The 121,896-nt window shown below is 32.1% G+C and overlaps 10 protein-coding genes and 3 non-coding genes across 19 annotated transcripts; 8 read left to right on the forward strand and 5 right to left on the reverse strand.

Moving 5' to 3' along the window:
- The first annotated feature begins 5,187 nt into the window (after positions 1-5,187).
- LOC100807431 (phospholipase D alpha 4) lies at positions 5,188-8,510 on the forward strand. The gene is made up of 4 exons (XM_003546621.4): positions 5,188-5,384; positions 5,509-6,066; positions 6,571-7,762; positions 7,984-8,510. Exons 1-4 carry the CDS (start codon positions 5,295-5,297, stop codon positions 8,421-8,423), a joined length of 2,280 nt encoding a protein of 759 aa, XP_003546669.1. The 5' UTR covers positions 5,188-5,294; the 3' UTR covers positions 8,424-8,510.
- Positions 8,511-19,457: 10,947 nt separating this feature from the next.
- LOC100809038 (protein FLX-like 3) lies at positions 19,458-25,287 on the reverse strand. Of its 6 annotated transcripts, XR_005888723.1 has the most exons (7): positions 25,064-25,281; positions 24,345-24,896; positions 24,067-24,230; positions 23,836-23,915; positions 23,497-23,745; positions 21,654-21,732; positions 19,458-20,136 (listed from the first exon to the last, which is right to left on the reverse strand). XR_005888723.1 is itself a non-coding variant. In XM_003546624.4 (5 exons), the coding sequence occupies exons 2-5, from the start codon at positions 24,884-24,886 to the stop codon at positions 23,662-23,664; spliced, it is 861 nt and encodes a 286-aa protein (XP_003546672.1). In that variant the 5' UTR covers positions 24,887-24,896; positions 25,064-25,281; the 3' UTR covers positions 19,872-23,661. The 6 variants fall into 6 exon arrangements, 2 of the variants coding, with proteins under 2 accessions (XP_003546672.1, XP_006597186.1); XR_005888726.1 differs by lacking the exon at positions 21,654-21,732 and having other exon boundaries at positions 24,076-24,230; XR_418237.4 differs by lacking the exon at positions 21,654-21,732.
- A 13,575-nt stretch (positions 25,288-38,862) lies between these two features.
- LOC100527214 (uncharacterized) lies at positions 38,863-43,788 on the forward strand. Of its 2 annotated transcripts, XM_006596921.4 has the most exons (8): positions 38,866-39,123; positions 39,229-39,362; positions 40,012-40,101; positions 41,019-41,071; positions 41,233-41,335; positions 42,565-42,669; positions 42,770-42,842; positions 43,271-43,788. In XM_006596921.4, exons 1-7 carry the CDS (start codon positions 38,910-38,912, stop codon positions 42,833-42,835), a joined length of 765 nt encoding a protein of 254 aa, XP_006596984.1. In that variant the 5' UTR covers positions 38,866-38,909; the 3' UTR covers positions 42,836-42,842; positions 43,271-43,788.
- A 10,190-nt stretch (positions 43,789-53,978) lies between these two features.
- Positions 53,979-60,407, forward strand: LOC100811187 (beta-galactosidase 1). The gene is made up of 19 exons (XM_003546628.4): positions 53,979-54,372; positions 54,509-54,604; positions 54,726-54,838; positions 54,921-54,987; positions 55,112-55,204; positions 55,339-55,482; positions 55,673-55,761; positions 55,872-55,977; positions 56,062-56,149; positions 56,539-56,657; positions 56,754-56,918; positions 57,167-57,345; positions 57,476-57,585; positions 57,983-58,092; positions 58,233-58,343; positions 58,417-58,527; positions 59,117-59,322; positions 59,401-59,731; positions 59,848-60,407. Exons 1-19 carry the CDS (start codon positions 54,199-54,201, stop codon positions 59,956-59,958), a joined length of 2,523 nt encoding a protein of 840 aa, XP_003546676.1. The 5' UTR covers positions 53,979-54,198; the 3' UTR covers positions 59,959-60,407.
- A 1,756-nt stretch (positions 60,408-62,163) lies between these two features.
- Positions 62,164-65,266, forward strand: LOC100813327 (uncharacterized). The gene is made up of 6 exons (XM_003546631.5): positions 62,164-62,830; positions 63,839-63,891; positions 64,279-64,366; positions 64,459-64,557; positions 64,779-64,903; positions 65,034-65,266. Exons 1-6 carry the CDS (start codon positions 62,402-62,404, stop codon positions 65,068-65,070), a joined length of 831 nt encoding a protein of 276 aa, XP_003546679.1. The 5' UTR covers positions 62,164-62,401; the 3' UTR covers positions 65,071-65,266.
- A 1,170-nt stretch (positions 65,267-66,436) lies between these two features.
- Positions 66,437-71,605, reverse strand: LOC100796979 (WD-40 repeat-containing protein MSI4). Its single transcript, XM_041010089.1, has 14 exons — positions 71,594-71,605; positions 70,608-70,676; positions 70,489-70,539; positions 70,328-70,390; positions 69,944-70,009; positions 69,723-69,797; positions 69,512-69,624; positions 69,037-69,118; positions 68,469-68,542; positions 68,170-68,276; positions 67,983-68,062; positions 67,359-67,438; positions 67,022-67,121; positions 66,437-66,733 (listed from the first exon to the last, which is right to left on the reverse strand). The coding sequence occupies exons 1-14, from the start codon at positions 71,603-71,605 to the stop codon at positions 66,710-66,712; spliced, it is 996 nt and encodes a 331-aa protein (XP_040866023.1). The 3' UTR covers positions 66,437-66,709.
- Positions 71,606-72,350: 745 nt separating this feature from the next.
- Positions 72,351-80,923, forward strand: LOC100797516 (protein ROOT HAIR DEFECTIVE 3 homolog 1). The gene is made up of 23 exons (XM_003546921.5): positions 72,351-72,354; positions 72,766-72,915; positions 73,319-73,385; positions 73,480-73,582; positions 74,097-74,167; positions 74,343-74,406; positions 74,497-74,562; positions 74,678-74,725; positions 74,816-74,878; positions 74,974-75,030; positions 75,216-75,374; positions 75,453-75,521; positions 75,611-75,702; positions 76,246-76,324; positions 76,568-76,733; positions 77,003-77,127; positions 77,487-77,749; positions 77,835-77,931; positions 78,027-78,194; positions 79,131-79,235; positions 79,516-79,610; positions 79,837-79,933; positions 80,320-80,923. Exons 1-23 carry the CDS (start codon positions 72,351-72,353, stop codon positions 80,548-80,550), a joined length of 2,439 nt encoding a protein of 812 aa, XP_003546969.1. The 3' UTR covers positions 80,551-80,923.
- Positions 80,924-88,344: 7,421 nt separating this feature from the next.
- On the forward strand, positions 88,345-95,626 carry LOC100818122 (protein HOTHEAD). Its single transcript, XM_003546639.5, has 6 exons — positions 88,345-88,506; positions 88,871-89,225; positions 92,305-92,615; positions 93,087-93,472; positions 94,014-94,582; positions 95,376-95,626. Exons 1-6 carry the CDS (start codon positions 88,425-88,427, stop codon positions 95,428-95,430), a joined length of 1,758 nt encoding a protein of 585 aa, XP_003546687.1. The 5' UTR covers positions 88,345-88,424; the 3' UTR covers positions 95,431-95,626.
- Positions 95,627-98,607: 2,981 nt separating this feature from the next.
- LOC112999640 (U4 spliceosomal RNA) lies at positions 98,608-98,755 on the forward strand. Its single transcript, XR_003264851.1, has one exon. It is a non-coding gene; the product is annotated as a U4 spliceosomal RNA (small nuclear RNA).
- A 2,499-nt stretch (positions 98,756-101,254) lies between these two features.
- On the reverse strand, positions 101,255-101,373 carry LOC112999651 (U5 spliceosomal RNA). The gene has a single exon (XR_003264862.1). It is a non-coding gene; the product is annotated as a U5 spliceosomal RNA (small nuclear RNA).
- Positions 101,374-102,307: 934 nt separating this feature from the next.
- LOC100798578 (receptor-like serine/threonine-protein kinase ALE2) lies at positions 102,308-107,927 on the reverse strand. Its single transcript, XM_006597125.4, has 9 exons — positions 107,410-107,927; positions 106,215-106,502; positions 105,983-106,108; positions 105,757-105,864; positions 105,230-105,601; positions 104,839-105,123; positions 103,681-104,082; positions 103,346-103,589; positions 102,308-103,148 (listed from the first exon to the last, which is right to left on the reverse strand). Exons 1-9 carry the CDS (start codon positions 107,483-107,485, stop codon positions 102,695-102,697), a joined length of 2,355 nt encoding a protein of 784 aa, XP_006597188.1. The 5' UTR covers positions 107,486-107,927; the 3' UTR covers positions 102,308-102,694.
- On the reverse strand, positions 104,503-104,621 carry LOC112999672 (U5 spliceosomal RNA). The gene has a single exon (XR_003264882.1). It is a non-coding gene; the product is annotated as a U5 spliceosomal RNA (small nuclear RNA).
- Positions 107,928-111,357: 3,430 nt separating the features above from the next.
- Positions 111,358-112,829, forward strand: LOC100819194 (NDR1/HIN1-like protein 13). The gene is made up of 2 exons (XM_006597127.4): positions 111,358-112,599; positions 112,739-112,829. The coding sequence occupies exon 1, from the start codon at positions 111,802-111,804 to the stop codon at positions 112,564-112,566; it is 765 nt and encodes a 254-aa protein (XP_006597190.1). The 5' UTR covers positions 111,358-111,801; the 3' UTR covers positions 112,567-112,599; positions 112,739-112,829.
- Positions 112,830-121,896: the final 9,067 nt, after the last annotated feature.

Genomic DNA, 121,896 nt, shown 5'->3' on the forward strand with positions numbered 1-121,896 from the left:
TATCTCTCTGATCCTTTGGATTTGATTGTGTAGAATAATTTACTCAGTGTTAGTCTGAGTGTGCTTAAATATTTGAGACTGTGAAATTGTGTTTCCTATGATGCTCTCAGTACATATTCAATGTTTTCATGTTATAACTTGAGATTGAAAAATTATATATCATTTAGTTTTTGTTGAGTCGACCTCTCAGGTCTATTGATTCGGATATTAAATGACCCCATTCAAATATAATATTATTATATAACTTGTATTAAACCTAAAAGGATGAGCAGCGCAGTTTTACATTTAAATGTTTTAAAACTAAATCTCTTTAAAATGAGGCACGATCTATCTACAACAACACAATTAACATAGAATGTAGAAGGCATGATAACGAAACATAAGCTTAGAGAACAGAGATGACAGAAGATGGCCATCCATAAGGGCGACACGCATAGTGCTAATTGCTGAATTGCTGATTCTGCAATGCCGTTGGGGAGGGGATTGATTGCCCAGTGGCACAGTGGGGACGAGAGATTATTACACACTTTTATTTGTACTACACGTTCCAGTTTAAGTGTTAAAAATTCAATCTAATTAAACAATTTCCCTTTTAATCTCATTCACGCAGCAAGACTATTCCGTGTAATATTCAAATTGGTCAGTTATACTTATACTTAATAAATAGTATATATACCACAGTGCAACATATCAAGGAGTTTAACCACTCAATGATTTTCAATGAATAAGATATTCTCAGTAATTATTGCTAATTAAAAGTTCCTTTAACATAAATTATATATATAAAATAATATATTAATCTAAAATTATTTAATATTTTATTCATATAGATAAATATTTACAAGATATATATTTGTAAAAATATACTAAAATATTCAAACTCAATTCTATTAAACCAAGATAATGTTAGAATGCTTGTATATTTGCTGGCTATCATAATATTGGTATAACATATTTATTAACTTTTTCTTTCTGTCAAAAAATTTATTTAGTTATTTATGTTGGTATTCTCTTTGTCTGAGTATGTTTTTTTCATCTCAAACTTAAATATAAAATTTTATTTAAAAAATCAAATTCAATATCAGTTAAACCTACGACATATTGATGTATAATATAATGAAATGTTTTTATAAATTTAATTAAAACACATATTGATTGCACTTAGTTATTATTATACTGTTAAAAGTTATTATTTTTAATGATTATTTAAGTTGTAATTAAATTATTTATTTTTGATAAATTTATGGAAATTTATATTTAATGTTTAACGTGAAGGATCCGACACTGAAAAGAGCCTCGTTGAAGGGACAAGGGTTGTGTCCGTCATGTGTGGATGAGAGCACATTGAAGGTTGTAGGGACGGCAAATATGAAAAGGCGAATCGTGGGTCTTGGCCAGCAAGGCCACGTGTCCACTCTTTCCATTTCGAGGGGTCCATCAAATACAATTATATAAAACACCCTTTGTTTTCTCTCAGTCTTTTGATTTGGTTCCACGATCATCATTCACCTCTACCATCTAACCTTTTGTAAATAACTTATGAATATCAAACAAGATATTCCCTTCATCTAAAATCACTTACCAATGCCGGCCATAGGCATATATATATATATATACATTGTCAAATGGATAAAATGAAATTACTGAAACTTCTTTATAGAACTGATTTCTTTCAATAAATTGTTTCTATGTGTACAAACTTAAAAATCAATTCCATAACTACATATACATATACATATATATATTTAAAGAATAAAATTGTCTCTCAACCATTCAACACATGTTGCACAGGGAAGTCAAATACTTTACAAAATTGAGATTTGGGGGTTTGAAAAGAATTTGATACATAACAATTGCAATTGGATCGATGCACCAATATTTTTTGGCGCCCATGCTTAACAGCTAAACATAGATGCCTAGGTAATTGAAAAGGAGATATATTATAGATATAAAAAATATATTTAAGCATAAATTAAATTTCTGGTTAAGTATAGTGCTGGAAAACTTCAGATTACGATTCTGAATTAACCCTATGGAGATATACTGCATAATATTTGTTTAGTGATCATAGCCTCGTAGGTTTGGGGAAGCATTTGTTTGTTGGTTTCTTATTTTGTTTTGTTTCTTTATTAATTTATTTCTTAAACTCACTTCAAGGGTGCTTCATTTCCTTCAACTCAATGCACTTTTTTAATTACAGGCACAAGCTCTGAAGTAATACTCAAACACACGCACATATCATATGAAAAAGATGATCAAATTTCTTAATTTCTGGCTCAATCTTTAAACTAAAGTTATTCAATCACACACACCAACACAAAGGTGTGGAGGAAGGGAGTTCGATGCCATTTTAAAAAAATATTGCTACGGAAAATAATTACTGTTGTATTTTTCACGTAATTTGCCAAAAGAAGACTTAAATTTTATATTCGTTTTTTAGATAATCGTCATTTTTAAAATTTTAATTAGTACTTTTAAATTTTATTATAATAGATAATATTTAACTATAATGCATTTATTAAATACGAGGAAGTTTATGTGAAGTTTAATAAATAAAAATTTGTTTAATGCGTGAAAATTGACAGATATTAAGGGTTAGTTTTTCATTTGTTCTAGAAAAATAATTAATGATCAGTAAACAATTCCATGAAATATATTATTGAAAATTAAATTTAAGTGTAATATATTCATAAAACACGAGTAAGTTTGTGTAACTTTTAGAAATAGAAAGAATTTTGTATAATATGCGTATAATGGAGGTTGAGGTAGTTTATTTTGATCTTTTAACTTTAATTGCCTTTTTATATTTTTACTAAATAAAATGAAAAAATATTGGCCAAGTAAGAGAATCATATAATCGAATTAATGTACATAATGATTTTGTAATTCTTATTAAAATCTTAATCTTAAATAATAATTATTTTGATGACTCTTTTTTGTGTTGCTTGAGAGGATCAAATGCCCTGCTTTCACCTTTGTTTCCATCAATAATCATGGGCATTTAGTGGTCAGGAGTTCTTCTGATTCTTTGCTTCTGGAAGCTTACTTTATTTGTGAAACTAATTTCCTAATCACATGATGAATATGGGGTATAGCAGGCAGACCTTAACATAGCTTTCAGACTTCCGCGCTCAATGCTTAAAGAAACCGTTTATGTTATTCAAGCTTCAAGGATTTATGCTTCTTTCTTCTGTATATAGGTATGTATGTGGCTCTCCTTTAATTTGGAGTTATTTTGTTCTTTTCTATTCATTATTAATATTGTAACTGTTATTTATTGATTCAATATTTTAATATAACATTTTATTAATAAATATATTAAAAAAAAAGGGAAACACGCGAGCTTCCTTTTTTCTTTTTATAGCATAAATAAACGTTTATTTAGTTACAGTCCCGATGGAAGAGCAAACCATTATTTTTTCAAAGTTGAAGGGCATCTCTGCAAATTACCATGTACATACAAAGTTGGTCTAATGTAGTTACGTTTGTATTTTTTTAAAGGAGATATATTTTTATTTTACAATAATCACACCGTAGATACAACTTCATACATATTATTCCAACCCTCATCATTAAGTTAACCCTAGTTAGTGTAGATGTAAGTTTCTGTTTTTGGTGTAGGTGTAAGCAAATTATTTTGTTGAAAATAATTTTGATAATTCAATTACGTATTAAATTATAATTATAATGATATAGTTTGCTTCCAAACTTTCAACCAAAAGTTTAAATAATTGTGAAATTTTAATGTTGTTAATCAATTTTTGTCAAATATTTAATAGATTTGACTAATTGATAAATGATGTGATAATCCAATTTTTGTTGTCACATTATTTATCATAATGTCATGTCAACATATTACTAATATGATGTATTTAATTATCACAAAATCATCATGTCACCCATTAACACACATCATTTATCACATCATCTATTAGTGTTACATCAATAAAATTTATTAAATATTTACAAGAAATTAAGCGATGGATCAAAATTATATAATTACAATATTTTGTGAACAAATTCACTCAAATAAAATATATAGAATTAAAATCACACAGTTACAATATTTATACAATAACAAAAGTAAGTCACTTAATCCTAAAAATGAATTCATCATTCCATAAAATCTTAGTCTTTTAATATATTTTATTAATGTAAGTACTACAATTTTCTAATATTTTTGTGAAACTTTTTTATGGTTTTTTTATTAATGTAGTTTTTGTGATGGTTAAAAGTTACATTAAATTACATTAAAAATCTAAAAGATTAACACAATGATATAAGATCTCATTATATGAGCGAAAATGATTTATTTAGCAACTGGATCCATGTTTAATCCTTACTGTGTGTAAAATTATCTTAGATCAATGTTAGTCACGTACCGCCAACATGATTAGTTTCTTAGGAGACGGATGATATCTATGATTTAAGACAAAAAAAATTACAGTAAAAAAAGTTATATTAAATTCTAACAAATTTAAATTTAGTAAAATCAATATCTATATAAAGAAGAAGAAAAATCTTCCAACATCTATTTCTATTTTCACGATATTCAATTTTAAACTTTTACTGAAATAGGATAAAGCTCTTGTCACTTCATATGGATTAACAGGCTTTGTTACGTGGGCAAATTTACAACAACGAATAGATTCATGCACTTGTATTAACATAGCATAACTCAGTTTACGTATAATTAAGTCTCCTCTTGCGTGATCTCTATGTTAAACAGAGATAAGTTTACTTTCTTTTGGGTGAAAAGAGACAAGTTTCCTTTTGTCACATGGCAATATCTTTAACGCATACAAACCAAAAAAATTGAAACAAAAGCACTCGTATAAAATTTTATCTGATAATAAAAGAATGTTTATTTTGTCAATGAGTATCTTCCGAACATTCCTCGTATGTGTAACGACTAACCGAGAATATACGAAATGCTCGACCAATGTTTTGAATTGGTCTCACAGTCACTGACGCCGAAAAATTGTGATTTGAGTTTAAGAAACTTGAGCTTCAAGCGAAAACTTGTGTTTTGGGATAGAATAGACGTGACGGTTGGCTGTTACTATACGTCTAAATTATGCATAATTCCACAAGTTTTCCCAAACTGTCTTCCAATAGTTCAATTGCATTTTAAGGTTCCTTTTGCTTCTTCGTCTGCAACACCAAACTTTACAACCTTTATATATATGAATTATGTCTTTGGTAACAGTTGTAACTTGACCTCCATTCCCTCATAAGTCAAAACACACTGCATTTTTTTTTATCTTCAATTTCCTCCTTGTGAATATTGGATAATGGAGGAAAAGCCTAAGCTCCTCATCCATGGAACAATTGAAGCTACCATCTTCAATGCCACACCTTACTCACCTTCGTTTCCCTTCAATGTAAGCTCACATGACTATAATGCTATCTACATATTTACATGTTTTTAGTTAGCTATCATGTGAAATTGTGCATTATTCTGTGGAAAGTACTCATACCATGTATCAATTTCTATTTTTTTTTCAGTGTGTATGCACAAATGGAAAGCCTGCTTATGTGACCATCAACATAGACAACAATAGGGTGGCGAAAACGACCCAAGAACATGAACGTGTGTGGAACCAAACCTTTCAGATTCAGTGTGCTCATCCAGAAGACTCAACTACCACAATTACACTGAAAACATCATGCTCCGTTTTGGGAAAATTCCACGTGCAGGCCAAGCGGTTGAAGGAAGAGAGTTTGATCAATGGTTTCTTCCCTCTCCTTATGGAAAATGGAAAACCAAATCCACAACTAAAATTAAGATTCATGTTATGGTTCAAGCCAGCAGATATGGAACCAAGTTGGACAAAGATACTAAGCAATGGGGAATTTCAAGGGCTGAGGGATGCTACATTCCCACAAAGGTCCAATTGCCAGGTTAAACTCTATCATGATGCTCACCATTCCTCTACTTTCCAACCTCCTTTTGATCTATGTGGAGCACCAAGAAAGCTGTGGGAAGATGTCTATAAAGCCATTGAGGGTGCAAACTATTTGATTTATATTGCAGGCTGGTCTTTCAATCCCAAGATGGTTCTGGTAAGTATGATCTCATTTCAAATTCTTATGGTTATGTTTGAATAAACCTCTCAACAAATAGAAAAACAAAATAAGAATGTAAAACAAATTAAGCTTCTCTGATGAGTTAAAATTAATGTATCCATAAATCAATATATTAAAACTTTCATTTAGCTTCTCCTAAAGTTAATTTTAACTTATGCATAAGCTAATTTAGAAGAAACTTAATTAATTCTCTCTTTTTATTTTCTTTCTCAGTGCTTATATTGAGAAGATATATTCTCTTTTGAAAAAAAGTCTTTTTTTTTGCTTAATCCGCCTTTACTAAAGATGAAGGAGTACACTTGTTTGTAATCCAACTAATAAGGGAAAGGTTTAAGATTACATATAATTTAACTAATGATAAAAATTTAAAACAAAAGTTTTAATATATCAGGATCCTTAGGAACCCAAAACAAAATTTACTAATTTATCATAGACATGAAACATATATAAGCCTTGAGAAATTTTTCCAAACATGTGCAGGTTAGAGATCCACAAACAGAAATCCCACATGCTAGGGAGATAAAGCTGGGTGAACTATTGAAGAAGAAGGCAGAGGAAGGAGTAGCTGTGAGGGTTATGATTTGGGATGATGAAACATCTTTGCCTTTTATTAAGAACAAAGGTGTGATGAAGACTCATGATGAGGACGCTTTTGCCTACTTCAAACACACAAAAGTAATATGCAGAAAGTGTCCCAGGTTACACCACGAGTTTCCCACACTCTTTGCTCACCATCAGAAGACCATAACTGTGGACACCAGAGCACCCAACTCTGTTCGTGCCAGAGAAATTATGAGCTTTTTGGGTGGTGTAGATTTGTGCGATGGTCGGTATGACACAGAGAAACACTCACTGTTTCAGACACTCACCGAGGAATCACATTACCATGACTTCTACCAGACAAACATAGCAGGAGCTAGCCTCAACAAAGGAGGGCCAAGAGAGCCTTGGCATGATGCTCATGCTAGTGTAACTGGTGATGCTGCTTGGGATGTGTTAACCAATTTTGAGCAAAGATGGACAAAGCAATGTGATGCTTCTCTTCTAGTCCCTGCCAACACTCTAGAAAATCTCATTCCCACATGCTCAAGCCCTCCCAAAGAGAGGAATTGGAAAGTTCAAGTATACAGGTCAATTGACCATGTGTCTGCTAGCCAGTTGTTTAGAAAGCTAACTGTGGAGAGAAGCATCCATGAAGCCTATGTTGAAGCAATTAGGCGTGCCGATAGGTTTGTGTACATCGAAAACCAATATTTTATTGGGGGGTGCCATTTGTGGCAGAAAGATAGGCATAGTGGATGCAGGAATCTGATTCCGGTCGAGATTGCACTCAAGGTGGTCAGTAAGATTAAAGCAAGAGAGAGGTTTGCAGTGTACATAGTCATCCCAATGTGGCCAGAAGGAGTGCCTGAAAGTGAACCAGTTCAAGATATACTGCACTGGACCAGAGAAACAATGATAATGATGTATAAGTTGATTGGAGAAGCAATAATAGAAAGTGGTGAGCCAGGACATCCAAGAGATTACTTGAATTTCTTCTGCCTTGCAAATAGGGAAAAGAAGGGAAAAGAGGAGTATCTTTCACCACATTCTCCCCATCCTGAAACACAATACTGGAATGCACAAAAAAATAGGAGGTTCCCGGTTTATGTTCACTCCAAGATCATGATAGGTATGATTATATTACTCTCCAATTAAATTTGTTTCCCCACTACTTTGCATAAAAGCTTATTTGGAATAATGTTACTTTTAATTTTATTCAATATTGTGCAAGTGAATTTGTTTAAATACCTAATGCATAAGCATCAAAGTAATTGAGTTGTATAATTGTGGTACAAACTGTATTGATATTGTAGATTAACTAAGCTATGTTGGTGTTGCTTGTGCCAACAGTGGACGATATATACATATTAATAGGATCAGCCAATGTGAACCAAAGATCCATGGATGGGCAAAGGGACACTGAGATTGCCATTGGGGCCTACCAATCTCAAGATGGAGCTGATCACCACATTATAAGCCGTGGTGATATTCATGCATACAGAATGTCACTGTGGTATGAGCACACTGGAATCACTGAGGAATTGTTCTTAGAGCCAGAAAGTTTGTCATGTGTTAAGAGAATGCTGTCAATAGGGGATCACATGTGGGGAGTCTACAGTAGTGAAGAAACTGTGGACATGGAAGGTGTGCACCTTGTAAGTTACCCTGTGAAAGTAACACAAGAAGGGTCTGTGAAGGATACGGTTGATGGTGGAGATCATTTTCCTGACACAAAATCTCCAGTGAAGGGGAAAAGATCAAAATTCTTAGCCCCTATCTTTACTACTTAACCATACAACTGAGACATGGACACACAGACTAGACTGACCATTCTTTTGCTTTTCTTTTTTCACACCGAAATAAAGTGTTCTTATTTACATGAAGCTGAATACAAGCTCTACACTTGCTGTTAACAGCAAAAGTTGCCAAGAATATTTAATCTATATACAAATAAATTTAACAAAACTATTCGTTTTATTTATAAATAAATAATATCTTCATTATCAAACGAGTCTAACTCAGTTAATTAAACATCATACGTAAATTATTATAAATCCCTTTTAATAATGTCTTTGATTCCTATAAATAAATAAAAAATTATTATAAATTATTATATATATCTTGTCTTTTTTTTTCTTTCTCTATGAAAAATGTGTACTTAAGTCTTAGCATGTCCCTCGGATTATATTTTTTCGTTTATGTTTAACTTCTCATTTATGGAACTTTTGAGTTAAACTTATATTTCTAAAAATTATACTATTTTTAAAAATAAATATATAATAGATATATACTGTTGGTATAATAAAATATTATACTATCATCCAATAAAATTTTCTCAATTAGCTATATAGCATGCTTGCTGAAAAACATATTTTAAATAAAAGATAATAAGACTTTTAAATTTAATAAATAATATCTATTAAACGACATTTTAGTTTAATAAATATCACTTTACATAATATAATATTATATTTATATTAATGTTACTTGTGTTAATATACATATTATAAAATATATCTTTAATTTTAATTTTATACCTTTTAATTCTACTATTTTAAGTATAAATAAGGTTAGCTCGAAAATGAAGCCGTTGCAATTCTTGTGAATTCGGATATTCCGTCTATTTTTAAATCATTTTCATACTCGCCTAACGGACACCAATTGCATTGATCTCGCTAAATTTGATTTTTCATTATTTTATTTTGGCTAATTGGTAAGTTGTGAGCGGTGTTCATTCGATTTCACTCATTGTTTCCTCTATTATTATTATTATTATTGTGGAATTGATAATTCCTCATCTTGTTCTCGCAGTTACTGTGAATGAATTCCAAGTGCAGCGCGAAATGTTCATGAAGCTGAGTAGTTCAATACACATGGTAACATGCTCCCCTGCTTCTTCATGCTTAATTTGTTCATTTGCATTGAATTTTAATTTGTTGAAACTAATGCAAAACATCATCTACGTGTTGATTTAACTCACTGTTGTTGTACTAGTCAAATCAATATAAACTGCCACAGCACTTTATCAGTAAATCTGAAAACACAGTTCCGCTGTGTTGCCTTATTATTCATTCAAATTTAAATACTAAGCAATGATTACTATGCTAGAATTTGCTGATAAGTCCGCAACGCTTTTCTGCTTTAAGCATTGAATAGAAGCAACAAATAATTACATATGAACTCTGCTGTATACTATAGAAATATCGGGAGAATATCTTGGTTCGTTTTCATCATAATATGAACCAATGTAGAAGTATTGCACTGGCTATTTGGTGATCAGTGATTAGAGAAAAAGAAAATGTAGGCGGTATGAACAGCTAAGAGTGTCACCTTAATTTGTAAATTGATCTCATATTACTAAATCACGTGACTAGTTCATGCGAAACTGAATTGCCTCTGATGTATTAAGATACTTCAATATATTCAAAGCTTTGCCTGTGAATGTCCTTGGCTTTTCAGCTTCAGACTGGCTTTGAATCTCAACAGTGACATCCTTTAAGTAATGTCTCCAGCATCTGAACTCAGGTTCATCTTTACAGGAGCCTGGATTTTCTTCTCTATCAAATAATTCATGACAAAGGAACTTCACGTTCATAATAATTTAACTCTCAGTTATATCAAAAGCTAACGACAAGTAATGCTTTGTCTTTTCACCTTCCCTCTAGTTTTAAAAAATACAGTATCCTTCCTCATTTTGAAAAAAATAATCCTTTTGCTATAGAAGGAGGTAACCACAATTTCTTCAAATTAAAGGGAAGTTGTGTTTTATTTTAAAAAATGAAATTTTTTTATACTACCTTCTACTTGTATAATATCGGGATGGAAGCTGCAAAGTGAACCATCTAAAAGGCATTGGTAAGCATATGCTGGTTTTGATGAGCTGACAGACCATATCAGACATTTTACTTCTACTTGTTGTACTTGTCCTGGCCAGAGAATCTCCTGTGCTTTGAAAAACTAGTTGAAGAACCAAAGATAAAAAATAAAAAAAATATCACTTGAATATCTCAGGTTTCAAGCTTCAAAAAAGACATCAATACATTGTATACTATATAGGTGAAATTATACCTGTCCATAAAAATAATTTAGATTCACTGTTGGTTGGTTGAACATCTCAATACAACTTCTCACTGCAACATCCAAACCAAGGCGACCTCCAAGACTTAGTTTGAGCGTGACAGTAGCCTTTACATGAGGTGTCATACCCTGGAAAGATGGAATAACATAACCTTCGTAATTGAGTTGTTCAATTTTTGGGGCATCAACCTCAACATCCAGTGGTTTTTCAAAACCTTTGTTTGAGAAGGACATAGTTCTAAGGTTAGAACACGCAATCTCTATCCTAGAACATGAGTTGAAGCACAAGTGCAAAGTCTCCAAACGGGCATGCTCAAAAACAAATTTTGATCCGTAGATACCAGTCCACGTGATACAATCAGAAACATACGCTTTAATCGACCCATTTATGTGTAAGATGAGGGTAAGAAGATTTGGAGCTTCAATCTTAAGCTTGTCCTCAAGTTTTTGTTCAACTTCAACACAACTAAGCCTGGGAAGGTTGCAAATTTTAAGGGACCCCATGTTACCAATTTCTTTGAGAACAAGTTTCTCAAGCAAGGGGGAGTAAGATAGTATCTTCCGAGCCACATAACTACTTGCATTGTTGTTTTTAGAAAGATACGAATGATTAAAAGATAAAGAAACTCAGGATATTACTGCAGAAGAAAGGTTGTTTTATTGATCTGAAAAGCAGAGTGCATTTTACAAAGAGATGCTAAAATATATAGATAAAACTCCTATGGGTTGTTGCCTAAAAAATAGAAGATAAATTTAAAACCAACATAACAGCATAATAGCCTAACAACATATCTGAACAGCATAACAACCTAACAACATATCTGCAGCATAACAACATATCCTAAAAAAAACTAGCAACAATTTAAAAAATTTGTTTCAAGAGTCAAACAGTTAACACTCCTCCTTGACTCTGGAACAACACACACCAAGCCTCTGCCTCAAGAATTCATATCTAGCTTTAGGAAGCGCCTTTGTTAGGATATCAGCACTTTGTTCCTTTGTTGTGCAGTAAATTAATTTCACTTCTCCTTCCTTTTGTGCCTCCCTGAGAAAATAGAGCTTTATCTTGAAGTGTTTTGTTTTGCCATGAAACACTGGATTATTTGAAATTGAAATTGCAGCTTGATTATCCACAAATATCTGCGTACTATCCTATTGTTCCATATGCAAATCTGTCATAAGCTTTCTGATCCAAAGAGCTTGATTTACAGCAGCAGTTGCAGCAACATATTCTGCTTCTGCTGTGGATTGAGCTATTACTTCCTGTTTCTTTGAATACCATGAGAAAATTCCAGAACCAAAGCTAAAAAGATAACCTGACGTACTTCTCATATCATCAGCACATCCAGCCCAATCACTATCAGAATAACCATGAAGTCTGAAGTTTTTAACATAATGGTATCTAATTCCAAAATCAATTGTGCCTTTAACATATCTAAGAATTCTTTTTGCTGCCTGAAAATGAATTCTACTAGCACAGTTCATGTACCTTGATAACAAGCTTACTGCATGCAAGATGTCAGGCCTTGATGCACTTAAATACATTAGGCAGCCTATAAGGCTCCTATACAGCTTTTCATCCACTTTTTCAGCTCCATCTTCTTTGTAAAACTTCTCCTTTTGATTCATTGGAGTTGCAGTTGGTTTGCACCATTCCATGTTGAACTTCTTGAGAATTTCATTTGCATATTTTTCCTGGCAAAGAAATATTTCATTCTGTTTTTGATCCACCTGCATACCGAGAAAGAATGTCATCCTTCCAAGGTCTGTCATTTCAAAAGCATCTTTCATTTCTTCCTTGAACTTGTCAATATGCTCCCCGCTGCTTCCCGAAACCAGTAGATCATCAACATATAGAGATACTACAAGCATTTCACCATTAGTCTTCTTCACATATAAAGTAGATTCACTTAAACTTTTTTTGAAGCCTAAGTTCACCAAGTGTGCATCAATTCTGCTATACCATGACCGCGGTGCCTGCTTTAAACCATACAAAGCTTTCCTTAATCGATATACTTTCTCCTCCTGTCCTTGAACAACGAACCCTTCAGGTTGCTCAACAAAAATTTCTTCCTCCAAGTATCCATTTAAGAAGGCTGATTTCACATCCATTTGATGTATAATCCAACCTTTTTGTGCAGCAAGAGACATCAACATTCTTATGGTTTCTAGTCTGGCAACTGGGGCAAAAGTCTCTGAAAAATCAACACCAAACACTTGAGCATATCCTTTAACAACAAGCCTTGCCTTGTATTTGTTTACAGAACCATCTGAGTTGAGCTTAGTTCTATAAACCCACTTGACACCAATCGCTTTCTTATGGTTAGGTCTGTCCACCAGCTCCCATGTTTTATTTTTTTCAATCATTATAAGCTCCTCTTTCATTGCATTTCTCCATTTCTGATCAGCTGTAGCTTCTTCATATCCCTCAGGCTCCATTACAGCAACATTACACCTTTGGTAGATGTCTGAAAGTGATCTGGTTCCTCTAATGGGTTCTTCATCAACATCTTCATTCTCCTCCTGAAACTCAGACCTCTTATCATTTTTCCAGTCCCAACTATCTGACTCCAGAAATTTGACATCCCTGCTGACGATTACTTTGTTGCTCTGTGGTAGGTAGATTCTGTAGGCCTTTGAAGTTGAGCTATAACCCACAAAAATTCCAGGTTCTGCTTTCTTGTCAAGCTTGTCTCTCTTTACTTGAGGTATGTAGGAGAAACATAGGCAGCCAAATGTCTTCAGATTTGTTAGCTTTGGTTTGTAGTCGTGCCATGCTTCAAATGGAGTCTTTTTCTACAAAGCTTTTGTTGGTAACCTATTCAGCAAAAAAACTGTTGTGTGTGCAGCCTCTGCCCAAAATTCCTTTGGTAGCCCTTTGTCATGAAGTAAGCACCTTGTCATCTCCATAATTGTTCGGTTTTTCCTTTCGACAACACCATTCTGTTGCGGAGTGTATGGTGCTGTCAATTGATGTTCAATGCCTGCATCTACACAAAACTTGTTAAATTTTTCAGAGGTATATTCAGTTCCATTATCGGACCTGATCACCTGCATCTTGCATCCACTTTGAGTTTCAACCCAAGCTTTAAAATTCACAAAGATGTCAGCAACATCAGATTTAAACTTCATAGAATAAATCCAACACATTCTTGAATAATCATCAATGAATGCAATATAATACTTACTGCCATTCAATGATGGTGTTTTCATGGGTCCTCCCACATCTGTGTGTACTAACTACAGCTTTTGTGAAGCCCTCCAAGTCTTGTTTTGTTGAAAAGGAAGTCTGGTTTGCTTTCCATATTGGCAAGCAACACATTTTGGAGGTAAATCGTCTAATTCTGGCATATCTTTCACTATGTTGTTCTTTTTCATGAAAAGTAGTGCAGCATGATGAAAGTGCCCCAATCTCTTGTGCCAAAGCATTGTATTATCATCCTCTTTGTGTACAGCTGCTTGCTGCTCCTCATTCATCAAGTCCAAGACAAAACTCTTGCCTTTCATTTGAACTTTGATCATTTCTATGTTGTTTGCATCTTTAATCACACAGTTTTTGTCCTCAAACAGCACCTTATATCCTTTCTCCAGCAGTTGAGTAACACTTAAAAGGTTTTGATTAATTTAGGGAACATATAATACATCAGAAATTAATTTCAAACCTGAGTGGCCTTCAATTGCAACCGTTCCCTTGCCTTTTACTGCAATGAGTGCTCCATTTCCAATTCTGACTTTGGAAATAGTTGTCTCATCCAATTCTTTGAAAAGTTCACGATCATAAGTCATGTGGTTTGTGCAACCACTGTCTATAAGCCAGCTCTCCGTAGTGGTGTTGGTTGCAAAGCATGATGCTACAAACAGCTGCTCCTCCATAGGCTGATCTTCAGCAGCCTTGGCTTCTCCTTGTTGTTGTTGTTGAGTCTTGCATATTCTTTCCACATGTCCTAATTGACCACACTTGTGGCATTTTATGTCTGGTCTCCACCAACACTTGTTGTGTGGGTGATTATTTTTTTTGCAATAAGGACAAGGTGAAAAGACACGTGTCTTGCTGCTTTGGCTATTTTTGTTGTTGCTCTGCTTCTTCTTGTTATTTTTGCCTCCTTTGTAATTCTGTGATCTGGCCTGAAAAGCACCCTCAACAGACCCTTCTTGCCTCATAAGCCTCCTTTGTTCTTGTGCTTGTAGTGCATTCAACAATTCTGCCAATGTAATACTTGACAAATTCCTTGAATTCTCCAGAGATGCAATTGTGGCTTCAAACTTTTCAGGTATTGTGACTAGAATTTTTTGAACAATTCTAGCGTCTGAAAATTCAGTACCTAGGAGCCTTACATTATTGACTATGCCAATAAGCCTATCAGAGTATTCCTTAATCGTTTCTGATTCCTTCATTCTCTGCATCTCAAATTCTCGGATAAAATTCAGCACCTGCATGCCTTTAACCTTTTCATTTCCTTCATACTCTTGTTTCAGAAAGTCCCAAATCTGATTGGCTGTTTTAAGTGTCATTATTCTGGCTAGAATGGTGGATGAAACTGTTGCAAGCAAAGTTGCTTTTGCTTTTGACTTTCTCTGCTTCCTTTCTTTGTGATTTTTGATTTGAGCAACCGTTGGATTGTCCGGCAAGGGTTCGACTTCGTACACATCTTCAACAGCTTCCCACAAATCACCTGCTTCGAGATAGGCTTCCATTCTAAAAGCCCAGAGATGATAACTTTTACCATCAAACAGCGGAAGTGTAAGTGGAATGGATGAACCTTCTGGATTCATTCTGACCAGGTTATGTGTGTTTGTGTTTTGAATGTGTATGGGTTCTCTCAATCTCTCAGATCCCTCAGAATAAGGCTCAGGATACCAATTTGTTGTTTTTAGAAAGATACGAATGATTAAAAGATAAAGAAACTCAGGATATTACTGCAGAAGAAAGGTTGTTTTATTGATCTGAAAAACAGAGTGCATTTTACAAAGAGATGCTAAAATATATAGATAAAACTCCTATGGGTTGTTGCCTAAAAAATAGAAGATAAATTTAAAACCAGCATAACAGCCTAACAACATATCTGAACAGCATAACAACCTAACAACATATCTGCAGCATAACAGCATATCCTAAAAAAAACTAGCAACAATTTAAAAAATTTGTTTCAAGAGTCAAACAGTTAACATGCATAAACCCTCAACAAAACTAGCTCTTCAAGGCAATTAAACTGTGCATGATCACTAGGAAATAATGGTTCTCCCATGATAGAAGAACCCTGTATATTCAGTGTGAGAAAGAATTTCGCAGAAAAAAATATCCTGAGTCAGAGAGTATGTTATGTTTGAAAAACTAAGTTTGAGATGCTTGACATAATTTTTCAGAACCAGACTGATCCAATCATGGATATAAGTAATGATTTTAGAGAGGTAAAGCATACCCTTGATGTCAAAAGGACGTCTTTCCCGGACTAAGTGTAGGTTCAATACGAAGCTGTGAATGATTGGATTCCCCTCTGGTGATCGTAGAGAGGACAAAGAATCATCAACCAAAGGCAAAAAGCTTTGGAGATTCTGAGTACTTTCGTTAAAGGAAAAGTGCAATATGGAGAGTGAATTCCGTATGTTAAGCCAGCACCAGCAGTTGGTAAGAATAGAAGGATGTGCTGCAAAATGGGGTCTGGCAACTGAGTTATCATATCAATATCAGTAATATCTGCCTCCTTTTCCTGTCTCATATTTTCCGCTGAGAAGAAAGGGGTTTGGTTGTCAATTAGCAATGAAGCAAATGAGCTCAACTCACAATATAATAATCAATTACTGATTATTATCTATTTAATTTATTTATAGTAACCTCCCATCCATGGTTTTGGAAGTGTTTGTGAAACTGAAAGCGGATTCCAGCATTCAGGCAGTCGTGATTCGGAAGCCGTTAAATAAAGAAGGTTAATAAGTCAAAGCGTTCACTTCATAAATCATAACAGTATTAATAATAAAGTTTATTTAAACAAAATAAATAAGATTACAAGAAACTAAGTAAATTTAAACAATCCTTCTTAAATGTTTCCTTAATTAAATAGGTTGGTTTTAAATCTTTAAACTTGACAGTAATATGATATAATTTGAATATTCTTATAATTTAAACATATTATTAATTTTTACAATTTTATTTTTGGTGTTATTTAATAATGATATTATTCTACCATTGGGTTTAAGGATTTAGGTCTTTAAGTAAAATTAGTATTTCAATGGTTGTTTTTTTTCTATTTAATCTAAAAACATTTATTTATTATAAATTTTAACTATAATATATATAATTCTTATATTTAAAAATATTACTTATTATAAATTTTAATTATTTCTAAGTAAATATTTATCCTATACAATGTACAAACTGAAATACTGATTGTTTTTTATTACAATTTGGTTATACAAGAACAAGACAATGATAACTCAGCTATTACATTAAAGCGGAATTCTAATTATGGTATTCTTCATGCACGAGATTCTCTGAGATCAAGCATACCTTATTCACGCTTCTGTATGTTACGGGTGAAGAGGTCTATGGGGTGGTGTATTGTCGTCTTAAGTGTTGCTTACTCTCATCAATTATTGTAAGTCTCGACAATTATAATCAAAGACCAATGTTATCTAGACATTCCTAAATATGAAATATCCCAACAACATTTTCAATTTTTTTTCTTTACCTATCATATTATATTATTTAGGCTTAATTAAATTTTTCATACTTAAAAAATAGGTTGTTTTCATATCATTATTTAATATTTTTTTTTCAACTAATTACCTAGAAAAAAAATTGTTTCAATTTACTACCTGTCATTAGTTATCTTCCATTGAGTGATGATCTGACAAACGGAATATCATATCACCACACCTTATAACTGATTCATTATTGTCACATCATCATCTTCAATGACGTGATAATAATGTGTCAGTGATTAGACTTGATGACGCGTGACACTCTCTGTCTGTCAAGTAATACATTGAAAGAGTTTTATCAAATAAATTATTTGACAAAATAAATTTTTAGACAGTAATTTGAAAACGAACTATTTTTCATATATTAAAAACACATTTAAATCAATCTAAAAAATAATTTTTAGTTAACAAATGATAAGAAAGAGTTTTATCAAAATAAATAATTTAATTTAAAAAAAATGATAAATGATAAATTTTATTATTTTATTGAAAATAAAAACAAAAATAATATTCCTAAATTTAAGTTAGGTTTAAAAGCAAATCTTATGAATTAATAAAAAAAAATCATTTCTCAAATACTTTTATTTGATCAAATAAATTAGTAAACTTGTCAAAAAATTAAAAATTAATTAAAATAACTTGATGAATATATATGTAATTTAATTTTATATAAATTTAAGAAAATTTATCCTATTTGTTTTTTAAAGATAATTTATCATTCAAAATAAGAAATACATTAAATTAGTAAGATATTTTTTTATTAGTAGAAATAAAAAAATACTATTTGAAATTTACAATAACTCACTATCAATTTATCATATTTAACCACCTGAACTATATTAATAAAATAATATTAAAAGTGAGATTAAAGAGTTAAAATACATACATTTAATACTAAGACAAAACTAAAAAAGAACCCAACAAGAACAAATGGTAAGATATATATTTTGGGTCCAAAGAATAGTGAAGGTAAAGTAAAGAAATATATAACATATTACATGTATACATTGATCATAGATATCAAAACATCAATTATGTATGATTTAAATATGTTTTGCATATATGAAAAATAGATCATTTTTAGATTATTATCTAAAAATTTATTTTTTTTATCATTATTGTTTATCGTACTAATATTTTTCTTTCTCCGGTGTATACCTCTAGGTGTCTTTTAAAATTAAATGTCCATTTATTTTTATCCTATATTCTATTTCTATATGTTGCAGGGTGCAGAGGTATTTGGAATGTTCCGTGGTCTGTTGCTTACTCTTGTCTTATCAGTCACTAACAATTATACTTTATTCCAAAAGTTAAGGCCCTCCTTGTACTTGGATTTTGTTCCTCTGTATTGGTAAAATTTTGGCCTTCTCAAAAAACAAAAATTAATGTTACATTTTTAAGAAATAAAATAAATTAAAAACAATTTGTACACTCCAATTTTTTTAAAAAAAAAATCTCTTATTTAACTCCTCCAAAAGCAAATATACATAGGTTAATATTAACTTATAAATAAAATTTAACTCATGTTACTTTTATTTTCTTCTCTAAATGCTTCTGCAAAAAATTATCCAATGAAGTTCTTCTATACAAAATGTTTGTTCCCATTCAATCCCTTTGTTAGATTCCCATTCATGTTTGTCTGTTAATGCCTACTTGGCTTAAAAATAATGAAAGACCATCTTTAAAAAATGAAAGCAAATACCAAGAAAAAATCGTAATTATTTAGGACTAAAAAGTATGCAAAAACTATTCGAAACTAACGAAAGACTAGCACAATAACTACATAAGAATGGATAAAGGAATTTACAAAATACTAAATAAGTTACCAAATGAAAAAAAAAAATCATGCTATTTTTGCAAGACCAAATAGAAAATTCGGCCACAACTTTATAACCCTTAAAATAGTAAAACCTAATAAGTAACGGGCATCTAGTTCAGTGAAAAATAAACCGCAATCACACGATCAAAAGCAACTGCACCAAAATCAACCATTAAGGAAACAGAAAACTGAAATAGATGGGTAAGAAATTGGAAACCATCCGCATCAATAGTCTCTCAACTCCTGTTGAGCAGCTTTGATCATAACCAAGATGAGAACGTAAAGCTGTCCACGCATGAAGATAACACAAATCAACAAAATATGAAATGCTGAGTTGTCTGCAATGTGTAGGATTCGCATGGATATTATTCCACACGTTGCAAACATGACTATCTTTAAATGCCAAATCCAATGAGGAACAACAAAAAAAGTGTAAAAGAGGCTTCATTTTCTCGAGCCAGCCTCAAAACAATAGGTGGTGGATGAGTAGAATCAATCTGAATTTGGGCATGTACTGAACAATAGGTCAAGATAGATACTGAGGCATCCCTCAGACACGACACAGTAAGCAATATCTGAAGCAAGGACTCATGATCCATCTCGCAAAGTAAACTAACATTTGTAAGTTAGAAACAACCCATGCTTAGTTGCTTACCACCAAAGCTTTCATTTCCAATCTCACAATAATGTGATCCAACACAACAAACGCGTGCTAATGCGTTTATCTCAATCCATCACAGCCAGGTAAAATACATGCATCCACCAGTGACCAATGGTTCTTCAGTCAAATAAAAGCTTCAACTGATTTCACATTTTGAAATAATAAAGAACCTACCAGTGTTCTTCAAAATAAATATATGGGGTTTTTCGTTACTTCTCAGTCCCAAACAAGAATCCCAGCTTTCCATCTGCATCCACAATAAATATAAGATTAGGACGAAATAAATGGCAAGCTAATTGAATATGTATACAAAGTTCAGCAGGGGAAATACATGAGAAAGCATAATAAAAGACAAGTGAAAGAATATACTGCTGAATGCTATATTATATAGAAATAGTGGTTTCTGAACAAAACAAAAGAATCATTATATATAATAAGCAAACAAATCTGATGAGAACTAAATAAGTAAGCCACGAGACTGCTAGCATCCATCATCCTGATAAAGTAGTGCTCAAGTAACCTCAAAAGATTCATGAAGCTAATTGCTTAAGCATTTACCCAAAAAGAAATGAATGCAGGTATTCTTTGATCTAGGTGGAAATCAGATCAACAACAACAACAACAACGCCTTATCCCACTAGGTGGGGTCGGCTTGGAAATCAGATCAACATTATAGCTAATCCCAAGACCCTTATCTCAATAAGGAAGCTGACTATTCATCTTGTCTCCTTAATACTCTCAGTCAGGCTTATTCCAGAGACTGCAGATTCCAAGTCATACAATTCATGTTGAAGTCAGCAACAATAACTAAAATATAACCTAAATAAACTAGCCGCAGCTGATTGTCCTTCAACAAAGTAATCTCCAAAATTCCAAATTCTGCTAGATATGAATCCCTTGCAGAGAAAAGTACCAATAACAACTGGTATACTCAACCAACCACTGGAAATAAATGCAATCTATAAGATGTAAACGCTGAACTTTAGCTATAATGCATCCAACTTAACTGGGTGGTCCGGCAATCCAAAAGCAGCAAACAATATTGAATGATTTGATTAATGTTCCTTTGCTCATATTAGAAGCCTAACAACAACCAAAAGACCTATAGGAACATTGCATATAGAACTTTTCCACCCTGCAACTTCAGACCGCTCCAAGTATGCAACTATTTGATTGATAGGAGACCAATGGTTAAGAGAGTATATGTAAGGGCTAATAGAGGGGGAAACACAGTTGCAACTGAATAGCTTATAAATAGGGAGAGAAGAGGATGTAGTTAGGCAATTAAGAATTTACTCAGAAGTTGTTAGGAGAGGAGAGGTCTCTTGAATATCTCACTGTATTCTATGGTCACATTGACCAGCAAACCCAATTAATAAAATACAGGCTCATTGCCTTTATTCTTTTCTAAAACTTTGCATTGTATCAGTTGAAACCTATCATTGAGCCTATAGAAGATCATAGTTCTTGAGATTCTAAGTAGGACAGATTGACAACTAGCATTATATTAAATCATTACACTAATATAGAATTAAGATTTTAAATTCCTGATCATTACACTAAAACTTCTGGTTAGATGATATCACTAGAAACAAAACCAGAAGATGATCTAACACTAATATACCCTAATTCAGGTGTGCAACAATTAAGTTTCATAATAAGCAAAATACTGAACCGTACATGATTGTAAGCAGCAGGGTAACAAATAGCAAGTTCTACATTTGTTGCATCATTCAGACCGATAAAGAGAAGCAGAATACTTGCCTATGAGCTTTAGATCAACAGCTAGCCTTCACACACATTGCAGGCTCGAAGCCTTCTCTTCTGATATTCCACAGTGAATCTAGCAACATACGAGAATCCAGCATATCATGGAGGACCTTGACCAAAGAGATTTCAGCACCTCAACCAGTATAAAGAATGAGAAACTTTGTGATGGTATGAGATACAACACTACCAGTTCAATATTAAAAATGGCATAAAATGGATAACATCCCCCTGAAATCCTAAAGCTAGGCAGATATGTAAGCTCATCCTACCAGCCAATTTCTGGTCCACTTCAAATAAATAGTTTGCAAGAGCAACACAAGACCTATATCACTACTATCTAGCTGGGTGAATGTAAAATTTCCATGAACTCAGCTTCTCATGTAAAACAATACTTTGTAATTGATACCAATCTCCATATAGTATTAACCAACTTAAAGCACTCAAGGTCTATCTCAACAACAACATAAGTCTTATCCTACAAAATCTCATAGCCAGTCCCAATTCCAGGTAAAGCAGGACATTTGTGTTAGACCCTCAGTAGTCAAAGTAAAACGTGTTGAAATCCCAAAAGGTCTAACTGAACAATTCAGATTTTTTAGAGCAATAGGTACAATATACATCTATATATGTATCCACTCCATCTGCATTCATTGTATTATTGGTTTTCCACAATCAACAAACATAACAGAATCCCAGATTATCTAAAGAGGAAAACACATGCCCCAGCACATTGTTATAGCCTACAATGCAAATGCGTCATCAACAATGCCATTTTAAGGCAAAAGCAACACATTTCACCAGTCACCCTCCATGCCAGAAAATGTAGTAGTTATTACCAGAAACAGAAACTTCTCATAGAAGATAAGGAACAAAAATGATTGAATACTCCCAAACTTAAATGTTCTGCGTAGGTAAATAAATCAACTCCAAAAGTGAGTACAGCCACCTTCAATACAAGCATCTTTTCCGGAAAATGAAAAAAAAATTAATTCCACTCGTCATTGAGAGCTTGCAACTTCATCTCCAAGAAAAGGGTGTCCTATATACACCCCAGAAGTCATTCCCAACATAAGCCATTCCCAAATTTATATTTCCAATAATTTGAGCAGGATGATGCCTGTTTTACCGGTTGCAGAAGTCCACTGGCTATAGCCAAATGAAATCCAACATGCCACCAACATCTCCAGCACTTCTGGGCAAGGTTTATCCAATCTTACAAATAGTTAAAAATTTAAATCTATCACACTATCCTAACAGAAACATACTCTAATTGTAGAAAAAGAGCAACTTTTCATTTTGTTCACTTGAGTAAACTAGAAAATATAACCTAATATAAAATATGCTTCAATTTCCTCTACATGTGGTCACTCCTCTGACAAAGTAGTAATTACCCAGTAGACTAATTCCAAAACCACACATCCATAATCCTTGACACAAAATGCATTCAACAACACCACTCATTCAACATATTGCCAGGAGTTCAACAAGGAGCATATGCAACAGCAGTTGAAAGTTGAAACAAAATATCCATAGTCTTGTAATAATGCTAGCCTGACAAACCCCTCATCTATTTAACTTCAGCCCGCATGATTCAGCACATGGGAGTTACAAAACCTCAACCTTATAATGCTGCATTCCAGCTCATGATGAACAGAAAACAAACTTTTACCCAGAAGAAAGACAACAATAAGCAACCAAAAACATAACAATAATTGAAACATGAAATATGTATCAATGGAAGATAGATAAAGTGAAGAATTCCATCATACTAAATTATAAACTGAGATACTGCAGCAATGTTTTCTTTAAAAAAAAGCAAAGCGACACTAAAACCTACATATGCCAGTTTAGGACTAAATATATCCAGAGTTCCAGATAAAATGACCACTGTTGTCGCATGCATACACAGAAGGACATCAAACTCAATCTCAGCTATTCTGCAAATAGAGAAGGCAAAGTGATAGCAAGCCTTTCTTCATCACCAATAGCAATAACTTGAATTTCAACGACGATTCATGTGTGGCTTCTCATGCTCCTTTCTTGAGGCAGCACCCGCCCCATACATAGGACCTTTATCTGCAGCACCCTGAACAGCAGAACATGAAAAGTGAACACCATATCCATCTTCAAATTAAGGAGTGCTTAATCTAAAATCTGTAAATTAAGGAACACATACCAGGTGAACACTGCCATATCCATCTGCATATGGAGCTGGAAAACCCTCTGGGCTACCAAATTTTGTTCCATAAGGCCCACCTTCATAAATGAAGCAAACATGAAACAAAGGGACAAAAGAACAACAATTTGTAATTTATCTAACAACCTCAGCTGCGAATAAATACACGGGTGTTATTTATTGAAGGATACAAAATTCTGCAAAAAGGACAATATAACAAACAAGTCATACCTGTCATACCTGACATACCAGCACCCCAATGTCTGCTATCAGCACTAGCAAGCTCAGCACGTAATTTCTCAACTTCCCGGGCCATGGAAACCAAATTTTTCTCCATTGACTGCCTCTGTTCCATGAACTCCATGTTTGCCTTCTTTTCGTAATCCACCATGGTTCTGAAAAACAAAAATGAAATCATCATCAGTTTAAGCATACAGATGAGGAAATACCTACCACAAAAGGGTTTGACAAAAGAAAACGGAAACCCTGTCAGCAATTGAGCCACGCACCTGGCATGCATTAGCTCTTGGTGCAGGCCATCAATCTTAGCCCTCATCATAGGAATTTGTTGATTGTCTGCTTGTAACCTTGCAACATCTTGAGTGAGTGTCTGAACCTTCCCTGTCAGTTCTTGTTTGAGATTGTTAAGTTTCTTAACTTCAGATCGCAGTTGCATGACCTCATTCTTCAAAGGCTCATTTGCCCTAAGGTCAGCCTCCATCTTCATGCCTTTCTCAACAAGCTCCCTCGAATGCGCCTCATGCTCGGCGCGAATGTCACCAATGGCAAGATTCATGCGATGAAGCTCCTCCTTAGCGGCCCCAAGGTCTCGCTGCAACGCCATTCGGTCATCAATCAACCTCCTGTTGTCTGCCACGAGCCTTCGCATCTCGGCATGCTGAAATTCAAGTTCCTCTTCCAACACAGACGGATGAGGAGGAATAGGAGGCAGTGGTCGAGGCATGGGAGCCACCCGAGCATATGGCCCTTCCGGTGGGTAACCCCTTCGAGCATTCAAGGGTTCTCTGTGAACACGGTGTCTTGATGCCATGTCAAGTGACCTAAAAGGGTAAACGCAGATACAATTTCGATTACAATTGCAAAAATGTTGATATTCTGACAATTAGAATTGCAACTACAATTACAAGAAGAAAAGGCGAAAAGAATAATAATAAAAATAACCATAACAATGAAAAATAAAACTCAATTAAATTCGTTTCATACATACAGTAAAAAGATGCTTCAGAAGTAGACTTGGATCGTTGACAGATAAAGAGAGAGAAAAGAGTGAAGCTAAAAGGGAAAAGGGTCTTCTCCGATGGAACAAAGAACGCAAACACGGCAAACCCAGCAAACCCAGCAAGAACGCTACAATGAATGAATGAATAAAGGATTGATCCCAAAGCACTATTGTATTGTATCCTTGGCTTTTACGGCGTCGTTACATCACCAATCTCTCTTTTCAACAAAACATCATCTATCTATATAATTTTTTTTTTAAATAAGGCTTAAATATATTTTTTATTTCAGATATACATCCAAATTTTATTATCTTTGGTAAATAAAATTTTAAATCTATTTTTTTAATATTTGTTAAAAATATTTATTGTCACGACGTGTTTCAAAGATCGTTAGTATTTATTTCAAAATATATCTTAGTTTTTTTTATATATAAAAAAAACATATCTTAGTTTTTTTTATATATAAAAAAAACATATCTCAATTTTTTTTGAGAGAAGGTCATCTCCTTCTCTCTTCTCTTCTCCGACCACCTCCTCCTTAGCGCCACCGCTTTCAACCACTCATGGGTCCTTTGCATCAACATTGACGCTGATCCACTATGGGCCCCACTCCACCACCACCGTGGGTTTTAGCCACTGCAATCATCTTCCGTCATTGCAATGTTGAAAGTGGAGACGTCAAGTGAAACGGTGTCAGCGACCATCTTTGAGTGGAGCATTTCGATGAGCTTGAGCTTATTGGATTTGATGAGGGCAACGTTGTTGAAGCGCGTGTTGGGTTTGACAGCAAAGTCGTTGTCCATAAGGAGGATGAAGGGGTTGAATTCAACATGCAGGTGGTGGGAGGTGGCATAGGTTTCAAGGAAGAAGGGTGGTGGGAGGTGGGAGTTGGTGGAGGAGCTCGTGGAAGACGAAGGGTGGTGGGAGGTGGGAGTTGGTGGAGGAGCTCGTGGAAGACGAAGGGTGGGCCGAGTAGTTGGGCTGGGTGGAGGCCCATTGGAAGAGGCAGAGGGCGGAGGAGTCAGGCTAGTGGCAGAGGAGGTCGAGGAGCTGGGAGGGGGTGGTGGGTGACAAAAGTGGAAGATGAGAGTGCGAAAGAGGAGAATTCTCAATGTTTGATTTTTTTTTTTTACTTTAATTGATTTTAATCATTTCTAACTACTAGAAAAATCAAATTTGATTTCGAAACAAATATGAACAATTTTTTAGTCATCACAAATCACGTTATCAAATATTTAACAGACACGTATCATTTAATTGACGATATAGATCTAAAACAAAACTTTTTCAATATCTAGAAATAGATGCAAATGAAAAATTTAGAAGTGATCAAAATTCAGATATATATTAGAGATTAAAAATATATTTAAGTCTTAAAATAATTTAGGAATAATTAAGTTTTTATTCATCAATTAGGTCAATTTTTAACTCTCTTATTCTTTTGGTAACTTTTTTTTTTTGTTAATTTTCTATTAGTAATTTTAATACATGTTTGAAAGTTTTACGTTTAATAGAAAAAATTTCTTTTTTTTTCCTCTCACATTTGGTGCATTGGAAAGCAAGAAATGTTGTCCAACAAGCATTTTAAGACTTAAATGTTGACATAACAAATGAAATATCCATATCAACACAAAACATGACCATCACATAACATCATAGGTAAACATAATGTGTCAACCTCGTGGGTTTCATGTGGTGCCACATGACACAATGATTTTCCTATGATGTGATTATCATTTATGGTGTTAATATAGACATTTGTCACATAAGTATTAAATGACTAAAATTGTTAAGAAAAAATTAATGGAGAATTAAAAATTGTTAAATATTTTAACATATTATTTTTGTTAAACTAAAAAATTTAAAAACTAAATCTTAACTAACTTAATAAATTATATATTATTATTTTAGTATACAAAGACCATAACGACAATCAAACCAACAATCTCAATAATCCTACTCAAAAACCCATTATTAGGCTCATCATATTGAGTTTTATATATTTTGACTATAGTACAGTCCTTCAATCAAATTATGCCTAAATTTGCTATTTTCTAATTTTTAAAAATTGTGCTATATTCTTCTTTTTTCTCTCTTATAAAATTCATATCTTATTCCATTTTAATATAAAACAACAAATATTATGTATGCGTGATATTCACAAATAAGCATAGATAATAAAATGTAAAATGCAAGTATTGAAACTTTTTTTAAAAAACGAAACAATTAAAAATAACAAAAAAATTAGAGGTCGATTATTTGTTTATGAACATGGTTAGTGATATAATAGTATGGTTTCACTTGATCCATGCGACGGACTCAATGTATAAATAAAGTTGGTAATTGTTGCAGTTGAAAATATTAAGAATTAGTTTAATTAATATAGTGTTGTTTTAATGATGAGTTGCAAATATTTCACTATATTTGGGTCAAATTATTATCTAACCTATTGCAACACTACCATTTTTTTATGTATTAAGGTATCATTTAGTATTTGTTTTGATGTTATTTGGCTTATATTTGATTTTTTTTATATTGTATTTTATAGTTGTGAAACTCGATTCGGTTCGGTTAGTCGGTTTGACCGGGACCCGATGATTTAACCGGATTGGTTTCACTATTGGATCAGTCATGCAATTAACCCGATCAAATTCAACTGGTTAGGTGTCGAATTCCAGCTGGATCGGTCCGACTCGACCGGTTTTACAAAAAAAAAAAAATAGATCACCTCTACGATGTCATTTTGATGTCTTATTATTATATATTGTTATTTTGGATTTTGGAGTATAGAACTTTTGATGTCTCATTTTGATAGTTATGTACTTATATAATAGATATATATATGATTTTGAATTTTTAATATATATCGGATCAAACCAGACCAATTACTAACCTATCGGTTGGACCATTAATCCATTACTTTGATCGGTTAAAATCAGGTTGGTTTCACAACTATATTGGATTTGTTCGATTATATCATTATGTATAATTATACGTGTTTCTAAAATTAAAATAAATAATATTTTTAAAATTAAATTATTTTTGTAATTGGAATTAGCCAGTTCAATTTGACCTCCTTAGACACTAGAAAATTCTGAATATCTTCTTTCCCTATTTTTCCTATTTCTCCTTTAGGCACGAGCACATTCCGCGAGACAAATAAATGAGATAATAATGCAACCTCGCCTTCTGTGAAGAATGTGTATGCAGTTCCTCAGGCACCAGCTGCGATGAACGTAATCCTCAAGTGATCCTGGGAAGTCATAATTTATCACATCCTTCACGTCTGTCACTAACAAAATAACAGAAAGGATCAAGATACAAATGCACAACTCTGTACGTTAATACAAAATATCATTTCCTAGTGTCAAGTGTGCAACCAGGCATAAAAGACACCGTTCAATGCAAATAGTTTTTTTGGTTAAATTATTCCACAAGTCCTTATAATTTAGTAGGTCCTCACTCCTCATAGTTTATAAGTAGTTATTTAAACAGTCTTTATGCTTCTGAAATTTTTTAAATAACTCCTTATATGCTAATCACTGTTAACTTTTGCTAAACCACATGAAGTTTTTAATATGTCCCTATAATTTAACAAAAGTTCATGGAGTCTGTTAACAAGGACTAGTTTAAATTCTTTTAGAACTACAAGGACTCCATTAAATATTTTTTTAAAATAAAGACCTGTTTAAAAAATTAGTGAAACTGATTGCCTTACGCAGCCTCGGGCTCTTTTACGATACAGTTACATTGATATGTACAAAGAATTGAATTCAATGGTTTTACCCATAAAGAAATAGAACTTGAAGTAATGAGTGAGAGACACAGCCTTTGGCTATTCAGGTCGCCACAAGTAAGACTGGCTGGTACATGATATGAGATTGACTAGCAGCCTAAGGAAATTATAACTTAGAACGTTTCGTTCTTTTGCATTGCACCGATACCTGCTGGTTTGTCTTTTGATCTGATGAACATCTATTTTGTAATTTTAGGAAATTCTTATAATATATCAAACATAATAGAATCTGAATTATATTGGAGACCATAATTTTCTTATAGGTATTAACCTAATAAGATTCCTATTATCCTCCTAATGGACCAACATTTGATATATGCTCATTTAAGTTAAGTCCATGATTTAGTTCTCTAACATGTTTACTTAATTTGATCACATAAAATAAAATTCACTGATAATAAATAATTAATATAATTATCTTATAATATTAGTCCAGAATAAAAAATTCCAACACATCTTTCGGGTTTTTTCTTCATTTTCTTTATGCAAAACCTATCTTGCTTTTCTATTACGAAGTTGCAAACTATGCTTTTAAGCACTGAAACAAATATCTATGCTAGGATAAATAAGGAAGGGAAGGGCTGTGAGGGAGAGGAAGTAGTGAAAGAGTATTCGTTACTGGACTCAAATTGATGTGTGAACCATGAGCATAACAGAATAGATAGATGGTGGTGTGTGAATAGAGAGGGTCCTTGCAGGGAAAAAAGTCAAATGTTTATCAGAGGGTGTGGGGGGTCATGAGAGGGAGAGGGTATTTTGGAAGTAAAGGTTGTTCTGGATACAGAAAGAGTGTGCATTATCTTATATTTTTTTTTCTTATTTTCTTCAGTTTTTTTGGTTTTTTTTCTATTTTGGTTGTATTTGGCTGTATTTTCTAGTTGATGAGAGATTTCGCTTGTTGTAAGGAGCCAAGCTACATTTTTGCCTGTTGAATATATATGTGCACGTATGTATGTACTTCTTGAGCAGGTCATTCCATCAAATCTCAGTCTTAAATATTGTACTTGCATGTAAAAGCGATAGTATTGAAACTTGTAATAGCCACACTAGTAAATCCTGGGCTCATAGCACCAATGAAAAAAATAACTTGGAGGGTTACCCGTTGACTTAATCATTGGACTTTCCAGTATTTGTTTTCTTGTATGTGTCCTGCTTTTACTGATTGATTATAAGCTACTATTATCTTCTATGTCACAGTTCATTCATTACACTTTGTTTTATTTCTTCAGGTTAAACCTGCAATTCAAACGATGAAGAAGTATTGACTGATGCATGCTGGGCACTGTCATATCTTTCTGATGGCACAAATGATAAAATTCAAGCTGTAATTGAAGCTGGTGTTTGTCCCCGACTTGTTGAGCTGCTGCTGTGAGTACTTTGCTTCTCACAATATGGCTATGCAAAAATATATGCTCCTATGTGTCATTTTAATGCCAAATACTAAATTTCCTACTCTTATTCAGGCACCCATTCCCTTCAGTGCTAATTCCTATGGTTTTTATGTACAGTAATATGTTACTTTTGCCTTTGTACATTACAGAATAAGGAAAACAGTGATAGCGTGACTATTAATTGCAAGTTGCAATATTCTTTTCTATTTTCCTTTTGTTTTACACATGAACAATCCTGCAGAATAATAAGGTTACTGCTGAGATGACCTAATCATGCCTCTATTTTGGAAATGATGCGTTCTGGTATCAAAATATGTTTTCTATGATTTTTATTTTATTTTTATGTTCCTGGTTGCTTTAACCTAGTGTTTTGCCCCATAAGTTATCATCAATCACCAGGCTCTTCCTTGCCTTCTGAATCTGTTGTTGACCAATAATTATTAAAAAAGCATCAAGAAGGAAGCTTGTTGGACCATATCAAACGTCACAACTGGTAATAAACAGCAGATTCAGGTATAGTTACTTGTTCATTCTTCATGAATTTATAACTATTTATTATTTCTGTCTAGTATCCATATCATGCTGAATTTAACGGATTACAGCTTATCATTCCTATGTATTTTTTTGTGGGTTACGTCCAATAATATATAATTTATTTATGTTCATGCTAGCATAATTTTTTCATTGTTTGGCTATAATATTCTTGCTACTTTATCTTTGTTTCAGGTTGTAACTGTTGGCTCATTTTATGAGGAGTGCTTGATAGCTTGACATTGTTTATTATAGTTATTGACAAAGATGAAATTTTGTGGGAGGAAATTTTAGCAAGTGCTATACCGTGAAAGTATATAAAACACAGCTAGATCAGTCGCAGAAAATTCTGTACCCTAATGTACAAGAGATTGAACAGAACACACGCACCTTCCTACAAGTGTAAATACGAAATACATTTTTTTTTAAAATACCTTTTCATATGTTCTAATATATTTCTTTTTTTTTTTTAGTTTTGATTCTTGTAATGTTCAATTATTTATTTCTTTTTCTTTATTGACAATCCTATATTACAAAATGTTAATATTGGGTTGGGTTAAGAGAACCTTTAAAGGAAGAAAATTAAATAGTTAATTGACTATACTGAATGACCTTAGGGTAATACTTTATCAATGAAGAAATATCAATTTTTTTTATATTGTTTATGTAGTTTTTAATGGTATATTGTTTCTTTTAGATGTTTAACGGTAGATTGCTAGGAGTACCAATAACATCGTTTTTTCCTTCCTAACAAATAGTGCTTTCTCAAGTATTGTGTATTTTTTTTCTATTTCTCTCTTTCCTGTTTCTTCTTTATTTTTTTTTAAAAAACACATCTAAATTCATCTTATTTCTCTCTTTCATATTTTAATTGATCCTAATTCTTTTCCTTCGGTTAAACAAATTATACCAATGTATATTCAATTTCCTTTTATTGGATTGCAAGTGTGAGATTAAGTCTCACATCGAAGAAAAGTAAAAATGTTAAACACCGTAAAAAGAAAAAATCCATAAACCTAAACTTTAAGGTTTTGGTTTTCAGACTTCCCAACATCTTTTACACCACTAAAAATATTGCTTGATGGAGCAATCCTCCTCAAGGAGAACCCATGGAAATAAGTCTAACCCATAGAAATGAGAGACTAATTGAGTACATGTAATTAATAAAAATAGTATGAATTTAATTGAATTTGTTTGAAAATTTAGTGGCTTTTTTATAATCCTTTTGAGAAAAATTTAAAAAAATGGTTAATTATTTTTAAAAAAATTTACCAAGCCCCAAGATGCACTAAATTACTAAGAATCAAAACTTGAAGAGATGGAAAGAAACGAACAAAACAAAACCATTTACAAAAGAGAGAATTAGTAATGAATAGATCTAAAAAATGAGTAATGAATAAGTGAGTCTTTTGACAGTCTCCAAAATTATGATAGAGCATGATGATGATGAGAAAGATGAGTCAATTTTGATTTTAATAAAATTTTATATATTTGAATTGTTTTCAAAATCACAGTAGAATTAATTATGATGTATAAAATGTAATAATTCATGGTCATAACATTTTGAAATTTTGTAACGCTCATCAGTTTTGAAAGCCATTTTGAATGGTTGTTAATGGATGATAATGGCCAATAAAGAATTGTAACAGCCAATAATGAGTGGTAATGGCTGATAAATGCATTCTTGATGGTAGAATGCCTATATAAGCACATGAATTTGGTCCCTGAGCTCATCCCTTCGAATTCAGTCTTATACACCATCTAGAGAGTGGAAGAGAGAGAGCTTGGAAGAACCAAAACAAGAAACTCTTCATAGCAATGGCTGGAGGTATGTTTTGATCTGTAATTTCCGCATTTTATTAATAACCTGTGTTTCTTTGTAGTTTGTAATATCACAGGTTAAAAGAGATTTGTTCTAACATTTGGTATCAGAGCAAGAATTGCCTCTGCCTTGTCCATTTTCGTTTTTCGGTATTTTCCGATTTGATTTTGTTTATGGTATGAAGGGCCTTGTTTCTTAAAAAATAAAATTAGAAATATGTATTTCGTTTGATTTCCTTAATTTTGGCTTTTGAATCGTGAAAAATGGTGTCCGAATGAATGAAAAACGAACGGGTCTGCGTATGGGTCGGGTTTGACCCGCTAAAGGTTGTAGATGATGAACAGTGTTTTAAAAAAAAAAAAAAAAAAAAAAAAGACAAAAACTCCTACATTTTGTGCTAGCTGGGTATCGAACCCTTGACTTCGAGAACACTAATGTATGTGCAGACCACTAAACCAATAAGGCTTTTCTGATATGTTGTCGTTTTTAATACGTTATATACACATTGTGCTTTACAGTTTTTTGAATTTTGATTTAATTTATGCATGAATATATTCTAGAACATTTTATTCTATGCATATATATATGAAATCAAATGCATAATATTATATTTCAATTATAAAATTATATGAGAATCTTATTCATAATTATATTGTATCTTGATTTTGAAATGCAAAATACTATTTATTCTCATATAATAAATTTTTATGTCTAAGTGATCTTTATGATTTTGATTAATTATGGATTAGCCACAGCATCTATATTTGATTAAAATTATATATTAAGTTGGTTAAAGATCATATAAGGAATTAGACATAATATTGTAATTAATTATACTTATATAATGAATTTTATCTCACAAGAATTTTTATTATATCTGTATAATTAATTGGGATAAAATGACGTATTATTTTTCATGATTTACCCACAGGCATCATGATGTATGGATAATTTGTCGATTTTATCATAAAGTAAAAATTTACGATAGAAATTAAATTATTTTCATATTGTACCCGTAAAGCATGAATATTAAGCAAATAATTTGATTATTCTATCATAAGGTTTAATTGTTTCTTATTGAATTAAAAATTTAGCCCACAGGCAATTTTTATGTCACAAGATTCAATTTTATGGTATGTTTACATTGGTAAAAGATACAATTAAGATTAGTATGCCTCAAATTTTGACATAAGCCTTTGAATTTTGCAGCTTCTCAAACTATTAATTTTTCTGATATTCAATGTGATGTTCCCGAACTCAAAGGAGATAACTATAAGATATGGAAGGAGAGAATTCTTTTACAATTGGGGTGGATGGACATAGATTATGCTATAAGGAAAGACGAACCACCTGCAATCACAAATGAAAGTAGCCCAGCTGACGTTGCGCTATATGAGCGGTGGGAACGATCCAACCGGCTCAGCGTGATGTTCATTAAGACTAAAATCTCGGCTGGGATACGTGGTTCTGTTGACCAGCATGAAAAGGTCCGAGACTTGCTTAAGGCCATTGATGACCAGTTCATCACTTCAGATAAGACTTTAGCAAGCACCTTGATCATGAAGTTTTCTTCTCTTCGGCTCACCAGTGTGAAAGGTGTGCGTGAGTACATCATGAAAATGCGAGATATTTCAGCTCAACTTAAGAAACTAGAGGTTGATATGTCTGAGTCCTTCCTAGTGCATTTCATTTTGAACACCCTTCCGCATGAATATGGGCCATTTAAGATTTCCTACAACACACATAAAGATAAATGGTCTATCAATGAATTAATGACCATGTGTGTTCAGGAAGAAGAAAGGCTTGTAATGGAGATGGGTGAGAGTGCACTACTGACTACTGCTTATGGGAAGAACAAAGCAATTAAGTCTCAAGCTTATCAGAAGGGGAATGGTAAAATACCACCTCAAGCTGATATTAAGAAGGTGGCAAAGTGTTTCTTTTGCAAGAAGAAGGGACACATGAAAAAGAATTGCCCCGGATTCCAGAAATGGCTTGAGAAGAAAGGTAAATCAATCTCATTAGTATGTTATGAATCTAATATGGTTAGTGTTAATATTAACACCTGGTGGATTGATTCTGGATCTACTATTCATATTGCAAATTCTTTACAGGGTATGCAAAACCTAAGGAAACCAGTGGGAAGTGAGCAAAGCATTTTATCAGGCAATAAGCTAGGCTCACATGTGGAGGCCATTGGAACTTGCATTTTGACTTTAAGTAGTGGCTTTATTTTAAAATTAGAAAGGACTTTTTATGTACCAAGTTTTTCCCGAAACTTGATTTCTATTTCAAGGCTTGTACCGTTTGGATATTCCTTTAATTTCAAAGACACATCATTTGAGTTATTTTATAATTCTGAATGTGTTGGGAATGGTATATTGTCTGATGGTCTTTATCTTCTTGGTTTACAAAATAATGCCACTTATAGTTCTATGCATGTTCAAACTGGTATTAAAAGGTGTAATATTAATGAGAATTCCTCTATGTTATGGCACCGGAGATTAGGACATATCTCCATTGAGAGGATTAAAAGGTTAGTGAAAGATGGGGTACTCAATACTCTAGATTTTGCTGACTTTAAGACTTGTATGGACTGCATTAAGGGTAAGCAGACCAACATGTCTAAGAAAGGTGCTAATAGGAGTTCAAGCATATTAGAAATAATTCATACTGATATTTGTTGTCCAGATATGGATGCACATGGTCAGAAATATTTTATCACCTTTATAGATGATTATTCACGATATATGAATGTTTATTTGCTTCATAACAAATACGAAGCATTGGATGCCTTCAAAGTCTTTAAGGCTGAAGTTGAGAACCAATGTGGCAAGCAAATAAAAATAGTGAGATCAGATAGAGGTGGAGAATACTATGGCAGATATACTGAGAATGGACAAGCACCTGGTCCCTTTGCAAAGTTTCTTCAAGAACATGGGATTGTTGCCCAATACACTATGCCTGGTTCTCCGAATCAGAATGGTGTGGCAGAAAGAAGGAACCGAACATTATTGGACATGGTGCGGAGTATGCTTAGCAACTCCAATCTTCCTAAATCCTTGTGGGCTGAAGCACTAAAGACGGCAGCGTATATATTAAATCGTGTTCCAACCAAGGCTGTCCCAAAGACACCTTTTGAGTTATTTAAAGGTTGGAAACCGAGTTTGAAACATATGCGCGTTTGGGGTTGTCCGTCTGAGGTGAGAATATATAACCCACAAGAGAAGAAACTTGACCCGAGGACCATTAGTGGGTATTTCATTGGATATGCCGAAAGGTCTAAAGGTTATAGGTTTTATTGTCCACATCATATTACTAGGATTGTGGAATCAAGAAATGCCAAATTTATTGAAAATGATTTGATCAGTGGGAGTGATCAATTGAGGGACTTAGGTTCTGAAATTGATTATATAGAATCTCAACCTTCCACGTCAAATGAAAGATTGGTTGTAATTCATACCCCTCAAGTTCAAAGGGATGATGAACAACACATGATTGGCATTCCACAAACTGTTGTTGATAATCCAGTAGATCAAGTTGATCATCAAATTCATGAAAATGATGAACAACCAGTTGAACAACATGATCCCCAAGAAAATGTTGATGCAACATTAAGGAGGTCTACTAGAGTAAGAAAATCAGCTATTCCTAGTGATTATATTGTATATTTGCAAGAATCTGACTATAATATTGGAGCTGAAAATGATCCTGAAACTTTTGATCAAGCCATGAGTTGTAAAGAGTCAAATTTATGGTATGATGCCATGAAGGATGAGATGAGTTCCATGCAGAGTAACAAAGTTTGGAACCTTGTAGAGTTGCCTAATGGGGCGAAGGCCATTGGATGTAAATGGGTCTTTAAGACCAAAAAGGATTCATTAGGCAACATTGAGAGATACAAGGCAAGACTTGTTGCTAAGGGATTTACTCAAAAGGAAGGAATAGATTATAAAGAGACTTTTTCTCCAGTATCTAAGAAAGATTCTCTTCGTATAATCTTGGCATTAGTTGCTCATTTTGACCTTGAGTTGCAACAAATGGATGTGAAAACAACTTTTCTTAATGGTGATTTAGAGGAGGAGGTTTATATGAAACAACCTGAAGGTTTCTCCTCTAATAGTGGTGAGCATTTGGTTTGCAAGCTTAATAAATCTATATATGGTTTAAAACAAGCTTCCCGTCAGTGGTACCTTAAGTTTCATGGGATAATTTCTTCATTTGGTTTTGATGAAAACCCCATGGATCAATGCATATACCACAAGGTTAGTGGGAGTAAAATATGCTTTCTTGTTTTATATGTAGATGATATTTTACTTGCAGCCAATGATCGGGGTTTGCTACATGAGGTGAAACAATTTCTCTCTAAGAATTTTGACATGAAGGATATGGGTGATGCATCTTATGTCATCGGCATTAAGATTCATAGAGATAGATCTCGAGGTATTTTGGGTCTATCACAGGAAACCTATATTAACAAAATTCTAGAGAGATTTCGGATGAAAGATTGTTCACCAAGTGTTGCTCCCATTGTGAAGGGTGATAGGTTTAATTTGAACCAATGTCCAAAGAATGACTTTGAGAGGGAACAAATGAAAAACATTCCTTATGCTTCAGTTGTTGGAAGCCTCATGTATGCTCAAGTATGCACAAGGCCTGACATTGATTTTGCAGTTGGAATGTTAGGAAGATATCAGAGTAATCCAGGTATTGACCACTGGAGAGCTGCTAAGAAAGTGTTGAGGTACCTTCAAGGGACCAAAGATTACATGCTTATGTATAGACAGACAGACAATCTAGATGCGATTGGTTATTCAGACTCAGACTTTGCTGGTTGTGTTGACTCTCGTAGATCAACATCTGGGTACATTTTCATGATGGCTGGTGGAGCTATTTCATGGAGGAGTGTTAAGCAGTCTTTGACTGCTACTTCTACCATGGAAGCTGAGTTTGTCTCTTGTTTTGAGGCTACATCACATGGTGTATGGCTTAAAAGTTTCATTTCTGGGCTGAAGATAATTGATACTATTTCAAGGCCTTTAAGAATTTTTTGCGATAACTCAGCTGCTGTCTTTATGGCTAAGAATAACAAAAGTGGAAGTCGAAGTAAGCACATCGACATTAAGTACTTAGCCATTAGAGAAAGAGTAAAAGACAAGAAAGTGGTCATTGAGCATATAAGCACTGAGTTGATGATCGTTGATCCTTTAACTAAAGGCATGCCACCGTTTAAATTTAAGGATCATGTAGAAAGAATGGGACTTGGTTCCAATTTATGATTGTATACATATATGTAAAAATTGAAACTTTTATATTATGATATTTTCTCATATTTTGGTGCACATTGATTTATTTGAGAAAAATTATGTTTTGGACCAAGAATAAACATTGGGTTTATTCATGAAGTTTTATTACCACTTTAAGTATACTGCTTGGGAAATTGAGTATATTGTAATACATAGATGATATTACTCGTTATAAGAGGAACTATCACTATGATTCATATATTCATTTCTTAAGAAGATTGAGCATTAAGTCAAAATGTTTGGACCAAGTGGGAGAATGTAATAATTCATGGTCATAACATTTTGAAATTTTGTAACGCTCATCAGTTTTGAAAGCCATTTTGAATGGTTGTTAATGGATGATAATGGCCAATAAAGAATTGTAACAGCCAATAATGAGTGGTAATGGCTGATAAATGCATTCTTGATGGTAGAATGCCTATATAAGCACATGAATTTGGTCCCTGAGCTCATCCCTTCGAATTCAGTCTTATACACCATCTAGAGAGTGGAAGAGAGAGAGCTTGGAAGAACCAAAACAAGAAACTCTTCATAGCAATGGCTGGAGGTATGTTTTGATCTGTAATTTCCGCATTTTATTAATAACCTGTGTTTCTTTGTAGTTTGTAATATCACAGGTTAAAAGAGATTTGTTCTAACATAAAAATCATGATAAAGTTAAAACAAGTAAAAGTATCTTCTACTTCTATCAAAATCAATACTATTAATTATATAAAATTATTTTTATTCAAAATTAATTTTGTCAATCTCCGTTGAGAATTAAAATGGAGTTTTACTATAAAAAAATAAAATCTCCCTCCATTAAGAAATTCTGACACAATTTACATGCGTGGGTTGGGCTGATAATCCAAATTGAGATCAGTGTTTGTAAACTATATTATATCGGCCCAAAACCAAACGAAATGTATTATTTATATATCAAACAGGTAACAAGTTGGTCACTGCCACTTTATCACTCGCTCTTTCTTTCTGCGTGTTGTTGGCACAATGGAGTCTCTGTTATCTGTAACATCTTCTTCTCTGAAATTCTTAGTGAGAGCTTCATGGGACACACAGCAGAGACTCCCTTACAATCCCAACGCTCCCAGAAAGCTTAAGAATAACATTGTTGCAACTCCCACTCCCACTCCTCCAATTACGCGCAAGAGGGAGCAATACATTTCCGATCTTCTCAAGCGCGCCACTCCTCTCCCCACCATAGGTTTTCACTCCCTTCTTCCTTTATATTATCCACTTCCTTCAATTTTCTCATTTTCTTATATATATATATATATATATATATATATATATATATATATATATACAGGGCATATAGAAGAAGTACAAGATGAAACCTATTTGGGGTATGAGAAATGGCTCCCAACTCCACCAAAAGTGGTCAAGCCTCGTTCCGTCTTTAATGCTGCTACTTTAGCCTATATTGGTGATTGCATATACGAGGTCTCTTTACTTTTCTGTCACCACCCATTACTCTATTCATAAATTAATTATTGTCTTTAAGTAGTAGTTTACTTGCTGCAAATTTCATGTTCTGGGTGTTTTTGAAAAGAAAAAAAAAAAAGAAACTATCTTTATGACTGGCTGAAGAAGTAAAGAATTTTGTCTTTTAAGGATTCACAAGTAGAACATAAATTGGCTCCGCTTAACCACTTGAAGTCTGAGCTTAGTATGTTTTAGCACTGTTTTTTGGATTTCTCTATTTGATCAAATGAACGAATTCCCATAAGGAAGTTGTTCTTTGACTATTAACAATGAGCTCAAGTGCTGAAGTTAAGAACCTTATGACTTTGTTGATACACGGTAAAAGTATAGCTAGAACATGGTTTTAAATTGTGGTCTGCAACCGCAATTGCTACCGCATCAACCACATTTTTCTTGCAATGTCAAGGATTGGAGCAAAACCACGACTGAAATTGCAATTTAAAACCATGGCTAGAATTAATGATGTTTAAATTGGTTACAACTCACAACAATAGACTTGCAATTTACTCTATTCTTATTTTTTATGAAACAAAGTATAAATTGTCGTCAACTATGTCAATTGAACTTCTAGATATCTTATTCTCATTCCCCCCCTTGAAACGTGCAGCTATATGCCCGTAGGCACTTTTTATTCCCTCCCCTTAGTATTGAAGAATACAATGATCGTGTTATGGCAGTTGTTCGTTGCGAAGCTCAAGTATGTCTATTTTTTCCTTACTGCTTATTTTATCTTCATGTATTATATATGCTATGAAGTTAGATAAGTAACATGCTAGATATTGTATAGTATTATAGTGATGGGCATATAATTTTGCCATTTTTCTTTTCTTTCTGATCTATATTCTATAAACCTGTTAGGCTTGGTTGTCACCTAATTGGGAGTTAGGAAGTTATTTTGTGTACTTTTCTAGCTTGATTTACTGTTATAGGCTTAAGTTAAAACTTAAAATATGAGCTTTAAATTTAAAGTTGTTTGGTAATTCTATAATTTTTTTAAGCTTAGAAGTTACATTTAAGTTAAAATTCAGTGGGTAGTATGTTCTTCAATCTTGGTATTTGAAATAAAGAAGGAAAAAAAGAGAGCTAGAACCCAAATGCTCCTAACACTACCTTTTGTTTTAAAATAAAAAATAAAAATTCTGCTTTTTTCAAAGTTTACTTCATTAAAAAAAGTCTATTTTTTTTAAAAACAAATCTTAACATTTTGCTTGGATTAACTTCTTTTTAGAAGTGAAGCCCAAATAAGCCAGGCCAAATAAATCTTCATAATAAAATCTTATGCTTTGTTTTGTTTTCTCCTAATAACTCTTGTTTGCACACAGAAGCTTTTCTCCCAAGGCTGAATTTGTTGAAAGATTTTTTTTTTCATTGTTTGAACTTTGAATTACATATCCTAGCTGTTCATTTCAAGTGTTTTTATATCCTAATCATAGTTTTCTTTTTTAACGATTCCTTAACTGATGTCAATATAACAGAACTACATAAAATGATGAATTTTGGCTTCAGTTGGCTGGCGATATCCTGGAATTTTATTGACGGTTACTAATGAATTAAAAATGTGTTTCTAATCTGATTATAAGATATATTAAATTATTCATGTTTTCTGCATTCCAGGATGCATTGCTGCAGAAACTTCTTGAGAGTAACTTCTTATCAGATCAGGAGAGGTTAGAAAAGGAAAAGGAACTAATTGACAATTATGCTAATGTAGTTCTGGTTCAATATGGGATTATACTCTCAGTGTGATAGGAGTTGGCAGACCGTAGATCATTGTAAATCTTTTAAAATTTCTGTTTTGGCTTATGGTTTTTATTGTTCTTTGTTGCAGGGATGTTCTTCGATGGGGAAAGAACATTGTTTCCAGCAAAACTAAGACGAAAAAACGTGCTGGTGCAGCTGTGTATAATAGAGCATCTTCACTAGAAACACTAGTCAGTGCCTTCAAACCATGGGTTCTCTCTTCTGTTGATATAAATCTTGCACAAAGTAGTTGTCTGATTCTTGAGAATTTCCTTTATAGTTCATACATTTGTTTAAATCTAAAATGGTGATGACAACTGCAAGATAGTATTTTCTCTGACATAGATGCTGCTTATTGTTTTAATCCTACATGAAAAAATCTTACATTTTAGTCCTTACATGAAAACATGCTTACAAATTTGTTCTTACTGTTTGTCGATGTTATAACTGTTAAATTTGGTTCCTATACTTGACAACATTTTTTTTAGCTCCTACAAAAATAATTATATTATGTTTCATTTTGGTTCCTACATTTTAAAAAACTTTACATTTTGGTCCCTACCTGATATTTCTCTTCTTTTTCATCTGTAAAAGAAAAAGATTTGGCACCGTTATAATTTTGGCAAATGGCAAGGACTTATTTGTAAACTTTTTCATGTAGGGACTTAAATGTAAGGTTTTTTTATGCAGGGGCTAAAATGAAAGGCTAAATTTTTAATTTAACCTTTTTGGTCCCTTACTTTTAAAAGATTATAAACCATTTTCTTATCCATTTGATTCCTCTAATATTACAAGTTCACCATTTGACTCTCCATTCCTAGGAGACATGTAAACACCTAACAGACAAAGCAAATGGAAAACTAACAAAGAAACTATATAGGAAAGGGGAAAAAAATTATGAAGACTAAATTACAACTTTTTTAAAATGAGAGACCAAATGAGAAAATCATGGTATTTAAAAGATCATGTTTAAGCCTGAAAACGTTTCTTATGCAAACAAGTCTTAATCATATATACATGGACAATTATGATTGAGTTTATTCAAATTTGATTGTGACATTAATGTATGATTGTATGGTAAAGATTTGTATTTCTCATGAGAACAGTTATCACCTTACCCGCATACACATATTTCCAAGCTGCAGCTTTACTCTTTGAAACAAAGCTTATATGACAATATTAGTGTGCTTGTTTTTATTTGTGCAATATATGTAGCACAATCAACTATTAAGGGGTAACGACTAGTTTCCACCTCAATGCTTTGCAATTTCTGCTTACATGTGTGTTGCAACATATCCATCTAATATCATTCATTTGTATTTGGAAATCAGAGAATTTGATAAGAATAATCTAAAACAAATTATTTCCTATAATTTGAAACTTGTTTTCTGCCTCTTCTCTGACACGGACATTGAACTAGGTTGGCTATTTGTATTTGACAAATGTGAATCGCTTGGAAAAGCTGATGTTAGAGTTGGGATTCTCAGTTGACTCTTCCGTGGCTTTGAATGTTGAGGAAATAGTAGTAAGTTTCATATCATCCCCTCCAGCTTACTATTTATTTTTATTGTTTGGTTTTTGCTTTCCCAGTTAAATTTTGATAGAAACCTACTCTAATATTGCAGAAAACTGGAGTTAACAAAGAAACTACAGAAACTGAAATAAGAAAGGAACATAAATGGAGTAATTGACTAATTGGTATTTTTGGAGCTGAATTTTTATTTTTATTTTCTGGATGTTTGACCTCTTGTTGACATCACCAAATCTTCATGCATGCAATTGATGCTACCAGCATGCTCTAACATGATAGGACATAGGAAGGAATTAATAATATTCTGTAAAAGCTATCTTGTGGAAATAATTTTTATGTTGTGAATAAGAATAGTCTCAGTACTATAGCAAGATGTTGTATAATACAGCATTAAACTACACAATACATCATCCATGGGTTATAAAGAAAATATTTAAAATATTTCATTGAAGGCGTCAAGAGGATGATGATTCAACAAAGCTGCTGCTTTTGCATTAGCTGAACAGCATGATCTAGCTTATACATACAAGCAAAGCTACTCTTGTATTCTTGGTTTGCTTGGTGATAACAAATTGCCTTTTCTTTCCACTTTTAGGCAGGTGAGTTGAACAATGGATAAATATGATCTTCAGGCAATCGGAATTCCACAGGAGCAGGCAAAACAGTTTCTGAAGATTTTGTTTGATCCATTGTATTCTTCTGCAAAGCATGACTTCCTCTTTTACTTTGGCGGGAGAAGCTGTATCAGAACCACATTCCAACAGCATATATTTCCATACTATAGATTAGAAGCCTTCGAGGTCCTTCATAACAATTTTTCTGCTGCACAAAGGTTCTGGCACCGTAGTTTGTTAGTAATGTATCTTTTTCAGAGGCGTAAAGTCAGAAGAAGATAGTAATGCAGCGAAACTTTTGGTTTTATGTGATAGATTCGTGATGGGATTTGCAAATTTTGCTCGAACTTTGTAGAGTTGGTTGGTTCATGTGCGAATTTTGTTGACTGAATATTAGGGACAGAGACCAAGATGTCTATTTGTATTATTACTTTGGAATTATTACCTCTAGTCTTTTAACAACTTCACAAGATATTAACAGTATTCAAATTATTAACAATTTGAATAGTTTGGAGGAATCTTTTATTTTTAAAATGTTCTCATTCTCATAAAAGGGATCATAAGTAGTGTTACTTAGTTATAAAAAAGTCAATATAATTATGTCTTCAAATTTGTGATTGCACATGTTGCTAAAATATAAGTGACGAGAAAACACCCCTACCCCCAAAAAAGCAAAGGTTTTGATGACTAGTGTTCTAGCACCATGTCTTGAAAAAAGAAAAGCTCAATATGCATCACGCGTGAAGCAGAGTAAAATTACTTCATCCAATGTTTTTTGGTCTTATTCTTTTACAACTTTTCATATTTTATTTTTACCCGAGACTATGGTTCTACAACGAAAATTGGGTATCCAGTCATTGTATGTGTACCTTAAATTAAGGTAATTTTTTTTTAAAAATGTAAATTAAATTAAATATTCAAAATAATAAGCAATGCATGCATAATTAACTCAGGTAAAATTAACAAATATATGTTAAAAAATAAAATAAAGATTATTAAAAAAAGGTTCTAATAATAAGTGTTCAACACTATGTCTTAAAAAAGAAAGGCCCATATGCTTCATGCATGGACCAGAGTAAAATTACTTCATTCAATATGTTTTTTTGTCTTATTCTTGTACAAATTTCATATTTTATTTTCACCCAAGACCATGGTTCTGCAACGAAAATTGAGTATCACGTCATTGCATGTGTATCTTAAATTAAGATAATTTTGAAGTATATAAATTAAATAAAATATTTAAAACTATAATAGATGTATTTATAATTAATTCAGGTACAATTAAAAAATATATGTTAAAACTAAAAATTAAATTTATAAAAATATGTGCATAATCAATTAAAATTTATAAGAACAAGTTAAAAATGACACGTGCTAGTTTCCAAGAAAGAGCAAACTAAAAGTTTATTTTCCTTTAATGATAATATATGTCAATTTAATTTGTAGAGGCGGAACAGTTGAAATTTGAGGGATAAAGAATAATTTTTAGTATAAAATAAGAAACTTAAAAATACAAAGTGTTGAAAATTTAGAAAACATACAAAAAAAAGTGTTACAAAATGTTAGTAATGTTTTACGGAGAAAAGAAGATATGATGGGACTATGGGAGTTTACCTCATCTTGATAATAAGTGCAATCATTATTGTATTAAGATTGAATTGTAACAGTTTAAAGACAGGTATAACAATAATGTCTCATTCCTTCCTTACCAAAGTATTCATAAATTGATTGAAATGTAGGTAGTCATATGCAGGGAAACAATGTATAAATAGTCCCTCTCTGCATCAATAATGCATTTTTTATTTCTAAAACTTTATCCACGAAGGGAATGTGCAACATGGATATTGGATAGGGTGACTGGATAATGACTCAAATTAACAGAGGTTATCATCTGAAGTTGTATATACTATATAGGATATGACTCCTCATTTGGATGAAGTAGGTCAACCGGCCAAAACTTTCCAGATATGCTTCCGTTAATACTTAATAGGGCCATGTCATGCTGTATACGTGGCATTCCCATCACATGATATGTAGCAGATAACATGTCTGTTTCCCTTTAAAGTGTTTTGTCTGAAAATTAATTGACCCACTAAACTTTTTTTTTTCCCCACAGCTATCTCCCTCTCATCTAATATTTGATTGAGTCACGGTAAGATATTAAATGTAGATAACTTTTTCAACAAAAGTTTAAATCTTAATTCATCACACTTCGAAAAATTAGTTTGTTTTGCTAGACTTAACTCTCATTCCACTAATCCTCTTGACATTTTAAATAAAGTATATATTCACAAATTAACAGTAGGCGGCTGCCTAAAATGAAATGAAGTTGTTTCAACTAAAGTAGTTTTTTTCTTCTTCATAATCTACTAATTAGGATTAAATCTTATGGTTATTAGAGAAGAGAGTTTTTCCCATCTGTATTCCTTTTGAACTATAATGAAATAAGAACAAACAAAATACAAAATGAATTTTTATTATTATTATTATTATTTGTGTTTCATGAATTTTACCCTTCAACCTACATCACTGGATACTAGAATCTGCTAGCCTTCTGCTACAAATGAAGAGGGTCAGGTAACGATAGTGATGGTAGCACGAACTCATTTTTTACTAATGCAGATAAGACTCAGTGTCATCCTCATCCTTCAATTCAGTATACATCTTGGTGAGGACATATTTGTTTACATTATATTCTAGGCTTAAGAAAATTAATGTATTGGGTACAAAGAGAATCGAAATAATGAAACTCATAAATTTTGTGATTTTTCAAAAAAGAACATATTAAAAAAAGTTTGTTAAAGTGTGTTTTTAACATTTACCCTTTCATAAAAATGGAAATGTAGGATTTGTTTCATCTAGACTAGAGCTAGAGACATGGTTCTCTCTTTCCCGCAAAAAGGAGCCGTAGCTCACACTCAATTGGAGTCAAGCAATATTATCCTCATGCACAATTTGTGTGGTTAATTGAACATTTGGTCCATCGAGTCCCGTGACTCGTGAGTATAACAAATGAAGTTTAGCAACAAAAAAAAAAGTACAATGCTTAGAACATGTGGTTGGTCCCCATATCAACATGAGTCAGAGTCAGAGGGAAAGAACAAATCGCCTAATTGACTCTTCCATAAAGAGTTCATTTGGCCCAGGAACTTCAAAACTTTTGAGGAACATTAACATGTTATTCAAAGGCAATGGTGGTTGAACAAAAAAATACAAGTATTATGCCAACTGGATCTAACTACAATACATTCAGACATTTTGGTCCCAGGCATAGGCTTTCCTTACTTAGTTTGTTGATGAAGATTGGTGCAAATATCTATTAGGGAAAAAGCAGAAACAAGCGATTGATGAGAATAGTGACCCTTGATACCCATTACTATCCAGCCAAAATTGATGATTCTGATTATATTTTGTGACCATAATTAAATACCGACTAATTATCAATAAATAAACATCTACATTTATTGGTGCCACTGATTTTTTACCCTTATGAAACAGGACTCGCTTGCTTTGGAAGTTTACGAGTGTGAGTGAGACGACAGAAAGATAAATTGTCTTAGCATTAAGAAAACTTATCCCAACACTTCAAAAGAAACCAAAAAGAGAAAAACCCAAAAAATGATCGCTTTTGCTTTGAACTACAATAAAATAAATAATGATATTTTCAAAGCTAACACAATTACCTCTATCCAATTTTTATATTTTGAAGAACAATGGACATGCGTGCTCAAAGTTTAAAGAAAACGTAGTGTGAAAGAGAAAAGCATGATAGTCACTTTTCAACTAAAAGAAATCCATCCCCTTAAACAATCTTGCTGTTTAATTACTTAATGCGAGCAGAGCAGCCACGGTGACGCCATTAATTAGGCTCTGATGCTTTTATAAAATAAGGTGGCAAACACCATCATGTCTTCGGTTTATGACCATTTGATTGCCGTGTAGAATTCAATCTCTCAGGTTACCAAGTAATTAATAACTCAAGTGTTTGATGATGATAAATCTCAATGATTAACACTTATTTACATCACTAGAGATTTAAATACCCTTTTAAATCATTTTAACATAGTTTGTACTTTAAGAGTGTGAGAAAATTATGTATAGTAATACTCATTGCAGTCTCATCATTAATATACAAACGTTGCACAACAAATAAGGTAAGATAAAAAGGAATAATTGTAATTGTAAATGACTCTCAAATAGTACTATTTTTTATTGATCGGTAAAATAACACAAGCCCAGAAGTAAAAAACAGAAAATCAAAATCACATGTTGAGAAGAAATTCAAGAATTGTTATCAGTCACCCTTTATATGTCCCACACATACACTTTTTGACCCACATATCCTAGTGATCACATGTGGTATTGGATTAAATATTGGACCCTAATATCAAATCCAATGACTGAGGAGAGCTACAATGGCAATGCCAACACAAAATGTATGTGGCAAGCTCATCCTTTTTGAGATAGCTTCCGATGATTGTGGGATGTGCATGGCTTCCACACCTTCTATCTCAAACTACTTTTCTTTGCCAAAAGTTAATACAACACTGTTACAATGGATGATGTTTATGCTGTGCCTATGTGTCAACCTCATCCTTGAGTGGCCTCAATTTTGCATATCACTTGCATTGTGTCTGCCCTTTTTTTCTTTCGCTTTCTATTTCAGATAAGTACAATCCTTTGCCTCATTCTCCTTGTCTTTTCAAGGTACAACATTTTCATATTTTTATTAACCTAACCTAAAAAAAGAGGGAAATATATATTACAATGTTGAATACTAAATTATTCAGAAAAGACTCCACCAAAATAAATAAAATTAAAGTAAATAATCTCAATCATTAATGAAAAATTAACCGTGATGTTTCAACATTTGGTATACGTGTGTGCATGATATCAATAATTTATTTTCTCATCAAACGCTCCCTATTTTCATGACATTATTGAAATCTAAGGCAAAATAAACTAGTAAAAGTCGAATTAATTTTATCAAGATGTATATACAAAAAAATATTTTAAATTATTCACTCTCAATTTTTTTATTTTTGAAAAAAAAAATCTCTTCATCAGAAAGGAAAGCAAAAATGATGACCACTTCCTGCCATTCTGAAATACAATGAAAAATTCGGGAAACAAATGAAAGGTTGAAGGGTCAGCGTAGTGCACTGGCAATTGTTTAATGTTTTGGTACTTTAAAATTAGAATTTCTTATTGTTGATCATATTTCGAATTTTCAAACAAGACGAAATGAATACTTTAGATCCAACTTTTATTGAAAGGCCATAGAGTATCGAACAGAGTTAAGTAACTTGAAATTTCATTAAGTCCAACAAAAATAAACAATGAATGGGCCATGAGTTAAGGGCCCATCGGGGGACCATATGCCGCAACTGTAATATTTGTTGTTCAGTTCGTAAACGCAACCAAAAAGCAGTATATAAATGCGAAGTCCAGGAAAAAAGAAGTATTAAAAGCAAAGCAGTCTTTTTTATTTTAAAAAAAATGATGTTAAACTTGCAAATTTAATATTATACATGCAGATGGTTATAAAAAATTTAAAGTTATTTGGGAGATATTTAAAAAATAATAATTCTATTTAAATATTTTTTAGTCGATTTTTGACGAACCAACTCGTTCAACTATACATAACTTTAATGATTTCTTCTGAAATTGTTATTCATTTCTATATTATAAATTTAAATTTTCATTTTTGAAACTGAAATAATTTTAATATGTTTTACTTTTAAGTAATGATACGCATTTTATGAGTTTCTATATTAAATAAATATTTTCTCTAATTAATTATTTATTTTTAATAAATATTTAAAAATTTCAATTAGTTTTATGGATAATGAGAATTACAAATAATCGTTAAAGAAATATTTTTTTAATGAAACAAATTTTAGCTTGTTTTATATATAAAAAAAATAGTTAGTTTAAAAAACTGAAATCAAATGCATATTAACAATAAACAACAAAAAAATTAACATATAACATGTATTTATAAATATCTATGAAATGTGCAGAATAACTTACTAGTTATTCTAAATGCATGGGGTTTATTAGCGATTGAGTATTATAAATTATAGGTTAATTTCATCTTTATATATATATATATATATATATATATATATATATATATATATTAAATTATAATATATTTTTTAAATTAAATTTATATTTTAATATGTTCTTGTAATAGCTTGATTTTTTAAAAAATTAATTTAAACGTTTTAATTAATTATATATTTTTTTAAAATTTATATTTAGATTTTACTTAAATTAATTATATGTATCTTGTTTTTAATTTTAAATATTTTTAATTTCTATTTTATATTTTTCTTAATCAATAAATATTTGTATAATGCACAAAAATCTTGGTAATTAGACAATAAAAAGAGTAAACTAGCACCACATGGCAAAGGCCTTACAAGGTGAAAAATAATAGAATATAAAAACCAAGATATATTCTTGTTTTGTGAAAGGACATGATATAGGGTCCGGAAATAGATTACAATGCCATTTTCATGTCATTTTTTTCTTCTTCTTTTGGTTTTGTACTTTTCTCATCTTTTATTCTCTCGTTATCCTTTTTATCATCAAATCTTATATTGGGGTACAGGAAAGACTCTACTATTAGATGGGGCATAGGGGAATTCCCATTAGGGATTTAAGGTTTAGGGAAAATGAAGAAAATAGAGGAGAAAAAAATGATGTGTTAATGACCAATAAAAGCTTGTCTGCAGATATATTAATTAAACTCCTATTACTTCTAATTGTTTAGAGCATGGAAAAGAAGATACATAGTCTTCCCCCTCCCCTTTTCTCAAGTAATTTCAGGCCTCGATCTCTTCATATTATTAGTCTATCATTATATTGTCATAACATAAAAAATAGTATTTATTTGGAATATGTCGATAGTATAAATTAAATATATACTTTCATCTAAGTATTGATTGTTATATATATATATAACTGATAATGGTTAATTTTTAAGATCTAATTTAAATACATTGATAATGTAAAAAATATACGGCAATTTTTTTATCTGCATTACAAACTAAAATGCCTTAAAATTCTTACAAATGTGAGCTCTTTCATCGCAGAATCACGAGTTTCTGCAACTTTTCAGATTTATGAACACGGCAAATTCCATTCCCTTCTACTCAATCATTGTTACAGTTATTGTTATATTCTTGTCTTGTGCTTTCTCTATGCCCAATTAATATGTTTATTGGTTACACGCGGTTGTGCATCTACCCAATTCCTCCTTGGTAGTATATAATTGTTGCACAAAATAATTGTTTTGTCATCAATTAGAGTGGATCATGTGCACATCACGTGCTGTCTAATAATTAGGGCACCGGCAAGTAGATATGGTACAGAGATGCTTATTTAATTAAGCATATACTATGGAGCTTCTAAATGTGATGTATTATGTAGGTTCAGCCAATTACATTTACTGTTATTGGTTGAAATAGAAGACATGAGCTGGCTTTGTATTATAGCCAACAAAATGGTATTGTTGATAATAAAAAGTAGGAGCTGGTTTTGTATTATAGTCAATATTGGGTCCATCTTTCCTTTAGAAGCTAACTAGATCACAGCTATCACCAACTATGTAGATATAGGGTGTCTTAATTTCCTCTTAAGCCTTCACTGCCATGAACGGTAGCTTCTAATCAAACATGGCATGTTAACCCAATACTTGTTTTGTTTTCAATTATATTGAGATAAAATGACAGGTTGTATTTTGATCCGAAGCTTGAAAAGGAAACCCTCATCTATTAATTGTCAGTATTTTAGTTCAACTCGTTTTAATTAAGTTTGTCATAATAAAGATACATAAATCAATATGTAAAAAACAATGGTGTATTTTTTTTTTTAATTAACAGGGTTCAGTGTCCAATCTACCCCAACAGTTATAAGTGTAAAAAAATGTGTCGGTAAAATAAATTTTAAATATATACTTAAAATTTGAAACTAATTTGATAGACAGAACATGTTTTCATAAAATATTAGGATACAATTCTTCAACGTTTTCAAACTTTCATTACAGAAAAAAAAAAGTTTAATGCTTCAAGTTCAAGTTTTTTATGTTTCACTTTCACATCTAATTGCCTTCATGACAAAGGCAGTGTCCTGCTCTAGAACAGATATTTAAAATGCTTTTTGTAATGTGTTTTTTATAATCAGTGTCCTTAAAAATGTTTTTGACTAATAGCTCCTATATTCTCTTTAATCTCGCCATATCTTTATAACCAATTTCCGCAATCTGAATTATATAATATTCACTTATGAAGGTGATTGATTGATCAGATAGCTCCACAAATCTAGATTTGGAATCGGGAAATTTCCGACACAAATTAATCTGCTGGGAAATTCTCTGACACAAATTGATGAATTTTGCTAATTGCAAAATAGAATTTAGGATTTTTTTTTATGAATATAGAATTTCGGATATAATCTCCAATACCTTCCAAATGAAGCAAAACTTATCCAAACTCCTAGTGCACCATTTTTTAAATCTTGTGGTTCTTTAACGACAAACATTCTTAGCATTTTTTTGTCAACATAATTGTTATATGAATTAAATATTTATTTTAGGTTGCATCAATTTAGTTTATCAACAAACTAAACCGACATCAGTCTTTTATGTTAGAGGCGGTTCATAGAAAGCAATGATAAGAACTATGACTTATTTTATGCGTCTTTGAAAAATAAAAAATAAAAAGGAATATGCAATGCAAGCAACAGATAAAAGAAAATCCTTGATGTCTAAGTCTTTAATATGTGGATCAGTGTTGTTGGCAAGCATTGAAATGAAGAAAGAGAGGTGGGTGAATGGGAGAGAAGTGCATGCATACTCGCTCTATCTATTTTTCTTTTTTGTTTTGCTTCTACATTTGGAAGTTAAGTTGTAACGGAAATGCTATTAGATTGTGCCTATAGTACATAAAGTAACCTGTTGTTGGCAAGTCCTCAAAGCAAGTAACCATTGTTTTTTTTTTTACTCCGTTTTTTTAAAATTTAATACTTATATATATACCGATGAAAATGTAAAACAATTTAAAAGTTAATAAAATATTTTAATTGTGTATAATTCTTTTTGTCTTTAAAAAAATCCTACATCTGTGATGTATTTGTTTATAAAATATTTTAAAGAAATATAAACAACTAAATTAATTACACACTGTCCGAGTATTTTTTTTGAGTAAAAAATTATTTTGTTATCATGTATTTTACTCCTAGCAAATCTTTTATATAATAAAGTAAAGAAAATTTTCAATATGTGCATTCATTTATTATAATCATGGCTTTAAATTTTTTAACTAATAATATCATATGGAAAAGTAAAATAAAAAGAATATTTTTATTATTTAAAATAAAATATTGTTTGAAGACTTTTTCTTAATCTAAATTATGTTTTTTAACAGGTTATTGAAAAGTTTTTATTATTGTAATTGATATATTTTATTTTCAACAATTATTTAGTATATTTTTCAAACAGGGATTTTTTTAATCTACGTTTTATTATTTAAGGAGTCATTGAAAAATATTTATTATTGTAATTAATGTATTATATTTTTAACATTAAAGTTTTTAATGACAATGAACATCAATTAATGGGAAGTTTTTCATAAATTTGTATATAATCTTTCACATAAAACGTAAGACCCTAACTATTACCGCAAGTTACACTCAAATTCAAATATAAGAAGGTGCCTGCATAACTAATTAACTATTACTATTATGGGTGTAAACAAGTAAATTTAATTTAATCAAATTTGTTTGATTAATTAAATAAATAAATTTAAATTTAAAATTAAACTTGATTATTTAAATAAATCAAATCTAAGCTTTATAAACTTAACATTAATAAGTCGTTTATAAATAAAATATAAAAAATTAAAATTATATAAATTCTACACTATCATATCATATGTTTAACACATATTTTTATTTGTAGGTTATTATATAGTATAAAGTATTTTATTAACTACTAAATTGATAGTTAAAAAAATAATTTAAGATTTTTTTGTAAATTAAAAAATAATTAAATTTTAAAAGAGTTAAATAAGTTAAGCTGAAATTTTAGTTTTTTAAACAAGTGAAACTCAAGTTTTTAAAATAAACCATTTGTTCGGCTTATTTTTTTTTACAAGTCAAACTTGGTTTATTTACACTCCTAATTACCATAAGTAAATGCAATGCAAGTGACGAGGGTTTGAGGCGCGTGGAAATGAAGGTATATGCAAATAAAACAGAAAACAATCAAAACATACAACAGCCCCATAGGAACCGACCACACTAGGATTGGCCGGAGAATCTTTCTCTCTGTCGCATAAAAATGGTAACTAAAATCTCGTTTTCGGGCAACTTGCTTCTCCCAAACACGCCTTTAACTTCAATTCCCATTTCTTCGTTAAACTTTCTAATTTTCTATTAACCTCGAACAAATTATAAATTATTAAAAGATGGAAAGGGCAATAAGTAAAAAAAAAGCAAAAACTGAAAATAATTGGATTGGTTCGAGCCTAGGTCCGCGTCAGGTATGCGTAAGGACAAGTGCGTGGGTCCCAAAGTTCACTCAAAATTGGGTCCCACTGTCTTTCTAAGCCAAACCAGTTCACTCCTAAGTCCTAACCTCAGCCTTTAAAAGCAACACCTCCATTTCGTACTAAAACATCTTCAAATTAAAGTCACTTACAATATATATATAAAAACATTGCAAAGTTGCAGCCCCGGTTATTTTTATTATTTTTATTCCGATCATCATTTTGCATAGAGAAAAAGCAAGGAAGAATAATAAGGGAGAGAGAGTGAGAGGAAGAAGGGAAAACCAAAGACACTTCCTAGTTACTTCCCTCTGCAGCCATAATAGAATAACCAGCACCACCAAAGGTGAATCATGGTTATTTGCTTGAAGCTCATAATAATGTGGAATGTGGCACTGCTTCTGGTTTTTTCTCTAATTGGTTCTGCTAAGGCCTCAGTGTCCTATGACTCAAAGGCTATCACCATTAATGGCCAGAGAAGGATCCTCATTTCTGGATCCATTCATTACCCAAGGAGCACCCCTGAGGTATTAATTTTAATATTATTGTTATTACTCTCAAATGTGCTTCAGGGTCCTCATGTTTTCTTCTTTTTGTCAAATGGGTGCTTTAAAGTTTTTTCCTTTTTGCATTCCTAACTTGTGGGGTTTCTTTGTTTCTCAGATGTGGCCAGATCTTATTCAAAAGGCCAAGGATGGAGGTTTGGATGTGATTCAGACTTATGTTTTCTGGAATGGACACGAACCTTCACCTGGCAAGGTAGCTCAAAATAGAAAAATAATGGCTTCTAGTTTTTCTTTCTTGCATTCACATTGGTTATTCAATATTCCTCGCTACTCATTCGTAATGATCAATGTTGTTGTTTTGTTGATTGCTGTAGTATTATTTTGAGGGGAACTATGATCTGGTGAAGTTCATAAAGCTGGTGCAGCAAGCAGGCCTTTATGTTCATCTCAGGATTGGCCCTTATGTCTGTGCTGAGTGGAACTTTGGGTAATGAACGTGTTCATTGCAAAAAATTTGGTGCATCTCAAAATAGAAATATCTTAACAGATTTTCTTTGATTGGTTTTCAGTGGTTTCCCTGTTTGGCTAAAGTACATTCCAGGAATCAGTTTCAGAACAGACAATGAACCATTTAAGGTTAGATTCCAATCTTCCTTGTACCTTAAGAATTGGTAAATATTCTCAATCTTTTCCTTTTTCATTGTGAGTACCTTCTAATTACTTTTTTTTTATTTTTTATTTTTACATTGCTATAATGAAGCATCAAATGCAAAAATTTACCACGAAGATTGTTGATTTGATGAAAGCGGAGAGGTTATATGAATCTCAGGGTGGTCCAATAATTATGTCCCAGGTAGGAAAAAATATGCTGTCAGCCATCTACTTAATTCAATCACTTGCTTTATATTATCTTGTGTATTTTGTTAGTTGACTAGAGTGGGGATGAGTACTAAGACTGTTATCTTTACTACTGGTGTTTTTGTTCAGATTGAAAATGAATATGGACCTATGGAGTATGAAATTGGTGCTGCTGGTAAAGCTTACACTAAGTGGGCAGCAGAAATGGCTATGGGACTTGGTACTGGGGTTCCATGGGTCATGTGCAAGCAAGATGACACTCCTGATCCTCTTGTAAGTTCAGATGAAGTTCATCTTTTTGAGAAAACATTTTTTTCTCTGGTATAATGTATAGACTTGTTTCTCTATTGTCCATAGCTCTTTTTCCTGGGTGGGAATACTGTCTATTTTTTCTGTTCTTGATGTAGTCTTTTATGACTCCCAAGTATTCAACTTCTAACTTCAAATGTAAAATGTTTCGCAGATTAACACTTGCAATGGCTTCTATTGTGATTATTTCTCTCCAAATAAGGCTTACAAGCCAAAGATGTGGACAGAAGCTTGGACTGGCTGGTATTGATGCTTTGTTTCTTATTTTGTAGGTTTCCATAAGAATAAGAACCATTCAAGCTAGAGATGTCACATATTTATTCACTGCCTCTATTCCTCTTTTATGCTTGCAGGTTTACTGAGTTTGGAGGTCCTGTTCCTCATCGACCGGCTGAAGACTTGGCATTTTCAGTTGCAAGGTTTATACAGAAAGGGGGATCATTTATAAATTATTACATGGTAACTTCATTATTTATTGATTTTGATGTGTATATTCACCCTTTTTAAATATTCAACTCAATCCCTTTATTTTGTTCATTTCAGTATCATGGAGGAACAAATTTCGGTCGAACTGCTGGTGGTCCCTTTATTGCTACAAGCTATGATTATGATGCACCACTTGATGAATATGGTAAGCACAAATGATTATAAATGCCTGATATGACCAATAGTACTGATATTATGATATATTTTTTCTTCTTTTTATGTAGGACCTACAAGAAATAAATCTCAAAATATAATCTATAAATCTCCTTTGTTCCTTAATATTGTGAGGCATAGCAAATTAGAACATTGCTGTTGTTCCTATATGTTAACCAAAAATCCAAATCAATTTTCTATGTATTGCTTCTTCTTGATGTGTGGCAATAAAAATCTGATACATGTATTGGTACTTGTGCTTGTCCCACATCTATTGGTGTGTCCTTGCCTTAGAGATGCTCTATTACTTTGTACTATACGTGAAGAGCTTCACATATTTGATATACATTTATTCTTATTTTTGTTTATTCCTCTGTGCAGGATTGCTCAGGCAACCAAAGTGGGGTCATCTGAAGGATTTACACAGAGCAATAAAACTCTGTGAACCAGCTTTAGTATCTGGAGATCCTACTGTAACAAAGATTGGAAACTATCAAGAGGTATAACTTGATTAAGTGATGTGAGAATTATCAATCCTATCTAAATAAAATGCTTCATAACCAGACTAAATTTCTATTTTCATCATTAATGTCCAGGCTCATGTCTTTAAATCAAAGTCGGGAGCCTGTGCTGCATTCCTTGCAAACTACAACCCCAAATCTTATGCAACAGTGGCATTTGGAAACATGCATTACAACTTGCCTCCTTGGTCTATAAGCATTCTTCCTGACTGCAAGAACACTGTTTATAACACTGCAAGGGTGAGGAAAATTAAATATTTTTATTTCAGCAACTAACTGTTCATAATGAAGATTTGAGTACGGAAGGGCTTGGCCAACCACATGTGATTGACTGGATATATTCTTTTATATACTCCGGTTATTGTTTTACTTTTTTATTTCATGAAAGCAACCATATGTGAATGGAGAAAAAAAAAGTGATATTTTTCAAAATTTTTCGAGTGGCAGCAGATTTCAGCCAAAATAAAAATTCCAAAATCTTTGTACAGGTTGGTTCTCAGAGTGCCCAGATGAAGATGACTCGTGTTCCTATTCATGGCGGATTCTCTTGGCTATCATTCAATGAAGAAACGACCACTACTGATGATAGTTCCTTCACCATGACTGGCCTGTTGGAGCAGTTAAATACTACAAGAGATTTATCTGACTACTTGTGGTACTCCACAGAGTGAGTGACATACAACTCTGCACTCTGCTTCCTTTTTTTCCTCTTACAATTCTTTGTTAGAACAATTGATGAATCTTATTATCTAATCTGGTTTTTCCACATATTATACTTGTCTTGCTCCTTTTGCTAGTGTTGTGCTTGATCCCAATGAAGGATTTCTGAGAAACGGAAAGGATCCTGTTCTTACTGTGTTTTCTGCTGGGCATGCTTTGCATGTTTTTATAAATGGTCAGCTATCAGGTGAGGAGCATAATGTGCTGGCTTAAAAATTTCAGTATCACTTAACTAATAAGAATAGTTTCAGTTATCTGCTGTACTTTTTCTCAGTATGATCCAAGAGGAAGAAGTGGCGACTCTTTAAATTTAGTTATTTTATTCTTTCGAGGGTTCAATAAATTAGAACACTGCATGGAAACAATACTAGAATCTAGGTTCTTAAAAAAAAAAAAATACTAGAATCTAGGTTTCATTGGGGAATTTACCCAATACTTGGACCGAAACATCATGGATCTAGTTGTCATGCTTGTTTGACCTTTCTTTTTTAGAACAGTGTAATATACTATTTTAGTTTAGATTTTGGAAGCTAATAATTTTCCAGTAGCTTTGTTATTGAGCCTATTATTCTTCTTTTGATCAGGAACTGCATATGGAAGCTTAGAATTCCCTAAACTGACATTTAACGAGGGAGTGAAGCTTAGAGCCGGTGTTAACAAGATCTCTCTACTGAGTGTTGCAGTTGGACTCCCGGTTTGCTCTCTCTCTCTCTCTCACATATACATACACACCAAATAGATATTTCAGATGCACCCCTGCACGTCACACTAAGCTGATTTTTCAGTATCAACTGCGGATTATGATCATGAATCATGACTATATTTAACATGCAGAATGTTGGTCCTCATTTTGAAACATGGAATGCTGGTGTTCTTGGTCCAATTTCATTAAGTGGTCTCAACGAAGGGAGAAGGGACTTGTCTTGGCAGAAATGGTCTTATAAGGTTTTTCCTCAAACATTCACCGTGCCCTCTCTTTCAGTTGCTTGAAATTAATCTGATTGTGTGTTTTGTGTAGGTTGGTCTTAAAGGTGAAATCTTGAGTCTTCACTCTCTTAGTGGAAGTTCCTCAGTGGAGTGGATTCAGGGATCTTTAGTTTCTCAAAGGCAGCCATTGACTTGGTACAAAGTGAGTAGGCTTTGCTTAATTTTATTTGTATTTACCTGTTCTAATGATAGTACTCTTTCATTATTATTGTTATAAATAATATTATAATCATAGAGGAAGCAAAGAATGTTCCTTATGGAAAAAGGACACATTTCACTTTCTTTTAATTCCTCAACCCCACACTATCCTTTGTTTTTAGCATGGGTACTCCTAAAGTCATGTCATGCTCTTACTGGGTATATACCAATATCTGGTATGTGTTGGGTACTTGTGTGTACATACCAGATAAGTACCAAAAACATTTTAAAAAAATATATAAAACTTGATGGTTCAAACAAGATAGACCCTTTTGGGTTGCACTTTGTTAGAGTATCTTGAAAATATTTCATAACACTATTATCTATAAGAATATTTTAGAGCATCTTAGATGATCTTTTACTACGGATACTACTCTCCCTACTATTAGTGCTTTGTCTTTTGCAACACATCACATCTAGTCAATCGGTTTTAATCTATTTTCTCTTTTAAATTTACCATCTAAACCCCAAAATTTCAACACACTTGTTGAGAGGCTGGTCTTTAAGCAACATCCTTTTTAATATCATTACAGACAACATTTGACGCGCCAGCTGGGACTGCACCATTGGCTTTAGACATGGACAGCATGGGCAAAGGTCAAGTGTGGTTAAATGGACAGAATCTTGGCCGCTACTGGCCTGCTTATAAAGCATCCGGTACCTGTGATTACTGTGACTATGCTGGAACTTATAACGAGAATAAATGCAGAAGTAACTGTGGCGAGGCTTCCCAAAGATGGTGAGTGCGAAATATATAGCTTGCCCTCAAGTTATGTGTAATGCTGCTGAGAAACTAATTACTGGCTGGTAATTTCAGGTATCATGTTCCTCAATCATGGCTTAAGCCAACAGGAAATTTATTGGTTGTGTTTGAAGAGCTAGGTGGAGACCCCAATGGAATCTTTTTGGTTAGAAGGGATATAGATAGTGTATGTGCTGATATTTATGAGTGGCAGCCAAATCTTATAAGCTATCAGATGCAAACTTCTGGCAAAGCACCTGTTAGACCAAAAGTTCATTTATCATGTAGCCCGGGACAGAAAATCTCATCAATCAAATTTGCTAGCTTTGGTACTCCAGCAGGTTCTTGTGGAAACTTCCATGAAGGAAGCTGTCATGCTCACAAGTCTTATGATGCCTTTGAAAGGGTATTGCCTTTTGTTCTTTTGGAATGCTTTCTTTTTTGCTATCAAATTACTCATTTATTATTATGGTCTTATCTTATTACTTGGTTCATTAATCAATGATAACTTTGTTATTGCAGAATTGTGTTGGACAGAACTGGTGCACAGTAACAGTGTCACCTGAAAATTTTGGAGGAGATCCATGTCCAAATGTCTTGAAGAAACTCTCAGTGGAAGCTATTTGTTCCTGATCATTTTAACCTCAGAAAATAAATAGATTAAACTCTCCAGATTGATTTTTCCCACCACTATTCATTTCAATACAGTTCTTTTGGGTCAACCAAAGTCTACACTTCTGAATCTGATCAACACGAGCATTATTATTTTGGCTTTACCAAGGTGAAGTTGCAGAAAACACAACACACCATATGGTTGAAAGCCTGTAAAGATTGCTGAGATGATTGTGGATATGTGTATATACTTGTGTTCTGCATGTTATACAGAGGTGAAAGGTGATGATTTGCTTGGTGCACTATGAGACGATACTGAATTGAGTCCATGTGCTAGTGTTTTAGACTTAGGTGTGGAAGCCTCTTGCTTCCTGTAATATTAGTTTTCCCTTGTAAGCTGCATTCATAGTGATTTAGTTTCTTTCTTCCTGTAAGAAACTTCTCAAGATGATAAAGATCAGATTCAGTCATTTTGGTTTCGTTATTTCATGCATTGTGGCTTTTGGTTTCTAGATGTTCTTGTTTTAGAGTTCTTTCGGGTTTCATTAGATCATATTGATTCTACCAAGGCAGATAATGCTACCATATTTTTGGATTGATGATAAATATTGAAATGAAGTGGAATTAAAGGTTAGATAATACTATTAACTTATTATTGTTTGAATTGTTTAAAATGTGATCGGATGAGGAAATTTGACAAAACATTAATTGCAACTAATATATAAAGGCGATACTAATTTTTAGTGTATACGTCTTTGTCCATTTTATTCTTTAACAGTTGTTGATGTACAGCATTTTTTTTTCAATTCTATGTTCCTTCGTGAAGTAATTCTTCATATAAATTAATTATTCTCGTTCTCTTTTCTTACCAAAAAATACAATTAATATTCAAATCTCCCCCCCCCCCCCCCCATCCAATTTGAAAGTGTGGAATTGTCATTTTGTTTACTTCACTGATAGTAAATAAACATTTTATTATCAAGTTTTGAATTAATTTTATGTCAAATTTTATTTCTTCTTGTTTCATACTAGTATTACTTTACTTTACTTATTCTTAAATGTCAAAACGTATGCTTATCTTTAATTTATTGAATGGAAGATGAGATAATGTGTTTAAAGAGCTACTTATGGTCAAAGGAGAAGTTTAGAATATTGTTGCTTTCTATTGGGTGATTCTGTTTTCTCTGTCGCAAACACACAGGCACACGTATACTCACTCCTGAATGAAATGATTCATACCTTATAGGAGAGGAAAATAATCATGATAACGGATTACATATGCATCATAGCTAACTAAGTATGCCGAACTCTCTCATTAAATAAGAATTTAGTAATAATATTCAACCTCGTGTTTTCTTAAATATTTACTAGTCAAGATGTCGTGGCTTGGTTCCAATCTTAAGTTGTCACCTGCTCCACAAAGAAAATCTGGAAACAAAGAATCCAATGCCTAACTTCAAAACAATTTTATTTATGGTAATACATATTTGCTAATTATTCCTTTTATAGTGATATTGATGATTTATAGAAATATAGACTGCCATATTTTTAATAAGAAGTTTCTATCTTTGATTTTTCAATCATTTTCTTTTAAAAAGTGCTTAATAATATCGTTTTCTGATGTACTTTTCTACTTAAAGAAAGTATTTTATTACGATATCTATATGCAGTTATGCACCCCCAAATAACTATTATCCGGGAAAATATAAATAAGAGAAATCATATTGTAAAGGAGATTTAGTTTAAAAAGAATCCAACCAAAAGAAAAGTAGTATGAAGATTCAAAGGTGATTTTATTTCTTTACAAACATAAAAAAGATGCATTTCTATTCAATAAATAGCTTTTAAATTGATTTTTCCTATTTTCTACACAAAACACTGTTTCTTTCAATTTTATTTCCTAGTTGGAACATCATTTCATCATCACACCAACATGTACTGCATCTAATAGAAAGGACTAATCCTCTTTTTTTTTTTTTTTTGGCAGTAAGAAAATTAGATTAGAGGGTGACACATTCTCTTATAAGGCTAAGAAATACTATAGTTTACGTATTTTTCTGACTGGCTATAATTTACATATCATTTATCTGTAAAATTAAAAAAAAATTCAAACTTAAACTACAGCTAATATGAATGGAAGACTCAATTAAATGTCTCAACGACGTAAATTCCCTTCTTATGACGATCCAATATTGAAACTACTAATTATTAAAGTTAAAATTACTTGTGCTACATTGAATGTCAGAGAATATCCAAAACAAAATCATCTCTTTTTTGGGGGGGTTAGGTCAGAACAAAATTCTCTCTAATAAGATGATGATCATGTAGAAGAGAAGTGAACAGTTCCAATTTCCGAAGATAGAGAGAAACTTGAAATGAAAATGAGAATAGGCAGAAGCAGAGGCTAACAACAGAGAATAGAATATTTATCACTTTTTCACTTTGCTTCTCTCTCTACACTTCCATGGAGCCTCCACCTTCCTATTCCTATTCCCCATTCCCATTCTCACTTGAGCGCCACACACAGATACAAATGCACGATCCCATTCTCTTCTTCCTCTTCTTCGCGTCCCTCTCCTCCCTTCTCTTCCTCTCTTTCTCTCTCTTCAAACGCTTCTCGACAAAAAAGGAACACCACCACCATACTCAAAAAGTTCCCAGCTTGTTGGGAGAGGAACAGAGACCCAAGAAGAAGAGAAAGAAGCCCAAGAAGAAGAGAACCCAAGGTGACGACGCCGCCAATTCGGGTTCGGGTTCCGACTCGGGGCTCCGACTTGAATCCACGTGCCAGTATCCGTTTACGTCTTCCAGTAGCGTTATGCAGAGAAAGATCAAACAGCAGTATGATGAGCTCGTCAGATGCAACCACTTGAAGAAACTCACGCTGCCCCAGGTTTTTCTTAGTCGCATTTCAATGCTTTCTTTGCTTCCTGTGTCATATACGTCTTTGTTTTTCACTATTTTATTACCCCCTTTTAATTTTTTATTTATTTATAGAAATCTGTTTTAAATAAAGGGTAGAACAGTTGCTGAAAGGATAGCATTAGCCACTAGCTGATAATGAAGCAGATTTTTTTTGTTCTTAATGATGCAGAGTCACGTTGGAGTTAGTGAAAAGTAAAACTTTGTTTAGTTCTTCCTCTAAACTGCATAATGTCTTGTAGTGAATAAAAAGGGATATGGAGTGTTGCATTTGACACAAGGGTGTGTGGTATTTGTGTCAGTGAGCGGGGTATGTTCTATAGATTGATGAAATAATGCAATTAATATGTTAGTGTGTGTTTGGGAGGCAGTTGAATTCAATGCCAACGAACTTTCAGATGAAAGCTACAATATAGTTGGTTTTTAAATTTTGCATTGAAACATGCAATTTCTCCGTTCAACTTAGTTTCAACTCTTATCCAAACACACCCTTAATAATTCTGAAATAAGTACGTGTAATTCAAGAAGATATGCGGCACAAGCTGTGGAAGTACAAACCTGTAAACCTTTTGAATGTATTTGGGTTGTTTTGGATGAGCAGTTTGGGGGAATATACAGAATTTTTTTAGGAAGCAAGCATACTATAAACGTAGTGCAATTGAGCAGATAACATAAATTCAGTGTATATGATTGGTAATATTGTCTATCTCTACAACATGACTTGCCATATGATTTTGTGGATGCGCCAAGGGTACCCTTAACTCCTATGTTGACAGCAAAGTGCTCTTTCTTTGGTAGTATTCATTTTATATTTCACTTTCAGAGGTTGTTTTTGCTTTAAGGATCATGAATGGTCTTTTTTTTTAATGGTACTTGCAAGTTTCAACCTATTATTATTATTCAAAATGAGGTATCAGTGTCAAATTTATTTTAATGTGAACCCTTTAAAAATTTAATTCTCTTATCATGTATAATGCAGGTTGTGCAGTTTGCTAATAGTTTGGTTGATGCTAGAAATGAGCTACAACACAAGTATGTACAAACTTATTTGGCATTAGACATTTCTGTCTACCTTTTACAACTATGCTAGCATGATAGTTGTGATCCATTTGTTCATGTTGGAGATATCAGGATTGCTTGGAACTTGGAAAGGATTAGTTAGGAACAATTAGTTGAAACGGATTAGTTAAATAAGGGAAGAGGGATCATTCTGATTTGTTAGCATTAGGGAATTGAGCAAATGCTCAGCTGTGAAAGGGGAAAACCCTTGGCGGAGAGATTTTTTTACCATGTTTTGCTCATTTTCAATCTAGAAATGTAACTTTTATTTTCTTTTTACTATTTTCTATTCTGGGTTCCTAACACCAAGATTTCTATGCTCTGTTATTCTGATTTTTTTACATCCTCTTATTGTAACAGAGCTGATGTGATTCAACGTAAGTTTGTAATAACGAAGGCTTTACTATGTAAGGCAGATAGATCTTCTTTTGACCGCCTTCATCAACAGGTTGGTTAGATAATGTGTTGTGACAAGGGAACCTTTATGTCATCAAGCTAAGCTTGCAGACACATTTGACGATCTAATTTTTTAATTTTTAGATATACAAGCTAGAATTAGAGCAAAAACGTTTAGAAGAGGATGTTTTTGTTTATAACTCGCTTCAACAACAGCTTAAACTGTCACCAGCCTACCAGAAGGTATACACTTAATTTGAAGCCTTTATAGGAGGATTAATAAGCATCTTCCCTTTAATTTTATTGCAAAAATATGTTGATGTTATTTAAATTACAATGTAAACACTACTTGTTCATACGGTTCTTGGATTTCTTGTAACTTGCTTTTCATCTGTTCAGGAAATTTTCCTTGTATTGACTTACATTTTCTATGATATGCTAATTATTTAAACCTCTCTACAAAGATGCTTGAACTTGGAGCTTGCATGGAGAAGGAAAAATCAAGTGAACTGGGAGAGAACAGAGATGATGATTTTGCTGAAATTTCTTTTGAGGAATTGTTAGCACAGGAGAAGAAAGATTCATTTTGGTTAGTTTCATTTTTCTCTTTTTTCCGTTCAATTTTTTCTTTAGTTTGTTTTGGGAGCCTCTTCTCCCCATCTTGGAGGGGAAGGGTTGGATTCAAGTCTCCAATAACCACTTTTTTTGTGTTTGTACAGGCAAAAAAATGGGAAATCAAGACTAAGCTCAAGCTAATAACACTACTAGCTTGGTTAACTGCAACCTCCTGAGTTAGTTTAGTATGTACATCCAATACCTGTAGTAGTGTGTTGTCACAGGAATGTTCTTTTTGGTTCTTTGCCTGTGCCAATTTTGGTTGTTAATGGAATATAGATGATACAACTTTGAGTTTATTTTAGAAATTTATGAATGGAAGCCAGTTAAATTGAAATTAATGCGACATATGATATAGCATTGTTACCCTTTTAGGGCCAAGGGATAAGAAACAAGAAAAAGAGGATGGCTGAGACTATCATTGTCACCAATTATGTTTAGATAACCAACAGTTAAAACAACGATGTATTTGGATTATCGATGCCAATTGCAATGCCATGCCTGCTCAGAATATTTTCGGTCTTCAATCGCTTGTTTGTTTTTTAAACCCAAGTCATTAAGTAACCACAAAGACTAATGGTGCTGATATTCTATACTAGTACCTAACATTGTTCCGAAAGGATTGTCTCCTCAAATCAAAGCATTCAGCAAAAAAAAAAAAAAAAAAATACTCTTTACGTAGATGCTAAATAGCCAGCAAACACAACCATGTCAGGAATTGAGACCTCGATTAGAATCATAACCCCAGGCAAATATCATGTTTGAAGTGTCATTCCAAAAAGCTAATACTAATCAGTACAAAACATTTTTCGTGAAGTGTGCATGAACCTTTCGTGTCAAATCTTATTTTAAAAGTTATCGGTTCACATTCCCAATTCGTGCATTTCTTGTTTCCTTTCGTGCATTTTAAATTTGAACTGATCGGTGTGCCATGAACATAAATGAAATATTTTCAAGTAGTAGGCTGATGAAAGTTTCGTCGTTTGTAAATGATTTAGTGCACATTTGATTTTGCATTTTTTTTTTCATAAAACGCGTATTCGACATGATTTTTAGAAGTTAATAGCTACATGTGTTGGATGCAACCCTTGACTATTGAGTATACACGAAGTTCAAGAAGAATCTTGTCACTGCTATTGAAAAAACAAAAAACTGACGTGATTTGGGTGTAACAAGTGATCATACAAAGTTACAAACAATAGCTTCTGCAATGGACATGGATGTCGTGTCAAACTGAAGCGAACAAGCTCATACAATGCAGTATAACCAAAAAAAATAATCTGAAGTGGTAAAAAAATCATAATAATAAGTGCAAATGAAGAGAACTTGAAAGACACCCCAATTAAGTACTGAACTAAAATACCAACATTTGATTAAGAACATGTAAAGCAGGAACTGCCGCACACAAGTACGTTTTTTTACTGGCAAAAACCCACGCTCAATAAAAAAATTGTTGTAACTATTTTTTTCCCCTTAAAATCATATACCTTCTATTCCAAACAAAAGATGCAAAACGTGTTTCCTATTTTGCTTGGGTGAGAGCTGACGTTAAAACAAGAATAGAACATCGAAATGTTTAAAGAGTTTCCCTCAGATGAAGGATGTATCATGTCGTTTTTTACATTCTAATATTTTCTTGTAACCTAGATCGAGTAACATTCTACTCAATCCTGGCATGAGTTGAAAGTTATAGTTTCTACAAGATGTCATGAGTTGCATCCAAAAATATGTGATCTGAATTTATCCAGCTCAGTGAGCACCTCTTCCTCTGGTCGATATATTATATCTCTATCATCCGCCATATCTGCATCATAAAGAATTGGGAAAAAGAAAAAAGCTTTAGTTATATTACATGCACAATAATGACCAAAACCTATGATACATATCAGAATATTTTCATATCTCCGGCATTTTACAATTTCCTTTTCACATAATAATAAAATCAAGAAATTCATGGGAACAATCAGAAACCCACTACTTTATACAATAAGTCAAACAAGGGAGTATAACTAGGTTTGGCAAAATTCAACCCCACTTGTGCCACAATCTGTTATGGACGAGAAATCCAAAAGATGCCATAAATTTCTGTTACCTGTAGGGTGCCCCCTCCACCACTACTTTCACAATCATCAGAAACACTAACAATTGTCCATGGATCAGATGCATTCCAGTGGAAGTCAACAACCTTGTCCCTGAATGCACAAGTACACATCGTATTGAAACATTATTATTAATAAGATCCATCAGTGTTGCATGGTTGGCACAGAGTATTTACTTTGTCAACAGTCAAATATTACATCACAGCAAATTACAATATTGTGCAATTGAACAGTTCCAGTTGCAATAAAAACTCAAACAGCTTAAACATAATGTTGAATTCCAATGAACTGAATAAAGAAATGAAAGCACACAACCATTTGATATCATACCTATGCCCAGCATGTCGAAAGAATAAACCAGGGGGAGTATTTGATGCTTTTGAACTAGCAGAGTCTGTTGTTTTACCAACCTAATAGTAGTTTTTTAGCTTGACACCAAAAATTTTAGATAACAAAAACAAACATGCAATATAGGAAAAACAAAATTCTGGCATCACCATCAATCATAAAAAATTAAAAATACAATAAGCAAGAGTGATAGAATAGCTATAGCCCATCAAACCTCATCTTGATTTTTACAAAAAGGTCCATTTTTTTCCTGCCAACAGGATTCTATGCATGACTTTAGCAAGCAGTGATAATTCAGAAAACTAAATTATCATGATAGGACTAGCCCAGTTGGAAATAAAAACAGATAAGCAAGAAGATTCTTCCAAATATTTATGATGTGCGGCATTTAGATCTCTTATTTTTCCTGGAAGGGCTTAAACAACAATAACAAAAAGGCCTGTGAATTCAGGTTTTTCAGTAGCTCTAGCACTCAAATAAAATTTGTAAGTCCATAAGATCTACATTTGATTAGTATTAGTATAATATACAAATTCACATTTCATAAAAAGAGAGGTGGCATGGGACAAAAAGGTCTATGACTTGAAAAAATTTTAGAGTTCAAACCTTGTCATGGTCCCAGATGTTTAAAATACCATCTTCAGCAGTACTTCCAAATACAGATGGCTTGTCAGGACTCCACTGAAACAGATCAAAATTGTAGGTTAACAAGCACTCAATTACAATGCCCAAAACTGAAGTGCACATTAAAACTGCAATTAAAAGAAACAAGGTGGGATCCTCCAGCCACCTGTACAGAGGACTGCTGCATCATGACCTTCAAATTTATAGATAGGTGATCCAACTCCACCACTTGTAAGATTTCGACGATCGAACATGTTAATTGTATTATCAGCAGAACTGAATCCAAAGCAACAAAAAATATGAGGATTCAAAAGGCAAATAAACTGTTTCAGTAGCTAAATAAAAGCACCTAATTTCTATTCTAAGTCAAACCCATTAAAAGCATTAAGAACTAAAAAGGATAGCTTCAAATAAAGAAAAATCAGAGCTTATTTCATGTTCATTCAAATAGTCAGGGGCAGGGGATACCCAGTCAGGATAAAATTTATATCATGAGGACTCCAATCAACACAATGAAGATATCCATTATGCGCCTTGTCAACCTGCTTAAAAGATAAACATGGGGCAAAAAAAAAAAAGAAGGGAAATGTAAGAATATTCAAATCTAAATTACTAATGTTGCATAATAGTAATTGAAAGAAAAAAAAAGTATCAAACCCAAATGACAATATATATATGCACAAAAAAAAAACAGATGGGATTTATGAAAAACCATATTTTCAAATATGCCAAATATTCAAATGTAACAAAACCTCAATTAAAAACATAAGTTGTACTCAAGTCATTTTCCTCTTAGAATAAATATTAGTAATAGTAACAAAATTTATGAGCATTTGTACTGCCAAGGGTTAGGTTCATTATTCACAAGCCACCAAACTCTTTATGCAATTCAAATTCCACAAGTGATGGGATGTTTGTGATGGTGCCAAACTTAGAATATTTTTCTTATCTCCTTGACTAATTTTAGCTATTACCATTGGGTGTTTTGAAACATGAAGAAAGCAACAATAATGTAGATGAACTGAAGAATTTAAACCTTAACAACTGGAGCAGATCCAAGTCGTGCATCCCAGAGTATAAGGCGAGAATCATCACCTACACTACAGAACTCCTGTGCACTACAATTCAGCGACAAAAAAGTGAAGGAAGTACATCAGAAAACAACAAAATAGAAAAGGAGAAAAACAATATGGAAATAAGCAAGTCAATCCATTAATATTTGACAGATATCCAAAACATAGTTTGAAATTGAAATTTGACAGTTCAATCCATTATCAATGGCGGAAGGCCAGAATTCACCCATATAAGCACACTATTCTGGCCTAAGGTGCAACCATAGCAGGCCTCCCTTCACAAATTGCCCATGGCAGAGGGGATCGAAAAACGCCATGTTAGAGTTTTTTTTTTTTTTTTTTTGATCAGCAAACGCCATGTTAGAGTGTTATGGCAGCACAATAACAATTATTTAAAAACATTGTAAGAAATTTAAACTAATGGAAAATAAACTTGACATCTTTTGTGATGAGAAGGCAATAAAAAGACTCCAACCTCCAGAAAGAATAAAGGGTTCAGTTGGGCACATAGCCAGAGCAAATTCAGCATTATCCTTATGACCAGTTAATACCTACAAAAAGGTATGGCTTAATATTTCAGGAGCCTGACTTATGAATAAAGGTGTGGAAGAACCAAATTTTGTAAGAAAAAGAATGTATGAAAACATACCAAGTCTGGACGAGAAGTGGTAGCCCCCAGAACAGCATGACGATTAGGTTGAGTTTCAACATCCCATATAAGTACCTGTTTTACAAAAAAGAAAATTATAATTCAGTTATCAAACTTTGACTAGTTCATTGACAGAAAAATTGAGGATAAAAATTCAAATACTAGACATAACGATATTCTAATTTGACAGTGAAAAGGAAACATAAAAGGCATTGCTTCACCTCAGGACAATCCGTGTGAGTAGCTACTATCTTACTGTTTTGCTGAAACTCCCTGATTCTATTCACCTGAAAAAGAAAAAAAAGTAACTAAACCCAATGCTCAAGTAAATTATAAACAAACTTTGCAGACAGTAAATAAAATTTAAAATAGCGCACTACAGTGGTGGAGCAGCCCCTGCCCACTACAGGGACTGTTGTAGCAGAACGGTATAGTCTACCTCAGACCTCACTTGGTTGAATAATGTGTGTGAGTTGTTGTAAACTCCAGTTAACTTTGGGGCTGGCCACTACGGGCAGCTATTTGAGATTTAAAAATACTGATTATAAATGGCTGTGATAAAGGTGAAAAGTGTGGTTCCCACCATAACTAAGCCAGAAACATACCTCGCCAGGATGTAATACAGTTTTGTACTTCTTGAAAAAGGGAGAGCGAGCTTCTTCATTAAACTGGAAGATTAAGACAGAAAGAAAGGTAAATTAAGGGGGTAAGTATTAATTATTAATAAATAAATTAGAAACATAATAACAGTAAGAGAGGTGGTGACCTCTGCAGCAACCCTGGGTTTAACAAGAGTATTGGGAACACTGCCATCAGTCTGAGAAGATAAGAAGAGAGTAAGTAAAATTTGAAATGAAAGGAAAGGAAAAGTAGTTAAAGAGCGACCTGTTCGGAAAGATAGAGACGGTGACGGTTCCTGAAAGTGGCTTGCTCTAGCAGAGGACCCCATCTGCCCTAAGAAGCCAAGGAGAGAACCTGCAAGAACCAGACACTTCCACTCTCTCTGTCTTCTGCCCATTCATTTCATTTGTACTTCCACTTCCACTCGCCTCACATTCTCCAAAGTTTTCGTACTCCAACTATTAAGCAAATCTATTTTATTTCAATTTTTAATATAGAACAGTAATATTTGTAAAAATGACAAAGTAGTAGTACTATTAAAATAAAAAAAAAATACTTTATCTAATTTCTTTAATATATATTATGATAATATTTACTTAAAATTTACACAATAATGTTGCTAAAATAGAAATTTGACATAAATGGTGTGAGAAAAAAACATATAAATAAATATAAAAATTAATTAAATGTACTAATAATATAAAAATATGATTATTTAGAGTTTAATATTTATACACTATTGGTGTAAAATAATCTTATATTATTATTTAATAAAAAATTATCATTTAAACTACTTTAAAATAATTATTTTAAAAATTGTAAAACTTATTATATATAACGTTGGAGGTGAATAATTGAGTATATAATTTTTTTTACGCTTTTAGTGAATAACTTTTATTATTATTTAATGTATGATTAAATTATTAATTTTTGTCATTGTTCAATTCACACTAGGAAGTAGGAAACACTATCAAAATTTGTAAAAAAAAAAAATCCATATCCGTAAGCTCTCGGGTTCAATCCCTAATACTACTAGACATTACCAAAATCTTGTTAACAATTTTGGTCGGGTTGATTTTTATATTGTATTAGTTATTGTTGTATATTATTATTATTATTATTCTGATTATTCTTAGTACGAGAATGACGTAATGCAATAGTCTTCACCCTTTGACTTCACTAAGATTTTAATTGCGGACGGCTGGGTCCATAAAAACATGTCCATACCATACCATGCATAAAAATGAGACCATACCATGCATTATTATATACATTTTCATCAATTTCATAAGAATATGTTAAAGATAATCATCTGTTTGAAGGTTTCTGTTTCGAATCCTATGAAAAACCTATCCTTAGAGAAGGGGAGGATAAATTGTTTTAGTATTTCTTTTATCATATATTAATATAAAGTATTCATTGATTTTATTAAAGATTAATATACGTCCAGAACTACTTTTAATGAATTTTCTCTTCTAGCTATATTTTGTTTTTCGTCTGTAAGTTTTGAATTGGAATTAGACCAACAGCACGATACTGCTTTTAATGCATATCTACATAATAAGTATTAAAATTGAAAATTTTAAACAACAATAAAATTATTATTTAATAGAATAATAGTTATTTTTTTCTTTTAAAAAGAATTAGGTGTTATAAACTTCAATCTGACGTTGAGAATCAGAAGGGAAAAAAAAGAGTTATTCAATCAAAATGTTGTTTCCAAATTTAAAGATGCATAAATTAGTCAAAATGTAAGTGATATTTTTGTTACCACACAAGAATTATTTTCCAAAAAAACAAAGAAAAGTAAAAGTGTTTAACACCAAAAAAAAAAAGTGTTGTGTTGTATGGCAGAAACAAGGGGAGGCAAATGTATTTCATTAGGCAGAGACAGTTTGAAGGATAGTTTATCACGAAAACGAAATGGCAATGATCCCTGTAAGATGAGAGATCGCACCTTCTCTTAACCTTTTTTCGTGCTTCAAATCCAAATCGCGATACATTCAAATGGGTACGTCTCTTTCATTTCCCTCATTCATGCATGCATTTTCTACGTAAATATACTCATCAAAGCCTTCTATAGTAACTCCTTTTTTTTTTTGTAATTTCCGTTTATTACAATTGCCATCAAATATTAATGGTGTTAGTGGCTAGCTATAACGGATAACGATATTTTCAGTTATTTATTTATAAACATTTTTCCAGTTTTCAAGTTAAGATTAGTTTGTTATTAATTGATGTTGGTTTGATTTGATTAATCTTGGCCATTTGATCCGTAACATGGCAAAATTATACATCTTTATTGTTTATACGTGAAAGTAAAATGTTGAGGTGACACCTAATTTAATGTGTGCTTGAAAATTGTACAAGTTTTGTGCTTCTAATTTTTGTCTCAACTAAGATTGAGTATGTGCTTATACAGCGAACAATGAGAAATGTTGTTCCACTCAACTTATTGATGGAGATGGTGCCTTCAATGTTGCCGGGATTGAAAACTTCATGAAAGAGGTTAAATTAAGTGAGTGTGGGCTTTCCTATGCCGTGGTTTCTATTATGGGTCCACAAAGTAGTGGTATGCTTCGTGATCTCAATTTCGTTTCTTATTATTTTCATAAGCTGATTTGTTACCAGTCAATTTGCACTTGAGGATGTGTATCTTATTAATATATATATTTTTACTTCATACTGAATGCTAGAGGTGATTGTATATTAAGATTGATGGGAATTGGGAATATAAAATTGATGTTTCGTGTTTGTGCCTTGTGTGTTACAGCTGACAAGTGAGCAATAACTTAAAGTTGATCTTTGGTATAGGTTTATGACTAAATTACCTATACATATACTAGTGATTTCTAATGATTAAGTTCAACCACTTTGATCCTTTTCTTAATCCCCCCCTTTGAGAATTTTATCTTATTGATTTTATTCTATGAAGGGATGCTTAAATTGTTGACCTTTTTCTTTGGTTTGGACAGGCAAGAGCACGCTCTTAAATAGTTTGTTTTGTACTAACTTCACAGAGATGGATGCATTTAAGGGAAGGCATGTTTCTACAACCCCCATTCATTCACTTCAACAGTCCAATCTGGCTATCACAATTAACAAGGTGAACCTGATAGGACGTGTTTGTTTTCAGGTCTCAAACAACCAGAGGAATTTGGATGGCTAGATGTGTTGGGATAGAGCCTTGTACACTTGTGATGGATTTGGAGGGTACTGATGGAAGAGAACGTGGAGAGGTGGTTTTTTCTCACCTTAACTTTCCTTGACCATTCCGGTCATGATCTAGAGTCTGTTGCCTTTTGCATTTTTATTTATATCATATCTTGGCAATGCATATATGTTAATGTGTTTGTAGCCCCAGTGGAACACAGTACATAATACCTTTTTTATGATAATTTGCAATATTCTTATTTGCTCATGATTTTTGCGGGTAATGTTTAATTATTTATTTTTTCCTTGTGAAATAATACTTTAAATTTTTGTTAGCAATGCTAAATGAGAGGATTCAACTATCTCTTAGTTTCATTACATTTATGTATTTTAGTAAGTTGACAAGAATACATAACTCTGCAATCTTTCTGGTTTTGCATTTGCACTATAGTGGATTAATAATAGTCAATGATACAGAACTTTTGGCTATTCAAACATGTAATTAATCTTCCATTAGGAAATATTAGAACAAAGAGAAATGAGAAATGATACTTCTGCCTTTGGTTGTTTCTCCATTATACTGAAATCGTTTTCCCCCAGGATGATACTACATTTGAAAAGCAGAGTGCTTTATTTGCTTTGGCTATTTCTGATATAGTGCTAATAAACATGTGAGTTCTTTTACGCTTCCTTCCTTTTAATTATTTTTAATATAGACTTATGCTAAAAAATTTAAAGTTAGTGTAAGCGTGTAACTGTTGTACTTCTTTGTTTTAATGTTTTTTTTTAAGTCAAATCTTCTTTCTTTGCGCAATTGATCTTTCCTCCCCTTTATTATTTGTAAAGGTGGTGTCATGACATTGGTCGCGAACAAGCTGCAAATAAGCCGCTTTTAAAAACTGTGTTTCAGGTATCATTCAATAACCTATTGACTACAAGCAACAGTTTCCAATCTAAAAAGTTGTTATTTATCTAATTGCATGCTTGTATTTGCTTTCAGGTCATGATGAGATTGTTTAGTCCACGCAAAACAACAATGTTGTTTGTCATACGTGATAAGACAAAGGTGTGACAGCAAAATGTTGCTGCTTGTTTTGATAATTCTAAATATTTTCCTGTATTTCATTTTTTATTGTTTATATATCTTTATTTACTATGTGGTTAACCTTTTCCTTTCGTAGACACCACTTGAAAATTTAGAACCTGTTTTGAGAGAAGATATTCAGAAGGTAATGCAGTGATCTCACTTTTATATGATGTTATCAAATAGGTATCCAATTTTTTTGTTAACCTTTATTTCTCTACTTTTTACTTGGCAGATATGGGATTCTGTTCCTAAACCAGATGCTCACAAAGAAACCCCATTAAGTGAATTTTTCATTGTAATCACTTAACTTATTAATGTTCACTTACACATAATAGAGTTGTATTGGACTTTTATAGTACTAATTCTTTGCACTTGGCTACAAATGACCAGGTTGAAGTTGTTGCTCTTTCTAGTTTCGAAGAAAAGGAAGAACAATTTAAGGAGCAGGTATGAATTAGTACTAGCTTCCTTTTGGTTTGCATGTTGTTCGTATTGAATGATCAATTATCAGCATGGGTGGCTAATGTCGCTTAGTGTGTGTATTAGTTTAGCTTTCATAGTGTAAAAAAAAGTTAGCCATTTAAGTACTCTAATTTGCATATATTGTTGATTCTGATTAATCTTAAATGTAGGTTGCCAACTTGAGGCAACGATTCTATCATTCTATTGCTCCAGGTGGGCTTGCAGGGGATCGGCGTGGAGTAGTTCCTGCTTCAGGCTTTTCTTTTAGTGCTCAAGAAATCTGGAAAATCATTAAAGAGAACAAGGATCTCGACCTTCCTGCACACAAGGTAAATATCTAGAGTTCTACTGCTTTTGTTTTACATGTATCTTGATTTTATTAATTATTATGATCCACCCACCTGTAGGTAATGGTAGCTACTGTACGATGTGAAGAAATTGCTAACGAGAAATATGACCTTTTTGCTACAAATAAGGTATTTACATTTCTATTTTGTATAGTTGTCCAACGCTTGACAATCTTAAGTACTAAAGCCATGGAAATTACATTGTGATTATAACTCAGGATTGGTGTGAGTTGGAAGAGGCTGTGCAATCTGGCCCTATTTCTGAATTTGGGAAAAAGCTCAATTCACTCCTTATTGCTTGTCTTTCTGAGTGAGTATAGCTAATTTTATGATATTTCTTTTATGGCTCATTTATTGAATACCATGCTGATGCTATATTATAACCCTGCTAACTTTGGTAGCTTTACATTATTTTTGTTTGGAAATACTTGGTCTTTGCTTTGTTGATTAGATTGTCACTTTTTTTTTTAATTAAAGACCATTATTATTATTATACAAAAGAAGAAATTAAGGCAAAGAAAAGATGATTACAAAGAATTAGGAGGGCAGGAAATCTTTATTTAAACATATTAAAAGGAGAGAGTTACTTATAATGGCCTTTCCTTCAAAAAAGGGCTTTCCCTTTCTACAACTGAGCTACTGCTTAATTTCCCCAAAGCTAGCAATTCAATATGAATCTCGTTCTACTATTAAAGGTGAGCCTTATTACTAACAGCACCATACTAATTCTATAACTACTTTGTAACTATTTCTTTAACTTCCAGGGACCTGTCATGCATGTTGTTGAAACATTATATATGAAAATTACTTGATGTGAACTGAAGGTATATTGAGATATTTTCTTTTACTCTAGGTATGATGCTGAAGCCAACTATTTTGACGAAGGTGTGAGATCTGCAAAACAAAAGCAACTTCAAGAAAAACTGTTTCAAGTAATTATTCTGAACTTCATTTTTGTGCAATCATGATTGTTTGACCTTTTCTTTTATGTTAACATAAATGAATTAGCCAGTGATTATCGAAAGAGAAACAAAAATTGATGATGTTGAAATAATAATGACTAGTTGAGATATTGAATTGTCATGTTTATTTTTCTTAAATGCTTTTGGAGATTTGTGATAATTCTTAGATTTATAATGTTGTTATATTTTCCTTAATGCCTTTTCAATTGGTAGCTTGTCCAACCAACATTCCAAATTGTGCTGGGACATATGAGGTCCGGAATTTTGGATAAGTTTAAGGAAGCATTTGACAAGGCATTGAATGGAGGGGAAGGGTTTTCTTCTGCTGCCAATAAGTGCATAGAGATTTATATGGCTCAGTTTGACGAAGGATGTGCAGGTATTGAGAAATCTGTCTATCCTTTTCTATTAGACATCAACAGATTAAAGTTGAATGCCCAATATCTTGGAAAGGAAAAGAGTGACCCAAAGAGATGGATATACATGAAGTTGATTGTGTATCATTATTAAATTGGTGCTGAGAGCATAATTGCTAACTTTTTTGTTCATTCCAATAATCTACTGAGAGATTTAAACTTATTTGTTGCAAGTATGCATCTAACTCACTTTAGTGAATTACAATTTGGCACTGATATATTATCCTTGCAGATGTTGTTATTGAAATAGCAAACTGGGATACATCTAAAGTAAGGGAGAAGCTACAGCGTGATATTGATGCACATGTTGCATCTGTACGAGCTTCTAAGATGTCAGAACTTGTTTCATCATATGAGGTACATGTTTGAGATTCATGCTTCACAAATTCTTGAGTGTATTTGAGCTCAATAGCACTTGTAATATTGCAGATGATATATGTTTGTGCCAAATAGACCAAATGAACAATATTTGAAATCTTTTAGATGGTTATATGAAATCAGAACTAGAAAAGTTTCCACCATAGTTACCGGGGAGAAAATGTGTTGGTTGATAGTTTGATACAATGTACTAATGTCAATATTGTGCCTATTAATTATAGCAAGTCAAAATTTATATGGAGTTTGTCTGCTTTGTGACACTTGGTGGAAGTTTGCTGTGTTTCTATAGATGACTGGCTAACTTCGTGGGAAGTTTGTTGATTATAGTACTCTTGCAGGAAAAACTGAAAGAGGCCTTGTCTGCACCTGTTGAAACTCTATTGGATGCAGCTAATAGTGATACTTGGCCATCAATAAGGAAACTTCTTAATCATGAGACTCAATCAGCTGTTTCTGGGTTCTGTGTTGAACTTATCAGATTTGATGTGGATGAACAAACAAAAAAGAGCATGATTGTGAGTTTAGATGATTATGCAAAGGGTGTGATAGAAGCCAAGGCTAGGGAAGAAGCTGGCAGAGTTCTAATCCGTATGAAGGACAGGTATGAAACTTATGCAACATTTAAGTTGACTTGTTAGACTTGTTGAGTTTTGCTTTAGAGGCACTTATCTTAAATTTCAAAGCAGGTTTTTGACATTGTTTAGTCATGATTCTGATTCAATGCCTCGTATTTGGACGGGAAAAGAAGATGTTCGAGCAATCACCAAGTCTGCCCGCTCTTCGGTATGACATATAATTAAGATTCACATATTGTTACCTGAGTTTGTATTACATTTGAGATTAGAGATACCTTTTTAACCAAATTTAATAATTTACAGTGCTTGAAGTTGCTGTCTGTAATGGCTGTAATTCGCTTGGATGATGGTGATGACATTTATAATATTGAGAAAACATTAATAGTTGCATTAGCAGATTCATCAAGCAGTTCTGCTAAAGATAAGAGCATGACGGCAGTTAAGCCACTAGCTTCAAGCACTTGGGATCAGGTGCAATTTTATTATTGCTATATTATATTTGATAAATGATAGATCAGAAATGCAATCTATGAAGATAATTAACTAGTATATCTCTTCCCTCTATCTGATACCAAAGTGAGATAGGAACTAATGGGGTGTGAGCGTATGGAAATTACACTAAGTGAAACAAAAATGAACGCATGCTGGTACAAACTTGAGCCCTAATCAAAAGTTTGTACCAAATTATTGAACTTTGCTCCTCGATAATTAATTGAGGAATTCCGGCGATCTTCACTCTAACAATCTATCACACATCATGCACATGAACTTAATTACTTCTTCCAATTTCTTGAGTCTAAGAGCACCTCTAATGGATGTTCCATAAATGGATTTCTTAAGTTATTTTTTGTAGTCCCCATACTATTATGTCATTCTTAATAAATTCATACACAATTTTGTTTCAATGATAATAAACTAAAAAATTTTAAGAAACTTATATTTTTTTTATACTTTCACTTAACTATAGTTGAAATAAATTAATTAATTCAAATTTTGACTTATTACATAATCAAAGATAATGACATGGAAGAAAAAACATAAGGATTGAAAATACATAAACTTACATAAAATTAATTTTCATTATTTTGGTTTCCAAAACATTTCCAAATATGTTTCATTAAGTCTAATCTTACCTCCATTCTTGTAGATACCATTGAAACCTTTTTATCCCATGTGATTGGGTACCCGTAGCTCCTAGACATAACTCTTTACCAGTTTGGTACAATTGTATCAGAAGAAGTGAGCAAGAAAATAGAAGAATGATAGAGATTTTATTAAGGAAAAGAATGATTAATAGATATTTTAGGCTAAAGAATGTTGTGTTTTGATCTCCTGCATGTTCTTATAATTTGAGTATATTTTATATTCTTGTCACTGATCATTTGTTCTAATTAATTTTCTCTGTAGGTACCGCCCTCTAAAACATTGATCACACCCGTCCAGTGTAAATCCTTGTGGAGGCAATTCAAGATGGAGACAGAATATTGTGTCTCTCAGGCCATTTCTGCACAGGCATGATGTTCTATACATTGTTTTTATAATTTTCAAGGTTCCTCTATTTATAGGAAAATCTATTATTGAAAAATTATAAGAAATGTGAAACCTATGAATTTCTTTTGCGGTCTTGATTAGGTTCGTGTGTAAGGATTACACGATGATTTGTTGAGAAGTGGACATAATTAGTATGATAAAACATCATGGATGCATATTATGTAGGCATTTGATTTCTGTCACTGATCAAACATTTTACTAACTTTTACTTATTGATGATGTAGTTTATTTTTAATTTCAGGAAGCCAACAATCGTAGCAGCAACTGGTTACCTCCTCCATGGGCGATTGTGGCTTTGATTATTCTTGGATTTAATGAATTTATGACACTTTTAAGGTGGAAGCCAACTTTACCCATTTGATATCTTTCTAACCTTTTCCTTTGAAAGAAACAAGGCTCTATTTATATTCGCTCTTAACTCTCCATATATCTTCTCTGTAATTTGTGTTTGAATTGCAATCAACTATTGAATGGGCCTTTTCAAGCCTAAAGAAATTTCTTAACTTTTGTCCAACCGTCTAACTTAACTGGTCTCACCTAAATTTGTTTTTCTTTATGGCAGAAATCCCTTGTATTTAGGTGTCATCTTCGTTGGCTATCTTCTCATTAAAGCCCTATGGGCGCAGCTTGACATTACGGGTGAATTTCGCAATGGAGCTGTGAGTAGCTTTTATGATTTGTTGTTCACTCCTTAAAACGTTGACTTGATTTTTTTTATAAGAAATGTAACTTTTCTGAACTTCCCCTAATATTAGTTTTTGAAAAGAGAGGTTAATCAACCAATAGGCCCGCACTTAGGTGCTTGATTACTTACATTTTATCATTTAAATTTAGAATTAAAACAAACTGAAACTTGGGAACCAAATGCCTTGTAAAAAACAGACCCCCAACTAAGGTTTACATACTCCTATAAGGATTTCTTGAAACTATTTCCCAACTACAGTTTACTTGCACTAATCAAAATTATGTATAAATAACACATGGTTTTCCATATGATTTATTTCCCAGATATGTTTAGTATCCTAATGTTTTCTTTTTCTTTCAGCTTCCAGGAATCATCTCCTTGTCTAGCAAGTTTGTTCCAACTATCATGAACCTTATCAGAAAACTAGCAGAGGAGGGACAGGGCCATGCAAATAACGATCCTAGGAGAAGTCCATCAAAAAACAATCAAAGTGCTATTCCTGCTGGTAGAGTTACCTCATCTAGTGCTTCATCTAGTGTAACTTCACCGGGCAATGGAGCCGAGTATACGAGTTCATCAAAACATGAGTAGGTAAAGGTAGTCATATATATCTTACTTAAAAGCAAACTATTCTGTTAGAAGATGGTGGTTTCTGCAGGGTTTTTGCTAATCCACGAAGTTTTTTACTCGTGATCATTTTTTAAGACATTCAAAGGTATTAATTTTTATGCGAGTGCTGCACACGAGGGCTGCGTTTTGTTTAGAGATATCTCGGTTCGAGTTGGGTTCTTTAGTTAATTGGAGAACTTAGGTTATTCTACATGATTTTGTGTGTAAGAGTTGAATGTGTTCTGAAAGTTTAAATGTTGGAGTCGTGTGTTTATATTAGATTCTTAAGATTTTGACTGATGCAACTGCGTGTAAGATCATGTTTGCTACTTGTAATGCTAACAAGGTTGAAAGTAAAGATAGACTGCTTGCTTCAATTAGCTTGTTTGACTTTGGACACTAAACAATGTTTTGTATTGTTTAGAATTTTAGGATGATATTTTGATGGCAACAAAAATGAGTGTCTGGTTAACAAGTATGCATATATACATGCAAATGGATGACATGTCGATAGTGCTCGGTCATGGTGCCAATGATCGGTTTGGTCCCTAGCTTGAATGCCGTGCTGCATAATAACTTTCAAAACATCAAGTCTTCTATGATGAGCCTCGGGAAAATTATCAATATATATATATAGCCGGAAATAAAGAAAAATGATACTAGTACATTCACAAATTTTCGCAAAGACCTTTAAATTCTGTCAGTTATAAAAAGATTTCAGTGAAGCTTGGTCGTTATAAATTTTAATTCACACAAAAAAGGGCAAGGATATGAAGAGATTTGTATATACTTTATTAGCTCTCAAATCAAATTAATGACAGTCACCCAAAAAGAGAAAAAGTAATGGGAAATAATGAATTCTGAAAATTTGATAAATTTGTGATCCATAAACTTAATTGCCAACCTAACGCCAAGAGGATAAGCGAACACTCTTTTTTTTTTTGGCTCAACGCCAACTTTTGTAAGAAGACCCTTTTAAAATGTGATTGACAAATATTGATGGGGACAACACAAGTATACTAATGTAGAATAAGCAACCAAATCGCATATAATTTTTTATTTTTTATGTTACTTATTTTATGGTGGTGGATGCACAACATAAATAGTTTGAAAGTAGCCTAGGAAATTATATTGGGTATGAGTCTAATCAGACAAAAAGAATTGTTGGTTGCTTTTTATTGGAAATTCGGCATTCGTGGAGTTTAGTCAAATTAATAGTTTTTGTGTGTGTGTGTGTGTTATCATCCAATTTATTGAGTAATAATATACTAAAACACAAAGCGTGTATGAGCAAATAATTTAATTAAATTCTTGTTTCAAAAGTTAATCATATAAGCACTCACGATAAATTGTTTTCATAGTTGAAGAGGAAATATGATTGAACATTTTTCTTATAAATTTTAAGTTGCTTATTAGTTATCATGAAAACTTTGAAATGAACTAAAAAAACTTAGATTATAAATTATATATCTTCATAACATCTCTCTAATACTTACCCAAATATTTATTTCATAAAATAAGCTCAAATAGGCTATAAATAATTATAAAAATGAGGTTTCTTAGTACTGTAAAGCTGTTAATAAATTAGAGACAGAAGTCTTTCTTAGCAGTTACATAGATAACTGTTAGAGAAAGGAAGATTTCTTTTAGGGATCCTAAAAGATAGTCACTAAAAAAAAATTATTTTTTTTAAACTCTTAATAGTCTTACGATGTATCCCATAAGAAAATATTAAAACTTTTATTATTCGTCTTTTGTTTTGTTCTATTTCGTGATTATTTATAAAATTCAATATTTTTTAGCAAATTATTAGATGAAGCGTACATCGTAATCTTAATGAAGTAAAATCTAAAGCTTAACTCCATTGATTTTTCATCTCTGAAGCAGAGGTTAAATACGTTCTAGTACATTAGAAGTGTGACATAGACATATTATTAGAGTTTGCAAAATTCTATATTTTCGGCCGGGAAGAAGAATCGATCCAACTACTATGCTAGTAATAACTCTACCACGCCCCCATTTTCTCATGGCAATTTGTGTTTGGTTAAAGTGTTTTTTTTTTCATTTTTTTTAAAAAAAATAGAGAATGAGTTTCATCAAAATTTAGAAAACAAAAATATTTTTTTTAAAAAAAGCTAAAAACTGAAAATAATAAATCAATGTCTTTAGTCTTGTGTGAAAAAGTGAAAATGTGATGAGAACATAATAAATATTTTTTTAAAATTAAAATAAACATATTTTCTAAATCTTAAAATTTTAAAAAAAAATTATTTGTAAAAAAATAATAAAAAAAAAACACTCAAATCAAACATCACCTTAATCACCATAATTTTTATGTCACACCTTGCATGTAGCTAGCATGCATGTTCAAATTAATAATTATTATGGTCAATTTGGTGTGTCAGTGTATATGCAACCAATATATTCATATCGTTTGCCTTTGGCTAGTGTTGAAATAAATGAAATTAATGCACCACGAATCATCAACCCCTTCATCCTCTTGAATTACTAACTTTAATTTCCTTGCAGTATAAGATTTTTTTTTATTGAAAATGATCACTTTCTCATTGATCAGTTTTTACTATATATATATTATTCCCTCCGTTCTTATTATAACTGGTATAAAAAATTATTCCAATATAATTGTTAATTTAATTATTTAATATAACACTAATTACTTTTTTATTTATTTCTCTTACGATTAACTTCAAAATTTAAAAATGAATTAATTATTACATATAAAATTAATTTTATAAAATTATTATTCTATTTTATCTGTTGATTATTATTATTTTTTTGATTGATCTGTTTAGAACAATTAGGATGAATACTATTTTAGGATAGAGGGATTACTCATTATTTTCTTCCAACCTTGTGCAGTTGTGCGTGGAGATAGGACATGTGTTGTGGATTTGATGTAGGTGCAAACAAACAGATCTCTCCATACCCATGTTTTCAGATGAATTAGTATATATTGTCTTCCTCACTTCGGATATATTTAGATAAATCATACTGCTACATAGTCTACATAAATCAGAAGCCTTGACTATTTCGGCTAGCTTTCAACTTATAGTAGACACAAGGCACTGTAAGTCCTGAAGAAGCAATTAATGAAAACAATAACACAAGGCAATAATTAGTAATATATATCCTTGCATTTATTAATAATACACGAGTTGCACATCTTCTGGAAAATATTTGTACGAATGGTTGTATATATACTTTCCTCTACATTAATTTGTGCGTAATTGTTAGGGGAGGAGGTGGCATAATAAATATTTGTCTTAAGCTTATTGCATCTAGCTAGCAATTGCAGTTTGTACTACTATGCTTCTGGATTGAGATTGATCTTTTTAATTTCTGTTTAAATGCTTCTACGCAACCCATAATTAATTAGATGCAAACGTACGTACTAGTATATATGAAGATTGCAATTTGCACAGTGAAGTGTACTTGTTTAATTCGCTGATCCAAAATACCAAATTAATCTCCTAATCGAAGGGCTTAATTATTTCAAACGCTCCAAGTAGATCAACTAATATAATGGGTCATTCATTGTCCAATTTGTCTGGCAATATTAATATTACCAGTCAACCTGATAAACAGAATCACCAAACAATACCGGCAATGATCAGAACAACAAAATTTTCTACGTCGGAGTTGAGACACCTCAGCATTATAAAACTGTGACTTTTATAGACTATGTCTGAATAAAAATTGAAAACATATCTTTATATTTATTTATAAAAATTCAATGCACATTCCTAAATTTCAAAATATAAAATTAATAAGAAGAGAAAAGATTACTGTTTTAACTTTTGAACACTAATATTTAAACGAATACTTAATTGGAGATGTAAATTTGACCAGCTGATTGAAAATGAGACTTAAGGATATAAAAAAGAAGAAAATATCACAAATTCAAATTCCTCCTATTGACATTTCTAATATACTACAAAGAGGTAATAATATGAAACAAAACAAAGTGTATTACAATTTTTTATTTTTAAATTACAAAATTATATAAAAATTAGAAAAAATAGAATATGGAGTTTACATTAAATTTTATGGAGGATAAAAATAGTAGAATACATAAAATAGAAAGACTGAAGTTGTATTTTATCCTAAATTTTAATCTAAAAGATTAATATATAAAATAAACTATACTCTACCTGGTACTTATTATAAGCTACTTTGAACATCAATGGCAATACAAATTAATAAAACTAATTAGTTGGGTTGATTTATTGATTTTTTTTTAAATATTACTAATGTATCAATTATGTCCTTATTAATAATCACATTAACTTGTTATGCATGATGTAAGAATATTAAAGTCCAAAACAATTATGTACTGCTATTATCATCAATAAAAAAACACTCATACTTAAAATATTTAATAAAAACAAATAATGGGAAAAAATTAAATATTTTATAGGAATTTTAAAATATATTACAAAAAGGACCATCAATTTTCTCTTAACTATGCCTTATAACAAAGAGAAGACCAAGTATAAGTATAATTTTCAATAAAAAAAAAGTCTAAATATAATTAAATTAAAATTTAAAGAGGTCAAAATAAAAGATTTTAATATTTTTCTTCCATAAACCATAAAAGTAAGAAGAGAAAAGTAGTAAGTATTTTATAATTATTAATCAAATAAAAATAAACAGCCAACCAAAATACAGTGAGTGAATAGAGAGAGAGGTTACATATATTTGGTAGAATATTAAATATAGAGCTTTATTGCTCTTGGCAGTGAGTGAGCTGTCTTGGTGTAAAAGTGGTGGATCAGTCTGCAGAAGATGTGATCAAGCAAATCCAACGGTCAGTTTCTTCACAAACTTTTTTGAAGTTCATTTCCTCATTAAATGCCTTCTTCAGATCGATGTTGTTTCAGCCTTTCTTAACAAGCACGGGAGATTTAAATTCATTGCTAGTATTAAGTTGCATCTTTGCTGCTCATATTATTGCTTTTTGAGAATTTAGTTCGTTTATTTTTTTTCAAATTTAATCACTTTATTATGTTAATTGTAAAATTTTGATTCATTTGTTTTAACTTTAGTTTTGTATGTAGTATGCACGTACAGTATTTACCATCAATACTAATGTGACAGTATACCGACATAATACTCTACTGTACTCTTGCATCCATTAAATAGTGAATATAAAATTATCACAAATACTAACAAGTGTCATAAAGTATTGATTAAAATAATAAAGATCCAGTTATAGCAAAACTCTAAATTTAACGAATGAAACAAAATTGTACAATTAAAATAATAAAGATCAAAATTGTAAAAAAATTAATGAAAGAACCAAATTCACGATATAATAACAATACTATATATAAGGACCAAATATATATATATATATATATATATATATATATATATATATATATATATATATATATATATATATTAAGTATTTCTTATATTTCATGTTATTTGTAGAATATATACCTTTTTTTTTAACAAAAGTATTAACTACATAAATATTATGATTAAATGATTTTTTATAAAAATATTTTCATAAAAAGAATAAAACTGAAATAGTAAATTCATTTAAATAAAATATTAGTACTAAAAAATTATTAGAGTTTTGTTGAGTTTTTTTACAAAATAAATAATTATAATAAAAGTTAACAAATTTACTAATGACAACTATAATTATCCCTACGCTCGAATTATTAAATTACTGTATTATTGATAGAATTAATTGAGTTATATTATATATTTAAATACGCAATAAATATAATAAAGTATTGCGATTGATAATTAGTTCTGGACTTCTGGTTTAGCAGTTGCGATTAATATATAATAAAACTAGTTTATATCTATTCACACAAATTCAATTTCTAGTCTCACATACGTTAGAAATAAGTTAGGTTGCGCTGGGACTAGGTGGTACAAGTCTACAAGACTTCATCTTGACTGAGTTTAAATTTAAAATCTAGGTATATATGACATGCATGCATGCTTATTTAATATATTTTTTAACGTTTTGTTTGGCCTTTTCAAAATTATGATTTAGCTTGAAAAACTTATTTTGCAATAAAGTCTTTTAAATAAGCAAAAAAAAAAATGTCTGAATAAGTTAGTTAACGTAAGAAAATTGACTTAAGCATTTAAATAAAATAATAATTATATAACCTCAAAATTTTACATTAAAATATTAATAATAATAATAATAATAATAACAATAATAATATAAACTTACATCAAGATTTTGTTATTATTATATTATTTATATTCATTTAAACATGTTAGTTTATTAAGTATAAAAAAGTTTTATATAACTTAGAATACTGTCTTTTTAATTAATTAAATAGATTTTAAATAAAGTTTTAATCTCACTTATTTAGCCAATAGGCCTAACCTGAGTTGGCATAATGTCTGATATAGACTAAATTATAGGCTCTCAATGAATTGAACAACCTCACATGTTTTCATCTCTATTAACCAAGACTGCATGGTTACCTAGCTAGTTGGTTTATTGATTGAACTAGATGGTCTAAGTGATTTTAATATTTTTAATAATCTTATTTACATAATACAAGTTTTATAAATTATAAATAAACTAATTTCTATCAATTAAACTAAATTATTTTTTAAAAATTTAAAACTTTAAATGCTTGTATTTTTTATTACCAACAAAATAAACTTCTATAATTTAAACTGACATTTTCTTATAATTTTGACTTTTCATATTTCATCTCTATTTAATAATATTAATGCAGTATAAATTATACTTATTAGTATTTTTAATTTCCATCTTCCATTTAATTGTAAATTTGCATTATTTTTATTTTATTTAATTAGCATAAATTGTAAAGAAAATCAAGAATCTTAACTTGAGGAACAACGAGTCCTCAAAGAAACAGCTTGACATTGAATAGCAATCGAACCGTTTAAGTAGAACTTTAATGTCTAATGGCGCCTTTCCGTAAGTCCTAGACCTTTATTGTTTTGAGAATTTTATTAAATCTACAATTTTATTTTATTTTAAAATAGAGATATTTAGTTTTTTATTTTTATAAAATATGTAATTTTGATTTTCCTTTAAATTAAAAATTTTAATTATTAAGAAATTAACTATGACATAGATTAATGAATTATTTTGTGTCACATTATTTAATTTGAGTCACATCAAGTTAATTTTTTATTGTTTTTTTTAATTTGATGAAATAATAAAAATTATATATTTTATAAAACTAAAAGATTAAATATATCTATTTTAAAATAATGAAACTTTGTAGGATTTAAAAAAAGAATTAAATATTTTTATTTTAAAATAAAGATCAAAATTACATATTTTTAAAAATAAAAGAACCAAAAATATATTTAAATCTTATTTAAAAAAGAAAAAAAAGTGTGAAGCTAATATATTATTAAGAAGAAAAAAAATTATACACTAATAATATAAATAATTTTCAACTAGTTATATAACCACAAATAATCATATATATATATATATATATATATATATATATATATATATATATATATAAAATAAGTTTGATAATTTTTATTAAATTTATCTTAAAAACTATACTAATAATATAATATAAGATTGAGTGACATTGTAAAATTGTTATGCACATAAAAATTAATATTGTTTAATATGTTTTTATTTCTGATATAATTTTTTAAATACATTTTAATCAATAAAATACTAGTTATGTATTAGAAAAAATATAAGTGTATTTCCTAGCTACACATTTATTGTAGAGATAGGATGTATTTCGAGAATATTTATATGGTGCACACGCACAGAGAAAAGAAGGCCAACCAGAGGCAGCCATTTAGAGGTTGAAGCAGCGGCTTCTTAGTGAGTGCTTTTCTGAGATTCAATGGCGTTCATTGGTGCAGTCAAATTCTTGCTGCAGTACTTAGTTCTATTATGCCTCCTCAACTATCTACCTCTTTCTCAAGGTCATCATATATATATATATATATACCCTCAACTCAACGCCTTCTTATTACTACTATTCATTTCCATCTTGTGTACAACCTTCACACTAATTTCCAAGTTCTGCTTCATAGTATATATAGTATATATCGTAACAATGACACAAATCCATCTCAAAACAATTTTATGTATTAAATAGTTAATGATTTGTGTTTTATTTACATAATAAGAATAGAATAGATCACAGTCAACAAATGTTAATTTACTTGTGTTTTATTTACTCCTTTTTGTTATGATGATCAACAAATGTTACATTATTATTATCTAGCTAGGGATAAGGGATAATCTTGAACATGAAAATTAATAAATATAGTTGCTGCACTGCAGGTAAGCAGAACTGGAATGAAGGGTACCCATTTATAAGAAGAGCAAGTTCATTGGGTTATAATGGGAAAAGTGGAGGGTATGATTATATAATAGTGGGGGGTGGAACAGCAGGGTGTCCATTGGCTGCAACCCTGTCTCAGAAGTTCAAAGTTCTGCTGCTTGAAAGAGGAGGAGTCCCTTTCAACAACCCTAATGTGTCATTTCTGCACAACTTTCACATTACATTGGCAGACACTTCACCAACTTCGGCTTCTCAGTACTTCATTTCAACAGATGGAGTCCTCAATGCAAGGGGAAGGGTTTTGGGTGGTGGCAGTTCCATTAACGCTGGCTTCTACACTAGAGCAGACCCAAGGTAACAACTAACAACAATCTCTTGCCTTCCAATTTTATTCCCCATTTTTTAAAAGAAGAAAACGAGTCAAATATATATTAAAAACCTCTTAAAAATTAATAAGTTTATTTTTTTTTATAAAAAAGAGTATAATAAATAGTTTTTTTTAAAAAAATATAGGTTGCTATGAAAAATTAAAGGTAAATGAGCTTTGAGAAAAATTGACTTCTTTTAATGAAAAAAATAATTATTTAATGATACTGTAAAAATATTTAATACTATTAGTGTATAAGTATTAAATTATCTTTTAATTAGTTTTTTTAGTCTTTATTTTGAATTATGAAGGTTGAATGCAATATTGTATGTTTCTTTTTTTTTTTTAAATAATTTCTATAAAACTTGTACTTAACTTTATTGTGCCACATTTGAATATGAAATTACGTATTTTTTGAAATAAAAATAAAGGCAAACGAACTTTGAGAAAATTTGACTTTTTTTAATGAGAAAAATAATCGTTGAATGATATTATAAAATTGTTTTATACCGTTAGGATATAGGTATTAAATTTTCTTTTAATTAGTTTTTTTAGTCTTTATTATTTTGAATTATGAAAGATGAATGCAATATTGTATGTTTTTTTTTATAAAAAAAACAATTTCTATAAAACTTGTACTTAACTTCATTGTGCCAAATTTAAATATGAAATTACATATTTTTTGAAATCAAGTATTTTTTTTTATAAAAAAACTCCGTTTATGTTCATTTTTTTTCTTTATCATTATATTGCAAGCTTATGTACGTTGGATATTTTTTTTCCTCATTTTTGTTTTAAGTGCAAATGTGCAATGCATATATAGTTGACGCATTAAATAAAATCGATGGCGAGATTTAATTGATTAACAATCATTATTTTCTATCTATATGGGAAATTTTTTTAGTATTACTCGCTTGCATAGAAGGCTCAATTTTACACTTGTCCAGTCGTCTGCTTTCAACCATCAAGTACAAACATCTTGAATCCATTTATGTTTACGTGCAAACATCATTTTACTCAACTTAAATAATGGATGCTTTTTCCTCCATTTTCCCTTTCTCTTTCATTATCATTATTATTAGGTTTTGTTGCTGATTATTGTTTCCAAAAGAAATTGTGTAGTGGGGTTAACATTTTGTATGCTACCTAACAGAAAACAAAAGGCACATAGCTATGTAACCCTTTCAAGTTACCTAATACCTATAATTATTAAATAGTGGACCAAAGTGAAGGCAGAAGATCAGATGGCATTGACGACACTACTTCCCCAAAGCAGGCTCAATTGGAAACCATTTTGAATAAATAGTGAAGTTTGAAAACTTTTATCTTAAGAGCAAGTTTTAAATTTAATATAAAATTCTTAACCTAACATAACAATTAGTATATTTTTATTACTTCTAGTTCAACCAATTTGTAAAAATAAAGCTGTGCTTTGTTAACATTTTTTTTTATAGAAAATTACGTTGTAATTTCTTAAATGGGAGTTTGAGGCTCCCTCAGCAAATCCGAAAATATGCTCTAAGCTGAATCCTGTCCATTTATATTCATGATAAGACTACATCTTTTTTTTTTTTTTTTTCTAGTGAAGGATATTTCATCAATTAAATGCTCCTTGTGCGTTCCTTCATAACCCTATTTTATGCCATGGAAGTGGTTAGGTAAGAATGTCAGATCTTAGGAAAAGGAAGGGTGGAAAAAGCGACCACACACACAATGTCATTCAATTTGTGTTTAGGTGGTTTTATTTTTCGGTAAAATCATTAAAGTGCTCGTTGGATCTCTGGTCCTTTGCCCTGTGGTGGTCCTATACTCCTATTCTAACCCTTGTAATAGGTAGATAAATTCACAAATTGCAAACGACAATTAAACTGTTTCCACTGATTTAGCAACGGATGCAGTCAAATTATGAGTGTTGCTGTTTGATGTTACATGGACCAGTCAATGCTATTTAATATTTAGGGAGAAAAAGAGAGAAATACAAGTGATATATATTAATTAATATATTAATACAAAAGAAGTAAAAATAATAAATGTTAATAGTGTTTATAATATAGAAGTGTTAATGTATCATTACTGTTGGTCATCAATTGGAAATATAGTGTGGGTGCTTTGTTACTCCTTGACTCCTTTTTTTTTTTTGTCATAGACTTTTAAAAGTTAAATTTTTTTTTCATAACATAAAAAAAATTATAAATATTTTTAAAATAATTTTTTTTTACCAAAATTTGAAACTAAAACACATCATTTATGATTGTTCTTGCAGGTAATTCTTGACTTATACATAATATCCTAGAACTTGTAAATAGTATTAAAGATAAACTATATTTTATGAATAAAAGCTAAAGAATAATTGTGCCTAATAAATAATGAGTGATTTTATTGATATGGAAGGTTGACACGTTTCTCAATGTGTATTTTGTATATTTTGTAGAAAGAATTGAGTAAAAAACTATAAAATTAAATATAATTGTTTTTTATATAATTTATTTATTGTTATGATATCTTTCACTTTTTTAAATAGGTAGGAAGAATTTTTTCCCCACTTTTTCCATCTTATTTCTACCCATCTAAATAACACATTTTTTCTATTCTATTTTTTTCTTGTTATTTTTCACTTTTATGTTTTTTTTTTCTCCTTATTTCACTTATATATGTTGCAAACAACCGTTAGTGACCAAGAGACTAATTAAAAAAATAAAAGTGATTCTTTTATTAAAAAACACACACACATATATATACACTTTATATAAAAATATAAAATATTTATTCATTATTTTTCAAATAATTTAAAATATTTAAAAAATATATTAAATAATTTTCCTCATGTCTTTAATGTAAGTATTGTTTTCAAAGATTAAGAGTATCTTAAATTCTAAAAAATATATACCATAGATTTAAATTATGTCAATGTTTTGTTTCTTAAAAAAAAAATAGAATAGTTAGTAAACACTAATTTAGAGCGAGCAGGATAATTGTAAAAAAGATAATAAACATTTTAAACTACTACCAAACTTTGTAAGCAAGACAAATAAGTAAAACATTAACATTTTGTATAATAAAATGCAGATTTATAAGGAAGGTGGGGTGGGATACAAAGCTAGTGAATGAGTCATATCCTTGGGTTGAGAAGCAGATTGTTCACCGGCCAAAGTTTTCAGATTGGCAGAGAGCAGTTAGGGACGGGCTTCTAGCAGCTGGTGTGTCTCCTTTCAATGGCTTCACCTATGATCACAAGTACGGAACCAAAGTTGGTGGAACCATTTTTGACAGATTTGGCCGTCGCCACACAGCTGCTGAATTGCTTGCTTCTGCCAACCCTCACAAACTTACTGTTTTGATCCATGCCACTGTCCAAAACATTGTTTTTGATACAACAGGTATGTATATATAACTAACATTTTTATAATCAAATTCATGGTCATGGGAGTATATCCTTTTCTGTGAATTTTCATATTGGAGAATTAGTGTGAGTTTGAATTGAATTAGGTTTTTTTTTTTTGTATGGATGAATTGAATTATTTTTTGTGATTATTTCAGTATTTGATTATGGATATTATTGATTATCATTATAATCAATTTATAAAATAAATTTTATATTTAAATATATTACATAAAAATGATTTTAAGACAATTTATGCCGTTTAAATTATTTAAAAGAACCGTTTTTATAAAAAAAATTACAAAAAATTATGAAATTAGCTAATTTTATATTTTATATTTAAAATAATCAATTGTTGAACATAAATGAAAAAACAAAAAGTTCCCTAAATGAAAGTTTAACACTTTAGGCCCTTATAAGTGGGTTACAATCACATACATGAGTGAAAATGGTGATGCTATTGTTGCAGGAAAAAGACCAAAAGCTACCGGGGTTATTTTCAAGGATGAAAATGGGAAGCAGCATGAGGCGTATCTAGGAAATGACAGGCAGAGTGAGGTGATTGTGTCTAGTGGGGCACTTGGGACTCCTCAATTGCTATTGCTGAGTGGAATTGGCCCAAAAGCAGAGCTTCAGAAATTGAACATCCCTGTGGTGCTTGACAACCAATTTGTTGGGAAAGGCATGGCTGATAACCCCATGAACACAATTTTTGTTCCTTCCAAAAGATCAGTTCAGCAGTCACTCATAGAAACTGTTGGTATTACCAATTTGGGTGTCTACATTGAGACCAGCAGTGGGTTTGGCCAGTCCAAAGACAGCATTCACTGCCACCATGGTATCTTGTCAGCTGAGGTATGCTATTTATTCACTAAATTTACTTATTGTATTTGTGGGTACAAAATTACAAATACTGTTAGAGACTTAAAGCACATTGGAATGCTTAACAATTGGGTGTTATTGCAAGTTATTATTTCCTATTAGAACATGTTTATCCATGCAATTAAAAAAGACTTGCATAGTTTTCTCTCAAAATTTATGTGTGTAGCATGTCTCTTGACAGACAACAATTGCTTATACAAGTAACTTTCTCTTTTTAATGCAATCTTTTCTAGTTCTCTTCCTTATAATTTACTATGTAGTAGTAGCTTAATTTTAGGTAACTCCTCCTAAAGATGCTCTTAGTATCTAAATTCCATTTAAATTAATCATAACCAAAAAACACTAAGCAAAACTAACTAGAAATTGATCTGAATTATGAAATTGCATATATCATAACAAGGTCCCTAGAGCAATACTGAGCATTAAACATAATCCAGAAACATGCATAGTAAATTAGCAGCCAATAAGCAATATCTATCAGAATTCAATTTTTCTTTTTAACACGATAAACCAGATTGGACAGTTGTCCACAATTCCACCAAAGCAAAGATCACAAGAAGCTGTTAAAGCTTATGTGAAGAGCAAGAGAGACATACCAGTTGAAGCATTCAGGGGAGGGTTCATATTGTCAAAAGTTGCGAACCCTTGGTCAACAGGTGAGCTCAAGTTGAAAAACACCAACGTGGAGGACAACCCTGCTGTTACCTTCAACTACTTCAGCCACCCTTATGATCTTAGGCGCTGTGTGGAGGGTATTCGCTTGGCGATAAAGGTTGTCCAGTCAGAACACGTCACAAACTACACTTTGTGTGAGAGAGAAACTGCAGAGAAAATGCTTAACCTCAGTGTGAAGGCCAATATCAACCTCATTCCCAAGCGCCCCAATGACACAAAGTCAGTAGAACAGTTTTGTAGAGACTCCGTGATCACTATTTGGCACTACCATGGTGGGTGCCATGTGGGGAAGGTGGTTAACTCTGAGCATAAGGTTCTTGGTGTTGATAGACTCCGTGTGGTTGATGGCTCAACATTTTCTGAGTCACCAGGAACCAACCCTCAAGCTACTGTGATGATGATGGGCAGGTATGTACATATATAGAACATAACACTGAGTAAACATCTTTGGATTAACTTTGTTACCAACTTACTATATATAGAAGTTAGGGCGCCAAATTACTAATAAATAAGTAAAGTTTAAGGTTCTTTATAGTTGCAACATTTTTATATTTCGGTCTTGTACATTGAAATTAGACGTTTTAGTTCTTAGATATGCATTTTTAATTTGGTTTAGCTGTTAAGTGTGATGATGATGGGCAGGTTTGTGCATAGAACATAAAACACTGAGTAAACATGTTTCGATTAACTTTGTTACCAACCTACTATAGAAGTTAGGGTGCCAAATACCAAATAATAAGGTTTAAGGTTCTTTATAGTTGCAACATTTTTATATTTCGGTCTTGTACATAGAAATTAGACATTTTAGTTCACTTAGATATACATTTTAAATTTGGTTTAGCTGTTAAATGTGTCTTAGTTCCATCAGATAAAACTGCCGCGAATTTTTTGGCAGTTTAAACCCTCCAAAAAATATACTTTTAACAACAAATTTGTGACAGTTTTACTTTACCAATTTCTTTTTGTGGTGATTTTATCTAACAAAGTTGAGACACACTTAACAGTAAGGATTAAAGCAGAATTAAAACTGCATATGTAAATATTAAAACGTCTAGTTTCTAGATATAGTAACCAAAACGTAAAAAAAGGTGCAAGTATAAAGACAAAATTTGAAAAACAAATATAAAGATCAAATTTGTAATTAAATCAAATAATAATCTTCACCTTGTATAAGCTAACAATATATTCATGTTTTTCACAGGTACATGGGACTGAAGATTTTAAGGGACAGGTTGGGAAAATTGGCTGGTATTTAAGGATGTGTGTAATATGAAAGTTATCTCAACAAAAATGAAAAAAAAAGGTGTAATTCGAAGACATGAAGAACTATATTAGTTATAGCCCGTGGGACTGGAAATTGATGTATTTTATTTGTTAATTGTCAGTGAAGAGTGATTGTTCAATTATCAAGTAAGTTTTGGTTTTTCTAAACGGAAAAGTTGTTGCATCTCCTCAAGGCCGGGTTTAAACTTAAACCCATTTCTGTAAAGACGAGTTTTAGCGTGCCACAGTTAGGTGTTAAAAATAATATATTACTTGTTGTTCGCCTTAAAAATAAAACGGGAAATTGTAAGGATCAATGACGTGGTGATGATATACTATGTAGCAAGAAAGAGAGGAAAAAAAAAATAGTTTCACACATATTTCAATCAAATGCAAAATATGACACCTTTAACTTACGAATAACGCACGTAACTTTATCCCTATTAGAATACTGACTCCGCTAACTTATATTTAATTATAAATTATTTCTTTATCAATATTTAGATACCACAATAACTTTTGCATGCAAATATGTTCTTACCAAAATTAGAAGCTAGGACATAGATGTGACCAAAGTAAACTTCAGGACTTCACACACGTTAGTTTTGAGGATGAGCTTTGTTGAAAGAACAAAAAGAGAAACTTGTAAAAACAAATGACTTCTAAGACTCAAGTAAGAGTAAGAATATGAGTAAGGAAAAATAAACAAATATATGCATATGAGAGCAAGTATACATAAACTCGATGTGTGAGCGAATGTAAATGTGTTGAGGATTCGATGAAACCTGATACTTACAAGGGTGGAGTATAATTGCGGGTCCTTGTGTTGTAGGGGTTATTATAGTCTTTGTAAATAATTTTTGGCTTATAGATAATGTTAGAAATAAACTATAGTTTAGAAATGAAAGCTAGTAAATAAATGTACCTTGTAGATAATGTGTGACTTTATAGATAATTAGTTACATTCAATAAGATATTCGAATATTAATATGTTAAAAATAACCTATCAGGTATAGAGCTCGAGTGCTAAACACTTTTATCCGCGCTCCAACTGACGTGGAAGAGGATAGACGTGTCTTAAAATATCACTTAGGATAACGCATATTTGTGAGCCCAATACAACATATCTTACTCATTTTATTGAGGATTCTAATAAAGTCAATACATTTCACTCGAACAAAATACTATCTAAAAGTAATGCTTTAATACATTTGCTTACCATGGTGTAAAACATAAATCGGTATGATAGCTGATGATGAATCTTAACATGAAGAAAATCGACGAACTCATTCCCATTCAATATTTTGTTTTTTAAAACACAAGTTTGTGCTGGGAAAAAAACAAGAAATTGAAAGGGAAAGAGTTCGTCAAATTTATTCTTGTTGACATTTTTCATAAACCCATTGAGATGTTGCATGATCCCTGCAAGTGTGCATATTTAAATTTAATTATCATTAGTATTTTATCAACCTCAATGTCTCTCCATGAAAACTAGTTTTCCAACCATGATTGTGAGAATTTCAACATGCAACAACAACTAAAAACTATTTTTTATACCAACTAGAGCAAAATAAAAGATAAAATAAAATAAACAGGTTAAGTTGAGCTAAGAAAACATTTTGAATTTATTGGAAACAAAATTATATATCTAAAGTTACATCAGTATAAAGTATTCATAAGTCTTTTCTATTTTTAACTCTATTTCAGATTCTCAATTTAATAATCCTAACCAAGATATTAATTGCTTATTACTAAAATATATAACGTTTATCTTTAATTAAGATTCTTGAATTAAAATGTTAATTAGAAGCACATGATGAAAAACCAAAACAAACGATAATAATAACAATATAATAAAATCAATTACAACAAATTAATTTACCCTAATTGAAACAATCCTAACTACAGTACTAGTTACAGTAATGATAATAATGAATTTTATAAATTAATTTGTGATCGATGTGACGATGCATCATGAAAATAAATTAAACAATTTCACGTATATCGCAACCAAGAAAATGTAGCTTAGATCAACGAGAAGGAAAGAATCGAAAACTAGCTTCACACATAATAATAGAGCAATGCATATATCAAAGATTTTAAAGAAGACAATTAACAAAAGAAAAGATCAATGAAAGAATAGAATACCACGTGAAGGTGAAGCCTAATGGCCGTTCTTGATATCATTGCTTTGCCTTTCTCAACTCGTTCAGGCCATTCTTGAAGAATATGGGGGGAAGAAGAAGCGGTGAGTTTCTAAGTTAATTTGGTCCTTCCCTTTTCATCAATATATATTACTGAAATACATGAAAATTAGCTTTCTACGTAAGCAAAATTATTAGGTTGAGCTAATAGATAGTTATCTTTTTTATAAATGTATATACTACTCGCCACATCACTAATATGTAGCCTATATACAAATTCAAAATAATACAGCATAAATAATCAAAATCGAATTATCAGCAAAAACAGTTATAATTAAATTGAAAAAAACATTTTAAATTTAAATTTAAAACTGTTAAGAGAAAGTTGAGATCAGGGGCTCGCATTCCTCAAGTGGGTGGGGGTGGAAAAAAGGTTTTAAGAAGTTTTTTAGTGTGAGAGAAAGGGGAGAGGCCATTGAAAACTTGAGTATTTCCACCATATCCGGTTCTTTAGCAGGTCTCCTCTTCATCCTTAGTGACTAGGTCATCAAGAATTATATATACTTAAACTTTTTCATCTTTTTCGGCTTCTCTCTTAATCCAAGATTTGAAGTTCTGAAAAAAAAAGTATATGTCATCATGTACAGGCTGATTATGTGTGTGAAACGGTCAGAAGCTAAGTACACAGACATTGTCACTTTTTGTTGTAGAATTTTAGGTTCTTAAATCATTTTTTTGGGTGATGCCACATAGAAAGTAATTTATTTTACTTTTTTTACTCTAATGATAGATTTCTATTTGAGTTCTTGAAACATTTTTTTGGATTTCATAATGAATCTCATTTAAATATTTTTTATGAATTAGTTAGGGAAAGAGATACTAAAAACATATTTTTTTCTTTTAAAAAAAAGAATAGTTCTTGAATTTTTTTTTCCTAAAATCCAACTCTCATGCTAGAAAACTTAAAAGCATGATAGATCTGTGAAAAAAAAATTCTTGAAGTCAAAAACTCAGATTAAAAGTTATAACATAAAGAAACATTGAGGCAGCTAGTGAGGTTCTAACTGAGGCGCGTCTATTGCCGGTTGAAAACTATTTCCAAACCTCCTCTTAGGCATGTTTTTGTGGACCATGCCACGCACGGTTTAAATATTTTTGAACTGCTTTGTGGAACAGGTGTAAAAGATTAAAGAGATTAGTACCCTATGTTTGCTTGTATTATCCAAAGCCTCACCGAGGAAATACTGAATAATCTGCTTTGACAATCTAAATTGTTGATTTCTTTCTGTTGTGCATATTTGCTTGTCAGCCGGCAGCTATTCCATTGCATATGAAGCACATTGTGCAAGATCCAAGAGTGAGTCGAAAAAACTAAATTTGATTTACATATAATTTGTATAGTTAATTTATAACTTTTCACACTATGATGTATCCTTTATATATATATATATAAATTTTTTTTTACAGAAATGTATCCTTTATCATACAAGAATAAGAAAAAAAAATATTAATCAATAAATCTGATAAAAAAAATACTCACAATTAGAATACACAAGTCATGTGTCTTTTTAACCAATCATGTAACTTTAACAAAGTTTGCATAGAGTTTTAAAATATTAGAGAATTTAAAATACAAAGTAATTTAAATGAAGGAGATCAAATTTCATTCAATTGCAAAATAATCTATTTGGGTTATTGATTTTATTTGGATCATTTGGTTGATATCTACTTGTCATCCTTTCAAAACTCAAAATTGATTCGTCTTCACTATATCCTTCTACCTGAGAAACTTCTTCAACCATGACGGTCCAAGATTCTAACTAGTGCATTATTCTCATTGATGGACCGAAGACCAAGCATTAGTCATGTTTGAAGCTTTGCAACCCTGATAGCTTTGACAGCAAGGAGGCATGACACCACCACGTTGAGGGATTCTTGTCGACGGTGGTGGTGAGGATGTCAGAACTTGTACATCCGTGAAGCATACCTGCTGGCAGCAATCAATGCTTCCCATGTCCGTCAGAGTCCCATAGCGAAGGATGCTCAAGCGTTGAGTTTTCAACTTGTGCCCTCATCCCGGTTCTCCGATGAGTTTCCGGTTGCAGGAGGTCATTGAAAATCAATCTCGTAGAGTAATCTTCTGTCGTCAATAAGCTACGAAATCGAGAGGAAAGGAGTGCGTGGTGTGTAATGGAAATTTAAAATCCCACCTATTTTAATGGAATTGTAAATACCTCATTTTAACAAAGGACCATGGAGAATTTATGAAATTCTAAAAGTAAATATCTAAACAAAGCATTTTCCTGAGTATCAATTGAAATGTCGTAAAAGAATTACATTATCTTTTTTAAATATTTTATCCAAACACACAGTAACTCTTTATTATCAATGTATAATTTGTATGACCAATATAAAATGACTTTCTCACTCTATATTTTCCCCACATAAAAATAATAGTATAGTTCTGACTTCTGAAGTTGAAATTGAAGAGGTGTAACTAGTCATATAAAAGTGGTTTTACTGAACAAATAAGTTTGTTCTATCCTTAATGTATTTTCGATTTTTTTTTTGTGTGGTGAATTAAGGTATTTTTTATCGGAGCACGTTAAATTGAATGAAACTATCAGCTTGAGCCTTACGTCTTGTCACACTTCTTGACAGTGGTCATTCTCTAATCTCCTTCTCTTTATATAAAACATTTTTTTTAAAAAAATAAGTTGTGAGAAAAATGGGAACTATTTCCATTTGATCAATAAGATCTGTGAGGAAAACTATATGAAACATATAGAAAGATTAAGATTTGCCATCTCAACCATTTCAGTTTGCATTACTAACTTTTTTTTAACACCTAACAATAACTCTACCAAAAAAATTGTATATTACATTTTTAGTTAAGAAACTGCTAACAAAATGTCTTCAGTTAAAGATTTTTTTTAAAAAAATATTAATATTTTTTTAATAATTAAGTGATATCAAATAAAAGATACTAACAAAATTAAGATCCTAATTAAACTAACAGAAACTATCAACTTAGTCTACATCAATAATAGTGCTCCAATAGCTTAAACTGAAACCGGTGATAATGTAAGGATATTAAAATTTGGATTATCCATTTCACATGATAGCTGGTGTATGTTTGCCATGTCTTCCAAAATCAAAGCTTGTTAGTCATGTAATGTCACCAAAATATTTGTGATGCAACCCGCACATTCCGCATGTGTCTCTGAAGCAAATGTATTGCCACCAATATTGTGTGTGCAGGCAATAACATTATTGTTCCTCATCACTTGGACATGACATTAGCATCGTACTTGGATAACCATTATCAGGTCTTTGACTCCAAACGGTCAGCTTTGGATCTAGAAGAATTGGATTATTGAATACTCGGGCATTATGGGATTGGATGTCTGCCATTAACAAAGAAAACCAAAGTTAGTTAAATCTTGCCCAATGTGAATTTTGACCATTCAAAAAAGAAAATAATGGGAATGGTTATTTACCCAGTGTTGTGAAGTTGAATTGAGAAGTCCACGACACCTTGGTCTAATAAAGGGCATAAAACAAAAAAAGGACATTTACACTCGTAGCTTGACTTGCCTCATTGCACTCTTAGCTACAAGGAAGGTATTACATCTAAGTGCATCCAATTCAATACTAAGTACTAATATTGCAGAGCCCTCCAATAATCAAGGGCTCTTCCAAAAATAGGCGTATGCCGCTTTAAGTGAAGAACACACGGTATTCTTTAGTAAAAGGCGAAAGAATAGTTCGCTCTGTGTTCATCACACGGCTCCGTAAGTAATGAGCTAACAGCCCTTTCCTTTTATTGTATAACCAGTTCACTTGCTATTACAATACCAGTCGATGTGGGCTTTGGTCAGAAATGTAAACTCAGGCAAGGCTCCCACACTGTTAATATCATGAAGATAGGGAATCAATGAAAAATGGAATATCTCCAGGAGCCTTTTGTTCTTCTTCATAGCTTCTGATGGTGTTTTTTAGGTTATTTACTGTAGTTGTAATTTTTGCTCTCTATCAGAATCAGTGTAAATGTGTAATAGAATCCTCTATGCTTCTATAGGATGACATTTTCAGCCGCTACAGTGGAAGCCTGAACCTGTTGATGCTCATGCCGAGTTTGAGCGTGAATGTAGCTCGTTTTCTTTTTGTTAACTTACTCTTGCTGTTTGTGTGTCCAGCTACACCTTTGTTGACAATAATATTGAAATTTATTTACCAGTTTTAATATTAATGAAATGTGACCACTGAGAGATTGTATAAAAACATATGCAGTTCAGTACTATTAATTTATGTAGAAGTCCTTCAGAATTTGGTTGATTTGATACTGTCTTCCACTCATTACATGCCAAATATTAAGAGGATTAGAGGAAGAACCATTCATCAAAGCAAAGAGTCAAAATCATATAGTGCTACAATGCTATCTTTCTAGTTTAGATAACCGGCTCCCAACACAGATATATGGATGGGTGGCAATTTGGTTTTTTGCTATGAGAACTACTTGGATGGACAGAAATGGTGTGTTTTCTCAGAGCATATAGAACATAGTGCTAGCTAGTAAAAGTGAGATCATTGAGTTGGCTAAGAAAAAGAATGAATGAATTTTAGTACTCCTCTTTGAGGAAGATTAACAAGGATGAGCTCAAACTTACCATGTTATATTTTATCTTAAAATCAAATATACATCTAAAGTTGTCCAACAGATGATGTGGGACTTCCCAACACTGTGTGTGTGGTCCTTAATCAGTTGTTGACATGCAGAGCTACAAACAGAGTAAGAATCGGACAGAAACAGATTATTTAGTTTTGTTTCATTTTGCTGAGATTTCTCATTGTTTTGTCTATGGCTTCATGTATGAGTCAATTTATGTACTTAAAGTTTCACACACAAGTAGAGGCCAAGACATATGATTCTAATATGTCCAGGCTTGATGAGCGAAGATAAAAAAGAGGTATATGAACATCATTTGCTAACCCCCACCCAAAGATAGTTTACTTGAAAATTCCTGCTCCCTCTACACAAACAACCTGAACAACTCAAAATCCTTGCCCCATGTACTGAGCATCTCTTACGAAGATAATGCTACCTTGGTTCTTAACCAGGCTGAGGCAGTGTTATGTTACACTCTGAAATTCCCACTCTCTCACCTGGAACACTGGTTGCAAGATCATCTTCTCGAAAGCTTTTCAGTCTTACATAACTTGTTTCCTCAAACTCACTGCATACCAGCTTCAATGCCTGAACAACTTCACCCATGAAAGGACGTTGAGTGACTTCTGGTTGCACACACATGGATGCAATTGCTGCAACTTTTACCATGGTATCGACAGAAAAAACGGGTTTTATAATTGGGTCTATGATCTTCTGCAAACCCTCCTTACTTGTAAGAAGTGGACGAGCCCAAGCAACAAGGTTTTCTTGACCTGGTGGCTGTGACAAATCCACAGGCTTTCTTCCAGTTAGGAGCTCAAGGAGTACAACTCCATAGCTGTAAACATCACTTTTCACAAGAAGATGGCCGGTCATTGCATATTCAGGAGCTACGTAGCTGCAAAACAAGAGCAATGTCACAAAATCAGTTTCATCTAGACGAAATGCACAGAAATGGTAATGTATATCCGCATAAAAGTCTGATAAACACAAGAAGCTGGAATGAAATGAGTACTTTGTAAACGTGTTCATTTGGCCATCACGTCTATGATCCATAAAAGCATCAACATAAAAGGGCTAGGAAGGGATTGTTACCCAAATGTTCCAATGACATGTGTTGAGATGTGGTTGCTTCCCTCGTTCAGTGTTGTTCTAGCCAATCCAAAATCTGAAACTTTGGGTGTAAAATCATATTCCAACAAGATGTTGCTGGATTTGAAGTCCCTATGTATGACACATGGATTACAATCTTCATGCAGATAAGCCAATCCCCTAGCTGCACCAAGTGCAATCTTCATCCGTGCATCCCAATCAAGTGGCTCGGTTTCCTTGTCAGCACCTAGGAGCAAGTTAGAGCATTCAAAAGTCAGACTCTTATGAATTGGCTTCCAAAAGTGTTGATGACTTTCATCATCAGTGACTTTGCTTACCATGTAAGTGGGATTCAACGCTGCCATTAGGGACAAGCTCGTAGACTAAGCAGCGAGTTTGTTTCTCTGTGCATAAACCTATCAATTTAACTAAATTTCTATGGTGCAAGCAGCTAAGCGTCTCAGCTTCTACAAAGAATTCACGGTCTCCATGCTGGTCCTCTCTTTTGAGAATCTTCACTGCCACATCCCTGCCGTCATCTAGGTCACCTTTGTAAACAAGACCGAAGCCACCTTCTCCTAATATTCTTGAAGAATCGAAGTTATTTGTTGCTTTCTCTATTTCATTCAAAGTAAATATTTTAGCTGATCCTGTATATATTATTGTTCCAGAATTGAAGGACATTGATCTAGAACCCGGCATGCTCCCATAATTCAATGCCCTTGCACTGGCAGTCCCTGCTTTGAACATATTCAGTTTTATATTTAGAGTGAATTCGACTTGCAACTACTTGAAGATGTAGACTCTTAAGTCTCAAATAAAGAGCTAAGATGTAGATTTTCCAAGCAAAATGTCCAGTGAAGTCACAAAAAGTAAAAGACTAAATTAGCATAGTAATCTGAAAGGCTGAAACACTTAAAACTGCAGTCTTTTACAGTAAAACATCGATTCTGTCCTTGAAATTAGGTACCCCTTAAAATTAAAAGTAAAGGTACCCCTTAGCATTACCAACTATCAGTTAAGTATTTCAAGCATTAGATCTTGTACTCCATAACATTAGATTTAGATGTACACAAAATCTATGTACATACAACTAGCCAGTAGCCTAATAATATAAATTAGATTGAAAAAAACATTTATAATTGAAACTGACATTGCAGAGCCCTTCTAATCGGGAGTCTCTTTCAAAAATAAGGTTATGCTGTTTAAAAGTAACAAACACACGGTTTTCTTTCGTAAAAGGTGAAAGAATAATTCACTTTGTGTTAGTCATACTACTCCATAAGAAACATTCATGACAGCCCTTTCATTTTATGGTGTAAGCAATTCACTTAGAATTACAAGATTTCAAACAAAGGATAGAAGTATTTCTAATTGCAAGAAATAAATCATTATGATGCTTAATTGTTTAAAGAAATTATAGAAAACAAAAAGTTCCCTATTACTGTTTCTAAAGTGCCATCAAGATTTTGACAGAATCAGTACTTTTAAGTTACCTGATCGCTTTGAAGAGAATGGAATTTTGACATCTGGAATTTGTTCAGGTTCAAGAGTGCAGGAACCACATTTCAAGAGACAAAGCCAGGCAACTCCAATGAATAGAACAAAGGCAGCAAAAGATGACAGCACGATCATAATAACCATTCTTCCACCACTCCCTTCTTTTTTCTTCCCTGAGACATCTACTCCTAAAGGTTTCACTATTGTTCCATCGTTCCTGCGACCAGGGTATGGTTCAACATCTATACCGTGAACATTTGAAGGTGGAGATGGTGGAAGGCCTGCATGAGTTATCCAAAAGGATAAACGAAACCAAATATACCACGTTTATTGACTTCATATTAATACACACAAAATGGTCTTAAGAAACTTATGTTAATGTAAAACCTGGATAATGAACATAGAGCACTTCATAGTCACCAAAGGCAGAAGCATCATTGAGAACCTCTCTCTGCCAGAATTTCTTATATATTAAAAATGCAGTTGTGTCATCAAACTTCACTCCTTGAGGTACCAAATTTATGAGAACAATGGTTTTCTCGAGCTGCTGGCTAGTTGCATCAGCTCCCACAACGCGTACTTGATTATGGTTCAGCAAAACACTAGCAGCAATTTCATTGGCAAGCTTGGAAACCAAAGGAAAAAACTTGTATATTGCAATGTTGATGCGAAGTTTAACTTGAAGTGGCCACACACAACCACAAGGTGATCCAGGAGGTGTATATGTCAAGGGCTCAGAGCAAGTCACCGATATACAATCTAAAGGTCAATCAGGAATAGGATCAATACACGCATATCACATAACTAGGTGGAGATTATTGAAAAGAAGGAATCAGTGTAAATGCGTAATATAAAAATCCTTTAAAATTTTATAGTTGCGGGATAAAGCCTAGGCTCTATAGTAATACTAATACCTTTGTTAGGTGGTGGAGATGGTAGAACCAAAGTATATGCTGGTGGTGGAGTCTCTGTCTTCTTCAATGATGAACCTGGAGGTGAAATTCTAGGTGAAGGAGAGGGTACTGTTGGTGATGGACAAAGCATGCCACAAAGAATGAGGTGCTAAATCTAGTTAGCCATCAGGTTGACAAGATATAAGAAACACAAGTAAAAGAAATGACCAAAACGAGTGTTTAATACCATTCAAGTGGTGTGATAGAACTGTTGGTGATGATGCAGGTGCTGGTGCTGGTGCTGATGTGGGTGCATTTAAACGCAGGCTCATAGGTGAAGAGAATGAATGTTGATATTTGAAGACTGGAGAACCTACATTTTCAAGAGAAGTATGCAGAGAAATGTAATTAATTTTGGGGTGTTCCAAGTCAAGAAATATTGAAATTGTGCAAGAACTTTATTTTTCTGAGAATCAAACCTTGATGAGTATGAGGGTGGATTGGATAGGTTGGGCCAGGAACTTGGTTGTTGGACTTTCTTCTGGAATGGCGATGCTTATGGTGTGATATTGGAGAGTCCATAGAACTGTGCGTCCATTTCATTTTGGGGAATGATTTGGAAGGTGAAAGTGCAATACTTCCGGCATTTCTAGAAGATGCCTTGGAAGGTGGAAGTGCAATACTATGAGGAAGTCCAGAAAGTGATTCTGATGGCGGGAATGCAATACTTGAAGGGCTTCTGATTCTCGAATGGTGCAGATAAGTGGCTACACAATTTAAAATTTAATTTGGATAATTGTGGGTTTGAACATCGTAGAGAGGAAGTTACAAACTATTAAATAAGTTGAAATAAAACTGCTCAGGTGGTACTAAGAAAGCTAAGAGACTAACTGCTTAGATTCATTTATCTGAAGCTTTTTTTCTCTTCTCTTGTTCATTCTAAAATCATAGCAAAAGAACTAGTTTCCTGTTCATTACTTGTATTGATTGTAAAAAATGCTACATTATTGACATGGTGACCAGAAAAAAAAGTGAAAGACCTGCTGCTTCTTTAATCCAGAGCATGATGTTCTATTAATGATTGCACAATCATATTATCATTTGTAATTGTCTGTGCCTAGAATGGTAAGCGAACACAAATAACGCACTCAAATAATTTTGACTGGTGACATGCATTGCTATAGGCCTATAGTATACCAGACCAGACAGACTAATGTCTCAATATTAGAGCTTCGATCTTCACTTCAACAATAAACACATTTTACCACTCAAGGAGTGTGAATATGAGCAAAAGAGAACTTAGCATATTATGAAATTAAACGTAAGCCATTTTGACATGTTTGAACAGAAAAGTTTGGAACTAAAATAGAACTCATTTATAAATTTACGAAAACCCTTAATAGCTGAGCCTGAGACTATGAACGAACATCCAAATATGCAGAATAGATAAGCTGTGACTATATCACTCTCTAGTCTACAGTAAGGTTGAAATTAGTTTTCCATCTATTCATTTTCATCAAGGGAACAGTTACCCAAACAAACAAGAAATACCCGTAAATGTATAAATGTATAATGAACCACATTTCATGTTCATTAATAATTTATGGGCTACTCAAATGGATCATACATGTAAGTAGTAAAAAGCAAGTCAGAATGTCTAAATTAAGCTCATACCAGCATATTCATGAAGCTGGGGAATACATATAACAAAATGTAGCTTAATTAGCAGGAAAATAAGCTGCAATTCCATTCTGAAGATCTTTCACCGACAACCCAAATGGAGAGTAATATTGAAGTGAGTTTGGAGGTAGCTGCAGCCTGCAGGCAGCATATGCTGAAGCACTGTGGGGGACAGCCTCCTATGAGAAAAAGACTAAAATAAAAGCAGACCGACAATGCTAACCAAATTTAATAGGAGATGAAGAGTGTGGTAACGGCAAAAGAATGGTTTAGGAAGGAGACACACATGCTTCCTCCCTTTTCATAATTAATGATTGCCAAATGACAATTTCATTGTGAGAACTAAGAGTAGATAAAACCAAAAAAAAAAAAACACCACAGGACAATCTGAACAACAAAGTAGAGAGTAGTAACTTCTTTGTAAGGGGGTTGGACTTGTGTTAGTGTGCTTTGATTTTGAGAGAGAGAGAAAGAGAGGGAAGTGGCAAAGTACTGAATGACAAACATTGATTGAGGCAGAGACTCGTTGAATTAACCGTGTGAATTGCATGTGCATTGGTTGAACGAAAGCGAGTCATTGAATCAAATACCATAACATTTGACTTTCTGTATAGTTTATCGAGGCAAAATGATTCACCCAAAACATGATCGACTTATTCTTCTTGGTTTAATTTAATGTACACTGCTACTGAGTTGGTTTGGAAAGTAAAAAATTTGAGAGCAAATTTTTATATATTAATAACGAATGCTCTAAAAGATTAAAGAATCACTAGATTTGAACTTCACTTAGGATATGTGCGAATAGATTTTGAGTTGGATTTATATAAATAATTTAATCATATTTGAATGGATTGATTTATATTAATTTTTCAATAAAAAATTTAAAACTCAATTCAAACTAATACATCGGTAAACAATATGGGTTGGGTCAATTAGTTAAAACATTTAAATTTGTCTATTATTTTTTCGAAATCCAATATATAAGGTAAAATTTTCATTAAATAAAATACCAAATACATTATTTATATATGTTAGGGGCAGTCAAATAGTGAAAAAAACATCAAAAAAAGAATTATATTATTATCATCATAATCATTACATGGACTAACATGCTATTTTGAACGTGATTTAAAAATGGAAATATAATAAACATTCACCGTACCTATGAAGTAAAAACTAGGTGATTGGGATGTAAAAGGGGAGAAAAGATTATTCACTTGGTAGTGTTAAAGCTACTAGAAAAAAGCATACAGTTGTTAGCTCTAGACTCGACTAACCGTTTTGATTAACTAGGTGATTCATTTGAATATCGTTAAAATCGAGTGACCAATTTATCGATCAAATTAAGATCGACAAAAACCTATCAAAATCGAATAAAAACTAATGGTCAAAACGAATTTAAAATGATATTTATTTTTGTATTTTAAAATCTTTTTCAAAAACTTTGTTTATTTAAATAAAGAATCAGATACAAGGGCAACAAGGCATATATGATTGTACCAAAAAATTATACAAGGCTTGTGAATTGTTATCATTTACCTATTTATTGTAAATTTTGTATATTGTAAAACACGCAATATAATCATTTTATGCTAATTTAAAAATTTACCCAACTTGATTTTTTGTAATGTTATATTGATTTATTATATTTACTTAGCACGAGTAATCACAATTAAACAAATAAATATGACTAGTCTAATTTTAAAATATTGTATTTAAAAGATATATATTGTATCAATGATTTTTAAGGTCGCAAAAGAGGAAACAATTTTCATTTGAACAATGCTTCTCACAAATAGAGAACAATAGTCATTTCTTAAATTTTGCTCTCCTTAAAATCTTTCAGTCTGCTTAAAAAAAAAACCTCAAGGAAGAAAAATAGATAAATAAATAAATGAGTTGTTAAACTAGTTATGTTAAAAATTTGGTAATACGCCTTTATTACCTATTAACGATCTTATTTCTTTGATTCAAAAATCAAAATAGTCAAATATGTAATATATAACTAGTTTCTCAATACCGTAATTTTATGAAAATAGGTGTAAGAAAATTGTTTTATGAACGCTAATCAATATTGAAAGAAGTGACGAGATAAACATTGGTAGGATGAAATGTCCCCACCATTGACAACACCCAGAAGATTTGGTAGTTGCTTTAAAATGCGTTGTCAGATTTAGTATCTAACGTTCACCTTCTACCCTTAATGAAAATAACGTTCCCAGAGAATGGCCATTTGTGTCGGTGAAGTTGCCCGGGTTTAATATTGTTTTCTTTTTGTAAGTTTTAGAAAAAATAAAACTGGGCAATGAAAACAATTATTAAATTGACCAAGGCTTAGTTTGGTTTTGAAGTTGATAATGCACTTCTTGCGAGTACACGGTTCATGCAGATCATTGAGCCTGATTGCTTGTTAGGCCTACTTGAACTGGGGTTTGGGTTAATATCAAACATAAAACGAAAACGCATACTATTGTTTATTTTTAACAGGCCACATTACTATGTTAATTATTTCATGTTTAAATAAAAAAAATATTTTTATAAGTTCTTGTTGGGAAATTCGAGAAGAATAAACGCGAAAAAAGATTTGCACTTGTGGACATAAGAAAACTGACATCACACTCTAACCCAACACTTTAAGACTTAACTTTATGGTCTTCTCCTTATATGATATTTCACTTTTATTTAATGTAAAACTTGACCTCACACTTGTATTCCAACCGTTCTAACTTATAATTATATATGATTAGTATTAAAAATATAAGTTATTATTAATTTTTTTATAACATTATATTATATATTTACTAGTAATATAAATACATGCATTTTTAGTTCCCAGCATATTTAAGTTATATATAATTTATTTTTCATACATAAACCAAATTAATTAGTGTCCTAGTGATCTTGTGCTCGGTGTCAAAGCAATGGGTAAATTAAGTGTTGAACCAAATTTCATTAAGGACCAAAAACACAATTAAGGAAAAAAAAAAACATCAAAGAAAACGATGTAGCGCAACAGTTTTGTGAAATTGAAAAAGGTGAAGTTGAAGTAATAGTTCACAAACATGTGATCTAAGAATTTGCAATCAGCTGGCTATAACTTACTTATTATTGACTTTAATTGTGTGAATGATTAATGAAATATGTGATTTAAGAATTGAGCATTTGTAGTTGCAATTCATACAAAGTCGCAGATTAATTAATGATTGGGTAGTATAGCAGCATAGCAGGTAGAGTCCTAAAGAGAAAATCCGGGAAATCGTGGCCGTCTGATCATTGTTGTATAACGATGATAAGTGTTGTAGTTGAGAGAATTGACTGAATGAAGTCACTGGTGGCAGCGGCTTCATAATGAACATGGCCTTCGTTGGAATGCAGTAGTAGTAGGAGAAGGGGTAGTAGTATCTCACTAATGGTTATAATTTTCTCATTCCACTCTCTTCTAGATACATTACCATCGTATGTTTAGTTCTGGACTTCTGGTCCTTTCTTTTCTGTAGTTTTTAAGTTGTTTCTTTTCATAAGTTATTAATTATGTATTATTGGTTTATAAAATATGAGAAATGAGATATATCTTGTGGTGAGTTTGAATTGACAAACAAACATTATGGCAAACTATTCATTCATCTAGCTGTACTCACTAGTCAATTATTCACACCTTTAATTAGGAATACGAGTATACAACTGATGTCCCTAGTAGAGGACAATTTTCATGATATATTTATCTTAAAAAAAAACGCTAACAATAGGTATAAAATTAGGCTAAAGTTCTTAAATCGTTGTCAAATAATTAAAAGAAAAAGCGATGAATTTGCATATTAATGTTAATTAATTCTTTAATGAAACTATCTAGCAACTCCGTGCTTAATCGTCATGTCTTAAATTAGTTGGTAAATGTAATTTAATATGGCTTTAAGAAATAGTCCCAGTGCGTAAGAAAGGAGTTGGTTTCATTTGTCAAAATCCTAATCGAAAATTTGTAATTAGGTGGAAGAAAAACAAGTTGACCTTAAAGTCTTAAAGTATGATAAACGGAATATAGAAATTAAGCGTGAGGAGCATTTTATAAGCGCCATGTAGAATGTAGAGAGAGCTGGATACAGCTAAATGCTGTGGTTAGAACGTTGCCATCTTTCTTTCCTCTTCCTACCCCACCTTCTCCAAATTCTAATCACTGTTTAAACCATGTTTATCCCAAAACCACCTCCCTAATAACCCCTTAATTTCTCTCTCACACACACTTTCCCACATCTCTCATACACTTCCTGCTTCTCTCTCTCTCTCTCGTCCTTTTTCCTCATTCTCTTCTTCACAAAACATCACTCTTTTTTCATTTCACCGACAACACAACAACGTGAGTTAAACAAAAAACAGTAACTCCACGCAGCCATGACAGACAGGGTGTACCCATCCGCCAAGCCCGCCGTGGTTAACGGCGGCGCCGCCAACCCATCTTTCCCGGCGACGAAGGCTCAACTTTACGGCGCCACCCGCCCCACCTACCGCCCTCAACCCCACCACCGGCGCCGGAGCCGGCGACGGTGCTGCTGCACCTTCTTCTTCTGGCTGATCCTCACCGTGCTGATCCTCCTCCTCCTGATCGGCGTCGCCGGCACGGTGTTCTACCTCCTCTACCGCCCGCACCACCCCACCTTCACCGTCACGTCGCTGAAACTCTCCTACCTGAACCTCACCTCCTCCTCCAACACCCTGAACTCCCGCTTTGACATCACCGTCTCCGCCACGAACCCCAACAAGAAGATCCTCTTCGCCTACGACCCCACCTCCATCACCATCCTCTCCGGCGACATCGACGTCGGCGACGGAACCGTCCCCGGCTTCCAGCACCCGAAGAAGAACACCACGCTCATCAAAGCCTCCATCCTCAGCTCCGGCCACGCGCTCCAAAGCGACGAAGCTTCACGTTTGAAGTCCAGCATGAAGAGCAAGAACGGGTTGCCACTCAAAGTGAATTTGGAAACCAAAGTGAAGGCCAAGATGGGAAATTTGAAAACCCCAAAAGTGGGAATCAGAGTCTCCTGCGACGGAATCAGAGTCACTCTTCCCTCCGGCAAGAAACCGGCAACGGCGTCCACTTCCAACGCTAAGTGCGACGTCGATGTTCGGTTCAAGATCTGGAAGTGGACCATTTGATCCACGTAATAATGTACACCATACAACACAGAGGTGTGTAATGTGTTAATTGCTTGTTTGTTTTCTTTTTCTTGCCTTTCCTTTCAGCTTCTTTTATTTTGGTATAGTTTTCGAGAATTTGTCCATATTCATAATTAATTACCTTAACTGAATGCGTCTAAATGCCAACCAGGGCTGCCGGGGCTTCAGTCGGTGACAGTTGTTAGCATGTTGAATGCATACTAGTCTATTTTTTTGCTAGATATATTTGTATTTTTCTATTACTACTTTGTCTCTGCGTTTATTCTTTTGCATTCCATCACAGCATTATTTTAATTTTTTAATGTTAAAAAGGCAGGCACCGGTTGTAATTTTTATTTATTTTAGGGTAGGGGAATGTAAAATATTTGTTGGTTGATCCCACGAGTCATTGTTTAATTATCACTAATAATTCTGCTTTTAAGTCAATTGCTCAACATAAGAAATAATTAAATGAAAAAGAGAGATTTAATACTTGAAAGTTAGAAAGATTATCTTGAATGTCTACACTTTTTCGTTCTTTTGCGCCTCTTTTTCTTTTTCTTTTTTTTTTTCAGGGGACGGTGTTTGTTTGCATGGCTTGTAACGACACTGAATTATGATTGATCAAGACAACAATAATTTTAATTGTGTAGTGCTATTACAACGTACAATGGTTGCTTTGATCTTGGCGTATACGAAAGAGTCTGATATGTTGACCCAAAATAAACAAGATTGATTTAAAAGGAATAAAAATAGACAGAAAAGGACTGACTAAACATTTTTTTACTGACTTAAAGATAGGTATAAATTATTAAAAACATTTATTTACTAGTAATATTTATTCCATTTTCAATGCTAGCAATAGAATTAGGTTGGGGGGTTAGAGGCATCTTTAATTAATATTCCAATTCCAATAAATTAGTAAAAGGAAGAGTGATTTGACTTATTGGGGGTGAGGTATGTGGTCTCGTCTTGTTTGGTAGTGCCACGAAAATACTAAGAATAATGGTAATCGCTGTCGCTTTGAAAAGCGCTAATGGTAGCAGGGGCAGGTGTCAACTTCGTATACCCACTTCATAAATTTTTGCATATGTTAATAAGTGCATTAAGAATATTAGATAAAAATATAAAGTAAAAATATTTTTATTGAAATAAAAAAATTATACTATTTATGATTTTTAAATTATTTTTTATGATTTATGTCATAAATATTGTTTTAAATTTTTTTAACCAATATTCTGAGGCTCTTAGACATACAAATACAGGAGGCACCTAATGCTCAATCAAGAAGCAAGCTTTTACCCTTCATTTAACATAGGTTAAATAAATAATAAAATGAGGGAAATTGAGAGGAGTAAACACTAGAGAGATTTACACCAATGAATCAACAATCACATAAGGGAACCTGACATCACACTTTAACTCAAATCCTTAAGGTTCAAGTTTAAGGGTCTTTTCCTCACTTATGTGATGCTCAAATTTTTCACTTCACCTCACACTTGTACTCTAAAAATCTACTCCTCAAGTGTGAGTCTGTTCCACATGAAAACCTCCCCCTCAAGTGGAAGTCATTATTATCCACGAGTATTTCATGGTAACCATTAGAGTCCACATGCTTTAGGTACTTGCACCGCCATTCCAACCCACGAAACACACTGCCTAAACCTACTGTCAGGAAGACTTTTGATACAAGGGATCCCCAAGTTAAGGATCCATTGCCGCCATCTTATTCGTTTGAGTCGGTCACTAAGTCGAATCATCGGCTCTAATACCAATGGGGAAAGCAAGCCAACACAATAACAAACTCAATAATAGAATAATAGGCAACAAAAATAAATTCACCAAAACTTGTAAGAATCTGTGAGGAACACCAATAAAATATAAAACGCAAAATAGAAATCAAGAGTACACAAGAAACACAATTTATTTAACATGGAAAACTTCTCAATGCAAGGGTAAAAACCACGGGTTGTCCAGACTAAAAAAATAACTTCACTATAATCAATCAAGGTACAAGAGAGTCTCCAACAAGTGCACTGAAACATGCTACAAACAGTCAAATCAAAACAAAGCACAAATGCTTACAATAGAGACATGAAGATGAAACCCCAAAATACAAAGTAGATAATGCAAAACATTTATCTCTCTCTCCAGATATCATTTTGACAATCCAACCGGATGATTTGAAGTATCATGTGCGTAGAACCTACCGTCCAAAAATAGTTCAATCCAACAATGAACGAATCCGCAATTGTAATTTGAAAAATGCTCTCTGGTGGGTGTGCGAAAATCACAATGATTTTCTCTCTCCTTTCTCTCTCAATTTTTTGTAACTATTTTTACCTCACAGATGAGTCTCTCTCTCTCACCCTAATATGACCCCTATCCACTTAAATAAGTGAGACAAAATGGACCTTCTCATTTGGGTCTTTACCCCACATAGGAAAAGAGTCCAAAAAAAACCCAACAAAGGCCCCATAACTCTCTCTCTGGTACCTTTCAAACTCACCCTGCAATCCTTCTTCATTTCTTCCTCTCGAAAAACCTAACCAACTGAGCAATCTCCTCCAACTTGGAAATAATAATGATAACCAATGCCAGTCGCCACAAACCTTGTCTCACCCCTTTTCTCCTCAAACAACCCCAAAAGATCAAAACCTGGAGAGAATGAAATAATGTCAAAAGCATTCAAACTAGGTGGTCTAGGCAAGGGAGCATTATTATTCCTCCTCCTAGTCTCAACCTCAGAGTCAGACTCTGAAACCGAGTAATCCGAAAAAGAAGCAACAAAAGCAATAGAAGTAGTATCATAATCATCACCCACCACATTACAAAGTTTATCATCGTCTACATAAAACTTGAACCCTTTTTTAAACCACTTATTCTCCATAATCTCAGGAATAGCAATCCAAGTTTCAGGCATGGTATCAAGAAGCCTCGGGAGTAAGTAGCTGTCAAAATGAGCTTAAATCCATGGATTAATCCGATCTATTACGGTTTAAGGTTCAAGCTGGATTGGATCCAAAAATCGAAAATGTTTGCAATTAGTTTTAAAATTTGACCCAACTCATTTACAATCGAACTCAATTAAGCCAAACATGTGGTGTAATGAGTTGACCCACTTAATCCACCTAAAAAAATATTTTATTAGTATTTTATAATATTTTTTAAGACTTTAAAGTGTTTTATTCATTTAATTAGAAATAAAGTAAAATTCACCTAAAATACAATTTTAGTATTTTATAATATTATTTAACATTATTTTATTTAGTGTTTTGTTCAAGACTAATTTTAAAATTTTTGTTATTATAATTCTAGACTTCTAACTTGTGATAACATATTTTAGTGTGGTGCGTGGACAGTGAAAAAATTAATTTAAATATTATTTTTCTAAAAAAGTTGATTTTTTTAAAATAACTAAATAAATTGAGGTGGATCAAATTCAATAAATTAGACCAACTCATTTTGACAGCTCTACTCAAAAGAAGACAAATACCCCACCATCAACACAAATAAAGTTATTAATTACTATTTTCTATAACCATAAATTGATAACAACAACAATAAATAAAGTTCTTTTAAATTTATACATAGAAGTAAATTTTAGCATTAAATTTTTTTAATTTCATACCATAAAAATAATAATAATTTTCAATTCTTATAAATTCAGGCCATAAAATACTAAATATTCATTATGTATAATAAATATATAATAGCTACAAAGTATGCAGTAATAGTATATTTATTATTAATAATAACTTTATCTTTTTTTATTCAATGAGAAAAAAATAATAACATGCAGTAATATTAAAAAAAATAGTAACATAAGTATATCAATAATATTTCTTATAGATAAATAATATTTTATAACAATTAAATTGTAAGGTATAAAATTTTGATCACGTAATAATAATTTATAGATAAATATCACATTTGAAGCAATTATAAACTAATAATCTTAAAATATTACAAATAATGAAATTAAAATAATGATAATAATAATTTCATTACATTGATAGGAAATATTCAATTTAAGTCGTAACGAGATTAATCAATTAAAAACTTCAACATGAATTGTTCCAAACAAAACGGATCATTTTCTTGACATTGTTAGGGGCCGGAGAGAGATATATGGATATAGGTCTTGCACACAGTTTTGCTAAATTGACAGTCTCTGAAAACATGAATGAATAATGGATTCTTCATTAGAAGAGGACAAGTGCATGCAGCGCTCAGCACTAGTGATCACGGCATTACGAGATATTTTCATTTAACTTTGTTCTCCCTGCCAACCCGTCCTTTGCTGGGATCCAAGCCATCTCTGAAATAAATCAACAGTAACTCATCATCTTGAATTTTTGTTTACCATTTTCAACAAAATATCAACACCAACAGATATGGTTGGAGGGGGGATTAAATTAAATAAACTGTATATAGTTAGTGCACAGCATACGGAAGCCAAACATTCTTTCGCTTCTCTATATCATCTTTAAAATGGAAATAATTGTGCCAAAAGATGACAATGGGCAGCCATACACACTTTGGATTGGCAACAGGAAACGTAAGCAGCAGAACAGGAACATACATCAGAAAACTACAATTAGGAAAGGTGGAGAAAAGGATGCATTTTAGAGTGGAGAAACTTGGTCATTAAAAATTTCAATTCAAGATTGGTTATATATTACAAAAAAATTCAGCAAGTGAATCTAACATATAAACATAATTATAATATTCCATATAATCTTGAACGGTGCACCTGAATAGAATATAACAGTGAGGAAATTTTTCATGTAACTTGCATGATATAGGTTTTAGTGCTTTGCAATTCTGCTTTCTTGTTAAAAAGATATATAAAAATCTAAGAGAGTACATACCAAAAATTACATTTGAAGCTCCCTAATAAATTGAGAAAATGCGCATTTAAATTGTAAGATATCTAGCCAGCACATATGTATGGTCGGAGTCGAATCATCACAAGGAGACCAAGTTTGTGACATAGGTTGAGGAAAGCTTCAATGTTTGCAAAACCCTCAAAAACAAGATTTCCCGGTGCTGGCTCATGCAGATTCCAAGGAACATATGTCTGAATTGTGTTCAAGCCCAATGCCTTGGCTTTTAACAGTCTATCTTCCCAGTACTGCAGAAAGAAAATGACATCGTATAAAACCATTTAACTCGTGTTGGACTACAAAGTCCCACCTCGAATAGAAATTAAGGAATATAATATGCTTCTATTCATTTCAGTTTCGAAGAGGACACAATATTATTCAATATTAATATTCAATCCCTTTCAAATATACCAAAAATAGGAGTTTCCACTGGCACGATCACAGCATTGCCAACGGCAAAGTTTCTCCAAAAAAAATATTTGAAATGGGCGAAGTAATGTTAAGATTAAACAAACTTAGGCATAGCAAATTATACAAAGTAAATATTGTACGTACTAACCACATATTATCAAAATTATTATATTTAGTTAATACATATAATCTTAATTATTTTCACCTCTCCAAAAGATTTGATCATCCACGCACTAACAACAAACGCATGTTCGCATGTTGCCTCCACTTGCTGAATTTCGGCGTAAGGACATTGACCCATGTACTACAAATGTTCTTCCAAACTATGGACCAAAGTCCGAGTCTTTTTTATTTTGTTGGACCCAAAGTCCATGGAGTCAATACGAATTTTGGTTTTGGTAATATCATATTTTTAGACCGTTACTATATTATTCACTTCGCTTCTTTGCTTACACACTCTGTTATTCAATTTGTTTTTCAAAAAATGACCTATTTCAGAAAACACACTCCCTTATTGACAGTTCCAGAAAAATCACCCACCTCCCAAGAAAAACTCACAATCCCATCAAGATTTTAGCACAAAGTTATCGATTGCTATGATCGGTGGTATATAGGTATCAATTGTTTTCTTCTGCTTCACGAGGTATAATATTATTGATGTTGCAGCTTTATACCTTGTTGATTTAATTAAACTTAGAAGCCTCGGAGATACAACTTAGGTGAGACCATATCAAAGGTTCTCCTTAATTTGAAACCTAATAGACAAAAAAGGTTACAACAACATTGCAAGAAGTGGTGGATTTGAAGGTGGATAGGCGGAGGAAAAAATAGTTTACTATGCAAAAGCTGATTTTTTCATTTAAATGAAATTAATTATTTTAAAATCACTTTTCAATAAACTTATCCCGACAAAAACTTAATGGTACCATTTATTTAAGCTCATTTAAAAAATGCTTTCTTTATAAAATAAATAATTTATTTTTTTGATGTGTTTATCTAAACTGATTTTTCTTAAAAGATAATTATTTTTTAAGAAGTAAATCTTATATACTTTCTAAAAAATAATTTTTTAAAATATTTTTTTAAAAATTTTAACAAATTAGCTTAATGTTTGACGAAAAATAGAAGATGAGAAGGTGTAGAGGGAAGAGTGAAGAGAGGACTAGAATTGAAATTAAAAAAAGTACAAGAAAAAAAAATGTCAATAGCATGGGCTAACATCTATATGTATTTAGGCCTTCTGGACACACCTCAATTTTCATTTTTCTCATCATCAACAGTTCATACTTCATTTGAAAATATAAGGTTGGTTTAATAAATAGATAAGAAAACATAAAGGGTGAAAGAAAAATGAAAAAGAAGGCAAATTAACATAAATGGATTAATTTTTACACAAATTTATAGGAATGGTGGATTTTTAAAATATTATAGGATATGATAAGTTATTTTTTAAAACACCATTTCATATAAAGAAGTTGTGTTTTAAAATACGACTTTAGAATGTTATAATTTTAGAATAAAAAATACGAAAGTCGTGTCTTGGATCACGACTTCAAATATTTTATATTTTTTTTATAAAAGTCATATGAGTAGAAATAGCTTTAGTATTTTTTTTTAAAAAAAATAATGAAATTGTTTCTTCAATCATGACTTTAATTTTTTTTCTTTCTTTTTATTTGAAACATCATGCCTTCTAAGACTAATCAATGTATCATTTCTCAACTTAGGCTTCTGAATTATTTCTTATGATTACAGTGTTGTCTCAATGAATTATTATTTTTATTTTAAAATGGAAAGTCTTTGTGAGCAAAAAAAGAAACTGAAGTGAAGATGAGAATATTGAGATACAAGGAAGAGAGGAGAAGGGAAGATGAAAAAAAAACTAAAGCCGTGAATGAAGGAAAACTTCATTATTTAAAAAAAAATAGAAAAACTAAAGTCATGATTGAAGAAACAATTTATTATTTTTTATTAAAAAATACTAAAATCATTTCTACTGATACGATTTTTATAAAAGAAAATTATAAAATACTTAAAATTGTGATCTAAAACACTACTTTAATATAATTTTTTTAAAAAATTACATATTCTAGAGTTGTACTCATATTTATAATATTTCTAACAAAAATTAACATTCAGACAGTCTTAGAGGCTGGGCTCCAGAATCTTCTTTACTTTTTACCCAATAAAAGAATACTGGTTTGTCACTTCATTAATAACGCCTTTGAGTTTGAGATAATAAAGTGGTAAGTGGAGAGAGAAAGCTGAAAGCTTGCATTAATGGAGAGAAGGAAGAAAGTGAGTCAAAGAGAAAAGGTGACATTATTTTTTGCCAAAGGGGAGAAGGGTATGACAAGTCAACTGGGATTGATTCTGCCTACTCTCTCAGCTTTTAGAGGTACCACTAACAACCGCATCTTGTTCTAATTCAGACTGCAGACAAAAACAAACCCCAATAAAAGAATTGAACCTCTAAAACCAATGCATACACATCATACACTACATTTACATACATTAATACATAGCTTCCCTTTCCTTTTACGTTGTTAGCTGTCTCTGCAACCTTTCCTGTCTCCGACAAAGAAATTTCAGCACTCACAATTTGACAAACATGCAATTATCCTATTATTATCTTCAATGTACGTGCTATTTATCAAAAAAAGAATTGCGCTGATCCTCTTCATTTGAAGCTATAGAACAACGAGACTGATCATGTGACTTCAGATCAAGACCAAGTTCAGACGTATATATATGTAAAGAAAAATTGTCTCATTTCAAGGATTGAGCATCTCCATTAATTTTGCTAACAAGTGTTTCAAAAACACTTTTGATTGCATGTTTGGATATATATCCGTTCTAAACATATGTTAATAATAAGATAAAATTTACAAAACTATTTTTATCCTTTCTTTTACTTTTATTTTGCAATGGATCATTAAATTTGCAGGTATGGGTATTCATATTCAATAAATTAGACTAAAACCAAACATGCTATAAATATGATATTTTAATACATTATTGCATTTTTTGGTATTATACATTATTGCATTTTATTTAATGTTTCTAATAATTTTTTTAAAACATTTTGAAATTTAATATTATAAATATTTTTCTTTTTTAGTTTTTATATTCTTATCCTACTTTTTAAATACGAGCATTAACATTTTCGATTCTTAAATTGAACATATAATACCTTATTTCATCAAGACATATATTGTTTGATTTCACCGTTTAAATCTGATGGTTTATTTTGTGCTTCTTTTCATCCTTTCCTTTTCCATGATTGACCTAACATAGCAAATCTTAGGGCAGGGATGAGTGTTTGTCTTACATTTCGCATGTGATAAAGTACTGAAACACCAATGTACTAATGGCACCTTCATAAATAAAATCCATATCCATATGCACTAAAAAAACATATTGGGTTTGTTTACATATATACTAATTAATAATTACTGAATTTTCAGCTAATTGGACTAACCAGCAGTTATTTACAAAAAAAAATGCATATATTTTAGCATAATTATGAATCTATGCTAATTAATTTTAATTGGTTGATCATTTCTCTTTTTAGTGAATAAACACATCTTTCACAAAACACAATCTTACTAAAATCAGATAAAACTATTATTTTTACAAAAAAAAAAATAATAAAATTGTTATGATCAATAGAACTCTCTCTCTATATATATTCTAAGTATTTAATAAAGTCCTATACTTGGATTCAAACTCAAAATACTAAGTTATTAAGAGAATCTAATTTAATTGGTTAAGTAACATGTATGAATTGTTAATCTCCTTATACTTGTTTTCAATTTTTGTGAATAAAAAAATTACTAATTTAGAGAAACATTATTATATCAATTAATTCAAGTGTTCCGTAGCATTAATATGGTTCATTGTTGTGTTGCCATTTCATGACTCTTTTAATTCCTTTTAATTATAAATTCCGTTTAATTCACTCATAAAAAAATCCTTTTAATTTCAATTAATAAATGTAAATAATAGAAGGCAAAAATAATTTTCTTGA

The sequence above is a fragment of the Glycine max genome, chromosome 15 (assembly GCF_000004515.6).
Source record: "Glycine max cultivar Williams 82 chromosome 15, Glycine_max_v4.0, whole genome shotgun sequence".
NCBI lineage: Eukaryota > Viridiplantae > Streptophyta > Magnoliopsida > Fabales > Fabaceae > Glycine > Glycine max.

Excerpts from the sequence above, each read along its gene's own strand:
- LOC100807431 (XM_003546621.4), top strand. The coding sequence starts at position 5,295 with ATGGAGGAAAAGCCTAAGCTCCTCATCCATGGAACAATTGAAGCTACC. Across the intron at positions 5,385-5,508 it reads CACCTTCGTTTCCCTTCAAT|TGTGTATGCACAAATGGAAA; the intron begins GTAAGCTCACAT and ends TTTTTTTTTCAG. Across the intron at positions 7,763-7,983 it reads TCACTCCAAGATCATGATAG|TGGACGATATATACATATTA; the intron begins GTATGATTATAT and ends TTGTGCCAACAG.
- LOC100809038 (XM_006597123.4), bottom strand. The coding sequence starts at position 24,886 with ATGGCATCAAGACACCGTGTTCACAGAGAACCCTTGAATGCTCGAAGG. Across the intron at positions 24,231-24,344 it reads CAAGAGCTAATGCATGCCAG|AACCATGGTGGATTACGAAA; the intron begins GTGCGTGGCTCA and ends TTTGTTTTTCAG. Across the intron at positions 23,916-24,066 it reads TGGTATGTCAGGTATGACAG|GTGGGCCTTATGGAACAAAA; the intron begins GTATGACTTGTT and ends TCATTTATGAAG.
- LOC100527214 (XM_006596921.4), top strand. The coding sequence starts at position 38,910 with ATGGAGTCTCTGTTATCTGTAACATCTTCTTCTCTGAAATTCTTAGTG. Across the intron at positions 39,363-40,011 it reads TTGGTGATTGCATATACGAG|CTATATGCCCGTAGGCACTT; the intron begins GTCTCTTTACTT and ends TGAAACGTGCAG. Across the intron at positions 40,102-41,018 it reads TTGTTCGTTGCGAAGCTCAA|GATGCATTGCTGCAGAAACT; the intron begins GTATGTCTATTT and ends TCTGCATTCCAG.
- LOC100811187 (XM_003546628.4), top strand. The coding sequence starts at position 54,199 with ATGGTTATTTGCTTGAAGCTCATAATAATGTGGAATGTGGCACTGCTT. Across the intron at positions 58,344-58,416 it reads GGCAGAAATGGTCTTATAAG|GTTGGTCTTAAAGGTGAAAT; the intron begins GTTTTTCCTCAA and ends TGTTTTGTGTAG. Across the intron at positions 59,732-59,847 it reads CTTATGATGCCTTTGAAAGG|AATTGTGTTGGACAGAACTG; the intron begins GTATTGCCTTTT and ends TTGTTATTGCAG.
- LOC100813327 (XM_003546631.5), top strand. The coding sequence starts at position 62,402 with ATGGAGCCTCCACCTTCCTATTCCTATTCCCCATTCCCATTCTCACTT. Across the intron at positions 64,367-64,458 it reads TTGACCGCCTTCATCAACAG|ATATACAAGCTAGAATTAGA; the intron begins GTTGGTTAGATA and ends TTTAATTTTTAG. Across the intron at positions 64,904-65,033 it reads GAGAAGAAAGATTCATTTTG|GCAAAAAAATGGGAAATCAA; the intron begins GTTAGTTTCATT and ends GTGTTTGTACAG.
- LOC100796979 (XM_041010089.1), bottom strand. Across the intron at positions 68,063-68,169 it reads TGATGCAGCAGTCCTCTGTA|TTCAGTGGAGTCCTGACAAG; the intron begins CAGGTGGCTGGA and ends ATTTTGATCTGT. Across the intron at positions 67,122-67,358 it reads TTTCGACATGCTGGGCATAG|GGACAAGGTTGTTGACTTCC; the intron begins GTATGATATCAA and ends TTGTGCATTCAG.
- LOC100797516 (XM_003546921.5), top strand. Across the intron at positions 73,386-73,479 it reads ATGGATGCATTTAAGGGAAG|GTCTCAAACAACCAGAGGAA; the intron begins GCATGTTTCTAC and ends GTTTGTTTTCAG. Across the intron at positions 73,583-74,096 it reads ATGGAAGAGAACGTGGAGAG|GATGATACTACATTTGAAAA; the intron begins GTGGTTTTTTCT and ends GTTTTCCCCCAG.
- LOC100818122 (XM_003546639.5), top strand. The coding sequence starts at position 88,425 with ATGGCGTTCATTGGTGCAGTCAAATTCTTGCTGCAGTACTTAGTTCTA. Across the intron at positions 92,616-93,086 it reads CATTGTTTTTGATACAACAG|GAAAAAGACCAAAAGCTACC; the intron begins GTATGTATATAT and ends CTATTGTTGCAG. Across the intron at positions 94,583-95,375 it reads ACTGTGATGATGATGGGCAG|GTACATGGGACTGAAGATTT; the intron begins GTATGTACATAT and ends TGTTTTTCACAG.
- LOC100798578 (XM_006597125.4), bottom strand. The coding sequence starts at position 107,485 with ATGGAATTGCAGCTTATTTTCCTGCTAATTAAGCTACATTTTGTTATA. Across the intron at positions 106,503-107,409 it reads CCAGCTTCATGAATATGCTG|CCACTTATCTGCACCATTCG; the intron begins GTATGAGCTTAA and ends TAAATTGTGTAG. Across the intron at positions 105,865-105,982 it reads TCTATCACACCACTTGAATG|TACCCTCTCCTTCACCTAGA; the intron begins GTATTAAACACT and ends CATCACCAACAG.
- LOC100819194 (XM_006597127.4), top strand. The coding sequence starts at position 111,802 with ATGACAGACAGGGTGTACCCATCCGCCAAGCCCGCCGTGGTTAACGGC.